This window comes from Schistocerca cancellata, chromosome 10, assembly GCF_023864275.1.
Source record: "Schistocerca cancellata isolate TAMUIC-IGC-003103 chromosome 10, iqSchCanc2.1, whole genome shotgun sequence".
Taxonomy (NCBI): domain Eukaryota; kingdom Metazoa; phylum Arthropoda; class Insecta; order Orthoptera; family Acrididae; genus Schistocerca; species Schistocerca cancellata.
Genome location: NC_064635.1, coordinates 120699139 through 120843317, shown reverse-complemented (window position 1 = coordinate 120843317; position 144179 = coordinate 120699139). Strand labels below are relative to the sequence as shown.

Sequence of the window (144179 nt, the reverse complement as noted above, 5' to 3'; positions counted from 1 at the left end):
TCACACAGTTTGGGAGTGTGAGTGCTGGGAAAATGAGGGCACTGTCGGCAGTAGCGCCTGTCCAACCAGAGTTGTTGCATGATGGTTGTGTGGCAGTCCCTGCAGATGCTCTGCAAACATGACGCCGAGCTGAGGGAAAGGCAGTGAAGATGGACAGAAGGACAGTCTGAAAAGAGCGTAAATTTTCTGTAGCACCCTGTAGTGTCAGAGTGTAGATCCATGTTACCCGATACATGGTAATACGTCTTATAACTCCTACACTGCAGTTGTGTGTGTCGTGTATGATTAAAAGTTGTTGTACAGTTACTTTTACTTAAATTAAAATGACAATACTAGTTCAGATGATAAATCCATAACATCACTTTAATATTGCTCACAACGTCACATTGTAATTAAACACACTAGCTATTGGACCATGTGTACTGCAGACACATGAGTAAATATAGTTTGACATCAGGCCAAATATGGTGTGAGTATTGCTAATAATGCCACATTGTGACTATAATCACAAATTATTGCACCATCTTCATGGCAGACATGGAAATAAATTTGACCTCAGGTTTGAAGATGCCTTCTCACTATACAGATTATACGCCAGTAATATCGGTATGATGAAATTTAAGATTGTTTCATGTAGTAATGAACATGCCCCTATTGAGTACTTTTCAGTAACGAATATTGTAGATACCTGGTATTTATTAGTAACGGAGTATTTTTGATTTCTGTTGAGTTTTCACGAATGGAATCTTGCTTCTGATGACACACATTACTTTGTAGACATCTGTATGATTGCTCTTGTTCTGACGTTCATGTACTTTGTAAATATGTGTACAAAAATGACTACAGGAGTAGTCATAATGAGAATTCATCCTTTTCATCGTACTCCACAGACTAGCCTCATCTTAGCACACCTGTCAGCTGGTGGTGGTCGTACTGCGGGGTTCTACCCCAGTCATCTGTGGCCCTCCTGTTAGCTCCTGCCTCTAGCAGTGTTGTCGCCACCTCTGCGTGGCCGTAGTATGCCGCATTGTGCAGTGGTGTCCACCCGTCATCATCCCTGACGTTGGGGTCGGCAGAGGACGCCACCAGCACCTCCACCACAGCTGTGTGGCCATTCTGTGCAGCGTAGCGGAGAGGCGTCTTCTGCCAGTAGTTCCTGGTGTCCACCACTGCACCAGCCTCCACCAGACTCTTCACTGCCTTTGTGTGTCCCCTGTTTGCTGCCCAGTGCAGGGCAGTGCTCCTGATATTGTCCCCCATCCCCACGTCTGTACCAATGGCGAGTAGGTCCTCCAGCTCTTCCACTGTCTCCTGCTTAGCTGCCTCTATCAGCCTCCTGCCCTTCTCCTCTGCAAAAAGACTCCTGCACAAAACAGAGACATTCTCACAATTTTTCTCCAAACACATATACTTTATGAAAGAAACGATCTCAGAAGCAGAACTCCGACCTCTGGAAACAACATTACTGAATCTACCGTTCTCTCTCTTCTATGGTACAGAATAATGGAAAGTCTAGGTATATTAAGGAACAGATTGACAGTGGTATCACACTTTCAGAGTTGTCATTCACTCGCCACTATAATTCCTACATTCCACCTGTAAAACAAGTCATCACATTTTGTCACACTGATTCATGACAGTGGCTTCCTTTAAGCTCAGCATAAAGCTGTTAAGCATGAAATGATAATCTGTCAACAGGCGTTGATATACATCAATGAGAACAGTTGAAAATGTGTGCCCCGACTGGGACTCGAACCCGGATCTCCTGCTTATGTAGCAGATGCTCTATCCATCCGAGTCACCGAGGGCACAGAGGACAGTGCGACTGCAGGGATTTATCCCCTGCACATTCCCCGTGAGACTCACACTCCCAACTTAATGTCCACACACTACATTCGTAGTGCCCCTGCCCATTACACTCATTACTCGTGGCAGACAACCTTACCGAGTCCCGTAAGAGTTTGGGCAGTGCGTGTGCATCCAGCAGAGAAGAAGAAGGTCAATGGCCGGTTAGCCTTAACTATATGAAGATGGTATCTGTTCCTTTGGACATGTGTGTGGACATTAAGTTGGGAATGTGGGTCTCACGGGGAGCATGCAAGGGATAAATCCCTGCAGTCGCACTATTCTCTGTGCCCTCGGTGGCTCAGATGGATAGAGCATCTGCCATGTAAGCAGCAGATCCCGGGTTCGAGTCCCTATCAGGGCACACATTTTCAACTGCCCCTGTTGATGTGTATCAACTCCTGTCGATAGATTAGGGTCTTGATTTAATTATCATTTCATTCTAAGAGAGCTGCATGGTCACCGATGGTATCTGTTCTTTCGCACATGTCTGAAAGAACAGATACCATCTTCATATAACTGTTAAGCAGTCGTAGTCCTTCACTAAAAGAGATATCACATGCAATCACTAGTAGCCTTCTGACAGTTGCAAATGCAACACAAAAAAACTAATTACTTCTCCAGGTACTTAAAGAATATCTACTTAGACAAGGCAGGAAAAATTTAGTACTGTTAATTGCAAATTTCTGGCAGCATCCTAATCAAACAGATGAAGGTACTCTTTACTTGGAAGCCATTAGGTCAAAATATTTCATGTATAGCAATGACACTACCTCGACTCTCCTATCCCTCTACACTAATTCATGCTCATCCATAAGTGCTCACCTTTATAGATAAATGTGCTTGCATCACAACATGCACATACACATGCAATCAGTTGCACATACACATTTACTTTGAACAGAAATTCTTGTGGCTCCAACGTGTTTGAGGGCAGCGGTAAAACATGCAGGATATGAGAGTAAACTAAAGTCTGATGCACTTTTCTACATTAACGTTCAAAATTCAGTTGCAAGTAAATCTTGACATTACAGACACTTCATCGATCTTACACCGCTGATGTACAAATGAGAAACTCACCATGTCATTTGCATGTGACAGTCTCACTACAATTAGCCTAATAGACAAACAATGAGTTGCATGTGGTCTGGAGTAAAATATAGGAAAATATTTATAAAGTAAAGGCACTTAAGAACAAATTCATTTTATCATTCTGCCAAGTGACATACTTCACCTGATAAATTTAGTATCGATTAAATACTCCTATTTTTCTATAAATAAAGGGGGTTTCAAAATGAATATCGGTGCTTTAATGATTTGCAGTGTTTATCGCATTCAGTTTACAGCTATAAATAATGTATCAAATGAAATAGCAACTCAAAGATTTTTGCTGTTCGCTGCAGTGACAAAAGTCATGGGGCAGAGATATACATATATACAGATGGTGGTACATAGTGTATGTAAGATATAAAAAGGGCAGTGCATTGGTGGGGCTGTCATTTGTATTCGGGTGATTCTTGTCAAAATGTTTCCAACATGATTGTGGCTCCCCAATGGGAATTTACAAGCTTTCAACAAAGAATATTAGTTGAAGCTAGACACATGGGACATTCCATTTTGGCAATTGTTAGGGAATTCAATATTCCATAATCCAAAATGTCAAGAATGTGCCGAAAATACCAAATTTCCTCTCACCATGGACAACGCAGTGGCTTATGGCCTTCTCTTAACAACCGAGAGCAGTGATGTTTCCACAGAGTTGTCAGTGCTAACAGACAAGCAATACTATGTGAAAGAACCGCAGAAACCAGTGCGAGACATACGACAAACATATCCTTTAGGACAATGTGGCAGATGACTGACTGGAGTGTCGTTGCTAAATCACGACATTGCCTGCAGTGCCTCTCCAGGGCTCACGAATTTGTGGGTTGGACCCTAGATGACTGGGAAACCGTAGCTTGGTCAGATGAGTAGCATTATGTGCTGGTAAGAGCTGATCGTAGTTTTTGAGTGTGGCGCAGACTGCACGAAGCCTTGGACCCAAATTGTCAATAAGGTATTGTGCAAACTAGTGGTGGTTGTATAATGATGTGGGCTATGTTTACGTGGAATCGACTGGATCCTCTGCATGTTCAACTACTTGAAGTCCATTTGCTGCGATTCATAGCTGTAATGTTTCCAAAAAATGATGGAATTTTTATGGATAACAATGCACCATGTCACCAGGTCACAGTTGTTCGTGATGGGTTTGAAGAACATTCTGATCAGTTGGAGCGAATCGTGTGGACACCCAGTGTGCCAGACATGAATCACATCAAACATGTATGGGGCATAATAGAGAGGACTGTTCATGCACAAAATCCTGCACTGGCAGCACTTTCAGAATTATGGACGGCTATGGAGGCAGCATGGCTCATTATTTCTACAGAGGACTTCCGACGACTTGTTGACTCCATGATACATCGAATTGCTGAACTACGCTGGGCAAAGGGAGGTCCAACACAATATTAGGAGGTATCCCATGCCTTTTGTCATCCCAGTGTATACCTGTGCGCATGCATATGTACTGTTTCCTGTGTCTTCTGTTAGAAAGCTTTGGTAGCAAAGATGCCGACTAGTGAAAAAACATTTTTGTGTTTTACAGATAGCAAGAACTGAATCTGCTGCTACAGTGCAACGTCCATTCCATTTTAAGTTCTTCTGTAATTCACCAAGTGATAATAATATCCATAGATGGTATTATCACTTTGAAGACATCGTATGTCTTTCCAAAGATCAGTTTAGATGGCTAGTCAAGAATTAACAATTCCAGCGACTTCTGTGTGGAGACTTTTAACGAGATTCATACTGCTGTGTCCTTATCATTTGCAGTTGCTACAAGCTCTAAAGCATACAGCCTACAGTTTATGACCAACATTGCAAGTGAAATGTTGCTGCATGATTATAAATAATTTCTCCATCATGCCATCTACAATAATGAATTGACACACATAACATCCACATATATCCTCAGCTGGTGGGAGGGGGTCATCAAATCGCTACAGCATGTTACTGTTGTAACGAGACTCCCTTAAATTGAATATTATTTTCTCACTCTGGGGAGAAAGTTTGTGATTAAAGTTACAGGAGGAATTCCGGCTGCAAGGAAAAATGACTTCGTTTTAATGGTTGCCAACACACCTCATTTATGATATCCATGGGACTCTATCTCCTATTTCACAACGATACAAAATGAGTTGCACTTCTTTGAGCTTTTTCCATTAATGCTATGTGATGTAGATCCCACACTGCCCAACAGTACTCCAGAAGAAGGTGGACAAGCGAAGAGTAAGAAAACTTTTTGGCAGACCTGTTACCTTTTCGAAGTGTTCTACCAATAAATCAGAGCCTTTGGCTTAGTTTCCCCACAACGATATCTGTGTGATGTTTCCATTTTAAGCTACTTGTAACTGTAGTCCTTAAGTACCTAGTTGATCCTTAAGTACCTCTAAGACACCTGCTAAGATTGCCTCCCAAATCGTTTATGTAGATCAGGAGCAGTAGAGGGCCTATTGCACTTCCTCGGGGAACGCCAGTTATTACTTCTGTTTTACTCTGTGATTTTCCAACAACTGCTGCGAACTGTGACCTTTCTAATAGAAACTCACCAATTCAGTCGCACAACTGAAACGATACTTCGTAGGCACGCTATTTCATTAGAAGTTGCTTGTAAGGAATGGAATCAAAAGCCTTCTGGAAATTTAAAAATATTGGATATCCTCTATTGATGTGACTTATTACTTCAAAAGAATAATGAACTACTTGTGTTCCACAAGTTTCCGAACCCATGTTGGCTTTTTGTCAATAACTCATTTGCTTTGAGTTAACTCATGATGTTCGAAAACAGTATATGTTCAAAAATCCTTCAGTAAATCCACATTAGCGTATCAGTCTGTAATTTGGTGGATTACTTCTATTTCCTTTCTTGGGTACTGTTGTGAATTTTGCAACTTTACTGTTCTTAGGTGTGGATCTTTCGAAGAGAGAGTGGTTGTACATGATTGCTAAGTACGGAGCTGTTGTGTCAGCATACTCTGAAAGGAACCTCACTGGCATACAGTCTGAACCAGGGGCTTTGCCTTCATTATGTGATTTGAGCTGCTTTGCTACACTGAGGATATCTCCTCCTAAGTTACTCACTTCTGCAGGTGGTGTTGTTATTGAATCTGGACTATTTCTTTCAACTTCTTTGGTGAAGCAATTTCGGAAACCCTATTAAGTAACTATAGTTTACTGGCACTGTTATCAGTAGCTTCATGCAGTGAAGGTGTTTGTTGCGTCTTGCCGCTATTGTACTTTTACATATGACCAGAATCTGTTTGGGATTTCTGCCACATTTAGAGACAGGATCTCGCTGTGGAAACAGTTAAAAGTGGCTCACACTGAAGTTTGCATTAAATTTAGAGCTTCTGTAAGTTTTCGGCAATCTTGGGGATTTTGTGTGCTTATAAATTTAGCGTGCAATTCCCGGTGCTTCTGTGACAGTGTTCTGACCTGTTTTATTCGCCATGGTGCACTGCTGTCTATACTGCTTCTTTGAATTTAAATCACATCTGGTCTACGTTTACACAGGAGGGACTGTCTCTTAGGAAGGTGCCAAGCGAATTTTTATGTGCTATTTCTTAATAGATGTATTTTGGGTTAATTGGTAGGTTGGGGTGTCATGGTTTTCAGTCTCTTTTTAACTTCGATGTGGTCACCAATCACTGTTTTCTTCATGATGCTCCCTATTTACTCAGGATGTTTGTTGCTAAGAGGTCAAGTATGTTTTCGCAGCCATTAAAGCTTCGAGTGGGGTCTTGACCTAATTGTTCAAAATGATTTTCTGAGAAGGCATTCGGTATCATTTCAGGCGTTTTATGCTTACTGCTGACTTTAAATGTGTGTTTTCGCCAACATGTTGACGATGAATTGAAGTCATCACCAACTATAAGTGTACGAATAAGGTACCTACTTGAAATGACACTCAAGTTTTCTTTGAACTGTCCAGCAACTGTATCATCTGAGTTGGGGGTCGGTAAAAGGAACCAGTTGTCAGTTTATTCCAGTTGTCAAGATTAGCCTCTACCCTTACTAAGTTACAGGGAGCATGTACTTCAATTACACTACAAGACTGTAATAAACACTCCACAACTATCTGTACTTAATCTACCCTTTCAGAAACAGTTACCTCCTTTGAAAAGTTTCGGTTGAATTTATTTCCAGCTTTAGTCAGCTTTCCATACCTATAACCATTGGAGCTTCAGTGCTTTCTACTAGCGCATGTAGCTCTGGTTGTTTTCCAACACAGCTACGACGATTTATAACTACAGTAACGTTTGTTGCTAGATCTACTTTCTTGTGTTTTCCCTGCATCATTTTAGACTGACGCCCTTCCTGTTTCCCGAGACCCTCTAATTAGAAAATAGCCCCAGTGTCCTCCAAACAGCCTCCACTACATGTGCAGTGGCTTCCCTGTGTTTAGTGGACCCCTGACCTGTTAAGCAGAATCTCGAAAACCTATCACACAACGGCATAATTGAGAATTTTTCTTTGCCACTTCACGTGTCCACAATGCCACCAGCAAGCATCATTATGCGATCTCTTCAGTACATGTACATTTTCAATGTAGTCGTACCATGAGCATTTGTGTAAGTACAATAACAAGCAAGTATTGTGCACATCCAAAGTCTTCACCTACTAAAATTAAGGTTTGGCCTCTGGATCTCTTTGGGAATCACATAATTTAAATACTTTCCTTAGGAGTGAGCTGAATCAGACTAATTAGCTACGCTGTTGAACCAAAACGCTATGACCACATGTGTAACAGCTTCTTTGTCTGCCTTTGGAATGAAATACATCACTGTTGCTGTGTAGCGGGGCTTTAGATGTCTACGCACAGGTCATGTAATTCGCATAAGTAATGGGCCGCTGATCTGCATACGCAGTGATGGCACCCTACAGTGACCCATATGGGTTCTGTAGGATTTAAATCAAGCGAATTTGGTCGCCAGTTCATCAACGAGAGTTCACTATAATGCTCCTCAAACCACTGTATCACGGTTCTGACCCTGAGACACAGACAATTATAATGCTGAAAAATGACATTGCCGTTGAGGATGTAGGTAATTCGCAGCTGTCAGCATGTCTTCGGTTACTAGCACAAGTCCCATGAAAGTGCAGGAGGATGTCTCCCACGGCGTGAAGCTGCTCCCATCAGCCTGTGTCAGTGGCGTGCTGCACGTTTGAAACTGCCATCCACCTCGACATCAGCGTTTGTAGAGAAGGCCATCGACCCAGTGTAACAAAAATGTGATTCACCCAAAGAACCGACACGTTTCCTCTGATTGATGGTCGGATCTCAATAGTCTCACTGCATTCATAATTGGCGATATCGTTGGGTCAACATGTGAGCACACAGCGGTGTTGTGCTGTGGATCTCCTCATTCAACAAAGTACGATAAAAGGTGTGCTCTGAAACACTTGTGCGTGCACCAGAGATGCCACAGATTACCATCTATCCTGCTATACAGAGCCGGCAAGCCTCCAAACCCCGCGCTCTGTGAAGAGTCGTGGATGTTCAACCATTTAGCGCCTAGCAGTAGTTTCACTGCCTTTCTACTTCTTTCTGTAGATGAGCACGACAGTAGCACGTGAACATTCGACCACCTTTGCCGTTTTCGAGATTCTCGTTCACATGCTGTGCATAATAATAATCTGCCCTTTGTAAAATTCGCTTCTCTCAGTAGATTTCCCCATTTGCAAGTGATGTCTTCGGTAGTGTGATCCCCTGTTCCGCTTACACTCTTTTGTTACCATGTCACATGCCCGCAACGCCACCGGTGTCATGGTGGGGAGTGGTCATGATGTTTTGGCTTATCAGTGTGTGTATTATCTATAGAAACTGTTTTTTCTGTTTTATGTCATGGAGTGTAAAAAAAATATTCACTAGCAACATAGCCTGATGCCATGCCACTATGCGCCTCTCATCCCTTAAAAGTGCAGATGTTTTACAGATTACTTTATCTCTAAAAAAAAAACTGCTTTCCCTTCCACAACAGCTGCATTACATACTGTTTCATAACCAAGAATTAAGTTTTTTTTGTTCGCATTTCTTTTAAGAAAATTGTATGTAATTCACTGTGTAGACCTACTCTTAGAGAGCTCGTATTTTTACTTATACTCTTTATATTTAAAGTTGTCAACATTACTGTAGTTTTCCATAGCATTTAACTTTTTTGTAAGATCTGCCAAACAAAGAGCAAAGTCTTTACTTTCTTCACCCTGTACACTGTTATTCTTATTAGTACCATGTCTACATCATCATTCTCAAAATACTTCTGCCCGCTAATGTGATTTTCTTATTTCATTATCAACAAAATTTTTGTACTGTTTCCAGGTATTGACCCCCTTCATTTTATTTTCCACTTTAGCATTTGTATTTACTCTTCTGGTTGTTCACTTATTGCTATTCATAGTTTTTCATAATGCATTATCTTCCCTTAAGCATTTCCTGTGTTTTTCATTAAATCCTTAATTATTACAACCTATATTATACTGAAATTAGATGTAATGATCCATTAGCTTTATAATATGATTATATACAAAATGGAGCAACACAAATAACACCTAATAATTTACATGAACAACTCGGATTTTACTATCAGTTTGAAATTTTTAAAAACTAGTAACGGATTTAAGAACTAAAGTTGCTGATGAAATTAAAGACTATTACATAACAACTAAGGATATATTAGTTGATTATCTGAAGGATGAAAGTAGTATAGAACAAAATAAATGTCAACAACTAGTAATAGAGCTTGCTTTTCCGTTTGATGGCTTTTACACACACAGGACTTCTTTTCTTGTATTAATGTATCGTTTTCTTTCTTGATGGTCGAAAGTTCAGTTTTTAATGCCTCAATGTCACTTTGTAGTAACTTTATAGTTTCGCTTTTTGTATCAACTGCACTTACAAGATCGGCTGTTTCTTCACTTAAACAACCGTGACATGTCCACGGAAAATCATCGCTGACGAACTTTAGATTTCCTTTCACGCACTTTTCGTGTAACCAGAAGTTGCATTTGATACACAGAATACCCTTCATCACACGCTTTTCACATTTTCTACACGAAGAATTGTAGTCCATCAACAAAGGAGATGGTTTACAAAACACTCGTTCGACCTATACTTGAGTATTGCTCATAAGTGTGGAATCCGTACCAGGTCGGGTTGACAAAGGAGATAGAGAAGATCCAAAGAAGAGCGGCGCATTTCGTCACAGGGTTATTTGGTAAGCATGATAGCGTTACGGAGATGTTTAGCAAACTCAAGTGGCAGACTGTGCAAGAGAGGCGCTCTGCATCGCGGTGTAGCTTGCTGTCCAGGTTTCGTGAGGGTGCGTTTCTGGATGAGGTATCGAATATATTGCTTCCTACCTCCCGAGGAGATCACGAGTGTAAAATTAGAGAGATTCGAGCGCACACGGATACTTTTCGGCAGTCGTTCTTCCCGCGAACCATATGCGACTGGAACAGGAAAGGGAAGTAATGACAGTGGCACGTAAAGTGCCCTCCGCCACACACCATTGGGTGGCTTGCGAAGTATAGATGTAGAATGTAGATGTAGTACAAAATCCTGTACGGGCAATACTTTCGCAGTTATGAATGGCTGTAGAGGCAGCGCGGGTCAATGTTTCTGAAGGGGACTTCCAACTACTTGTCGATTTCATGTCATGTCAAGTTGCGGCAAGCCGGCCGCTGTGACTGAGCGGTATGAGGCGCAAAACAGTATTGTGTTCTGTACCTCTGCATAATATATATTTTCTTTCTATCTTGCATATATGTTTGTCCTTGTTGTTATATATTTTGTTACATTTATCGCAGAAATACATTAATTACATTAGAATGGTTGCGATTTTTATACGGATGTATTTTTGTTGCTTTCTCAGGACCACAATAGATAACTGAATTGAAATTTTACACACACATATTTTCTCAAAATCCAATATTTGCTCATCATTTCTAATATCATGTAGAGTAAATCCTTCTTCATTGTATTTGCTTAATTGTTTAAATAATATCCTGGATAACTCTTTCTGTAATTTGTATTTATCTCCTCTAATTTTCTTAATTTCACTAGTTGTTAGTTCTAAGCCTAATATAAAATCCTTGTGATATGTTAATACAACTATTATTGCTCTAGGACAAAACTAGTGATCCCTATTAGTAATTCTTGTAATACATCTTTTAGTCTTTTATCATCAGCTCAATGTATTATTTTATTACCTTTGCTACCTCTTGGAATTTCTACCATTTGCATATTGAATGTAGTATTTGATTTTCTATATTAATAGACTCATCAGATGTTGTTATGTCTCTGATTTTATTGCATAAAACTTGAACTGATTGTTTAACTTTTTTGTTATTTTATATCCCATAGAAATTGGATAAAAAGTTTTTTGAATTTGCTGTTATATTCAACTAATCTCCTTGTATAATCTGTTCTCTCACTAACGGTATCGAGTTTACTAATATTAGCATCATTAAAAACAGTTTTATAGTCAACAGACAAGCTTTAAATTTTTTATTAAATTTAGATTTTATTTCTTTAATCTTAAATAAATCTTTTTTCCATCATTTGCTCTGTTTTTCTTGCTAAAATAATTTATTACTGAATCGATAAATTTGATTTAGTCTCACTATTTTTCCTTGTCTTGGTAGTTTGGTAGTTAAGTTTTTCAAAATCATCATCGTCAAATCTGTAAAAATAATTTGTCTTAGGTTTTGTTTTACTCTATTGGAATAATTGTTGATCGATTAGGGAATCTTGTAAAATAATTAAATTAATTAATTCTGATTTCTTTAATTTACTGTAGCCTCTAACACCAAGATTTTTCAGCTCTAGTTTTGAGTTCAACTTAAGTCCTTGTACGAATAGGTAAATTATGTGATATAATTAAATTAATTAATTCATCTTTACTTAATCTGTTGCAATTAGTTACATCATGTCTACTACAATAAACACAAAGTTGGATGTTGTGAATAGCTCCATCTTAGTCTCGTATGTAATATAAAAGATTTGTATTAAGGAACTTTTAAAAAAAGCTCATCCTCATGACTTATTTTTTATATATTCTGTGTACATTTCTCATATCTAGTTGTATGTTTGTCATTACACGATGGATTTCGGCAAGAAAAATCTATATATTTTAATTTTTTGACAATCAACACATTCTTTACCTTCAGTCTGTTGATCATTATTTTTCGTTGACAACAATATCTTCGAGTCCTCTTCACTCATAATTTGTTGTAGGCCTACAGACATATTCCCTTTGCTAAGTACCATGGAATCGGTATAGGCACTAAAAAATTAAGCTCTTATCTCTGATGTACATAGTTTTAGATTTCTGCGATAGCCACCGCTATTTTTTTCTGTTTTTGCGCCATTTAATCGTGTTTCCGATTCTGTTGTAGTAAATTTTGGTTTGATGGCATTACAAAACGACGTGATAATAACCCATTAGCTTTGAAAGTGTATTAAAAAACATCGAATTTGCTGAACTTAGCGATATAACACCCACTCCCTCATTATTTTTGTGTATTTATTTTTCTCTTTTTCGCAGACTATAACATAATTTTGTTTACTGGTAACACTTGTTAATGCTTCCCCAGTATTAAAGAATAAGTTACGAGTCAAGACATCAAAAGTTAGATAAATGTATCCCAAATATTAAAAAAGATATATGACATTGCGCGCTCATGCGAGAGAGAGAGAGAGAGAGAGAGAATTGACATGAACATGTAACACAGTTGTTGGCATAGGTTAATCAATGAGGTGACCTTGCATTTCTTGGAGCTTGAAAGTACTCTCTCAAATCTTCAACAGTAGGCCTCTCCACGATGCACAATGCCTCTGTTGTAGCGCTTGCCACTGAAGGTTGTTGAGCATCTCTGTAATGCTCTCGTGCTGACTAAACAATCCAGTGAAGAAATGTGTTGTGCTTTATTGGTTTTACTCTATCACTTCCAGGAGTCCAACCTGGTAAGGGTCCCAAATTGATGAACAATACTTCTGTCATGGATGAGTTACATTTCCTTAAAATTCTTCCTATGAATCTCAGTCAAGCATTTACTTCTCCTATTATTTATTTTAAACGTTCATCCCATTTAAAGTTGAGCTGGATAGTTACTCTGAAATATATTTCGGTAGATATTGTTTATTTCTTTTCCTATGTGCATGCAGTATGTTACACGTATTTATATTCTGGGTCAATTGCCAAAGCCAGCACAATTCATCAATCTTCTGCAGATCATTTTTCAAACTGATACTGTTCTATGGCGTTGCTGCTTCCTTGTAGACAAGCAAATCATCTGCAAACAGCCTTAAATAGCTTCTGACATTTTCTTCTAGATCATTTATTTATATTGTTAACAGTAACGGTGCTATCGCATTTCCTCGGGGTACTCTGTCGGTTATGTTCGTTAAGAATGACGTGTCAAGTGCTGTCTACAAGGAAGCTTTAGATTCCGTCGCGAATCTGGCCCTATACTCAGAATGCTCGTATTTTTTCACTGAACGGCAATGTGGAACGATGTCCAGCGCCATCAACTACAGCACTGTGGATGACAAGAGGGAACAGAGCGAGGTGAGTTTCACAAGAATTCTGTCTCTGGAATCCAAGTCCATTTTCGTTCTCCTAAAATGTCGTAATTCTTGAGCATCGTGCATGTTCTGCAGATTGGTGTCGACAATATATTCTTATAATTACGTAGATCTTTCTACATCCCTTCTTGAGAACCGGAATGATCTGCTCTTTTTATAGTCGTTTGTATCACAGCCATATAATCACTAATATCTTCCTCTCATTATCTGATTCGATCAGTTCAGATCTGTATGTTGCTAGGAGGTCTAGTATGTTATCTTCCCTAGTTGTTTCTCTAGTTGTCTGCTAAAGTAATTTTTGAACAAGGCATGCAGAATAATGTCAAGTGAATCCCTTTCTTTAGCACCAGTTTCGATAGCGTGAGTAGTGGAACAAAGCGGTCGTCACCGCACTCTCCATTGTGGGCAGATGTATGCAAGATGGCTGCGAACACATCATCCAAGATGGCGGCCTGTTGACTTGGCAACAGTGCGTAATCCAAGATGGCGGTGGTGAAGTCAGCTGATGACACGAGTACCATTATCCAAGATGGCGGCTTTCGGCGGGAAAGTGCCTCGTTCCCCTACCACGCCCCCCCCCCCCCTTACCGACCTTTTTGCACGATGGTGCGTCATCCTCTTCGAATATGGGCGGTAATTTCGAATTTTGGAGGGAATTTTGCTCTAAGAACTTACTCCTGCAGCTGAGAGGAATTAGTATGGTGTTGCCCCCACTAGAGACTGCTCATGATGTATTTCAATTCGAATACAATTTGTTGAAATTTGTTTAAATTTATTATCAACCTACAGCAGTAGTGGCTTAGTGTGGTAATTTCGGAGAGAATTTTGCTCTAAGAGCTTATCCTGCAGCTAAGGGGAGTTAGTATGGTGTTGCCCCCCCCCTAGAGACTGCTCATGATGTCATTCAATTCGAATATAACTTGTTTAAATTTGTATCAATTTGTTTAAATTTATTGTCTACCTACAGCAGTAGCAGCTTAGTGTGGTGTTACCACCGCAAATGCTTGTTGAGCTGTTGGTGTGGAAGGAGCATGTATTCAATTAGTGAGATGTTGGTGCCAGACAGGCGGTGTTTTAATAGCTGTATTAAGTGCACTCATTCAGCCGAGGAGTGAATCCATAGCTCACTGCATGAAGAATGGAAGCGAGCATTAATGCTTGAACATATGAAGAGGAAGAATGCGGTCCTGCAAATAAATGCCTTGTATTAAAGATGAATTACACAATGCATGGAAACATCTGTCTCTGCTGGAACTGCCTGTCATTTCTGAAACCTACATATAAGCTCCCACCCCACAAGAGACAACTGCCTCCGATCCCGCACACCAAAGAAATGAGCTAGTTCGCGAGTTCACCGCTAGAGGGCGCCGCGATAGGTCACATGATGATGCAGTTCAGTCAATAGGAGCACAGCATCATGATGAAATCGCGTGTTTTTCTCAACTGCATGTGTGCTCTAGTGTCCTCATCCCCCCGGCGGTCTGGAGGGTTAAATTGTCGGGAAAAGGAATCGGCCTCTTCTGGACTGCTGGCGAGAGAAAGGAGTGTACTTTATTTATTTTTGGAGCATTTTATTTAGGGGCGTATTTCACTTAGTTTATTTATTATGTTAATATAAAACACTCACCCTGATGTGCTTGGGGTCGTAATATACAGTTTACAGACCTGGAAACTACTAGTAAATAATGCAGTACACTGATGTGCAGAGACACAAACAACTCGTAAATTACCGAAACAATCCAGTATACAGCATACAGATGTGCAAACTACTCGTAGATCACCGAAATAATGCATGTGTAATGCTATGCAAACGCGCTCATAACGCTTAAAACACCCGAAGATAATGCAGTGCAAAAACACTCAGTGCACGTAAAAAACTCAACGTTTCAGCGATTCGAAACCGGATTCTGCTGTATGGGAAGCCTAAGTGCACCCCCTAACACGCGGAAACTGTCCATATGCGGGAGAATAAGCTTAGGTTAGTGTATTTTATTTATTTTGGTCGGGAAACTGACGCAAATATCAACCATAATTACGTAATTAATTACGAAGATCGGGAATAATTACACAGCTACATGCATAGCGCTACACAAGAATGGCAAAAAAGCGCAATACGCCGCAAAAGCTGACAATACCATACAGCTGGTGTTATCCAGCTGGGAAAAAAATTCGCAATACCACTCGAAACCAGGGAAAGATACACTCAAACTCTGTCCTACACCTACAAGCTAGGGGTAAAAGGCTGGGGTGTAAGGTACTATCTTTATTCTTTTTGTGGGAAATACGTTCAGGTGACTAGTTTCTGGTGTTATACAAAGAGGACTTTAAAAAAAAAGTGTATTACCTGCAAGCATATAGCGTCTATCGCTGTTTGATGTCAGAGTTCACCACAGACGCCTACTAAAAATCACCCAACAGGTCAGGGGCGCCCACAGGTTTTTGTCTCAGTATATATATATATATATATATATATATATATATATATATATATATATATATATATATATATATATATATATATATATATATATATATATATAGAGGGAAACATTCCACGTGGGAAAAATATATTTAAAAAGAAAGATGATGAGACTTACCAAACAAAAGCGCTGCCAGGTCGATAGACACACAAACAAACACAATCATACACACAAAATCTAGCTTTCACAACCAACGGTTGCCTTGTCAGGAAAGAGGGAAGGAGAAGGGAAGACAAAAGGATATGGGTTTTAAGGGAGAGGGTAAGGAGTCACTCCAACCCCGGGAGCGGAAAGACTTACCTTAGGGGGAAAAAAGGACAGGTATACACTCGCACACACACACACATCCATCCGCATATACACAGACACAAGCAGACATTTGTAAAGGTTTGTCTTTGCCTTTACAAACGTCTGCCCGCGTCTGTGCATATGCGGATGGATATGTGTGTGTGTGTGCGAGTGCACACCCGTCCCTCCTTCCCCCCAAGGCAAGTCCCCCCGCTCCCGGGGCCGGAGCGACCCCCCACCCTCTCCCCTAAAACCCATATCCCCCCGTCTTCCCCTCTCCCCCCCTCCCTCCCGACGAGGCAACCGTTGGTTGCGAAAGCCAGACTTCCGTGTGCATGTCTGTGCTTGTCTGTGTGTCCATCGACCCGCCAGCGCCCCCGCTTGGTAAGTCTCATCATCTTTCTTTTCAATTACATTCCTCCCACGTGGAATGCCTCCCTCTATCATACATATATATATATATATATATATATATATATATATATATATATATATATATATATATAATAGAGGGAAACATTCCACGCGGGAAAAATACATTTAAAAAGAAAGATGATGAGACTTACCAAACAAAAGCGCTGGCAGGTCGACAGACACACAAACAAACACAAACATACACACAAAATCCAGCTTTCGCAACCAATGGCCGCCCCGCCAGGAAAGAGGGAAGGAGAAGGAAAGACAAAAGGATATGGGTTTCAAGGGAGAGGGCAAGGAGTCACCCCAATCCCGGGAGCGGAAAGACCCACCTCAGGGGGAAAAAAGGACAGGTACACACTCGCACACACACACATATCCATCCACACATACAAGACACAAGCAGACACCTGTAAAGGCAAAGAGTTTGAGCAGAGATGTCAGTCGGGACGGAAGTACAGAGGCAAAGATGATGTTGAAAGACAGGTGAGGTATGAGCGGCGGCAGATTGAAATTAGGAATTAGCGGAGATTGAGGCCTGGCGGATAGCGAGAAGAGAGGATATGCTGAAGGGCAAGTTCCCATCTCCGGAGTTCTGACAGGTTGGTGTTAGTGGGAAGTATCCAGATAACCCGGACGGTGTAACACTGTGCCAAGATGTGCTGGCCGTGCACCAAGGCATGTTTAGCCACAGGGTGATCCTCATTACCAACAAACACTGTCTGCCTGTGTCCATTCATGCGAATGGACAGTTTGTTGCTGGTCATTCCCACATAGAACGCTTCACAGTGTAGGCAGGTCAGTTGGTAAATCACGTGGGTGCTTTCACACGTGGCTCTGCCTTTGATCGTGTACACCTTCCGGGTTACAGGACTGGAATAGGTGGTGGTGGGAGGGTGCATGGGACAGGTTTTACACCGGGGACAGTTACAGGGGTAGGAGCAAGAGGGTAGGGAAGGTGGTTTGGGGATTTCATAGGGATGAACTAAGAGGTTACGAAGGTTGGGTGGACGGCGGAAAGACACTCTTGGTGGAGTGGGGAGGATTTCATGAAGGATGGATCTCATTTCAGGGCAGGATTTGAGGAAGTCGTATTCCTGCTGGAGAGCCACATTCAGAATCTGATCCAGTCCCGGAAAGTATCCTGTCACAAGTGGGGCACTTTTGGGGTTCTTCTGTGGAGGGTTCCGGGTTTGAGGAGATGAGGAAGTGGCTCTGGTTATTTGCTTCTGTACCAGGTCGGGAGGGTAGTTACGGGATGCAAAAGCTGTTTTCAGGTTGTTGGTGTAATGGTTCAAGGATTCTGGACTGGAGCAGATTCGTTTGCCACGAAGACCTAGGCTGTAGGGAAGGGACCGTTTGATGTGGAATGGGTGGCAGCTGTCATAATGGAGGTACTGTTGCTTGTTGGTGGGTTTGATGTGGACGGACGTGTGAAGCTGGCCATTGGACAGGTGGAGGTCAACGTCAAGGAAAGTGGCATGGGATTTAGAGTAGGACCAGGTGAATCCGATGGAACCAAAGGGAGGGAGGGGGGGAGAGGGGAAGACGGGGGGATATGGGTTTTAGGGGAGAGGGTGGGGGGTCGCTCCGGCCCCGGGAGCGGGGGGACTTGCCTAGGGGGGAAGGAGGGACGGGTGTGCACTCGCACACACACACACATATCCATCCGCATATGCACTTACCAAACAAAAGCGCTGGCAGGTCGATAGACACACAAACAAACACAAACATACACACAAAATCTAGCTTTCGCAACCAACGGTTGCCTCGTCAGGAAAGAGGGAAGGAGAAGGAAAGACAAAAGGATATGGGTTTTAAGGGAGAGGGTAAGGAGTCATTCCAATCCCGGGAGCAGAAAGACTTACCTTAAGGGGAAAAAAGGACAGGTATACACTCGCACACACACACATATCCATCCATACATACAAGACACCTTTTTTGATGAAGGATGGGAGACTGCATGTAATGGGTTGAAGGTGTTGATCTACGTAGGCAGAGATGCGTTCTGTGGGGGCTTGGTAACCAGCTACAATGGGATGGCCGGGATGATTGGGTTTGTGAATTTTGGGAAGAAGGTAGAAGGTAGGGGTGCGGGGTGTTGGTGGGGTCAGGAGGTTGATGGAGTCAGGTGAAAGGTTTTGTAGGGGGCCTAAAGTTCTGAGGATTCCTTGAAGCTCCGCCTGGACATCAGGAATGGGATTACCATGGCAAACTTTGTAAGTGGTGTTGTCTGAAAGCTGACGCAGTCCCTCAGCCACATACTCCCGACGATCAAGTACCACAGTCGTGGAACCCTTGTCCGCCGGAAGAATGACGATGGATTGGTCAGCCTTCAGATCACGCATAGCTTGGGCTTCAGCAGTGGTGATGTTGGGAGTAGGATTAAGGTTTTTTAAGAAGGATTGAGAGGCAAGGCTGGAAGTCAGAAATTCCTGGAAGGTTAGGAGAGGGTGATTTTGAGGAAGAGGAGGTGGGTCCCGCTGTGACGGAGGACGGAACTGTTCCAGGCATGGTTCAATTTGGATAGTATCTTGGGGAGTTGGATCATTAGGAGTAGGATTAGGATCATTTTTCTTCGTGGCAAAGTGATATTTCCAGCAGAGAGTACGGGTGTAGGACAGTAAATCTTTGACAAGGGCTGTTTGGTTAAATCTGGGTGTGGGGCTGAAGGTGAGGCCTTTGGATAGGACAGAGGTTTCGGATTGGGAGAGAGGTTTGGAGGAGAGGTTAACTACTGAATTGGGGTGTTGTGGTTCCAGATTGTGTTGATTGGAATTTTGAGGTTTTGGAGGGAGTGGAGCTGGAAGTGGGAGATTGAGTAGATGGGAGAGACTGGGTTTGTGTGCAATGAGAGGAGGTTGAGGTTTGCTGGAAAGGTTGTGAAGGGTGAGTGAGTTGCCTTTCCGGAGGTGGGAAACCAGGAGATTGGATAGTTTTTTAAGGTGGAGGGTGGCATGCTTTTCTAATTTGCGGTTGGCCTGTAGGAGGATGCTCTGAACAACCGGTGTGGATGTGGGAGAGGAAAGATTGAGGACTTTTATTAGGGACAGGAGTTGATGGGTGTGTTGATTGGCTGAGTGGATGTGTAGGTGAAGGATTAGGTGGGTGAGGGATGGATATGTGTGTGTGTGCGAGTGTATACCTGTCCTTTTTTCCCCTTAAGGTAAGTCTTTCTGCTCCCGGGATTGGAATGACTCCTTACCCTCTCCCTTAAAACCCATATCCTTTTGTCTTTCCTTCTCCTTCCCTCTTTCCTGACGAGGCAACCGTTGGTTGCGAAAGCTAGATTTTGTGTGTATGTTTGTGTTTGTTTGTGTGTCTATCGACCTGCCAGCGCTTTTGTTTGGTAAGTCTCATCATCTTTCTTTTTAAATATATTTTTCCCACGTGGAATGTTTCCCTCTATTATATATATATATATATATATATATATATATATATATATATATATATATATATATATATATATATATATATATATATTCCCAGATTTTGTGTTTCTCAACCGTATTCTGCCAATAAATTGTTTTCTTACCACTAATAAATGTTTAAGCGCTTAAAAACACTGCTCATGCAGTGAACGCAGTTGGATTTAAATTAACAGTCCGGAAAAAAAACGATTCACTACACTCAACTGTGTAAAGCTGGTGAAATTCACTTAGATTACTGTGAAAGCTTCTTTTATGCACTTAACAATAGTGTTCTGCAGCTGCGTAGTGTACTAACTAAGAACTATTCTTACATGTGATACAGCTCATTTTGGAACAGGCCTACGCATTCTAATATGCTTACTGAATTACTATTGTTCTCTGAAGAGCATTTCTCGTTTCATGGTAAGCCAGATGTTTTCCCCTTATATGCAATTTAGAAATACTGATGCACTTTTAGTACCATGCCAGAGTTATGAACATAAAAAAGTAACATTATAACTGTAGTAAAACCTGTTTTTACATTTGGAGACTGTACATTTTGCTGCCATTTTTGTTTGGTCCTGTCCTAAGCTTTTTCTCTCTGAACTACTTGTTTTCCTGCTATTAAAAATCGACATTCGGAAGTAAGTGAAGGATATCTTGTCATCCTTCCCTTCAAACAGCGTTTAGAAAGCTCCATCCTTCCCTCTTCTTAAATTAATTGGATGGTGATCCCAAATTATTTGGTTTTTCCTTTTCCTTTTCATTAGTCGACACAATAACAATACTTAGATTTTACTGTCTGTTCATTTCAAACAAAACTGTACATTTAAAAACAATGAATAATTTACATAACACATTAAAATTAAATGAATGGGTTTGATGATGAAAGTACATTGCCTCTCATCTGCTGACTCGTGCGGTGGCGACGGTGATTTTACCACCGAGTGTGTAAACACTGGACTTCTGACAATGGTGACGGTCAATTGACCTGGCGGAAAATATCCGCTGTGAGTGCAACCGGCGTTAAAGACCTGGTCAGAAAGAGCGCGGCCTGGCGGTCCGACCTGTGGCCTTGAACAGCAACGGCAACGGCCAGGCCGCATCGTTGTTGTATATAGGTGTCGATCACACAGAGCGCGACTCTGGCCGGATCGCCGGTGTCGAGTTTCAACACAGACAGATTCGCAGCAGCCCGGAGTGGCTGTTTGCATTTGTTGTGTCGTACATTATTTTTCAAGGAAGATATAATTTTTTACTTTTGTGTTTAACGTCCCTTTATGACACAACTGATTCTTTTAATATGTAAAGAACGAACAATGGGCATGCCTTCAGGAAAAACGCTTAAATGTTGCTCAAGAATGCATTTGTAAAAGTTAACAATAAACTGCTGGTTCATCTGATTATTCACATTGTTGCCTCACTTGCTTTTGTTAATTTCTTCCACGTGTGGATGTAGAAATAAAAATAAAGATACTTCGTAGGCAATAGCTGTAACACGGGTATATAACAATTTTGCACATCTTCAACGAACGAGATTCCTTAAAGAAAAACATACAATTTTTAAATTTATCATCATTTTTTAATTTTAGTTCGATTCTCCTTTAGAGTTTTTCATTGCTCTAGCTCATCCTGTAATTCTGTTTACATATGTTTCATATCATTATTACATCATTTTATCAATATTTTCCGGTTATTTTACAGGTATTTTAAATCATACATAACTGAGCCCTAAAGTTACAGCTATTTTTTATATTCGTAAACTGAATGAATTCTCACTAGGGGCCACTGCCCCCCCCTCCCCCCCCTGTGGGCGCCACTGCTACAGATGAGGTAATCGAAGTCAATACATGCTATCACAGCTGATGGAATAAATGTGTCACAGTTCTAATTACACTTCGAAATTCTTGTGAAAAATCAGCACTAGTACTAAACGGGTCATAATGCAGGAAATGTACTGGTGAAAATCGTAGTCCTAAAAGACTACAGAGGAGGCGGCAGTTGAACTTTAGTTCTTCTCAGTGTACAATCACCAACTGCAGAAAAATCAAGGCCCTCTCTACACCTACAGGATGGAAGGACTGAGGAAGTTACTCCAGCAGCAGCCTCGCGTCACGTGCTGGCCGCTGGCCACCTCGATGCACCGGTCCTTTAACAACATGAAAGCAGGAGAGAGAAAGACGGCTCTCCCAAATGGATCTTGGTCATCTAAAGTACAGTGACACAGCTGCCCCTAATGCTTAAGTGCCGCAGCTGCGGCAACGAGCTGTCACAGACTAGATAGGTCCTCAATGCTGCCAATAGGCCTATCGTTCTGGGATGGGAAACACTTTTGTTTAACGTCATGTAGGACGCTCCAGCTGGGTTTGGGGCAGAGCCATGGTCTCGTAGAGAACTCGCCCACTGTTCTGTGCTGGATTATTTAACATGAACTCGACTCCTATAATAAAGCAACTATTTAAAGCAAAAAGAAAAACAAAAATCAAACATTTGCGATGATAATAAATGTCTTTCCACGAAAATAGACAAAGTCGATTTTCATTTACTTTTATGAGTAAAATCGGTATAGTTTTTTACATTCGAGTGAGAAACTTATCCCGTCTGTCAAGACCTTTATGTAAAAAAAAAAAGAGGAAACATATTTACATATTTCCACTCGCGAATACCAATGTCAATGATGTAACAGATGCCAAATCATCCTTATAATTTACAAAGTCATGTTGAGAGAACCAGCATACATGTCCTCCACCAGTCTTTCTCCTGCTATATGCACTCAACACACACCACAATCAATCTTCTATCAACCAAATAAAGACGAGAAATGTCAAGAAGCAGTCAGTCGGACAATTTACATGGGAGGGGATAATGGACCAGCGCAAACACATTTCCTTATTGAATCTTCTCAAATTTCCACATGATCACGAAAGCTGTCCAACACATACGAAGTACGAGGTGCATTCAAGTTCTAAGGCCTCTGATTTTTTTTCTCCGGACTGGAAAGAGATAGAAACATGCGCATTGTTTTAAAATGAGGCCGCGTTCATTGTCAATACATCCCAGAGATGGCAGCACCATACGGCAGATGGAATTTTACCGCCAGCGGCGAGAATGAGAACTGTTTTAAATACTTAAAATGACGACGTTTTCCTTACTTGAACAGCGTGCAATCATTCGTTTTCTGAATTTGCGTGGTGTGAAACCAATTGAAATTCATCGACAGTTGAAGGAGACATGTGGTGATGGAGTTATGGATGTGTCGAAAGTGCGTTCGTGGGTGCGACAGTTTAATGAAGCAGAACATCGTGTGACAACAAACCGAAACAACCTCGGGCTCGCACAAGCCGGTCTGATGACACGATCGAGAAAGTGGAGAGAATTGTTTTGGGGGATCGCCAAATGACTGTTGAACAGATCGCCTCCAGAGTTGGCATTTCTGTGGGTTCTGTGCACACAATCCTGCATGACGACCTGAAAATGCGAAAAGTGTCATCCAGGTGGGTGCCACGAATGCTGACGGACGACCACACGGCTGCTCGTGTGGCATGTTGCCGAGCAATGTTGACGCACAACGACAGCATGAATGGGACTTTCTTTTCGTCGGTTGTGACAATGGATGAGACGTGGATGCCATTTTTCAATCCAGAAACAAAGCGCCAGTCAGCTCAATGGAAGCACACAGATTCACCGCCACCAAAAAAATTTCGGGTAACCGCCAGTGCTGAAAAAATGATGGTGTCCATGTTCTGGGACAGCGAGGGCGTAAGCCTTACCCATTGCGTTCCAGAGGGCACTACAGTAACAGTAACAGTAATGTTTTGAAGAAAAAATTCCTTCCTGCACTGCAACAAAAACGTCCGGGAAGTGCTGCGCGTGTGCTGTTTCACCAAGACAACGCACCCGCACATCGAGCTAACGTTACGCAACAGTTTCTTCGTGATAACAACTTTGAAGTGATTCCTCATGCTCCCTACTCACCTGACCTGGCTCCAAGTCACTTTTGGCTTTTTCCAACAATGAAAGACACTCTCCGTGGCCGCACATTCACCAGCCGTGCTGCTATTGCCTCAGCGATTTTCCAGTGGTCAAAACAGACTCCTAAAGAAGCCTTCGCCGCTGCCATGGAATCATGGCGTCAGCGTTGTGAAAAATGTGTACGTCTGCAGGGCGATTACGTCGAGAAGTAACGCCAGTTTCATCGATTTCGGGTGAGTAGTTAATTAGGAAAAAAATTGGAGGCCTTAGTTCTTGAATGCACCTCGTATTAGTCCGCTATTCCGCCGTCTAGAGGACAACATGGTTAAGTCAAGTACATTCCTTCATTGCAACAGGCCTCTCCATTCGGACAGCTCCTGCTGTTAGTGGGAAACGTGAATCATTCATGCTACAAGCCACCGCTGACGCACCATGCATCCTTAGAGAAAATCCTCTTAGGAAACCGGCCACATACTTATTTGTTCGCTATACTTACAATTAAATGTTACGATTACATTCTCAATTGAACGACATTCGACAATGAGCGAAGTATTGGAAATACATCCTGCTGATGGCTGTGGCTTTGGAAACTGAAATACCTGTACCATTCTTATGACTTGACGTACTCCTCCCTTTGCTATCACAGTATTCCACATCATGTCCATACCTTCCTTATGACTGGTCAAAGTCATTTCCTTTGCACATGTCAGAACACAAACACATACTTTATAAGCCTGATTCTCAAGGCAAACCTATCACACATCCCCTACTACTAAGTATAATACTTTGTCAATAACTGATTGCCAGCAATACGAAATAATACTGACGGAAAATCAACGATGGGTGAACATGTCTCATAAGTTTTCTTGCGAGTGGTACCACTGTGTCCTAGAAAGAGAGGCGTAATTCGTTTTACAAACAGCCAGATGTTAAAAAACACAACCATATTACAATCACAAGCAGTCTTGATTCTACAGGTGCTTACAAGTATCCATGTTAAAAACTATACTCGCTTTATAAATCTGCTTGTGGCATTACCTCTGAATGAAGTGTTTTTTTACAGACAAATACTGTGACACTGAATATAGACGGTGATTGCCGGAGTGTATAATATCAGACCAACACTGCATTTACATGTTGGCGACAATGCAACCTCATAATAAAATTACCGAATTTTGAAAGTGATTCAGCTAAGCAGCATGGTATCGCCGCCACCGCTAGATATTTCTCCAGTATTTGTAATGCATTCTGTCTAGATGCCATATCAGAGTTTTGGTTATATATCGACTGGGTTATAGGTGATGGTTGATTGGGAAGGATCACAAACAGTAGTAGATAATGTGCTGACTGAGGTCGTACGAAATGTACACTAGTGTTTCAGATCTCTAGTGCTACGCTTTCTGTAGAAATGCTGTCTGGCATTTGGAATCAAGTCTTTCCATTCAACCACATACCTGCGTTGGATCCTATGGAGAACTCCTTTAATGATTACAGTCACTAGTGAATCGTATTATGGCACTCTCATATCTTGAAACGAGCCACCTTTCTAGAACCTATCTGAAACAGTAAAATTCCACTGTGGTTTTTAGGTGGTCCCTTTGCACCTGCAACTGCTATTCAGACTCTGCACTACCATCCCTGCAGCTTTGCACATGTGATAGATCCAATGTAAGTTGGAACTGAGTAGAAGTCAGAGAAAGCTGTATCTACAATCTTCTGCAACCCATGTAGAAACAGGCTAAGCTGAGTTACTGTGACAGGGCTGTGTTTTGGCCCTTTGATAGAAACGATAACTGGGAGAAGGACAAGGATTTTGCTACTGCAGTGTGGTGTGTCTCCAAACTGCATACAAGTACTACAGATCCGCATCACTCAGCATCCATTCACCCCAACATGCCATCTTCATTATTCTGTACCATCAAACAGAGAAAAATTGCAAACTATAAAAGCTTCACAAACTTCATCCAATAGAGAACTCAATAAGATTTTTACCGCATCTCTCTTGTCCCATATATCGAAAGCAAATACCGCATGCGTGCCGGCTTTGAGCACATGTGATGATCCTATTCAATATACAGATATTGATCCACTGCACAGACCAGTTTAAAGTTTCATCACCTGTACTGTAGGAGGATGATTGTATCCCACAGACTGTACTGTAATTCGCAAGAGACGCTCCCCGTGACCCTGTATCATTGTTTGAAACATTGTTTTTTTTTCTGTTGTAACATTCTTTGTATCATGCTGTACATTTTGTTTTTCCGTCACGGCTCTGAGGTCTGTGTCAGGTTCTAAACTGACATTAACACATTCTCATCCACTGCCTCTCACAGAAAACTAGACCTCGCACAGTGTAAATCATGTTACTGCTGCTACCACAACACACCACATACACTGGATGATTTTAAATAAAAGACAGTTACAACATAAGCAAACTGGAAGAGTTTGACGGCATTGTGGAGAGTTTCCAAACTGCAATCCAAACTTGATTAACAACCTCTACATTTAAACTCATCTGTCACAGTGATGGAATAGCTGACGGCTCTGCATTCTGTTTCAACTGATTCCTCATATTGCAGTCACGTGCGCAATCACTGTTTCGGTGCTATCCACCCACAGAAGGCGTTGCCCCTCCACCAAAATTCTTTCTCCATCTCAAGCAAAGTGATGTCAGTCAATCATTATGTGGTAACCAACAGCGTGCCAGTGGACAGATGGGATGGAAGACACCATTGATGTACAGGGCTATTACAAATGATTGAAGCGATTTCATAAATTCACTGTAGCTCCATTCATTGACATACGGTCACGACACACTACAGATACGTAGAAAAACTCATAAAGTTTTGTTCGGCTGAAGCCCCACTTCAGGTTTCTGCCGCCAGAGCGCTCGAGAGCGCAGTGAGACAAAATGGCGACAGGAGCCGAGAAAGCATATGTCGTGCTTGAAATGCACTCACATTAGTCAGTCATAACAGTGCAACGACACTTCAGGATGAAGTTCAACAAAGATCCACCAACTGCTAACTCCATTCAGCGATGGTATGCGCAGTTTAAAGCTTCTGGATGCCTCTGTAAGGGGAAATCAACGGGTCAGCCTGCAGTGAGCGAAGAAACGGTTGAACGCGTGTGGGCAAGTTTCACGCGTAGCCCGCCGAAGTCGACGAATAAAGCAAGCAGGGAGCTAAACGAACCACAGCCGACTCTTACGGAAAAGGGTAAAGCAGAAGCCTTACCGTTTACAATTGCTACAAGCCCTGACACCCGATGACAAAGTCAAACGGTTTGAATTTTCGGTGCGGTTGCAACAGCTCATGGAAGAGGATGCGTTCAGTGCGAAACTTGTTTTCAGTGATGAAGCAACATTTTTTCTTAATGGTGAAGTGAACAGACACAATGTGTGAATCTGGGCGGTAGAGAATCCTCACGCATTCGTGCAGCAAATTCGCAATTCACCAAAAGTTAACGTGTTTTGTGCAATCTCACAGTTTAAAGTTTACGGCCCCTGTGGGGACACGTGTATCTGGACATGCTGGAAAATTGGCTCATGCCACAACTGGAGACCAACAGCGCCGACTTCATCTTTCAACAGGATGGTGCTCCACTGCACTTCCATCATGATGTTCAGCATTTCTTAAACAGGAGATTGGAAAACCGATGGATCGGTCGTGGTGGAGGTCATGATCAGCAATTCATGTCATGGCCTCCACACTCTCCCGACTTAACCCCATGCGATTTATTTCTGCGGGGTTATGTGAAAGATTCAGTGTGTAAACCTCCTCTACCAAGAAACGTGCCAGAACTGCGAGCTCGCATCAACGACGCTTTAGAACTCATTGATGGGGACATGCTGCGCCGAGTGCGGGAGGAACTTCATTATCGGCTTGATGTCTGCTGAATCACTAAAGGGGCACATATCGAACATTTGTGAATGCCTAAAAAAACTTTTTGAGTTTTTGTATGTGTGTGCAAAGCATTGTGAAAATATCTCAAATAATAAAGTTATTGTAGAGCTGTGAAATCGCTTCAATCATTTGTAATAACCCTGTACTGTAATAATAAGCGTCACAGTTGATAGTGTGAACAATTTTAGCAATTTTACAGTAATTACAACACCAACCAATGATGTGACAGCATGTTTCCAAATTTCAGTATCATAGCTAAACCACCCCTTCTCTACTTTGCGAGTATCATTGTGAATGTAGATAGACGACTGAGCAGTACGTCCATTCATTGTTAAGTCTCAAACACATACATCATCAAAGTATGCCAGACAGCACTCTACATATTTCTAACACCTAGAGCATAATGCTTAATTTACGTTCTATCTCTATGCGGATGGGAGTCACAGAGCATTCTCGCAGTCTTAAGATACAATTGGAGACTGAAAGACCTTGTCGCACTGTCTTTGACCAGCCCACCCTGCAACACCATTACCAATTTACTCAGCATCCGACCAGAAGTAGACCGCTACATTCCGCGACTCGTGAATGAATGGAGCTTGCCGAGTCCTCTCCCATCCAAGTGCACAAAGTTTCTCCAGATGCACCCATCTCGAGGGGGTTAGCACTCCTTATCAGTGTATAGTAACAGATTTGAAAGAGTTTGTGATGTAATAGCAAATGGTTAAGAACAAGAAAGGGGTGACTATTGTGCATGATGGAGCTCCAGACAAAAAAAATGGCTCTGAGCACTATGGGACTTAACATCTTAGGTCATCAGTCCCCTAGAACTTAGAACTACTTAAACCTATCTAACCTAAGGACATGACTCACATCCATGCCCGAGGCAGGATTCGAACCTGCGACCACAGCAGTCCCGCGGTTTCGGACTGCAGCGCCTAGAACCGCATGGCCACCGCGGCCGGCAGCTCCAGACAGATTGAGTTCGATGCATTTTATGTAAATCAACTATGCCAGAGATAAGATAAACACACGCACTCCTTAGCCTACACAGTTCTGAACTTAAAACAGGCTATAATGTTAGATCGCCTGAGTTTCCAACCCATCAGTCATGTGCTATGCCGTGCTGCTAACAAAATGCTTCAAATGGCTCTGAGCACTACGGGACTTAGCATCTGAGGTCATCAGTCCCCTAGAACTTAGAACTACTTAAACCTAACCAACCTAAGGACATCACACACATCCATGCCCGAGACAGGATTCGAACCTGCGACCATAGCGGTCGCGCAGTTCCAGATTGAAGCGGGCTGTTAACACTCCAATGTACATCTACATCTACATTCATACTCTGCAAGCCACCCAACAGTGTCTGGCGGAGGGCACTTTACGTGCCACTGTCCCTTTCCTGTTCCAGTCACGTATGGTTCGCGGGAAGAGCAACTGCCGGAAAGCCTCCGTGCGTGCTTGAATCTCTCTAATTTTACATTCGTGATCTCCTTGGGAGGTATAAGTAGGGGGAAGCAATATATTCGATACCTCATCCAGAAACGCACCCTCTCGAAACCCGGATAGCAAGGTACACCACGATGCAGAGTGCCTCTTTTGCAGAGTCTGCCACTTGAGTTTGCTAAACATCTCCGTAACGCTATCACGCTTAACAAATAACCCTGTGACGAAACGCGCTACTCTGTCAACCCGACCTGGTACAGATCCCACACTGATGAGCAATACTCAAGTATAGACCGAACGAGTGCTCTGTAAGCCACCTCCTTTGTTGATGGACTACATTTTCTAAGGACTCTCCCAATGAATCTCAACCTGGCACCCGCCTTACCAACAATTAATTTTATATGATCATTCCACTTCAAATCGTTCTGCACGCGTACTCCCAGATATTTTACAGAAGTAACTGCTACCTGTGTTTGTTCCACTATCATATAATCATACAATAAAGGATCCTTCTTTCTATGTATTCACAATGCATTACATTTGTCTATGTTAAGGGTCAGTTGCCACTCCCTGCACCAAGTGCCTATCCGCTGCAGATCTTCCTGCATTTTGCTGCAATTTTCTAATGCTGCAACTTCTCTGTATACTACAGCATCATCCGCGAAAAGCCGCACGGAACTTCCGACACTATCTATTGGGTCATTTATATATATTTTGAAAAGCAATGGTCCCATAACACTCCCCTGTGGCACACCAGAGGTTACTTTAATGTCTGTAGACGTCTCTCCACTGAGAACATCATGCCGTGTTCTGTTTGCTAAAAACTCTTCAAGAAATATATTTCCAGAGCAAGACATAAATCCTTCTTGCAGGCTTCCCTATGATAAACTATGGTAACAAACTGTAAAACGAAAAAATTGCTTCCTTAAAACAGCAGCTCGGTGTGATACGTGCACAATGTAGCTCTCCAGAGAGGGTATAGCGTCCACTGTTCACATCCGATCGTGGTTCAGATATTATACTATGCTCGCATAAGTCCTATATAAAATGATCGTTAGTAACAGAGTATATCTCTTACAAGGAAACAGACAAATGCATAGCAGCGGAATTACACATCATGCCGCTGCTAACTCTGTAAACAGTACATCTGTCAAGCAGATGTACAGGGTGTGATTCAAAAGCTTCAAGACTTAAATCAGAACTAGAAATTTATTGGACATTTAAGTACAGTGGACTAAAATTCTTCAAAATATGGTGCTTCAGCATCAGCAAAGCACTGCCAGCGCGTCTTCCACTGTTTGTAGGCTTTCTGGAAGGCCTCAGGCGTCCTACTGTCAAGGGCTCCTGTCGAAGCTGCTGGATGGAGTCGAATCGCTTCCCTTTTAGGCCTGTCTTGATTCGGGGGAAGAGCAAAAGGTCACTTGGAGCCCAGTTGGGGCAGTAGGGTGGCTGTGGCAGTGTTGTCACGTTGAACTTGACCAAAAATTAGGCAGTGATGCGTGACGTGTGAGTGGGCACTGTGTCGTGGTGGAGAATAAAATTGCCCGTGACCGCCGAGTGGATGCGGCAAACTCGCTCGCTCAACTCGATAGTCATTGTTTAAAAGTTCCGGCACTCTGTCCAAATTTTGATCCGTTTGGCTTGATGATGGCGTCCCAGAGCGGTCGTCGTCTTCAACATTCCTGCGGCCATCTTTGAAACGTTTGTGACACATGAAAACTATTGCACAGGACATGGCTTCTTCCTTAAAGGACTCTTGAATCAGAGAGTCTCTGTGGCGGTTTTGTTCAGTCGCACGCAAAACTTAATCACATAATGCTGCTCCATTTTTGCCTCTCACACTTTTCGACTGAGGTCAATGACACACACTCACGCTGCAAGCAATGTGCACTCTCCGGGGTCCCGGAGGCAACTGCCTCAGTGTCAGTTCATTCCCTGAGACCCCCCACCTACTTCCCCCACCCAGCGGAACCGGTCCACGCGCTCTCCCCTACTCAGAAATGAATCAGTCTTGAAAATTCTGAATCACGCCATGTATACATGGAGCTTGCAGTGTCTCAGAAACACCTATCGCTAACTTAGGTTCATCTTGGTTATGAAACTGGTCTCAATTTTCTACCCAAGATGCGACAAGGGAATGGAATACATCTCATAAATCTTCGTTCGTTTAGAGGAATGTGTCGAAACAGGGTGGTCACGTTTCATCACACATGAGATGGAAGTCCTCTGATGACGGAGAGGTTTGCTGTTAACAATTGCAAGTAGACAGTGCTCTAAGTCAAATACAGAACACGTGGTTGTATACAAGTTGAACGCAAGCTATCCTGACAGAACAGTGGAAAAAATGGTCAAATGACCTGCGCCAACATCTCCCTCCCTCTGTAGAATGTATCATCAGTCTGCCATTAAATTGTACCTCGTTACAGCTCCCACTCAATCGAATACTCCGTCCACTCTCTGTTATCCTTTAACATAGATGTATGTAAGTTTAGAGGTAGATGGTTCTCTGTTTTCCTTAAAGGTGTCAAATACAGTAGTCAACTCACTGTCCCCTCAATAGACATACAGTAGAATGCTGCCTTGACGAAAAAAAGTAACTGTTTCCCTAGTTCCCTTCGCTTCCATGTCAATGTTTTCTCGGATTCCTCTTGCTGTCGTATACTTGTCTCCACGTACAAGTATTGTTCTATGCCAACCAGAAGACACGCAATTACTTCCTCAATTTCACCATATTGCAGCGTATTTTCCCTCAATTTATATGTATTTTCCATCACCTTTCACAATTCCATATATTTTTTATGTCACGCGATCATGACATAACCTCTCGTTCAGTGTGCAGTCAAAATTAGTTTGTCGGCTGCGAGGATCCTGAACGGTTTTCATTTGTCACCTCCACTATTCATAGATTCTGCACTGATACAGGCCACTGTGTTTGATTTGTATTCACATTCTGCACTGAATTCCTTCGATCATTTCAGTATTCTGTTATCGTCAGGTGGTGGGTCTGTGTTCGAGTTCCACTGTGGTGCATAGTTATTGTGCCATTGGTTTCGGCTATTGTGTCACTGCATGCTGGAATTAAATCTATCATCATTTTTTTGTTCATGGTTAAATTGTGGGTGCCCATTTCCATTCGGCAGCCTCACATTACATTGCTGATGCTTAAACCATTTCCTATTATGGATAGGATTAATTTTTTGCATGCTTACCTGAAGATGCTTGGTTGTTTGCATGCTCTTTACTTATTTTAATACCTTCCTGTGCCAAGACTATAGCATCTAGTACAGAAAGGTATTCCTCAGGGTCATCCTTTGGTACATTAATTAATCTTTAATGTAGCTTGATAATCTTAATTTCAACAACCTGATCATGCATCAGCTTGTAATTGGTTCATCCCAGTACCTTGTTTTGTTGAGATACCTTTCAAATTTCTTTAGTAAACTTCCTTGGTTGGGATTATAAAGTTCTGGGCTGTAAAGCTAAGTATGTTTGTGTTCCTGAATGCAGGGCACCCAGTATTTACTCACAAATGCCCATTTGAACTGTTCGATAGTATGCCATCCATCTATCATTTTGTTGACCACATGATGGCATCTCCTTAGATATGAGAAACAGTGAACTGCTTCTCTGTCCACGTACTTGGTTTTATATTGCGAAAAATTTTAATAAATACAACTGGGTGAACAGACTGTTTTACAGTATTAAATGTCTGAAATTGTGTGTTTAGCTCAACTTTCTTCAACCATCATACTCGAGGCGAATGGAGCTGCCACCATAACATTAGCTGGTTTGGGTAGTTTTGTTTGTCAGCTGTCGTTCCCAGTTCTGTAACTATAGAGGTATTCATAAGTATCCGGAACACTCAGTGCACTACACTGTGTGTTCATTCAATGCATTGTGTTGCCTCCTACCTTCTTATTACTTGATATTTCTCATTCCAAACTGGAAATGTGTCTAGCTATGTCATGTTGCAAGCAAGATAACTCAACTTTTAATTTTTTGTTTATCTAGTTCAGTTTTAATCTCTTCAGCATCCTGATTGTTACTGAAAGCTAAACTGTTGCTGGCTAATACGACCTGCAATCTCGTTGTCTTTTGCCTCTAGCCAGTTACTAATCTCTTTCTCAACTTCCTGAGTCCGGTCAGCTAAGTGCCGATCGGTGTTTCCTTTACACACTATTTCGAGGTGCTCTATGCGACTAGTCACCTTTCAACACTGTTTGTGCAGACTTAAGTTTGTACTTCAATAGCTAGATTGCTAACTAATAAGCTCCTGATAAACCTTTTTCACATATTTTTGACTGTACCTTTTCGGACTGATTGTTTATTTGTGATGCTGGTTCCTTGTCACAATCAGCTAACTTCTGTTCAAATTGTCTATAGCATTCCTTATCCCATTTGGCCAAATTCAGTTCTAATTGCCTGTTCTTTTCTATATCTCATTCTTCATGTTTTCTTAATTGTTCGACAAAAAGGATCTGGCAGTGGTGAATATGTCAGTGCCAGTGCTTGCAGCCTCCTATCCACTAAAGTATGTGCTGCGTGAGTGAAATAGGTTCTGTTTGGCTGCCACCACCTGCCCCCAGCATAGTATCTGCTGTAGCAGTGGCTACACTATCACTTTCTGGCATTACCTAACTCAGGTACATTTTCATGTGATACTAAATCTGAACTGAGTCCTTGATCCACTCTGTATCCAGATTTCACCATGTCTGATTCCTAATAACAGTATACATATCAACACGTGAGTTAAAAGTTACATAAATAAAAACTAGCACCTTAAATAGAATAGGACAAAGTGACACACACAGTTAACTGCTTAAAAATGCCACAGGAGATGCTGGAAGGTTTCTTGGGGAATGGCAGCCCATTCTTCTCGGAGTACTGTACTGAGGAGAGGTATCAATTTCGTTCGGTGAGGCCTGGCACAAAGTCAGCATTCCAAAACATCCCAAAAGTGTTCTATAGGATTCAGGTCAGGACTCTGTACAGGCCTGTCCATTAAAGGGATGTTATTGTCATGTAACCACTCCGCAACAGGCCGTGCATTATGAACAGGTGCTTGATCATGTTGAAAGATGCAATCGCCATCCCTGAATTGCTCTTCAACTGTGGGAAGCAAGAAGGTTCTTAAAACATCAATGTAGGCCTGTGCTGTGATAGTGCCATGCAAAACAATAAGGGGTGCAAGCCCCCTCCAAGAAAAATGCAACCACGCCATAACACCACCACCTCCGAATTTTATTGTTGGCACTACACATGCTGGCAAATGACATTCACTGGGCATTCGCCATACCCACAAACTGCCATCAGACCACCACATTGTGTACTGTGATTCGTCACTCCACACTGTTTTTCATCCAATTTTTACGTTCATTACAACAAACAAGGCGTTAGAATGAGATTTTCACTCTGCAGCGGAGTGTGCGCTGATATGAAACTGCCGAGTTCGAGTCTCGGTCGGGCACACAGTTTTAATCTGCCAGGAAGTTTCATATCAGCGCACACTCCGCTGCAGAGTGAAAATCTCATTCTGGACACATCCCCCAGGCTGTGGCTAAGCCATGTCTCCGCAATATCCTTTCTTTCAGGAGTGCTAGTTCTGCAAGGTTCGCAGGAGAGCTTCTGTAAAGTTTGGAAGGTAGGAGACGAGGTACTGGCAGAAGTAAAGCTGTGAGTACCGGGCGTGAGTCGTGCTTCGGTAGCTCAGATGGTAGAGCACTTGCCCACGAAAGGCAAAGGTCCCGAGTTCGAGTCTCGGTCGGGCACACAGTTTTAATTTGCCAGGAAGTTTCAAACAAGGCGTTGTTTGGCATTTACCAGCATGATGTGTGGTTTATGAGCAGCCACTCAACCATGAAATCCAAGTTTTCTCACCTCCCGCCTAACTGTCATAGTACTTGCAGTGGAGCCTGACGCAGATTGGAATTCCTATGTGATTGTCTGGATAGATATCTGCCTATAACACATTATGATCCTCTTCAGCTGTCAGCTGTCTCTGTTGGTCAACAGATGAGGTTGGCCTCTACCTTTTTGTGCTGTACGTGTGCCTTCATGTTTCCACTTCACTATCACATTGGAAACGGTGGACCTAGGCATATTTAGGACTGTGGAAATCTCCTCTACAGACATATGAAACAAGTGACACCCAATCACCTGACTACATTTGAAGTCTGTGAGTTCCATGAAGCACCCCATTCTGCTCTCTCATTCTCTAATGACTACCAAGATCGCTAATATGGAGTACCTGTTGGTAGGTGGCAGCACAATGCACCTAATATGTACAAATGTCTGCTTGTGCCTGTATATGTGTGGATGGATATGTGTGTGTGTGCGCGCGCGAGTGTATACCTGTCCTTTTTTCCCCCTAAGGTAAGTCTTTCCGCTCCCGGGATTGGAATGACTCCTTACCCTCTCCCTTAAAACCCAAATCCTTTTGTCTTTCCCTCTCCTTCCCTCTTTCCTGACGAGGCAACCGTTGGTTGCGAAAGCTAGAATTTTGTGTGTATGTTTGTGTTTGTTTGCGTGTCTATCGACCTGCCAGCGCTTTTGTTTTGTAAGTCTCATCATCTTTCTTTTTAGATAATATGAAAAACATATTTTTTTGAGGTATCCGGATACTTTTGATCACATAGAGTATATATTTTACTTGCATCTGACTTTTATTCAGTTTTGTATTCAGGTTTCACTCTGCCGTGAAATGTTTCTCATAAGGATAAAAAGATCACTGGGATTCATAGTCACACATTCTGTCCTTTTGTTTGGGGACACTATATATGCTTTCATCTAATCTCATTTAACTTATGAAAATATCCTATGGGGCGACTCTTTTGGTGAACAAACAGTATGAGGCAAAAAAAGGCAGTGGAAACAATTAAAGTCATTCTACTTTCAGTCATTCCAACCATGTTCAAAAGAGCTACAAATAATGACTGCACATTCCCTCTATATTAAAGCCAGTTTTTTTTTTTAAACAGCCAGAGACTTTAACTTACAGACATCCTGCTCACAGTTAAGGAACAAGGAAGATAAATAATAATAGATTAAGTAAGTCCCACAACAGTTTCAAATATACTAGCGGAAGTTTTATAAGACTGAGGGTATAGCCAACCAATGCATAATGTCATAGCTAAATACCTGTGTTTTTGAAGTAGAATAATTCTATAATAGTGTAGTATCACAAACCAAACAATTAATTTATAATGTAAAATATAAATGGAATGTGTAATTTTTAATCTAAAGTATACATATAAAAACTCATACCTTCTACATAATCAATGGTTGAAGTATAAATTAAAAAAAAAATTAAATATATCATCCTTTTTGCTATTCCATTTCCTTCCTTCTTTTCTGTGCATCCAATTGTCACCATCTTTGACTACTACAGAACTCATCCGTTGGTTCTCTCACTTCATTGTTAACTGTACTATTTGCTGTTCGATATGCTGATTACAAATTATTTTAGTCTTACTGCCATTCTACACCTACATACATACTCTGCAAGCCACCATATGATGCATGTCAGAGGGTATCTTGTACCATTGCTAGTCATTCCCTTCCCTGTTCCATTCAGAAACGCACTGAGGGAAAGACAACTGTACACCTGCATCTGTACGAGCACCAGTTTCTCTTATCTTGCCCCCACGGCTCTAATGCGAGATGTTTGCTGGAGGCAGATGAATTATTCTGCAATACATCATAAGTGCTGGTTCTATATACTATGTCAATAGTATTAAACTGGTAACATATTCCTAATGTTCTCCAAAACTCTTTTCATTTGGTCACAAACCAGTTTCAGCTGTCTAGACCACTGTCAGGTGACAATTGAATTGTGCAAATACAAATAAAATGATGGGCGACTTATGCAGGCATTCCTTAAATGGAATATATACAATGATGACATACACAGTATTTATAAAGGAAAGTATTTTTGTGCAGATATGTTACTGTATGTTCAACAACAGATGAATAATAATGTTGAATTTACAATAATAATCTAACTTTTGTATTACTAAAACATAATTTTACAGAGGAGAGAACTGAAATTGTGCCATATGTTTATTGATTTCCAGCAGATTCATCTTTTTTGCCCTTCTTCACGGGATGTAAAACTTCATAATCTACATAATATGGAAGGTTTTCTGTTAATAGATGTTCAGCAGAAGTTAATCTCCCTTCCTTAATCTCCAGCTTCTCTTATCTTCAGATAACTTAGTTGCCACAGCTCTGCCTGACTGATGATCATATACAAGGGGCGTTTGAAAAGTACGTGCAAAAATAAAAACTACTTACGTGTTTGAGGTAAACCTTTTTTATTTTTCGACATAGTCTCCTTTTAGGCTTATACATTTCATCCAATGCTGTTCTAATTTGTTGATCCCTTCCGAATAATACAAATTGTCCAAGTCTGCAAAATAGCTGTAAGTTGCTGCAATCACCTCCTCATTTGAATAAAATCTTTGTCCCACCAGCCGTTTCTTCAAATTGGGGAACAAATAGAAGCCCAAGGGAGCTAAGTCTGGAGAATAGGGGGTGGAGTGGGGGGGGGGGGGGGGGGTGAAACGAGTTTGAATCCTATTTCCATTAATTTTGCGATCACAACTGCTGACGTGTGTGCCGGTGCATTGTCGTGATGGAAAAGGACATTTTTGCAGTCCAATTGCCAGCGTTTTTCTTGTAGCTCGGTTTTCAAATGGTCCAATAACAATGAATAATAAGCACCTGTAATAGTTTTACCCTTTTCCAGATAGTCAATGAGGATTATCTCTTGCGAATCCCAAAAGACAGTTGCCATAACCTTTCTGGCCAAAGGACTAGTCTTCGCCTTTTTTGGTGCAGATTCTCCCTTGGTAACCCATTGTTTAGATTGTTGCTTGGTCTCGGGAGTATAGTAATGTATCCATGTTTTTGACAAAACGACGCTTAAAGTCCTGCGGATTCTTCCGGATCAGCTGCAAACAATCCTTGCAACACTTCACACGATTCCGTTTTTGGTCAAGCATGAGCAATCGAGGAATCTCACGCACCTGAACTCTTCTGTCATCCATCACCATGTCATGGATTTTATCAATGGTTTCTGGAGTCTTAACCTCCACAGGGCGTCCAGAACGTTCAGCATCACTTGTGGCCATATGGCCACTCCAAAAATTTTGAAACGACTTATAAACTGTTCCAATCGAAGATGCAGAGTAACCATAATGTTTATCAAGCTTCTCTTTAGTCTCCTGAGGCGTTTTGCCTTTCGTAAAGTAATGTTTAATCACCACACGGAATACTTTGTCGTCCATTTTTGACAATCACTTGACTTCCTTGATTCACACGAATGCCAAACACAAAGAAATACACCAATATGGCTGAAACTTGGTGTGCATTCTTTCCAAAGATGCTACTACCTAAACATGACCTTGATACACACTGGTGGTGCCATCTCTCAGACTTTGCATGGTCTTTTCAAACGCCCCTCGTACTTTTGTAATTTTATACTCAACTCTCTATGCCAGAGATTGAAATCTATATTGTGAATCATTAGTGTTTCCAGTTTAATAGTGTTATATTCTGCCAGCTCCCAGCAGAGAATTCAGTTAAGTTTGGCCAATAGTGATTCACGAAAAAATGTCTTCTTACCTCCAGCGACTTCCATTTTGTGGGAGGTCATCTACAAATATTCAGTAGACATATATTTAAAACATGTGGTCACATAACATCAATAACATTAGGAATGTACCAGAAAATGTTGGAAAGATGACAGAAAAAAAGACATTAATTAGAAATGTTGCCTAAATGAAAATGGGATAATATTACAGATTTTCTATTTAGTTTTACCACTTACTGTTAGATGTTTTGTCATCCTTTACGAGGACTTTCTTGTATTTATTTTATTCCCATGCCTCTTCAGGTTCCAGTATTATGTAGCATTAAAATGGAAGAGTCGGTGGTTTGCACAAGGGCTCATAATGAAGTTCTAATAATCACTTTGAAAAAATAAAGTTACATTTTTTGTTTTGTTTTGTTTATTTGCAGGCACATGTCTGCATTCCTAATTCCTGTACCACACTACTGTAGCATGCAGCCAGAGGACCCAAAATAGTACAGCGCAGCCCAGCAGTTAGATGGAGTGTTGTGCAATATTTCATTTGTAATAGCACCAAAAATTCTGCGGCTATGCGGCCCCATACAGACAGCAGAGAAATCATATGGACTGGTATACAGCTACAACATTTCTGCTGCTGCCAAAAACTAATTATACCACGGTACTACACTTTGTAGAGGTTGGTTGCCCTCTACAGTGGATGGTGGAACTGGATTGCCTGAACAAATGACACTCTATGGTTCCAGAGGCCTTTTCAAGTCTCTAACGTCTATGATGTGTATATGCAGACTGAAGCGACAAATGAAAATTTGTACCAAAGCCAGGATTCAAACCCCGGTCTCCTCCACATAAGGCAGGTGAGATAACTATTACACCTCCCTGGCACAGTGGGTTTGCATATCCACACAGACTACTGAACAGTCTACTCCTTCCTCAATCCAAAATCCTATTCATGTCTCACCCAACTGGTGCAGTACCACCTTTTTCCCATTCCATTTTTCTTGTAGCACAAATGTTTACATGTAAGAAGCACAAGTGATTTATTTGGCTCAAAGACTCATTATGACTGAAGAGACAGACTACCTCTTGACTTGTGATATAAAGACTCAGTGGATATAACGTGGGACATTACGTGCACAGCGGAGTTAGTAATTATCAGCATTGTTGTAAGCTGCTATTTTGAATACCAAATGTAATTTGATGAATTATGGTATCATTTCATCTCAAACAAGGGGATGGCATATAATGAAATGTAGCTAGGAAAATCATGTATGGGAAAATATAATTTCACAAATGGAAATAGTGCATTCAATTCTTTGGTTTTTTAACTTCTGTCTTGTCTGTGGCTTGGAACAATATTTGGTTGTTTGTAACTCCTAGGGAACTTTGTATCCTGGGAAATCAGTAGAGCCTGCACCACATTCATTTACATTCTATTTTAAGTGATTAAATTCTGGATTTAATCAAAATTGATACACAACTTGTACATTGATTCCCATGCTGCAGGGTGAGCACATCATAGCACCCAAGACGGCTTCCCCATGGCGTATGACTGCACCTCTGGTTATTTTAAGAATTATCAGAGTCGACGATCACCAGACTTCTGCAGAGTCACAGAGATTTTATTCCAGGTGGTGAGGGTTGGGTTGTTTGGGGAAGGAGACCAGACAGCGAGGTCATCGGTCTCATCGGATTAGGGAAGGATGGGGAAGGAAGCCGGCTGTGCCCTTTGAAAGGAACCATCTCGGCATTTGCCTGGAGTGATTTAGGGAAATCACGGAAAACCTAAATCAGGATGGGCGGACGCGGGATTGAACCGTCGTCCTCCCGAATGCGAGTCCAGTGTCTAACCACTGCGCCACCTCGCTCGGTCCCAGGTGGTGACTTCGGCAACAGGCATCAGACAGAGTATGACTAACTTCTAATCATTTTGTTTTATAGACTTGAGAATTCAATATAACAACAAAATTTCTACCTGGAAGTGTGGGAGATAATTGCATAAAAATATTGGGGAAGTGACTTCTCTCGCTATAAGTTTACATTCAAGTAACTAGGTATTATTCAGTTATTTCAAATTTCAAGGGAACAGAAGTTAAATCGGTATTCCCCCTAAACTCGAACAGCTCTGCATAGGCTCTCCAGCTGTATCGGAATAACACCTTTGCATCAAATGAAACGGGGCATCCTGTCTGAAACTCAGGCATAGGTGTTTTAATGAAATGGAGCTATATGGAATGGCAGAGGTCATTTGGCCCGTAGAATACCACAACAGGCAGGTAGCAGTGAGCGGATGCCTAGTAGTCATTTGACGGATTATCACGAAAACATATTTCTTCAAACATTCATTTATTGCTCAGCAAATGACAGCAGTCGTGGCAATGCTCAGAAAACCCAGCACCTGCAGGATGTAAGCTGTATACGGCCAGCGAAGAGGTGTGGTGTCAGCAGGTGGCCGGCAGTTCACAGTATCGCACGACCGATGTAACTACGACGACAGTAACTCGGCAACGATACTGACTCCAGCAACTGGCGGAAGGCACAGTGCAGCCCAGAGTCATCCTGGCTGCACAGGATGGGGCGTGCCGAGGTGCACGGAATCACACTATGGACCCAGCGTGCGAGAGGTGACAGCAGTGTCTCCCTGCCCAAGTAGAGACAGGCAGCAAGGAGTCTGCCTGCATGGGTGACAGTGGGCGAGTGGTTGTTCAGCCCTGGGTTCAACTGTAGACTACCAGAGCAGGAGGTCAGCATCAGCTGACAGGGGACTGTCAGTCCCAGGCACGAAGTCAGCAACGTCAGACCCAGTGTGAATGGCAGGGTCACAGCTATAGTCGAGACGGCGTAAGAAGATCCCCGACAGCTCACAGTGTTGTTGCCAGCTTTCGACTGAAGCACCACTGGCTGCAGGCACAACTGGCAGCCAAAGACAGAGTCCTGATAACACTGATGTGTTGCCATAGAGATGTTTGCAAGATCACATTTATACATTATCGGTCGAGGTGGCCACGTGAAGCTGCCGTCCGAAGCCCGATGCGACTGACAGGAATCGACTTATGTTGATTCCACTATAGCAGCACCAGAGTCCAGAGGCACTGGACCCACGTGCACTCTTAGACTGTCGTAGGTGTCCCTTCGAGCTGGTGGCTGGCAGATTGCAACACCTCTGTCTAGAAATGAGTAGAATTAATGGGAGCTTCCCTTGTTCCTATATGATAAAGCATCAGTTCCTATCACATAAGCCACAACAAAGCCATGGCTTGCGTGTGAAGTGATCTGGTAACTCGTGCCACAGGGGCTCTACTTTTCTGCTGTGTCAACGGTATTATACTTTGGCCCTCTGCTCGACTGCAGCACGCAATAATCATCCTAATGCCATGGTTACAATACTTGTTGTGTCAGCTGATAGCCACTGATGTAACTGCCTGGCCAGCCTGAACTGACCTGCTTCCACAGCCTCTCACATTAGCCATGGGAGCAGTGGCACCAGCTGAAGCACTCCATTGGTTGGGCCAAAAAAATTTAGTTTTGTATCAGTAAATGTATTACAGAATTCTGTTGATAATTCATATATTTCACAATATATTACATCAAAGAAAACGTATAGAGAAACAGAAATAAACACAACAGCGCCCTTCTTATGCACAGTAATTGATTGATATATTCCTAGAGAACATGATAGAAAGCATTTGTATAATAGAGAGAGAAAGAGAGAGAGAGAGAGAGAGAGAGAGTATGGGGGGGGGGGGGGGAGGTTGATTTAGCTATCTTTTCGTGTGTCTGCATGAGAGATAAAATGTAACCCTAACTCCGAAAATCTCTATCACACACACAAATGCACATGCGCACACACACATCAACAGCACAATGCTTCAGCCCTCACAGGGCATGTTCAGTCACTTTTACTTGGCAGTCGTTAGTAGGGGGTGCTTTGTTGTATAGTTGCTTAAGATACCGGTGGAGATCGGGCCTGAACTATCACGTAATGACACCATGAACTTCAGTTAGCAATTGCGCTCAAGCCGTTACAAAATTATTTGTGTGTTCTGCTTTGCTTTGCTTTGCATTGTGCTTGCTGGTTGTTTCCTTTTCTTATTTTGAAATAACTGCAGAGAGCAATCTTGCCCTGTCACATGGTTTGAATGTGACTCTCACAACACCAGATGTAATCAGCAATCCATATGTACATTATTATATCGGTTCTGCCTTCCCAGGAACACAGAACATGGACGTAGACTGCCAGCCCTGTGAGAAGGAGGTGTGGCTTGTCCCTCCACTCTGCTCTTCTCCCATCGACAACCGGAACTTTTTGTTTGTTTTATGTTTGCGGCCGACTGCCAGGAAAATGTCCACTACAACATGAGTGCCAGTACGAGAATTAATAGAGCATGTATAAATTATTCGAACTTTAAATCTGGATTTTGCAAAGCAAATTTAATCAAATTACCAGCATTTAAAACTAAAAGCATTGTACTCACCAAAAGAAGCAACTCCAAGACTTTGGGAAGACAGCTTCAAAATAATTAGTAGGAACGATATTGGAAATTGATTCATCACTCATTCTTGTTGGCAAATAAATCTTGTCATCTCAGATTGAAATGTTCAATTTTGCACACGAATGACTTTCCACAGGATAGCATCCTTAAGGCACTCGGTCATTTTTCTGTGTTTCATAGGAACATGTCAATTCTCTTGAGCATTGAAAAGCAGTGTTCAGCTTCTGATGTCAAGATAGGTGTCACGATTATCAGTTTCAAAACTTTAACAGTCTTGTCAAACGTGTCACAAGTTCATCCTCTAAAATCAGTGAAAGAAATGGAACTGTGTCAGCAACTGCTCTCAACTCGGGCCTAGCGTAGAAGACTTGAAGCTCACCGTTCAACTTTCTTTTTTCCAGAAATGTATATGTGTCTTTAATTTCAAGGTATTTGTCTGGAAAATCTATGTTGTATTTGTCAAAATGATTTACATCAAATATATTGGCTACAATGAGGTGTCCAGTGAACTGAAAATGTAATTTATTTCAGAAAGGATGGCAGCGCACACTTCCAAAGCATTTCTTTTTTTATGCCCATCAAGAATTTGTGGCTTCTTGACAGGCATCATTTTGTCATTTTCAAAACTAATCTCATTAAGGATGGAGCCAATGTCATCTCTGATGTTTTGCATTACCGCTTCAAAGTTCTAGTTGCCTTGTGTTGCTGTAGTCGCTTCGGTTTTCTTCTTCTGAAGCTGATTAAAAGTACATCTGCATGAGGCATTATCTTATAGAAAAATGACAGACAGAAAATGAATTTGTTATCCTGCAGTCTTTGTTTGTATGAACCAGCTTTTTCAATAGTAGAAGAAAGTTTTATGCTCTCACTTGTTTCAGTGAATTCCATAACAATATTAAGATTTTTCCCTGTTTTCAAAAACATCTTTTACTACTCGTGAATGGTAATTCCATGTTGTCATACACACGGGGCAAGCTTATTTGAATAATGCTATGCAACACTTTTGATCTCTGTGGCATGTTAGAAAGGAAAGAAGAATTAACTGAAAGGTGTGCAAAAAAGATGCAGGCTTTGGGATTAACAGAGGCTGCCATAGACATAAGGTTGAACTGAAATGAATAACAATGGATGTAGCTTGCATTTGGATATTTGTCTTTAATTCATTTCTGAACCCCATTCAGCTTGCCACTCATACTGTTTGCACCATCGTAACTCTGAGCTATTAGCTTTGCTTGATCACTACCAATTAATGGTTCAATTTCTTTCAGAATACTCTCAGCTATAGTATGAGCATTCTGACTTTCTGGATTAACAAAGTTCCAAAATCTTTCAACAGGTTTTCCCTCAACAACATAATGCAAAACAATAACCAATCGAAATTTGCAAGACACATCTGTGCTTTCATCTGCAATTATTGCAACATAATCGGCACATTTTATTTCTTTACGAACTTCATCATAGTACACTTCCAACGTGCATTGCAGTAGTTCATTCTGAACAGTCTTAGAAATGTCTTTGAACACTGATGCTTGAATGAGATGAAGTTGAAGATCTTTATTCAGTTCCACTCTGAACTAAATTAGATCACAAAAAGCCCTTATTTTGTGAGGAACCAGATTCATCGTAGCCCCTGAGAGCCAGTTCCAAAACACCACAGAACTGAATACAGTTTACAATTAAATTCAATATATATGTTCTTTTCTACACATTTATTGTGGCTGTCAATTTTTTGTCAATATTGTGAATCTAATTTCTGCTGAATGTTGGTTTTGTCTAGAAATGAAAGACTAAGCACATTATTCATGTGTCACTTTGACATTTCATGTACTTTCATTTTAGACCATGTATGTCCAACATCAGTTATTCTGGTCTTACACAACAAACATCTCCATCAAACAACACAAAACAAAAACTAAAAACAGTGTTGCTTTCTTCACAACCACAAATCCATTTCTTCTTACGGTAAATTTCTGTATTGAACTTATGGCATCGATTTTTTGTTGGCTGCTACAGATTCAGTATCGGGAGAGGTATACCTAGTGTTTTTTATCCGAGAATCCTGTCACTAAATGACATTTTTAATAACTGATTTACTTTGTTCATGTTTGCTATTTTCACAGTCAACTGAATTTTCCCTTGCAGATAACACTGTGAAGACAGCTATATACGGTCAATTACCTGACCTCACAATAACTACGTGTTTGTACAGAACTGTATAACACCTTGGCACCTAGCCACCTTGGCAAAGTCCATAGTTAGTGGACAGATTGGTGCTCAAATGCATGAAGTACTGAACTGTCCTACTGCTACATCATTGTAACTGCCTAGTTGTATGGAATTACACATGCTAATCTCACAGAACAACACGCACTGCACCTTGTAATGCTTCTCTAATTTTTTGTGTTTGTGTGTTCCATTTGGGTGGAGCTCGCACATTTGTCACACATAAACTGTTGTATGCTTCACTTTGGATATATGAAACTTTACATAACCTTGATACAAGGCACAGGGAACATGACAGTTTACTTACATTCAAATCCAAGCAATGGTAAAAAAAAGACAGATGTACCAACACCTTTGGTCTATATATATATTTCAAAGAGTAACAACACTTCGACACATTTTACTTTTTCTTCCATTCCATAAATTCTCAAGAAATTCTTCAGTTTCAGATGTAGTTCTCACTGTGCACTATCTCAGACTCGATTTAAGTTCATGATATGAGAAAATCATCAATGAAGTAAACTGCAATACACCAAAAACAGTTGTTGAACATCCAAACAATATTAATTGTACACCTTATATATCGCACTTCATAACAAATAAGGATGGACAAATGAATCAAATCCAAACAGAACCTGGCTGCAAGTTTTTCAGTGCCCAATATAATTTGTTCCTTCATGTTGAGCAGAGAAGAATGACAACTGATAGTTTATGAGAAACACATAAATTGTGGCACACGGACAAGTGGAAGGACAAGAAATTAGATGTTGCATTTCAGATTTTACATTTTGTCATCCAAGCTAATATTTCATTAGAACCAAAAAATCATCCATATTTCATAGGGGAGGCACTTATGCAAGAATATAACAAATAGTTATAGGTTTGTCATGACCAGGTAAACAGAAAAGTAAGAAAGTGAGTTGCAATCAGCACTTGCAGCTTCCTCCATATCAGCCCAGTAAAAATTGTGGGAGCAAATAAAACAAGCACCACAATTCAACATGTCATAATTATAATAAAATACTACTTGAGAATGTGAATTATATTTCAACAACACATAAGATACTATATTTATATAAGATACTATAATTAACTGGAACATCAAAAGTTTAAATTTTAAAATCAGAATCACTATTTTCGAGTTTAGGCCTTAACAGGATCTTTCTGTAATGGATAACATGGAAGTACAACTTAAACAAAGTTTACATTGCAAATGAAAATGGTACATAGTTCATAAGGTGGATTACTGTCAAAGTTTAAGGAAACTTCAACAGCTGAGAGTAGGGCCATGAAGCAGTGTTTTCCCATCGGATTATGATAGGTCAGACAATATACTCATAAAGCGTGATGAGGAGAGTATTGTTCTGAGTAGTGACAACAGAAGGTTGATAAACGGGAGACCCAAATTGTTATTTCATTAGAAGCCATGGAAATAAGAAACAACTGCTTTTATTGAAGATAATGGGCTTATCTCACATAACACTTATTGACATCATTAGCTCAATTTTGAGCGTTATCAGATGACCATCATGTTTTGTGATAATTTATTTTTTCAGTCATAGCTGATGACAGATATACAGCTCATTAGGAAGGGCTTCAGCTGTTACAGGACATCTTCAGATTTAGTGAATATAAAAACGAAAAATATAATACAAGCCAATGCCTCTTGGATATAGGCTCTGTATATGAGTTTAAACAGTATATGAAAGTTAGATTCTCATTGGTTGGGTATAGTGTAAATTATACGTCTTCACGAATGGGTACATCAACATGAAAAGACTCGGCTGGACAGTGTCCATGGAAGTACCTACATAACTGTTGTACTAACCTGTATATAGTAAGAAAGGGGGAGGAGTTTGTAGTAGGTACTTTTTACAATTTGGCAATGTGTTATAAATAAAGAACATTTTCTATAAGAAAATTATAAGTTCAACTTAAAAATATTCATTCACAGAACTATTAAGGCCATAAAATTGAAAGGCATGTGTCTGTATCAAAAATTAAGCAACTACCTTGAGTCCTGTTCTAACTAATCAGCACTGTATTATATGAATATTTATGGTCCAGTAACCAAATTGTAACTGCAACATGACCACAAATAATTAAAGAAACTGCCACAGAATACATACTCACTCCAGTATGCACAAAGTAAATCAATTTGGATACCTGTGTACTTGAGCATCAAACAGTACATAATCACTCATCAGATCCTATCCAAAAAATGATAAAAATTTGAATACTTTCAGCTTATCACCAACAGCAGTGCCATGAGGATGTTTCCTCATACCCGTAATGACTGAAATTAGGAACATTTCAGGAAGAAGAAGAACACAATGAAAAAGAACACAATGAAAAAGAACACTTGAAAAGAAATGAAATGCTTCATCAAGTCAATAAGAACATGTAATTCAAAAGCAAATCTGCACATACTACTGAAAATGGGGAACACCTTGCTACCATTTATTCTACAAAATAAAGTCACCATCATACACAGAAGCACAATGCATAGTCTTCAACAGTCATCCACATTCCAGAACTGGGTCCAGTAACCTACCTATCTACATCAGTAAATCAGCCATGCACTGAGTAGGCTACTTATTTTTAACAGGCTGAAACAGCAGTGTGTGACTGAATTATTTGATATTCGCACACTGGCTTATCACTGATAAAACAAAGGCTGTAGAACCAAATGTCTACAAGATGGTGGCATTCCAAGACGTAGCTATTTTATGTTCAATAGTAAATGAATGACTTTGGTTGAGTAAAAATCATTAACAGGAATACTGAATATAGTTTATGTATTTTGTTATGAGAACATTTAGATTGCACAACTGAAATTATGTAAAAGTGACATTAATCACAATGGCAAATTAACTGGAAAGATCTCTCAGAAAATCTCCGACATCATCGATCTTCAAACCACCTCACGCTGACTCCAAAACACAAAACAGAATGCAATTCCAATGTCTGTTTGAATCTCTACAGCACCGTGGCCTGTTCGACTCCTGCACACTCCTCGCTATCTAACATTTTACTTGTTCTCTCGTCTTGTCATAAATGACAATTTTTTCTTTTATATTTTCCACCCCTCTAAATGCCATTACTTTTCAGTTATCAATAGAGATCTTCATATTTTATTTTTGGCGTAATAGACTCATGCTGTAAATAGCAGTTTGCAGTTTATCTTCATAACCATCATATAATTAATTGGTCATCAGTGTTTATTTGCATCTCATACAGTATTTTTAAATCAGGATGAACCAAAAATTTGCACTTTTTCAAGAGGTCATCAACATGTATATTGTCCTTGTCTAACCCCTTGATTTACTTGAATTTAACCAGATATTTCTGAACACATTTTGATCTTTGTGTTGCATTTTTATATATTTCTTTCAATTAGAGAATGATACGCTTGGTGTATCCTCATTCTTCCGTTATGCTCTGATGAAAGTCAAACAACTTTTTATAATCCTTAATGCTATGTTGTTGTTGTGGTCTTCAATCCTGAGACTGGTTTGATGAAGCTCTCCATGCTACTCTATCCTGTGCAAGCTTCTTCATCTCCCAGTACCTACTGCAACCTACATCCTTCTGAATCTGTTTAGTGTATTCATCTCTTGGTCTCCCTCTACGATTTTTACCCTCCATGTTGCCCTCCAATACTAAATTGATGATCCCTTGAGGCCTCAGAACATGTCCTACCAACCGATCCCTTCTTCTTGTCAAGCTGTGCCACAAACTCCTCTTCTCCCCAATTCTATTCAATACCTCCTCATTAGTTATGTGATCTATCCATCTAATCTTCAGCATTCTTCTGTAGCACCACATTTCAAAAGCTTCTATTCTCTTCTTGTCCAAACTATTTATCGTCCACGTTTCACTTGCATACATGGCTACACTCCATACAAATACTTTCAGAAACGACTTCCTGACACTTAAATCTATACTCGATGTTAACAAATTTCTCTTCTTCAGAAACGCTTTCCTTGCCATTGCCAGTCTACACTTTATATCCTCTCTACTTCGACCATCATCAGTTATTTTGCTCCCCAAATAGCAAAACTCCTTTACTACTTTAAGTGTCTCATTTCCTAATCTAATTCCCTCAGCATCACCCGACTTAATTCGACTACATTCCATTATCCTCGTTTTTCTTTTGTTGATGTTCATCTTATATGCTCCCTTCAAGACACTATCCATTCCGTTCAACTGCTCTTTCGAGTCCTTTGCTGTCTCTGACAGAATTACAATGTCATCAGCGAACCTCAAAGTTTTTATTTCTTCTCCATGGATTTTAAAACTTATTCCGAATTTTTCTTTCGTTTCCTTTACTGCTTACTCAATATACAGATTGAATAACATCGGGGAGAGGCTACAACCCTGTCTCACTCCCTTCCCAACCACTGCTTCCCCTTCATGTCCCTCGACTATTATAACTGCCATCTGCTTTCTGTACAAATTGTAAATAGCCTTTCGCTCCCTGTAGTTTACCCCTGCCACCTTCAGAATTTGAAAGAGGGTATTCCAATCAACATTGTCAAAAGCTTTCTCCAAGTCTACAAATGCTAGAAATGTAGGTTTGCCTTTCCTTAATCTAGCTTCTAAGATAAGTCGTAAGGTCAGTATTGCCTCACGTGTTCCCATATTTCTACGGAATCCAAACTGATCTTCCCCGAGGTCAGCTTCTACCAGTTTTTCCATTCGTCTGTAAAGAATTTGCATTAGTATTTTGCAGCCGTGACTTATTAAACTGATAGTTCGGTAATTTTCACATCTGTCAACACCTGCTTTCTTTGGGATTGGAATTATTATATTCTTCTTGAAGTCTGAGGGTATTCCGCCTTTCTCATACATTTTGCTCACCAGATGGTTGAGTTTTGTCAGGACTGGCTCTCCCAAGGCTGTCAGTAGTTCTAATGGAATGTTCTCTACTCCTGGGGCCTTGTTTCAACTTAGGTCTTTCAGTGCTCTATGAGTTTCATTAATACACACTATTCTTTTCTCTATGTGTTGATTTACAATGAACATACTGCGAAAGTAAGGTTAGTTGTAAGAATGGTAGATACAGCTTATAAGATGTACACCAACATGGCCTTTAAAGAGTACAAATAATAAATGATGCTTTCAGAGAGCTGTCAGAATTGTAAGTCTTTCTCTCCCATAAGTGCAGTGCCTAGGATGAAAACTGACTTGTGAGATTTGTACTTTATTGTTTGTAACATCAACATTTCTGCAAAGTGGGCCTCCTTCCCCTTGATTATCAATGTTTTGGCAGTGGTGTAGCTGAATCATGAGCTGCTGGCAAGGGCAGGGAGTAATTTTCACAATTCATAAAATTTTGACGATGGACAAGCATGCACGATTAGGAGCAACAAGTGTGTGAAGATGAGGAAGTTGTGATATTGATATAGCATTGGAATAGGATTCCAATGCCATTTTCTATCATTTCCTCTAATGATGACAGAAAGTGAAAATATATATGAAATTTTTGTGGCCCACTATTCAGGAAATTAATAACAGGAAGGGAAATTCATAGGATGTTAACTACAAGTCTTAAAACTGTGTGCTCTGGTTAGATCCTCACTCTCCGATCAAAAGCATTTGGACACCTCAATGTAATGCAGAATTTATCACTAGCTGAAGCAAGAGATGGGGCCACCAGCATTAAAGGGAAGAACTGTATTGTCAGTAAAAGTAGAATGGGTCGGTCAGGAGAGTTCAGTAACTTTACAATGTGGACCAGTAGCTGGATGCCCCCTGAGCAACAAATCCATCACGGACACTGCAACGCTTCTAAGGCTGCCTAAGTTGATTGTTAATAATCCTGAAGGAAAACTCACAGCTAAGCCAATACCAAGCAGCACTCTTGTACTGACAGACAGGAACCACTAAGCATTACGAAGAGTGGTTGTAAAGAAAATCACACAAAATCAGAGCAAGGAATCACTCGTGAGTTAAAAAACTGCTTTGAATAGCCCAGCTAGCACAACTGTGCTTCTTCGCGAGTTAAAAAGAATGGAGTAGAGTGGTCAAGCACCTCTTCATAAGCTACACATTTCTGCAGTCAATGCTAAGTGACCCCTGAGGTGGTGTAAACACGATGCCATTGGACAGTGGGCGACTGGAAATCAGTGATTTGGAGTGACAAATCACACTACAGCCTGTGGCAGTCCACACATTTAGTGGCAACAGGAGAGTACAGAGCTAATGGTGTTACAGTATGGAGGTGTGTTTCGTGGATAGGGTGTGGTTTCCTTACTGTGCTTAAGAAAACATTAAATGCAGAAGGGTACGAACACATTTCAGCATCGTGTACTGCAAACAGTAGAGAAACATTTCAGAGGAGATGATTGTTTTCTTTCCTTGGCATGGAAGTGCAGCCTGTCATAAGGTAGCACCCGTGAGGCAGTGCTCCATGGACAAATGGGCTGCCCTGCGCAGAAACCTGACCTGAATCCAATAGAACACCTCAAGGAGGAGCTAGAATTTCAACATCACTCCACATCCCAGCATCCAACATCAGTGCCTTCTCTGATTTCAGATGCTGAGGTCGAATGGGCTATTTCTCCATAGACATTGACATGTCACTGAAAGTGTCCTTAGCAGACCTCAAGCTATCATACAGGTAAAGGATGCAGACACCGCACATTAATGTCCACTGATGTGTCTGGAAACTTTTGATCAAACTGTGTATATGTAGTAGTATTCTCTCTCTCTCTCGACCCCCTCTCCCTCACACACACACACACACACACACACACACACACACACACACACACACACACACAATTATTTATGGTTTCAATTGGAAACAAGCAAGTAACAATTTTTACATATAAAGTCTTAATCAAGAGACAAGAAAATACACAAGCAAATACTAACACAGATGAAAGAGATCCCACAAATTACTGAAAAATATAAAATATGTTATGCTCCTGCATAATGTTGATGCACTGCAAATACATCACTAGTTCCCTTACTTCAGATGACGTGTTGTTCAGGCAATTACTTTGAAATATACAAACACAATTTTCACATGGTTATAATATTCCCGACTGTTGCCAAAATAGTTGAAGGTTGCACAAAATTTAAACAATGGAAACTCCAGACTGGAACAACAACAATATTAGGAATAGGATAGATTGCTACTCACCATAAAGATGACCCACAGAGTTGCAGACAGGCACAATGAAAAAACTTACACGTCTGGCTTTGGCCAAAGCCTTCCTTGGCAAAGAAACACACACACAAAAATCAAACAATGGAAAATCCAGGATGGAATGTAACAATATTGTGAAAAGGAAAGGATGCCGTTTGGACAGTGAATTGCAGGGACATGGGCTGCTTGAATATATCACATTTCATGTGTGTGCTATTTTTTATTACAGCAATATGAGGCCATCTTTGGTTTTTTTAAATGGAACCCTATGTTAAATTTTAGTATAACATGATGAGCTTAAGAAGATGATTTCAGATATGTGTATATCATAATATTTAGGTGAATAGTTTTTGAGACACAGATATGTTCTCACATCATGTTCGTCCTTCAAAGCGGCGTTGTCCAATGCAACCTTTCCTGTTGTGTAGAGTACAAGCTAAACGTCACAAGTCAGTCCTTACACAAACACGCCCATTTGCCCAACAATAGTAATACATACTGTGATATTTTGTGCAAAAATTAACTGATGACACCGCGCAAATATTATTCAGTTATTTGACAACTGTGATACCAAAATAGTAGACAACATACAGTATTAAAATATTACAAGATGTTAATTCATTTTAAGTAACAGAAATACAAATTTAAATGAGGAGGCCCTTATCGGTCACAATTATTTCATACGTATTTGTTTTTTATTTGAAAATATTTACTATTGATCACAATACAAAGCAAATACACAGAAAGATGCAAAATACATACTGACATCACACAAAACTTTACTGAAGCATGTGCTCAAAACGCTTCCCCTCTGCTGCAATGCAAATTTGTAGTCACCGCTCGAATGGAAAAAAAAAAAAATGTAGAGGGGCCAAATCAGGAGACCGGTATGGCCACTTCACTTCAGCACGTTGTCCTATCCAACAATCCGGGAACTTTTCATTTAACAGCTCTGTAGCCACACGGGAAGAATGAACAGGACAGCCATCATGTGGGAACCACATGCACTGACGCGTAGTTAGTGGTACCTCTTCCAGCAAATTGGGCACAACGTTTCGCAGGAACTGTGCATAGTTATTGCCATTTACTATACCCGGAATGACATACGGCCCCACAATGACATTTCCAACGATGCCACACCATACGTTAACACTCCACAGTTGCTGATGCTGAACCTGTCGAAGCCAATGAGGGTTCTCTATTGAACAGTAATGCATATTATACAAATTGACATTACCATGGTTGGTGAAAGTCGTTTCATCAGTAAAAAGCACCCGATTAAAAACCATTGGATCATCTTATAGGCACTGCAGAGCAAACTGGTAAAATTCCTGACGCCATTCGAAATCCACACCAGAGAGTGCTTGATGTAATGAAAGGTGAAACGGGTGAAATCTATGCCGGTGCAATATGCATAGAACACATTCCGAGGTGATAAGTTGCAACAAAACAGTAGGGTCGTTATGCACCAACGCTAGAACGCCCTCTTATGTACCTCGCCATTTGCAGTTGTCTGCCTTGTCCTCTGTATGGCGTTCCATGATCCCGATTCAAGCAGTTTCTGGCAAATACGTGTAGGACGCTCATGATCAGGATACAGCCCTCTATATCGCTTTAATGCTCTAACAGCAGTTCTGCTTGCATCATAAATTAGAAGCATATCAAACTTTTCTTCATTGGTGTACATGTCTGCTCCAAGAAACTGTGATGGACATGCGATGTCTCATTACCCCAGCAGCACATTTATATCCTTCTCTCCAGCTACCTTGTGCATCACCTTGCGGTGTTACCGAGAAACGGGAAAACAACGTCTTCTCTGTTAAGTTCCTCAGTGGTCAAAAGGAAAGGTCGTATTGGACAACGCCACTTCGAAGGATGAATACAATACTGGAACAAATCTGAGTCTCAAAAACTATTCGCCTAAATATTGTGGTATACACATATTTGAAACCGTCTTTTTAAGCCCTTCATGTTATGCAAAGATTTAACATAGGTTCTATTTAAAAAAATCAAAGATGGCCTCATATCTCTGTAATAAAAAATAGCACAAACATGAAATGTGATGTATTCAAGTAGCCCCCCCCCCCCTCCCCCCATCCCTGCAATGCACTGTCCAAACGGCATCTTTGTATCTATTACGGTTGGAGAGATACAAGGGGTGTTATGACTTATTCATACAAGAAAGCAAATGTCAGACACTCAGCTGCCACCATGGCAACTCCACCTGGGAATTTATAAATGTAACAGTCCCTTTGTTGTGTCTGTATGCAACTCAACTCGTCATCTTTACAGTGAGCAGCAATATGTCCTATACCCAATACTGTTGTTTCACAAAATATGTGGTACAAAAGGCTTGTATTATTTGAAGAAGGCTATTCAGTGCTCAACATAGCTCGAGAAGCATCTCTCTGCATCTCAATAGTGAGGTGCCACAGTATGGAGCGATACGTCATGGGGTCAACCATCATTCAGCCCTACGATTTTTATGTCACTTACCATTTTTTACACCTACGGGCAATGTGAAAACCTCTGAATTGCACTGTGGTTAAGAGCTGATGTTAACCTGTAGGTCTCCACGCAACTGGCTCGCTCAGTCCATATGAAGGAGGGAGGAAGGCAATGACACACCACATCCAACAGGACCACGCCCAGAAATCACTGTAGCGTTCATACCTACCTTCAGGGCAATGGCAACTCTTACCTCTCACCACTTGAGAACCACTACTGGCCAGTTTAAAAATAAATTGCATGTTTATCAAGTTGAGAAAATTGTGAATAATCTTGATACAGATACAAGTTAGGAATTTCAAACCATATAATCCCTTTATAACTGATTATATTATGCTCCTGACACTCTTACACTCAGTGGAATGTATACTTTATGAGGACACTAGATAACAGGCAGCACAAAAAATTATTACATCAGTACAATACAAATAAAAACAAATTATATTTAACAGTTTTATTACAAGGAGAATTCGGTGAAATATAAATACAATTTTTAATAACTTCTCGACGAGGTCATTTCACAAGACCACGTGTCTTCATCTTGACAGATTTGACAAGCTGTGATAACGTCGTGTCCTTCTGATCAGTATTACTTTGACGTAACTTCACCTCCTCCTGAAATTCAACACATGCACATTAAACATGCTACTTATCACACACAATTAAGTGTACAAAAAAGTAATTAAGCTGGACATTCAGAATAGAAGAATATATTCCTAAGAAGGTAATACTGGCCACCTTGATAATATAGTACAAACATCAACAAGTGTTCAGTCTGTACATGGGAGGACTCTCAAACTGATATCAATTTTCTACTTTCATCATTATGTGTAATGCACAAGTCTAATAGGCTATAATTTTAATTTTAGAGACTGTGAAAAAAATTACTTCAGAAGAACAATGTTTAATAAAAATGAATAATGCTGGGCATTTTTATTCACTGCCCAATTAAAAAAAAAAAAAAAGTGGGTCACCCAGAAGAGGTAGATGAAACAATACTGAACTTCAAGGATTGAGATGGTATGTGATGTTATTTCAGTAATTAATTAATTGAGTCCTCTCCAGAACTTGGCAATATGAGCCCTCTTACTAATACAATTTTGCACCCATTCCGGTCTAGATGCATGCACCGATTCAGTTGCGAAAGGTGTCCTAAAGCTGCGGTATCCTCTCTTGACATAAGCTGGCCCACAACTGTCATAACTGGTCTTTAATACCTCAGACAGTATTGCTGGGACAGAATTGCCACCCGAGCTGGTCCCACATGTGACCTATCGTGGACATATCTGGGGCTCTCACTGGGCACGGAAGTACCTTAACGTCACACAGACAGTTCGTAGAGACACGTGCCACCCGCGGACGAGAACCGTCCTGCGGAAAGTGGCAGCACGGCAGTCCTGTGGAAAATGGCAGCACAATACTGTCAGACGGGAGGTAGCACTTGAAGCCAGATGATGTCTGTAATGTACAGTTGTGCTGCCACGAGTTCCCTCGGTCACTACCAGCCGAGACCTGAAATCGTACTTGACGGCTTCCTCTCAGCAAGACACCAGGTTCAGCATCACTGTGCCTTTCCAAAATACTGGAAGAACGGAATCTCTCCCCAGATCAGAAACGATTGTCGTGAGGTGTAGCCCAGAATGGTGATTCGTCCCCGAGTGCAGTGCACTGCCATTTGTCGGCAATCCACTCTTCCCGGTTATGGCACCACCCAAACGTGGCCATTCGTGCTGTGGTGTTAACAGCAGCCTACGTGTGGGGCAGTAACTCCTTAGTCCGGCTGCTACCAGACTCCGACCAGTGGTGCAGGTTGACACAGCTCATTGCACGGAGTGCTCTACTCATTCTCAGATAGCACTCGGTCTACAGTGTGGCACTCCTACCCTGGGGTGGGCAAATGCGCTCGACTGGAACCTTGCCTGCCCTAACTTACCCGTGCAGTCCAATATTGGGCCACTGCCACATCCAAATATCCTATAAATATGAATATTCCAAGATTCGACCAGCCGGCAAAGTGGTGATCCACTGCGACACTCCTTTCAGACTCCATCAGGAGGCAATGTACTGTCTCACACGAGTACGTGACTCCTCCCCATCTTTCGCAGATATAACTCGATATCTGACACCGTTTACACCCCTTACATACCGTACTGAGTCTGGTAACAACACTAAACACAACCAACACTAATGCTCCGTGATGACTTTCCTACTTGTCCCATTGTAGCTGCAAATCATTTACACACCCTTGACAGTAGGTATGTGTATGAACTTACACTGACATCGGAAGTGTCTACTGGGTGCTTCACTTTTTGTCACGCTGTGTATGTAGTTAACAACAAAGCTGCTAAACAGTTATTGTTCTACAGTTAATTTCAACAATATGTTACAGTGCGGCACACATTAAAATTTTAAAATATCGTACAGCACATATCCATAAATGTCCATTTCGTACACTAACTTAGTGCTGTCAAAGTAAGTGAGCCGAGAGTACAGCAAGCCATCACCTAATTGTGAATACATCTGTGCTATGCCAAAATGTGGCTAACTCTGTTTTAAAATTTTAAAATCTGCCAGATGTAGAGTAAAACTTAGCTGCAGAACAGACTACGGAGGTGAAACACACACACACACACACACACACACACACACACACACACACACGGTGTTCAGGAGGAATGTCACATAATTTGTAAGGTGATTCTACGTGTGAAAATAAACCAAAAAAGTCCTATGAACATGCATCCAATTTTTTATTGTTAAGGAACTGGAGCATGTTGAAGACTACACACATCCATTAATGAATATGAAGACAAGTGTGAATATTACTTTCCGAAATGCTGCACAGGCACTGTGGTGGATAGAATAATGGTGAGGCATCCTACAAGAGGTGTTGGGGTTCTCCAATAGATGGCAGCACTGTGATGTTGCACAGATGCAAGCGTACCCAGTGTGCAACCGTGGGTCGGAACAGTGAACTGTTGTGAGGTCTTGTGTGTCTCATTCGTTTAAGTGAATAAGCCCATTGTATCCACGAATAACAAGATGCTGCTACGTTCACCCATATAGACTATGCAGACACGTTGCTCGTGTACTAGAACTGTAATGGCAGTGCCCGTGCGGCTATGACAGAATACCAGAGATGCTTCGCTGATCGGTGAACCCCCTGTGACAGGGTACTTCCCTAGGTTTTTTGAACACTCTATTAATCCGGAACACGACCCTGGGGCTGCTTGAAGGGGGACGTGCAAGCTACACAAGTGGATACGTGTGTAAACTTGTCACTCGCATCACCAATGACGCCGTTGCCCGCATTAAAACCTGCCGAGATGACGTTCGATGTGGAACACGACATACCTTCTGATACACTGTCGAGAGCCGTGAGATGGTGTGGAATTTTTTGAATGTGTCATGCAGAATGGCTCAATCGTCTGTCTCACCATTATTCTATCCACTACAGCACTAATGCAGCATTTTGGTAACTAACATTCACATTTGTCTTCATAATCATCCACGGATTGTGTAGTCTTCAACCAGCTCCAGTCTGTAATGACTGAAAATCAGACACATATACGAGGGCCGTTCAGAAAGTAACCTCCGGTTGATTTAAAAAAATACACCAAGTTAAATAAAAATATTTTAATATATACATCTTACAACTACATCTTTGCACTATTTTTCTACATAGTCTCCATAGCGATTGAGGCACTTATCGTATCTCTTCACAAGCTTTGAAATTCCTTCTGCATAAAAATCACCCGCTTGTGCCTGGAGCCAGCCTGTGGCCGCATCTTTGAGCTCTTCGTCGTCATCAAACCGCTGTGACCCGAGCCATTTCTTCAAATGCATGAAGAGGTGATAATCACTTGGCGCCAGGTCTGGGCTGTAAGGTGGATGGTTGATAACGTCCCACTTGAAGGACTCAAGAAGGGCCGTTGTTCTGCGAGCAGAGTGAGGACGGGCGTTATCGTGCAAAAAAACGATACCGGAAGTCAGCATACCACGGCGTTTGTTCTGTATAGCCCGTCGTAACTTTTTTATTGTTTCACAGTACACGTCTTGATTAATGGTCGTACCACGTTCAATGAATTCAACCAGCAACACCCCTTTGGCATCCCAAAACACCGTTGCCATCAGTTTTCTGGCAGAAAAATCTTGCGAGGCTTTTCTTGGTTTGGTAGGCGAATTTGAATGTGCCCACATCTTTGATTGTTCTTTTGTCTCAGGGTTCACGTACTTAATCCAGGTTTCGTCACCGGTCACGATTCTGTTTAACAATGGTTCTCCTTCGTCCTCATAACGTGACAGAAAGTCTAATGCAGAGGCCATTCTTTGAGTTTTGTGGTGGTCGGTAAGAATTTTGGGCACCCATCGTGCACAGAACTTACGGTAACCCAATCTTGCTGTCACTATCTCGTACAAGAGAGTCTTAGAAACCAGTAGACAACTCCGACATTGAGAAACGTCGATTTTCACGAACTTTTGCATCAACTGTCTGAACGAGTTCGTCAGTCACCAATGATGGTCTACCACTCCTCTCTACATCATGAACGTTTTCTCGTCCACTTTTAAATAAACGTACCCATTCACGGACAACTCCTTCACTCATAACTCTTGGTCCGTACACGGCACAAAGCTCACGATGAATAGCTGCTGCAGAATATCCTTTGGCTGTAAAAAACCTTATGACAGCACGCACTTCACATTTGGCGGGGTTTTCTATTGCAGCACACATTTCAAACTGCCACAAAAACTAAACTAGCGCAGGTACGACGTTCACTCGACCACGGCTTGATGCCGACTGACCTGTTGAGTGCGTGAACGCACAGATGGCGTCACTACTGCCCCCACAACCCGCACTGTGACCGATCGGAGGTTACTTTCTGAACCGCCCTCGTATGTAGGACTTTTTGGTTTATTTTCACCTGTAGAATCACCTCACAAATTGAGACAAGTAATTGAACAGAAGACATGTGTGGCTGCAAATGGGAAACACCCCAAATTTGGATGACGAATGTTGAACACGTAACATCACTACACGATGTACCTCTCCACATATGCAGCAGCTGGGCTTGGCAATCCTATCCTCACCAATGGGGGCAGTACTACGCATTACCATTAAAAATATACTCTATTGGAGAAGGAAAGGGTGTTACAGAAAGGTACGGCCACACTTTCAGGAAACATTCCTCACACACAAAGAAAGAAAATATGTTATGTGGACATGAGTCCGGAAACGCTTACTTTCCATGTTAGAGCTCATTTTATTACTTCTCTTCAAACCACATTAATCATGGAATGGAAAGACACAGCAACAGAACATACCAGTGTGACATCAAACACTTTGTTACAGGAAATGTTCAAAATGTCCTCCTTTAGTGAGGATACATGCATCCACCCTCCGTCACATGGAATCCCTGATGCGCTGATGCAGCCCTGGAGAATGGCGTATCGTATCACAGCCGTCCACAATAAGAGCACGAAGAGTCTCTACATTTACTACTGGGGTTGCGTAGACAAGAGCTTTCAAATGCCCCCATAAATGAGGGTCAAGAGGGTTGAAGTCAGGAGAGCGTGGAGGCCATGGAATTGGTCCGCCTCTACCAATCCCCCGGTCACTGAATCTGTTGTTGAGAAGCGTACAAACACTTCGACTGAAATGTGCAGGAGCTCCATCGTGCATGAACCACATGTTGTGTCGTACTTGTAAAGGCACATGTTCTAGCAGCACAGGTAGAGTGTCCCGTATGAAATCATGGCGGTGAATCGAGGAAGTACAGTACATACTGACGAAACTAAAATGAGCTCTAACATGGAAATGAAGTATTTCCGGACACATGTTGACATAACATCTTTTCTTTATTTGTGTGTGAGAAATGTTTCCTGAAAGTTTGGCCGTACTTTTTGTAACACCCTGTATATGAAAAGGTTTGTATGATCTTAATTCATGTTCAAGTTGTTGCCTGGTTATCTTCACTGGCAATTAATGGATATTTAAAACCTGTACTGAGAAATTATTGCTGCAAGAGTGTTTGTGCTAGATGCTCATCAAGTTAAATTTTATCCAGATCATGTTACATAGCAGTTGAATCACTCATTTAGTGAAGTTGAGAAAAAGTGAAGTGGACTATATCTTCAAGACTGACAATTTTCGGTAAAGTGTGCTGTGTCGTCTGAAAGAGACACAGCCGGGGCACAAGCACCACCACAGGCACGAAACATGCGAGCCGGTACCAGTGCCTCAGAGACTCGCCGCTTGCACGAGTTCCGCCAGCACTACGGGCAGTACTGCGGATGGAGATATCGACTTCGCCTCGCCCGACTGCCCGCCGAGTACAATTCGCCGACAATCAGACGACGACAGATGCAAGCCTACTCGGAAGATAGGAGAGCAGCTCTCGCCCACTCGGTTACAGACAGTCGTCCGAGTGTGACTCGGACGGGGAACGTCGCTCAGTGAGCTCTTAGAAGTGGACAGACCTTTGTTGTAAATTGCCTTTGCTTGGTAATGTGAAGTGTATGTACAATTATTTGCTCTTAGCCATTGTGGCCCTTTTTTATATATTATGTTATATGCAGTGTTGCAGACTTAATCATTCAACAAACCACAAAGATAAGTAAACCTTTTTTACTCATTTGTGTTACTTTGTTACTAATTTGTCGGAGTATTATACAACCTTTGTTCTCCTATCCTGTTACCTGACCTTGGGGCACAGCTGTCTAATAGTGGCAGGGAGAAATTGTCTTAGCAGTGTCCTGCACCAGAAGCCGTTTCACGACCTCTCAAACTCTGCCTACCGCAACCGTGGCAACTCTGCCTCCGCAGCGTAGCGATAGGGGTTTACAAACTTGCCAACGGGGGCTTTACAAAAAAGTTTGGGTTTTGGAGGCAGTATTAAAATTAACAATCAATCTTGTAAGGCTATTACATGCTGTTTAAGTTATCTAGAGTTTTCAAAAGTGAAAAGTTGTAATTTTTTGACATTGGCGTAATGTTAGCTCAGAGATCTGAGTTACTAGTTGCACCCATCACTGATTGGTTGCGCATGCTAATATCACTGGTTGTTTTAGCAATGTACAACAACAATTTTGAACCATTAAAGTGCTGTTTTTAACAATCTTTGATTTTTCCATTCCTCGCAATGTGCAAACTATTAGTCCTATAGAAAATATGAATACCAGTCTTTTTTGTAGTAAATTCAGTGTAGTTTAACTTTGTGCTGTGAAACATTGTTGCTGAAAGCTGTGGTTTTCAAGAATAACTTAAAAAGCTGTGAAAAATACATTACTGCTTAAGATTATGAGCGCATTTATCTATCAGAGTTATCCAATTACTGCCCACCAGTCATATTAAACAAGAGCCTGCTAGGATAAAGTATTTCTTCAGAAGAGGCGACAGTCATATGACCCGATCAGTATGGGTTGAACAGTTCACAAAACTCTCTTAAATTTATAACCTTAGCTGGATAATCTAGCCAGTGTGAAGACTAGTTAGCCACTAAGAACACTGAAAGACTGAACAGGTCAACATGTAGCATCAGTGTTGCTAATATTCTTGGATGTGTGTTGTTATTAAAGAATTATGAAGTCAGGTTGACTGACAGACACAGTGAACAAATAGTATGTGCACACTGACCCACTGCAATAAACAACATATTTAAAATCATTTTTTAAGTTATTCTTGAAAACCACAGCTTCTAGCAACAATGTTTCACAGCACAAAATTAAAATACACTGAATTTACTACAAAAAAGACTGGTATTCATATTTTCTATAGGACTAATAATTTGTACGTTGGAAATGAAAAATCAAAGATTATTAAAAACAGCACTTTAATGGCTCAAAATTAATGTTTACTGTTAAAAGTGTATTGTGAACGGACATTAAATGTATGTACCATGTCTAAGTGCAGTAGAGCCGTGTTGAGGGATAAATTGTTTTCTCGGGGTGTAAGAGGGTGGGATGGGCGGGAGTGGATGGTAGCAATGTGAGGCAAGTGTAGGTTCCCGGATTGTGGTCATGTAATTCCCTCCTTTATAGGTCTGCAATCTGAAGGTCGAGCAGGTGACTGGAAATTCTGTCTGCGCTACTACACCACAAAAAGCAACAACAGAGTGCTTCACTAAGTTATACTGACCCTCTGCAGCACGCTGTATGAAGATGTGCCCAAGGGTTGTTTGTGGAAAATAAAGTGCATTGACATTACATGGAAACAGATATGAGCTGCTAAAATATTAATGCAAGCAATGCATATGAGCAGGATGTACTTAAATCCTTGCACACTTCTCTACTCTGGGTAAGAGAAAACTGATTCTTAGTCATCCTGTAGGACAGTCATAGTGTTCTTCCAGAAAAGGAAACTTTTTATACCATGAGTGCTGCTCCGATTTCAGTTTACAGACAAACTATACCACCTTAGAACTTCACCGAGTACATGTTTATACAGTGGTGTAATTTTCATTTTATTAAGCTAGTACTTATTTGCAGTAGTTGCAGTTGTTAAGTAAAATATGTTCCTGTAAACAACAGCTGTGAAGTGTTAAATATATGTGATGTTGCCAATGACCTTCCTAGTGTTTGTGGAAAAGGGAATGGACTGGCAAATGTGGTAGCTTGCAGCTGTTTTTGACATTATATTGCAAAGTTTTGTAATTGTGCTGTCACTCGCTGGTGAACTAACGAGTGTCCAGAAAGTTAATGCCGTTTCACACCATTAATTGTGTTACTGATGATGGACTGAATAAATCTTTTCCATTCAGGAACTGCTGGCACTTTTAGAGTGGGCTGCACTGAGTGGAGACACTGAGAACACATCTGCAGAATGGGTGTGAATATGTCTGATGGAATGGGACTAATCATGTTCAAGTGTAGAACAGTAATCTGCCTATAATGCATTTCCTGATTCATGCTGAAATATATGAAGTTCCAAATAGCTGGGTGACCAACTTCTGTTGCAGAAGCAAACTTTTAACCTCTTCAGATGTTAGGAGACATAAAGCTGGGGAAAACTCACTGTCAAATACATACTGATAGCGTGTTACACTTGGTACAGGATTTTCAATGTGGTTGACAGCTCCAGTTGTTGAGCGTTTTTACACAATAGCTCACCTAACAACTGCAAATAAGTACTCATTTAATAAACTGAAAATAGCTCCACTGTATAAACATTAGCCCTACGATGTTATTTTGTCCACTCGCATAAGACAAATAGACAGAAATTGCTGAGGAGGTATAGTCAGTATGCAAAATAAAAAGCGAGCAGTGTTTACAATGGCAGAAGTCACCTTTACTGGAAGAACACTACAGCTGCCAAATAGGATGACTAAGAATCGGTTTCCCCCTAGTAAGTAGAATGGTGTGCAGAGATTTATACAGGTTCTGCCCATAAGCATCTCTCGCATTAGTATTATTAGTAAAGTCATATCTGTATCCCAAGTAGTGTTAATGCACTTCGTTTAAAATAAACACCTCTCAGGCATGCCTCTTCACTGCATGATTCATAAGATGCAGTAAACTTGATGAAACATCCTGTAGTGGGGTAGATAGTGTGTGCAATCACCTGCTCAGTCTTCAGTTTCCAGACCCATGAAGGACAGAACTGTACGGCTGCAATCCAGTGAACTACCTTCCCTCATGCTTTTACTGTCCATCCTGTTTCATCCCGAGAAAACAATTTATCCCTTAATATGAATCTACCACACTTCAACGTGGTACACCCATTGAATATTTGTTTTTAACCCACTTTGTTTAAAGATAAGCATTAATTTCACACTGTTAAAACAATATTTTTAATAATCTATAATTTTTTCATCCCCTGCTTTGCAGGAACTATTATACCTAGAGAAAAAATGAATAGTATATTTTTTGTAGTATATTTAACGTAGTTTAATCTTGTACTGGGAAACAATTTCACTCCTACAGGGGTAAAATAGGAGACGAAACGCTTTTTGAAAATATGTCGCTATTGAGGCTAGAACTACAAAAACTGGTATTTGATTTCAAAGTCAGAAATAAAATATATATTTATACTTCAGCATTTTTGTAAATTCAACCACTAAGGAGGTAAAATAGTGGCCAAAAAGTTTCTTGAATATAAATTATTAAAGGTCTACTAAAGCATTTTTTAAGATACATCTCTGGAAATTGGTATCTGACTTTTTGGTTACAAATAAAAAATACTTGTTTTAGTGTTTTTGCGAGTTCAATCCCCTAAAGGAATGAAAGGGGGATGAAAAGTTTTATGCAATTATTTCATTATGAAAATTTGCATTTGGCTTCTCTGTTAGAGATAAAAAAGATACATGTTTCACTTCTTTTGGAAATTCATCCCCTAAGGGAGTGAAATAGGGGATTTCTTTCTGTTAAAAAAAATTTTAAAGCAAACTATCTAAATTGATATTTCGCTTCTTGGTTAGATATAAAGAAGTGTGTCTTAGGGGATGAAAGTTTCCATGGAAATATCACCACCAGAAAGCAAAAGCAATGATTAACTGTTGTAATGCTGTACAGAGACAATATCAGAAGTAACAACAACCCAGTTTTATTCTGCTTCCACATGAAGAGGTCCACAATAACACTAAATTTAGTATAGAAAGTACAGTCTCATAACTACAGAACACATCAATATACAGTCTTGTAGGTGAGCATACAATAAGCAAATAAACATAAGTAAGGCACAGGGCCCAGTGCAGCAGGATTATATTGGGATGCTGTGCACACAGCATGTTTCCAGGAGCAGAACTGGCTGAAGGAGTGTTTAGTTAATAGCAACGTCTATGCACTCAACAGGTTTAAGGTTAAGAAATATTTTCAGAGATTTTGTGAATGCAGAGACATATCACTGAGACAGAAGTCTCCAGTGCCCCTTCTCGTGCTACCCAAAAGGCTCGTGTTATGCCATCTCAGTGATGAGCCGTCAAACAAATTAAAAATATAAAAAGCAAGTGCCAGTGTGCCTCCTCAATAACAAAGCGCACAACAGTAGCATGTGAGCGAGTTCAAACAGAGCACAATGATTTGATGAGCTAACTTCTATGTCCATCTTCTGTTGTTGTTGTTGTTGTGGTCTTCAGTCCTGAGACTGGTTTGATGCAGCTCTCCATGCTACTCTATCCTGTGCAAGCTTCTTCATCTCCCAGTATCTACTGCAACCTACATCCTTCTGAATCTGTTTAGTGTATTCATCTCTTGGTCTCCCTCTACGATTTTTACCCTCCACACTGCCCTCCAAAGCTAAATTTGTGATCCCTTGATGCCTCAAAACATGTCCTACCAACCGATCCCTTCTTCTAGTCAAGTTGTGCCACAAACTTCTCTTCTCCCCAATCCTATTCAATACCTCCTCATTAGTTACGTGATCTACCCACCTTATATTCAGCATTCTTCTGTAGCACCACATTTCGAAAGCTTCTATTCTCTTCTTGTCCAAACTAGTTATCGTCCATGTTTCACTTGCATACATGGCTACACTCCATACAAATACTTTCAGAAACGACTTCCTGACACTTAAATCTATACTCGATGTTAACAAAGTCCTCTTCTTGAGAAACGCTTTCCTTGCCATTGCCAGTCTACATTTTATATCCTCTCTACTTCGACCATCATCGGTTATTTTACTCCCTAAATAGCAAAACTCCTTTACTACTTTAAGTGTCTCATTTCCTAATCTAATTCCCTCAGCATCACCCGACTTAATTTGACTACATTCCATTATCCTCGTTTTGCTTTTGTTGATGTTCATCTTATATCCTCCTTTCAAGACACTGTCCATTCCATTCAACTGCTCTTCCAAATCCTTTGCTGTCTCTGACAGAATTACAATGTCATCGGCGAACCTCAAAGTTTTTACTTCTTCTCCATGAATTTTAATACCTATTCCGAGTTTTTCTTTTGTTTCCTTTACTGCTTGCTCAATATACAGATTGAATAACATCGGGGAGAGGCTACAACCCTGTCTTACTCCTTTCCCAACCACTGCTTCCCTTTCATGCCCCTCGACTCTTATAACTGCCATCTGGTTTCTGTACAAATTGTAAATAGCCTTTCGCTCCCTGTATTTTACCCCTGCCACCTTCAGAATTTGAAAGAGAATATTCCAGTTAACATTGTCAAAAGCTTTCTCTAAGTCTACAAATGCTAGAAATGTAGGTTTGCCTTTTCTTAATCTTTCTTCTAAGATAAGCCGTAAGGTCAGTATTGCCTCACGTGTTCCAACATTTCTACGGAATCCAAACTGATCTTCCCCGAGGTCGGCTTCTACCAGTTTTTCCATTCGTCTGTAAAGAATTCGCGTTAGTATTTTGCAGGTGTGACTTATTAAACTGATAGTTCGGTAATTTTCACATCTGTCAACACCTGCTTTCTTTGGGATTGGAATTATTATATTCTTCTTGAAGTCTGAGGGTATTTCGCCTGTCTCATACATCGTGCTCACCAGATGGTAGAGTTTTGTCATGACTGGCTCTCCCGAGGCCATCAGTAGTTCAAATGGAATGTTGTCTACTCCCGGGGCCTTGTTTCGACTCAGGTCTTTCAGTGCTCTGTCAAACTCTTCACGCAGTATCTTATCTCCCATTTCGTCTTCATCTACATCCTCTTCCATTTCCATAATATTGTCCTCAAGTACATCGCCCTTGTATAAACCCTCTATATACTCCTTCCACCTTTCTGCCTTCCCTTCTTTGCTTAGAATTGGGTTGCCATCTGAGCTCTTGATATTGATACATGTGGTTCTCTTCTCTCCAAAGGTCTCTTTAATTTTCCTGTAGGCAGTATCTATCTTACCCCTAGTGAGACAAGCCTCTACATCCTTACATTTGTCCTCTAGCCATCCCTGCTTAGCCATTTTTTGCACTTCCTGTCGATCTCATTTTTGAGACGTTTGTATTCCTTTTTGCCTGCTTCATTTACTGCATTTTTATATTTTCTCCTTTCATCAATTAAATTTAATATTTCTTCTGTTACCCAAGGATTTCTACTAGCCCTCGTCTTTTTACCTACTTGATCCTCTGCTGCCTTCACTACTTCATCCCTCAAAGCTACCCATTCTTCTTCTACTGTATTTCTTTCCCCCATTCCTGTCAATTGTTCCCTTATGCTCTCCCTGAAACTCTGTACAACCTCTGGTTCTTTCAGTTTATCCAGGTCCCATCTCCTTAAATTCCCACCTTTTTGCAGTTTCTTCAGTTTTAATCTACAGGTCATAACCAATAGATTGTGGTCAGAGTCCACATCTGCCCCTGGAAATGTCTTACAATTTAAAACCTGGTTCCTAAATCTCTGTCTTACCATTATATAATCTATCTGATACCTTTTAGTATCTCCAGGATTCTTCCAGGTATACAACCTTCTTGAACCAAGTGTTGGCTATGATTAAGTTATGCTCTGCGCAAAATTCTACAAGGCGGCTTCCTCTTTCATTCCTTCCCCCCAATCCATATTCACCTACTATGTTTCCTTCTATCCCTTTTCCTACTGACGAATTCCAGTCACCCATGACTATTAAATTTTCGTCTCCCTTCACTACCTGAATAATTTCTTTTATCTCGTCATACATTTCAGCTATTTCTTCGTCATCTGCAGAGGTAGTTGGCATATAAACTTGTACTACTGTAGTAGGCATGGGCTTTGTATCTATCTTGGCCACAATAATGCGTTCGCTATGCTGTTTGTAGTAGCTAACCCGCACTCCTATTTTTTTATTCATTATTAAACCTACTCCTGCATTACCCCTATTTGATTTTGTATTTATAACCCTGTAATCACCTGACCAAAAGTCTTGTTCCTCCTGCCACCGAACTTCACTAATTCCCACTATATCTAACTTTAACCTATCCATTTCCCTTTTTAAATTTTCTAACCTACCTGCCCGATTAAGGGATCTGACATTCCACGCTCCGATCCGTAGAACGCCAGTTTTCTTTCTCCTGATAATGACGTCCTCCTGAGTAGTCCCCGCCCGGAGATCCGAATGGGGGACTATTTTACCTCCGGAATATTTTACCCAAGAGGACGCCATCATCATTTAATCATACAGTAGAGCTGCATGTCCTCGGGAAAAATTACGGCTGTAGTTTCCCCTTGCTTTCAGCCGTTCGCAGTACCAGCACAGCAAGGCCGTTTTGGTTAATGTTACAAGGCCAGATCAGTCAATCATCCAGACTGTTGCCCCTGCAACTACTGAAAAGGCTGCTGCCCCTCTTCAGGAACCACATGTTTGTCTGGCCTCTCAACAGATACCCCTCCGTTGTGGTTGCACCTACGGTACGGCCATCTGTATCGCTGAGGCACGCAAGCCTCCCCACCAATGGCAAGGTCCATGGTTCTTCTGCTGCGGTCAAATTATCACACAAGGACATTCTTGCTCATACGATGCCAGCTGTTACAACAGTGATGTTTCTTGGTGGAACCAGTGGAAGAAGAGGGTTGTAGCCAGTGATGAATGGGTACTCACCAGGCAATATGACCACAGTGTGGTGTAGCATCTATACTGTGAGGACACAATGCAAGCACTGCAGAATGTGTGGACTTTTCCACACAACTCATTTGTTCACTCATTGTATTCCACGAACCCATTGGTGACAGAGAGCATTTAAGGTTGTGAAACAAGTCCAGCAATACATTAATAGGCAGCAACAGTCACAACAAATTATAACTAGTATTCGTCTGCTCACACTTGTAATGTTACTTCTAGATTAAAGAATATATACTATTTGTGCACTTTAGTGTATTACTTGACAAAGTTAACTGTAGACCCAAGCATAACGGGACCTAAGCTGGTCACCTGTCTAGGGACAGCTATGCTCCCGTTTAAGTAATGGGCATTTTTCCCTCACAGTGCAACCGAGTGAAGTGATAGCGAAAAATGACAACACAGGTGGTCATGCCAGCTCAATGTCAACATAATTCAGTTTACTGACAGAAAGGAGGAGAAAGAAGTGACAGTGGTGACAGAACATAGTAGCAAAATGTTAAAGATTATTAAGTCGACAACAGCATATTATGGAAGGAGGGGTACTGTGGCAAGTGGGATAGGATTTGAGTATCTATCCCAAAGTGCACACTATAAATACCCCATAAACAATGTGAACAAATGTGTTGATAGGCATCAATTTATGTGACATTAGAAAAGGAATTAATTAAGATTTAATATACTTTATGTGCTTGAATTTTTTTCTGAAGGTGTCTGCCTGGAGTGCAGTTTTGTGCGGAAGAGAAAAGTGGGCATTAACCAGCTCAAATGAGAAGCATTTGAAATGTGGTGTTAAAGAAGAATGCTGAAGATTAGATGGGTACACTGAATACCTGGTGACGAAGTCCTGAAACAAACTGGGGAAAATGAAATTTATTGCACAACTTTACTAAAATAAGAGAAAGGAAACGCCAATTTGGTAACTGAGGGAACCATGGGGGAGGGGGGTAAAAATTGTAGAGGCAGACCGAAGAATGAATGGAGTAAGCAGGTTCAAAGGGATGTGGGCTGCAGTAATTATGCAGAGATGAAGAGGCTGGTGCAGGATACATTAGTGTGGAGTGCTGCATCGAACCAGTTTTTGGACTGAAGACTGCAACAACAAAAAGAATGAACAATACAAAGGAATACCAGCCTTGACAAAACATCACAACTTTTTGCACACAAAGCTGGATTTTATGGGTAACAGAAAAGCTGAGGAAAACTATCCTGTCAATGGGATTTTGTAGAAACAGTGCCAGTAAAAGAGTGATCACCTGAAAATGAGACGACACTTAAAAAAAGACTATAAAAAAAATTGAACTTCACTCTTAAAGCAGATAGTGGTTTGCTCAGCTGAGACATGGGGTCACATATATTAGAGTTTGTGCAGGACAAGGTAGCCAATGTGCAATGACCAATTTTTGGCCAAAGTGCTGGGTGAGTTCATTCGTTTGTTTGGAAGGGGAGTCTGACAGTGTTTGCCACCTTTTGGCCCGTTGGCAATGACAGAATTGAAGTGCACGCCATGCAATCTTTCTCAAATGATTTTACACAAACTATTCAGTAAAAAAACTCATTTTTGCAATACTTATAGCTTTATATGTCAGGTTCATGCCTATTTACCCATTGTTTCATTAATGGTCATAGTTATTGTGACATCTACACAGAAGTAACACACTGCACAAAATTAAAAAAAAGTTTGCAATGAAAAGGGGCCACCAAGATTTTGCAGTTGGTGCAAATTACATAATATGTTGCAGTGTATAAATGGCAAATGATAGCACACAAAGAAGAAAGTATTTTACCATATGGTTATTATGCAAAATTTCATTATCTACCATGTTAGTTCACTAACTACAGACTTTTTCAACAAAAAAACATAATTTTTAGGGGCCATTAATAGCTGGTGAGACGAGAAATGCTACGGGTTTTGGAACACATAAGTGAAGACATTGCAGGTTTATTTTGTACCAAGGATGTGCTTTTTCCCTCAGTTCCTCATTTAATAAATGTAATAAAACACTGTCTCAAATTCCTTCACAATTGCATCTGTACAACATATGAGAGAGGCAACACTGTGTAAACTCCACTATGTTTTGGCAAAAAAAAGCAAGTTTTAAAATGGCAACAAGAGAAATGGTAGGTTTAGCTCTAAATTCACCACTCATGATGCTTCTCCGAAAGTTACAAATGGTTAACATGCGAAGCGAAATTAAATCGCTGCCATTTTGGCGAAATTCTTTTTAGATATTAATCAAAGCACAGGTGACAGATCATTCTGAATGGTCACCATGCGTGTGTGGAGTTGCTCCACTTAATATTTACAAAAAAAATGTAAGGGTACGCTTCAGTTTAGAGGGGCACTTTCCCTCCAGGACTTCGCATTTCCCCTACAGCACCTGCCCATAACCCCCACCACTACCACTCTCCACACACGTGCCCTGCCGACTACGCATCTACCGGCCACAGTATGCTGCACGGGCTCTACACTGAAGAAATGTTGCCAATGTGATAGTGCGCATGGAGTAATGTCAAACACAAGTGGTGGACACTGTTTAATTGTTGCGCTATGCAGGGCACTGAAGTATAGATACACAGCATGTAATAGAATCCACTTGTAAAAAGTGTATGCTTTTAAATACTTGCTCTCCCTGTTTCTCTGGCATGAATACGACAATACTGCCACCATGGCCTTGCCTTCAGTTTGCTTTGCAGGGTAACATATAATCTGAAGTTCATTTTACTTGCATGTGACATTTTACTTCAATAAGTATTATTGTTTCTGTGCTCTCTCAGCCTTATTAATCTTGATGTAACTGTTACACAATATTATCTGGAGCCAAACCTGAGGGGTGTACTTATCCAGCTCTTCTTTTGTCTATAGCACTATAGTGTTTGCCAATATATGTGCTAGTACTACGATATCAGAAAACAAATTACTTACCTCATCATCCTCTTGATGCCTCCTTTCCAGTTTTGCTTTTCGCAGAGCTTCCATGCCTTTCGTTTGTTTGTAATGAGGATCCGTTGGGTCGATATTGTAGTGGTGGGATGAGAACAGAGCAGAAAACCTCTCATCATTTACATTCACCTGGAAAATAGACATACCAACTGAGAAATGATATTTGGAGGAGGGAAGGGGGGAGAGCTTATCTCCAGTTCCTAATCACTGTTAGAGCTTCCCGTGCGATATTAAAATTAAGGCAGCTACATCTGTAGTAACAAACTATTCTATATAAAACTTTATGAAAGGAATTTTCTGTTTCATATTTTTTAAAATAATGTTTGTTGTTATGGAAACATTTCTGTCTGAGAAGTTTTCTCATTACAGTTTCAGACAGGCATAACAAACTGCAGTTGTTTACTGATGATACTATGGTGTACATTAAGGTGTCAAAGTTGAGTGACTGTAGGAAGATACAAGATGACCGAGACAAAATTTCCAGTTGGTGTGATGAATGGCAGCTAGCTCTAAATATGGAAAAATGTAAGTTAATGTGGATGGGTAGGAAGATCAAACCTGTAATGTTCGGATATAGTACTATTAGTGTCCTGCCTGACACAGTTAAATCATTTAAATATCTGGGCATAATGTTACAAAGCTATATGAGGTAGAACAGGCACGTGAGAACTGTGGTAGGGAAGGCTAATGGTCAACTTTGGTTTACTGGCAGAATTTTAGGAAAGAGACCGCATATAGGATGCTAGTGCGAGATATTCTTGAGTACTGCTCGAGTGTTTGGGATCTGTACCAGGTCAGATTGAAGAGAGACATCGAAGCAATGCAGAGGCGGCCTGCTAGATTTGTTACCAGTAGTTTCGAACAACACATAAGTGTTACGGAGATGCTTCGGGAACTCAAATGGCAAACCCTAGAGCGAAGGCGATGTTCTTTTCGAGAAACACTACTGAGAAAATTTACAGGACAGGCATTTGAAGCTGAATGCTGAACGATTCTACTGCCGCCAACATACATTATGCGTTAAGGACTACAAAGACAAGATACGAGAAATTAAGACTCATACGGAGGTATACAGACAGTCATTTTTTCCTTGTTCTATTTGCGAGTGGAATAGGAAAGAAAATGACAAGTAGTGGTACGGGGTACCCTTCACCATGCACCATACGATGGTTTGCAGAACATTAGGAAATGGAAAATTATCTAAGTGCCACTGCTTCAAAGAGGGTATTTTCAGTGCTACTGTATTCCCACTGCTCTGTTGCATGTCTCTAGATTTGATATTGGTGCCAAACCATGGAAAAAGTCTTTCAAATGTGCATTAGTAGATGAAATGAAATGAAATGTCGTGTGGCTAGGGCCTCCCATCGGGTAGACCGTTCGCTTGGTGCAGGTCTTTTGAATTGACGCCACTTCGGCAACCTGCGCGTCGATGGGGATGAAGTGATGATGATTAGGACAACACAACACCCAGTCCCTGAGCGGAGAAAATCTCCGACCCAGCCGGGAATCGAACCCGGGAGCTTAGGATTGACATTCTGTCACGCTGACCATGACGCATCATCTCTGTGCCAACGTGTGCTCCCCTCTGGAGATTCAAAATTTAAACAATATGAGAAGAGGTTTTTTGTTGATTACAGTTTTACTAATTACAATCCTGTACTTGTATTATCGTAAATATAACATAGTGCCTCAGTATAAATGGCATTTGAAACAAATACTTTCTCCCTGTCATTTTGTCAAAAACTTACATTTTTGTGACTGTGGCTACTTGCAAAAAAGCTTTACCAGTTATGAACCAACAGGTTCATGTTTAGATGGCTGTTCACATGTATATTACATTTGTTGTAGTTTACACTAGTTGTTCGGGGAAAACAAGAGCAGCCAATAACTAGTGTAGACAATAACCACCAACAACTGTCATATAGATGTGACCAGCCATTTGTATATGCACCTATCAGTTCATAACTGGTAACAGCACTGTTCGTGTGAATAAATAGCATTATTAAACAGTTGCTGATTGCTGTTTTCTCCTTTACAAGAATCAATTTGTAAAAAATTTCTTATCGACTTGTAGAACCTTCAGTTTCGTGAATGGCACTTAGAATGTTTTTAATATAGTATTCATTTTTTGTGGTGATGCAGTGAGCAGCACAATTCTGTAGTATCAGAATACCTTCTTAGTTTTTTGGGCCCAAATCAATTATGTTCAAACAGACACATATAATTTTTTTTTTTTTTCCGTTCTCCTGACAAATATCTGATTTGCCACACACAATGTTTTCCATTTTCACTCTTCAAATGTTTAAGTGTTTCATGTAACTGTATGTGAAACTGTGTCTTCTAGTACAATTCATATACAGTACAAAAAAATAAAAGAAAGACTCAGTATCTGTCCAACAGATTGAAACTGTGTGCCAAATTGGAACTCGAACACAGAACCTCACTTCTGCAAATGAAGCTCTCACTGACAGAGCAATCTAGGTATGGCCCAAAAGCCACCCTCACAGTTTAAGTTCTGCCATGTAGCCACTGTCACTTTACAAACTTAACAGAAGCTCTCTGGAATATTTGGCAATACTAGTACTTCTATAGACAATCCCCTCAGAACAGGCTATTCCAATGTTGCCCCTGGAATGAGGGCACCTGCGCCTGTGCCCTTGTTCACCCCTAACTGCACACGTGAGCAGGAGCAGGTAGTATAGGCTACCCACCAGATGGCCGTATTGCATTCGTCCTGCACAAGCGTGAGCTGTTCGGCTGCCCCTACCCGAAGTGCAGTGCCTGTCGAGTACAGTCATTCACGTAACAGGCCAGCTTGAGACCGCCCATACGCCAGCCTTTTGACATTTCTCTGCAGTATCCTTATCCAGGAGGGCTAGTCCTGTGAAGTGTGCAGTAAGACTTATGTGAAGCTCGGAAAGTAGGAGATGAGATACCAGCAGAAATGAAGATGTGAGGGTCAGTAAACGTACCTCTGTCGGAAAGCGAGGTTCTGGGTTTGTATCTCGATCGCCACACAATTTTAGCTTGTGGAAATTTAAACAATACTGCACAATAGCTGAGGTAAGCTATTACACAGTCTGTGCAGTTTCCAGATTTCTATCAGTTCTGAGCTAGGGAGCCAAAACAGAGAAAATGTGCTGGTCTAATAACTTGGATAATGTGGCTTAGCACCTTACTGTAAATACAGTCAACAGAAACTTAAAAACTCAATTGTAATTGTTCAAATATTTCAAGAAGGAAGCTATTAAGAGCATTAACTGGGGTTTGACAGTCTGACAGCAAGGAAATACAATCAATGTGCTACAACCTGACAAAGCCTAAAAAATACAGTTACAGTAATTGTAATTGAATAGATAAAAAATCTACTCCCCACCAAGCAGTGGCAGGAGAATACACATATAAAAGGTATTACAGTTTGCAAGCTTTCAAAGCCAGTGGCTCCTTCTTCAGGAAGAAGCGTTGAAGAGGAAGGAAGAGGGGTGAAAGAAAAAAGACTGGTGAGGTTTAGGAAAAGGGGAAGAGTTCGAAAAGTTTCCCAAAACAATGGGCCAGGGGAGACTTACCAGACGGGATGAGAAGGAAAGACTGACTGCTGGTGACTGCATCGGACAAGATCTGAAAACCTGAGAGCTTAAGGTGGAAGATATGATAATATGCAAGACAGAGATTACTGCTAACACTTCATGCAAGAGTTAAAAAGAACAAAAAGCTAAGTGCATTGTATGTGATAGAGCTGGGACAGGGACAGCGAAAAATAGACAGGTCAGAAAATGAAGGATATAGAAAACTGTAAGTGAATGAAGAAAGGAATAGTTGCTGTGATGAAATGCTGAGCCTGAAGAAATTAATGTAAATTAAGGCCACGTGGGTGGTGAGAATCAAGGACATGTTGTAGTGCCAGTTCCCACCAATGGAGTTCTCTGCAACAGGATATTGGGTGATGCCAGTATACAACCTCTGCCTATGCCCACTCATCCTGATAACTTGGTGGTAATCGTGCTGATGTAAAAGGCCAAACAATGTTTACATTACAGCTGGTATATGATGTGTGTCATATTAACAGAATCTTCCGTCGGTTCTTGGTAGAACAACATTATAATAATAAATGAAAAGCACCAGTTTGCTTTTGTTCTACAATATTATTTTTATCGCTAACCGGTTTTCGGCTTACAAGGCCGTCTTCAGGCATTTACTGAGTATTATCACCAAAGAAGTTAAATGTTAGCAGACAACATTGGAAGAGAAGTAACACATCTAGAGGGAAGTAGAAACATACAGTGAGTAACATCTTTGCAATGAAATAGTAAAAACTGAACAGTACATAAATAACAATGGAGTTGACAGGAAAACCTTTAGCACAAAATAAGAATAGCATGCCTACATAACAGTTTCTATTGAAAACAAAACTATTGAAATAAGATAAAATTAGTACTAGGCAAGGCTGCATCAAGAGGTATGAAACATGGAGAGTGATACACAACCAATTAAAAAAGAAGAGACAGTTGTCAATGTAAATACAGAATACACGAGGAACTTAAGCCATATCAATACGATAAACAGAAATTAATAAATGCAGGAAAATTGAGGTGTTTGAGGGAACCTACAGTTTGAGAGTGTGGTGGTACTGCATTTTAACATTAACATTATAATCAAAGCAGTGGCTGTATACCAGTTTACATTAAATAAATGAGCAAAGTAAAATATGAACAGTATTTGATGAGACAACACAAGGGGAGTTAAACATGGACAGTAATACAAGTACAAGTTGAAAGCAAACCCTTAACTATTGAAACTGCGATCCACAAGTCTTCGGCCCCTGGTTTGCTTTAGATACGTTGAAGACATGTTAGCCATATGGACTATTGGTGAGTCTGACCTGTTGAGATTCCTGGAATCTCTACATATATTTCCACAATTAAATTTCACATGGTCCTATACAAAATCCAATGCCTTTCCTTGATACTGATCTCATCCTGACCAAAGGTTCATATTAAACCTATGAACAAACAGTAGTACTTACATTTTGATACATATCACCCTTTCCATGTCAGGCGTTCCCTCTCATATAGGTGAGGTCCATTCTGCCCAAGATTTTACCCTCCATGCCTAGAATAGCTTCTAATCGGCCTCTCAAGTATCCTTTTCAGATCCTATGCTCCTTCTGTACCTGTCTCCCTACACTATGGCTCCTACCCCTATGACCATCCCCACTGCAAGACTTGCCCTATTTGCTGTGGCCTTCTCCACCAGACATCAAGGCGCCTAGAGTATCAGCAACCAAATGACAGCCTGCAGCTGCGGGTTGCCCACCTCGCAGGCACACCGAAGCACTACACAACCAACAGGCAATATTGAGGAACGGCCACAGCAACAACCACAACAACAACACCATAGCAAAGACACCAGCGGCCACCAGGGACCACTACTGGCCCACATAAACATAAGGAAGAAGGTCCCTGCAGATCCCGGAACTATTTTCACACGTCAAGCCATGTAATGGAAAATAGTTCCGAGGTACTCATCCACCCAAGCGCTATAAAGGCCGGTGCTCGGTCGCACATCGGCAGTTCATCGACCGCCAGCAGGTGTGAATAGCTGCCACCCCAGCAGCCCAGCTTGGATCTTCTCGCTGATCTCTGGATTAGGCTCGGTATATCGGAGAAGTCTCTGCCAGAGACTAGTAGGAAATTATTTCAGCTGTTTTCTATCTTATTCTTGTATGTAGTTGTGATTCGAAGACGGATCACTCTTTTGTGTTGGTGTTATACTTGGAGAATTTGTTTTGGTTACTTGAAGAGTCCAATAAATTGTTTTCGGACTTTGATCTCGTTAGTTTCTTCTGCTTACGCAGACATATCACTATTCACCCTCCTACCACAACCTACACAAGAGCTGTAGCTGGCAAAACGTATGCTATCAGAGGGAGGGACACATGTGAAACTACAAATGTCATTACCATCTGTCGTGTAAAAGTTGTTTGGCCTTTTATACGGGCGTGACTATCACCAAGTTATCAGTTAGGATGAATAGGCATAGATAGAGGTTAAATACTGGTAACACCTAATATCCTGTTCCAGAGCATGATCAACAAAATGACTGTTGTGACTCAGTGCCTGTTTCTCCACATGTGGCATTGGATTCTTCATCCAGACACCAGTTTGTCAGAACTCCGCAGGTGGGAACTGGCACTACCAGACGTACTTGGTTCTTGCCACCCATCTGGCCTTAATTTACATTAATTTCTTCAGTCTCGGCATTTCTTCACAGTACTATTCATTTCCTCACTCCCTTTTAGTTTTCTACATCTTTCATTTTCTGACCTGTCTATTTTTCGCTGTCCTCCTCCCACCTCTATCACATAAAATGCACTTAGTTTTACGCTCTTATTAAATCAACTATTTAGCAATAATATCTGTCTCCCATACTGTCCAATCTTCTACCTTTAAGCTCTCAGGTTTTCAAATCTCATCTGGTCCAGTCCCCAAAAATCAGTCTTCCCTCCTCGTTGTGTCCAGTAATTCTCCCCTGACCCACGGCTCTGGGTGACTTTTCAAAATTCTACTCCTCTTCCTGCCCCTTCAACCCTTCTGCCAGAAGAGGGAGCCACTGCCTCCAAAAGCTTGCAACTCTAATACCTTTTCTATGTGTGTCCTGCTGCCACTTGGTGAGTAGATTTTTTATCTATTCAATTATGTGTATTTTTTAAAATTGATTATTTTTATTTGTAAATTACAATAAATGGTTTATTAACTCCATTAATTGTTCACTGAAATCTTAAATTCCAATTTTCAACCAATAGCTTTAATTTCTCAATTAGAACAACATTAATAATCACTCTACCTTTACACTTATTCCACCACCTATTCAAGTGCTGGCATTTGTCAACTGATTATCTCGCTGAAAAGTTACATGCGAAATTGTGTTTAATATAAATTTACCTGGAAATCATCCTCTGTATTGGCAAGTTGTTCCTCTTTCTTGGCTTTCTTTCCTAGTTTCTTCTTCTTTCTCTTCTTTTTGCTGGCAGATTCTGCTTCTTGAATAGATTTTAAACTGAAATGCTTCTTGCTCTCCTGACCACCATCTTCCAGCATTAGAAGCTCCAATTCAGCCTAGACAATATAATTATGGTTAGGGGACATTAATGAAAAACTTATACTTGTCGTTACATATTTTTCACAAGCACTGCGCATATGCATCACTAACCCAACAACATACGCGCACACAAGTGTGCATGCCCCCCCCCCCCCCCCCCCCACACACACACACACACACACACACACACACAGAGAGAGAGAGAGAGAGAGAGAGAGAGAGACAGAGAGAGAGAGATATTCCATCTCCAGACTCTTGTCATTGCCCTTTACAATATTTCACAATCTTTTTATTTGGGGTTTTCAGTTTATTCCATTTTTAAGAAATTTGGTTGTTGTTACCAGTGGGCATAAACATTTCCCAATGATAATGTGAGCAGAGTTTGTATCACTAGCATTGCAAAAGTGAACACTTTTGTAGCTCCTAACACTAACAACTGTCATAGTTAGTTACATGATAAATAGTGCAATGTGTTGAAATATTCCCATTTTCTCTTCTAGTTAATGCTCACATCTGAGCACATAGAGCAATAATATACTCTAAGTCCCCAAAGTAGATATTTGGCTTTTCAGCTTCCTATTTTCCTCCCAAAACTTTTTCATTCTTCATGGCCCAGCTGTCCTTTCTTTGTCAGTTATGGTGTATTGTTTTCATTTAAATGATTTAAGTCTCATGTCTCCATTCCACAGACTTGTCTTTTCTTCCCTGTTGTCAATTTCCTGAGTTGGTATACTTAAACCTTTTAAATCATCCTGGACCTCTTTGAACCAGTTATTCTTGGTTATACTTTTCCAAAAGTAGTTTAATAGTTGTTTCACCAGCCTAGTCTTCATATCTGTTACTGACACACTTTCCTCCATTAGGCAGCAACCGCTATCGTCCATCAATCTGCTGCCCCCCCCCCCCCCCTTTCTTCCCCACTAAGATTGGTTGTTTGCCTTCATTAGTTTATCTGTTGTTGATTCATAGCATTTTGCTTGTGTATTTTACTTAATGTTTAACAATGGAGTAGTACTGTTTGAAGTTGGCACACACTGTCAGAGATTTCTTCTTGTATGCTGGCCAGGTGCTATGTTGTGCCTGTTTCTATTTAGTTGTTCTGCTTTCTACTGACACTTTATCATGCGAGTTCCAGGTTACAATTCAGCTAGATATTTGTCCATTTCCACAATCTTAATTTGTTTGTTACTGTTTAGTTGAACAGCTGGTATGGATGGCGTCATTCACATTTTTCTACAATGAAATTTGCGAACCAACTTTAACTGCTATTTTATCAAGTGCTTCAACTTAATGTTCAGCCTCTCCCACATTATTTGCTAGTAGTGAAGTATCATCTACAAATGCTAAGCAATTACTCTGCTTTTTTTCCACTGTTGATGTGTGGTTGGGATTTCTGATTTTACTCTCATATAACTTTCTCGGGTGTGCAGTTAAAGAGTAATCCAACTTCTGGTTAAAGGCCAAGTGGGATTTTGAAAGGTTCACCTCCAAATTTAGCCTCTGACCCAATATTCTTTAGGGAGATTTCAATGAGGTTTATGAGTTTTTAGTGTAGGCCTGATACTTTAAGGATTTTCAGTAATGACTCGTGATGGATACTGTCATACACTTTTCTGAAGTCAACAGAAGTGATGACATAATGCTTGTTTTGGACTCTTTCATGCTTCATGTTCCTCCAAGTCAAAATCCTCCTTGGTACCCTCCACATTCTAGGTCAGATTCTTCCAGAACTCTTATCTATATAATTCTAGAGAATTTCTAATACTTGAAATCAAATAAAGACATCCCCTGAAAATTATGTGAGTCGGATCGGTCATCATTTTTGTGTAATGTGTTGATTATCATTGTGTACCAGTTTTCAGGCATTTTCTCAGCATTTCAGATGTCTATGAAGTGTTTATGCTGATTTTGAACCATTTGTTCATTTGCATTCTTCCATAGTTCTGCAATATTGTTTTTAGTAATACATGGGTTGATAAAGTAAATGAAGGTTTTTGTAAGAATCTAGGAGCAGAAACTAGTAGCATTTACTTTAAGGACTTACATGTCTAAAAGGTGAAGACAACAAAACAATAATGCTGTCTAGTAGCTAGACCAGGCATCTTGCCTAAAGGTATAATAGTCACCATCTTGTAATGGAATTCTTTAATTGAATTTTTTTCCCTCGTGTCACACAAATTGTAGCATTACCAGTTTTCAGTTCTCAATAGATAATCTGCTTAAAAATATGGAAAATGGGAGATAGTGAAATAGTAGGAAACTAAACTACAAATTCAGCTGACTTCTGTACGTACTTAAATATGTTGCACTGCAACTCTTCAAATGAATGGACCCAGAGAGGCAATCACAATGTCAACAAAGCTGCACTCTGATTGTTGTAACTGATGGCTAAAAAACAGTGTAAATACTGCATGAGGAAAGAGCAGTTCATAATAAATATTCAAAGTGTGGTGCCACACATTCCTAAGGTCTCTTTCCATTCCAATATTGTATATGGAGTGCAGTGCAGAATCACTGCTTAAATGCCTCTGTGTGTCCTGTTGGTAGTCTAATATTGTTTCTGACATCCCTACAAGAACAAAATGTAGAGGCTTAAGAATATCTCTCAATTCTTCACTTAATATTGGTTCCCGGAACTTTGTACACAGGCCTTTGTGGGATAATTGCCTTCTTTCTTCAAATGTCTGCCAATTCAAGTTTTTCAGCATTTCAGTGATGCTCTCCTCCGATTCAAACAAACCTGTGACCATTTGCGTCACCCTGCTTTGCATACATTCAAAGATGAAAATGACGGAAGACAGGGTTTAACGTCCTGCCAACATCCAGGTCGTAAGAGACGGAGCATGAGCTCAGAATGTTTCAAAGATTGGGAAAGAAGTCAGCCGGGCCATACCAGCATTTGCCTGGAACAATTTACGAAAATCACAGAAAACCTAAATGTGGATGGCCAGATACAGATTTGAACTGTCATCCTTCTGAATGACAGCACAGTGCGCTGATCATTGCACTGCCCTGTATTTCCATACAGAACTCATTCTCAAAGAGAGGGCAATTTAGTAAAGAGGAAAATCAGGAACAGTGCACAGCACTTAACTTGCACAAATCCTCAACTATTATGGCAGTTTAAATAGGTAAAGAGGTAGCAGCAGCACCCCTCTCGGTATAAACATTCAACATCCACTGTTAGTCCTACAGAGTAAGAGGCCCACACACTTGAGATGTATTCCATGATCAATCATGTAAGTGTCTTGTAACCTTTCTAGACTGATTGCATGGCCCAGTACCTTGCCAATGAATTTAGGTCTGCCACCTGCCTCACCTACAACTGAGACCATTTAACCACTCCATTTTACATCACTACAAGTTTTTACAACCAAGAATTTCTGCAAGTTGAGCGATTCTAATAGTGACTCACAGACATTCTAGTCATAGGATACTACTTTTCTACATTTAGAGAAGGGTACAATTTTACATCTCTGAACATTTAAAGCATGTTTACTATATATGCACCACTTTGAAAGCTTAACAAGATCTTCATGGATATTTGCGCAGTTTTTTTTTTTTTTTTTTTTTGTTTTTCTTGTTTTTTTTTTTTTTTTCAGATAGTACTTCATTACAGATAACATCATCATCTGCAAAAACTATGATGTTACTGTTAATATTCTCTCCCAGATCATTAACAAAAATAAACGTGTCTCCCCAACTGAAATTGGAGAGATTCTGGTGCCTGCAGAAGGTTATCTGTGCACATAAATAAGGTGCACACTGATTCTGCACCGTTCTGTGAACTCCTTCACACCTTCGTGCAACAGTCGTACATGCCTGGAAGTTGTAAAGTAGTCGATGCACCTCTACAGTCTGCATCACACACACGAATAACTTTTACTAATCCCTCCTTTTGCTCTTCATCTTGTACCCACTTGTTTGTCACCATTTTTCACCCTTCCCCCCATCTCACACTACAAGTGCCGTGCACTCTTTCTTGCTTCCCTTCATTTCCCACAACCAAAAGGATATATGATCCATACTATACAGAGCCTTTTTGTGATTTATTGTGATAATGATAATAAATAAAATATGAAAACACTGTGACTAAACCATGTAATTAAGTACTGTTAGTACCAAGTGAACATTGAGATACAGTTGATGGCAGTCACAGTCTGTTTGTACTTTTTATCATTTGTATTGCACAGTCAGAGAATACCCAATCATGCAGTAAATAAACTATGATGAGAGAAGTTTTATTGAAGAAAGAATCTTACAGAACTCAGGTTTTTTGTCTAAAAAGTATTAAATAAATCACATTACTGAAATGGAAATTATTGGAATTCTTTCGAGTGAAACATGTTAAATATATTACAGGCAAACATTGCTCACAGATACTGTCTAACTTCGAGTATATCATCAATGAATGAGTGTCGTCTCTTGTTTAATAAGTACAATTTTTTTTTCTACAAACAAAGATAATTAATCTTTGAATAATATCTTGTTCTCTACACAGAATCCTTAAAAGAACCTACCTATAAAAATCATTTAAAATGAAAAAGAAGGATGACATTACAGCACTTCTAATATGAAAGGGAAATAAAACGTCTCTTCAGAAAATTCTGGAACTTCGTCCGCAAAATTTTTCTATGCTTACCTTTTAGTTGTCGTGCATGATCTCCTTCGAAATACTTTTCTCCACAATTGATACACCACACCCAACATACTTTCCACTTCTAAAAGCAGACTTGGTACACATCTTGCTAGATCGCATGAAGTGCCATCTGCGAATTTTCTTTTATCTCATCTATCATTCCAAATCTGCATCCTTTCAATGGGCTTTTCAAATTTGGAAATAAAAAGAAATCCACAGGGGTCAGATCTGGAGGGTATGGAGGATGAGGCAGCACAATGATTTCAGGCTTTGAGCAATATTCACGCACCAACAGGAAAGGATGTGTGGGTGCATTATTGTGAAGCAAGAGCCATGGAATGTCTCACCACATTTCAGGCCATTTCCTCCTCACATTTTCTCGCAGGCGTCATAACATGTCCTGATAGTACCACTGATTAACAGTCTATCCCTGTGCCACAAATTCATGATGAATTAATCCTTCAAAGTCAAAGAAAGCTATCAGTACGGTTTTGACATTTGGCCTGACCTGACGAGCTTTTTTGGTCTTGGAGAACCTTTCCCGATCCATTGTGAAGATTGAACCCTGGTCTCAACAACATAATGGTAGACCCACATCTCATCACCAGTGACAATTATTTTAGGAACATCTCATTCTCATTTGTGTGATCCAAAAACTCTTAACAGATTGCAATGTGAAGGTCTTTCTGGTCTTGACTCATGATCCGTGGGACAAACTTGGCAGGAACACGATGCATTCCAAGGTGCTGTGTCAGGATTTTATGACATGATCCAACTGAAATGTTACATTCTTCTCCAATCTCTTGGACAGTCAGCCTTCAATTTGCATGCACAATTTTGTTGACATTCCTGATATGAGCGTCATCAATAGGTGTCAAAGGGCGTCCTGAGTGAGGGTCATCTTTAACTTCCATCCAGCCACTTTTAAACAACTTGAATCATTCAGAAAACCGAGTACAGCTTAAGCACTCACCACTGTAAGTTTCCTGCATCACTTGGTATGTCTCTGCAAAGGTTTCTTTGAGTTTCACGCAAAATTTAATGCAGACATGTTGCTCCTCTAACTCTGCCATCTCAAAACTGTGTGACACAACATTCTACTCAATGAAAATACCTAACAGACATACAACAATGAAACTTCCAGCAGTAACACATTAAACACTGGCATTTGCAGGGATGCTAACCGCATTTCGCTCCGACACACCACTGATTTGAAATCATAAGTTCCAGAATTTTTTGATAGACCCAGTACTCTGCCAGGGGAGGGGGGGGTTACACGTGGAAAACAACGTCTATTTTGATTCAATGATGGCATATGCAACTTTGGGAATAGATGTACTGATAATGGTTTCACACCCTTTAATAGGGAATGCTCAAAGTCAGAAGGCTCAATGTGGTGCAAACATGTGAAGAAAGTGGCAAGCATGCCATGGAGATGCACTCACACTTCCTACAGCCAACTGAGCACGTTTGAAAGGCATCAAATTGTGACCTTCCGAATGGTGGGTTGGTCCTTTCGGAGAATTGGCACAAAAGGTCAACGTGCTACATCAGATGTGCAACAATGCTGGCATCAGTGATCACATGAAAATTCTCACACCTGTAGACGAGGTTCTGGACATCAACACAACACAAACACCCACCAGGATCATCATATTGTTAGAGGAGTAGTGTGCCGGCTTTTTTTTTTTTTATATGTATAAAAAAAAGAGGAGGAGTGGTAATGTGCTGGCCCTCAACTATGTAGCCTCAGACTCGAGAGTTGACATATTAAAAGTTTTGGCTGGTTTCATTGTCTAGGGGCTGGGATATGTAGTTGCCGCATTACAGGCCAAATACTGTTGAGTCTACAGTATACAATATGAATATACAATATGAATCGAATGGTCGAAGGTTCCTATAACTCAACAATTGCGAATTTTGAATGCAACAGAGAGATTTATAAATGTTGTTGTTGTGGTCTTCAGTCCAGAGACTGGTTTGATGCAGCTCTCCATGCTACTCTATCCTGTGCAAGCTTCTTCATCTCCCAGTACCTACTGCAACCTACATCCTTCTGAATCTGCTTAGTGTATTCATCTCTTGGTCTCCCCCTACGATTTTTACCCTCCACGCTGCCCTCCAATACTAAATTGGTGATCCCTTGATGCCTCAGAACATGTCCTACCAACCGATCCCTTCTTCTGGTCAAGTTGTGCCACAAACTTCTCTTCTCCCCAATCCTATTCAATACCTCCTCATTAGTTACGTGATCTACCCATCTAATCTTCAGCATTCTTCTGTAGCACCACATTTCAAAAGCTTCTATTCTCTTCTTGTCCAAACTATTTACCGTCCATGTTTCACTTCCATACATGGCTACACTCCATACAAATACTTTCAGAAATGACTTCCTGACACTTAAATCTATACTCGATGTTAACAAATTTCTCTTCCCCAGAAACGCTTTCCTTCCCATTGCCAGTCTACATTTTATATCCTCTCTACTTCGACCATCATCAGTTATTTTGCTCCCCAAATAGCAAAACTCCTTTACTACTTTAAGTGTCTCATTTCCTAATCTAATACCCTCAACAGCACCCGACTTAATTCGACTACATTCCATTATCCTCGTTTTGCTTCTGTTGATGTTCATCTTATATCCTCCCTTCAAGATACCATCCATTCCGTTCAACTGCTCTTCCAAGTCCTTTGCTGTCTCTGACAGAATTACAATGTCATCGGCGAACCTCAAAGTTTTTATTTCTTCTCCATGGATTTTAATTCCTACTCCAAATTTTTCTTTTGTTTCCTTCACTGCTTGCTCAATATACAGATTGAATAACATCGGGGATAGGTTACAACCCTGTCTCACTCCCTTCCCAACCACTGCTTCCTTTTCATGCCCCTCGACTCTTATAACTGCCATCTGGTTTCTGTACAAATTGTAAATAGCCTTTCGCTCCCTGTATTTTACCCCTGCCACCTTTAGAATTTGAAAGAGAGTATTCCAGTCAACATTGTCAAAAGCTTTCTCTAAGTCTACAAATGCTAGAAACGTAGGTTTGCCTTTCCTTAATCTTTCTTCTAAGATAAGTCGTAAGGTCAGTATTGCCTCACGTGTTCCAGTATTTCTACGGAATCCAAACTGATCTTCCCCGAGGTCAGCTTCTACTAGTTTTTCCATTCGCCTGTAAAGAATTCGTGTCAGTACTTTGCAGCTGTGGCTTATTAAACTGATTGTTCGGTAATTTTCACATCTGTCAACACCTGCTTTCTTTGGGATTGGAATTATTATATTCTTCTTGAAGTCTCAGGGTATTTCGCCTGTTTCATACATCTTGCTCACCAGATGGTAGAGTTTTGTCAGGACTGGCTCTCCCAAGGCCGTCAGTAGTTCCAATGGAATGTTGTCTACTCCGGGGGCCTTGTTTCGACTCGGGTCTTTCAGTGCTCTGTCAAACTCTTCACGCAGTATCGTATCTCCCATTTCATCTTCATCTACATCCTCTTCCATTTCCATAATATTGTCCTCAAGTACATCGCCCTTGTATAGCCCCTCTATATACTCCTTCCACCTTTCTGCTTTCCCTTCTTTGCTTAGAACTGGGTTTCCATCTGAGCTCTTGGTGTTCATACAAGTGGTTCTCTTATCTCCAAAGGTCTCTTTAATTTTCCTGTAGGCAGTATCTATCTTACCCCTAGTGAGATAAGCCTCTACATCTTTACATTTGTCCTCTAGCCATCCCTGCTTAGCCATTTTGCACTTCCTGTCGATCTCATTTTTGAGACGTTTGTATTCCTTTTTGCCTGCTTCATTTACTGCATTTTTATATTTTCTCCTTTCATCAATTAAATTTAATATTTCTTCTGTTACCCAAGGATTTCTACTAGCCCTCGTCTTTTTACCTACTTGATCCTCTGCTGCCTTCACTACTTCATCCCTCAAAGCTACCCATTCTTCTTCTACTGTATTTCTTTCCCCCATTCCTGTCAATTGTTCCCTTATGCTCTCCCTGAAACTCTGTACAACCTCTGGTTCTTTCAGTTTATCCAGGTCCCATCTCCTTAAATTCCCACCTTTTTGCAGTTTCTTCAGTTTTAATCTACAGGTCATAACCAATAGATTGTGGTCAGAATCCACATCTGCCCCTGGAAATGTCTTACAATTTAAAACCTGGTTCCTAAATCTCTGTCTTACCATTATATAATCTATCTGATACCTTTTAGTATCTCCCGGGTTCTTCCATGTATACAACCTTCTATCGTGATTCTTAAACCAAGTGTTAGCTATGATTAAGTTGTGCTCTGTGCAAAATTCTACCAGGCGGCTTCCTCTTTCATTTCTTAGCCCCAATCCATATTCACCTACTACGTTTCCTTCTCTCCCTTTTCCTACACTCGAATTCCAGTCACCCATGACTATTAAATTTTCATCTCCCTTCACTATCTGAATAATTCCTTTTATTTCATCATACATTTCTTCAATTTCTTCGTCATCTGCAGAGCTAGTTGGCATATAAACTTGTACTACTGTAGTAGGTGTGGGCTTCGTATCTATCTTGGCCACAATAATGCGTTCACTATGCTGTTTGTAGTAGCTTACCCGCATTCCTATTTTCCTATTCATTATTAAACCTACTCCTGCATTACCCCTATTTGACTTTGTATTTATAACCCTGTATTCGCCTGACCAAAAGTCTTGTTCCTCCTGCCACCGAACTTCACTAATTCCCACTATATCTAACTTTAACCGATCCATTTCCCTTTTTAAATTTTCTAACCTACCTGTCCGATTAAGGGTTCTGACATTCCACGCTCCGATCCGTAGAATGCCAGTTTTCTTTCTCCTGATACCGACATCCTCTTGAGTAGTCCCCGCCCGGAGATCCGAATGGGGGACTATTTTACCTCCGGAATATTTTACCCAAGAGGGCGCCATCATCATTTAATCATACAGTAAAGCTGCATGCCCTCGGGAAAAATTACGGCCGTAGTTTCCCCTTGCTTTCAGAAAGACTGCAATTAAATAAAATCTGCAGATACTATTTTTAACAACTTCAAATGATGAGTACGACAGCAGAAGTGCGTTTAAGAATGCCATTTATTACTGTAAAACTCTTATTGGTGCCGATGGTCCCGCAATTAAATAAAATATAAGTTAAATAACAGGGAAACAATGGATTCCTACCTCACGTAATTAGTTATGAACAACAACATAGCTCCGAAGATATTCACTTCTAGACGCATACTACTTCTTCACAGCAGAAGCCACGGAAATCTCACAAGTGCACAAGTCGGCACTACACAATATTATATATATATATCCTGCGACCACGCGCAAACTGCTCCACTCTCCAAGTCTTTCCTGCAACTGTACGTCACTGCTTCGCTTCCAGCACTCCCCCGTGTCCTGTGCGACCCGATCGTTGTGCCGTCCTGTTCAGTACTCTACTGTGTCAAGCGCCACCCAATGCTCCTCCCTCACTTCCATACAGTCTCCCCATTAACGAGCGCTGTGATTGGCTAGAGCGCTCCCGCCATTTCTCCAAGCCAACACACACTCACAAACATATTGAAACACATTCAAAATACTGGATTTACATTTGTATAACTTGAACTTAAATAAATATTCCTTCAGCTGGACCATAAACACTTTCTAACACATATTATTAAATCCATAAACAAATCAAATAGTTATATCAAAGGAATAGAAAAAAAGCAGGCCATTAGCCAAATGTCTCTGTGCTTTCTAAAACACAGTAAATATTTGACCAATTTCTTCATGACTAGTATATATCGGATATGAAAAAAGACATAGAAAAATAAATATATTTTAAGCATGCTGCTACCAAGACACACTGGAAAAGCTACAACTCTCATTCACCTTTTATGTTTCTGGAGGGGAGGCTAAGCAATGCTCGGTACATGCAGAATGTTGTTAGACCTGTTCTTTTGCCATTCTTGCAAGGAGAAGGTCATGTGTTGTTCCCACAGGACAATGCTATCCCACATCCACCCCTGAAGCTCAATGTACTCTGCAATACATGAAACAACTTCCTTGGCCAACACAATCTCCGAACTTGTCGCCAATCGGGCATGTGCGGGATACAATGGGACGAGAAACAACTTGTGTGACTCGTCAACCAACAACTCTTACACAACTATATGAACAGGTTAGCAGTCATGGCACAATGTATTCCAGGACAGTATATGCCATATGTACAATTGACTGGATGCCAAAGTCAGAGCCTGTGGAGGCTACACCACACACTAATATGGGTGTTTCAGCATGGGCTGACACCTGGTATCTCTGAACCACTTGTGCTACTCATCTTAAAATGTAATTATTCGATATACTCCATATGTACTGCGGCAACAATAAATCTTGAGTGAATTGGAAACTTCCAAAAGGGGTAATATTTTTTCTGGCAGTATATATTCTAATTTTTTTGTTTCCTCAAACCACTGCGTAGTCCACTGCAGTAAACTAATAAAATCAAGAGTCAAAGGAACACCCTAAGTTCTAGAAGACAATGATTCACTGGCAGAAACCCATTCACTAAAAATATTTTTCTCAAAGCACTGCTTTTCCTCCTTACTTCGACTCCATACAGACAATGCCTCAGGGAAAGGACTAAATAACGAAAAATTTAACAAGTAACGCAAGATGTGAATATGATATAATTACCTTTCTTCGTTTTTCTTCTTCATCATCATCATTATCCCCACCACCATCTTGCCGTTTCCTTTTCTTTTTCTTATTTTCCTTTGGCACTGTATCCTTCAGTTCCTCCTTAAAATATGGATCACTCATGTCTATATCTGAGGGAATTTCATCATCACTGAAAGGTACAGCTTCTCCATTCTCCTCCTGAAATGTAGAAAACATAAAAAACATTAATTCAGAATTACTATGATTCATGCAGTTCATCTCACTACTGATGAATTCCGAATTTCTGCCCATTGTCTTTATATCATTACTATATTACTTATTCAAGCACATAAACTACTCCATCTGCACTATACTTCTGGTAATACAAATTGGTTGTTTTCACAAAAGAGAGCGCCATAATTCCATAGAGACCAAGTCAAATGCTTAGGAGACATGCAGGTTTAAAAGATAGAATATGTATCATCTTTTGCTAAGCATGTGTAAATATAGCGTCATATTTCTTTATAATTTTAAGAAAAATGTATCAAGTCTCAAAGGTGATTGCAGTGAGCAGAAAGACAAGTCAAAGGCTGAGATAGCAAATGAATGGTTGAATCCCCTTTAGCAGTCAAACAGCAAAACACAGTGGAACATACTATAATAAGATTCAAAAATATTGTTACTTTTTTATACTTCATGTGCTATTCTTTTTGGCTGAATTTATATTTTTTACTTGCACTGACAGTTCTTGGACAGCAGTGGCAAGGAATTCGGTTTTAGATTATTTAGTGAATGCTAAACTGAAGGTCCCCCTATAACTGGGACTGTTAATACAAAGATCAGAAGTCAAGAGTGTACCACCTCCAACAGGATTGTGCACTGTGCTATTCAAACCAATCTGCTGATTGCTGAGAGCTTTACCTTTGCCTCAACAGTATTAAACACTCTCAGCCATTTTAGAGGTGTGGTTTCTTTTTAGGTTCCGATAACTTCACTGACTATTTTCTTTTAATTTGCCAAAATTTCTGCATTAGATTTTAAACCAAAAATGGAATATCATGCAGTGAGGTGACGATAACTCAGGATAGGCATTTTTGGGGATGTCACTACAGTAGCACCTAAGCTAAAATTCAGTGTCCTCAAGTGAAATAGTAAGAAGGTGATGATCAAGGAGAGAAAAATATTAATTTTGGATATTGGTATTTGAAACTGTAAAATCACTATTAAGGTCATTTAAACTTGAATTTTTGGATGGACACAAATATGTACACCTACACCTACATGGCTAGTCTGCAGCTGACAATTAAGTGCCTGGCAGAGGGTTCATCACCTTCAAGCTATTTCTCTACTGACCCACTCTCAATAGGTGTGAGGAGAAACAAACACTTAAATCTTTCCATGTGAGCTCTGATTTCTCTTATTTTATTATGGTGATCATTTCTCCTAATGTGTTTGGGCACCAACAAAATACTTTTGCACTCCTTCCTGCTGCAACAAAAAAGTAATTTCTTTTAATGATTGCCACCCAAATTCACTTATCATATCCGTGACACTCACTCCCCTATTTCTCAATAATACAAAATAAGCTGCCCTTCTTTGAAATTTTTCAATGTCCTCTGTCAATCCTATCTGATGTGGATGCCACCTCACACAGCGATATTCCAGAAGAGGGCGGACAAGTGTAGTGTAGCCAGTCTCTTCAGTAGACCTGTTGCATTTCCTACGTGTTCTGTCAATCAATCACAGTTTTTTGTTTGCCTTCCACACAACATTATCAATGTAATCATTCCAATTTAAGTTATACATAATTGTATTCGCTAACTATTTAGTTGAATTTGTATGATTAATCATGTAATCAAAATTTAGCAGTTTTTTTTTTAATACCCATGTGGATGTCTTCACACTTTTTATTATTTAGTCATTTTCCATTTTTTGCGTGCACTGTTACCTCATTGAAATCAGTTTTGAATTGGTTTGGATCATCTGATGACTTTATGAAATAGTAAATTACAGCAACATCTCCAAACAATCTAAGAGGGTTGCTCAAATTGTCTCAAATCATTTTTATAGATCAGGAACAGCATAGGGCCTATAACACTCCTTTGGGGAACACCAGATATAATTTCTGTTTTACTCAATTTTCCATCAATTACTATGAATTGTGACCTTTTTGACAGGAAATTGCAAATCCAGTCAAGCATCTGAGATGATACTGCTTAGGAATGTATTTCCATTAGAAGTGGCTAAGCCTTCTGGAAATATAAAAATATGGAATCCACTTGTGAGGCCTGGTGATAGCACTTATTACTTCAGGTGAATAAAGAGCTAGTTGTGTTTCATAAGAAAAATATTTTGTGAATCCATGTTAGCTATCTGTAGTAAACTGCTCTCATCGAGGCAATTCACAGTACATGTTCCAAAATCCTACGGCAAATTGACGTTAGTGACATAGGTCTTTAATTCAGCAGATTATACCTATTTCCTTTCTTTTCTTTTTTGCTTCCACAATAGTGTTCCGACCTGTTTTGTGTACCATGGGAGAATCAGTACCATCGTTTATGAATTTATTTGGTATATATCTCTCAACAGCCATCATCAATGTAATTTCTTTGAATTTAAACCACATCTGGTGTACCTGATCAAATCTCTCATGTCTGATAAGCTCACTTACATACTATAGTATTAGTCACCTCCTCAAAAGAGCACACTGGTATCTTCGGATCGGTGTAGTCAATGCAGAACTGGTACCAGTTGGTTACATGGCCCTACAACAGTGGTGTGTCGGCTGTGAAGTGGTGCTTATTGACAGTCGGCAGTACAGAATCATCGCTCTAAGGTGTGGCGATGTGGCAGAATGGAGCTATCACAGCTGGGCAAATGAAGCTGCCTGATTTGTTGGTGCCTTAGTATGGACCATCCAACGTATCCTGCAAGGCATGGCGTATCACTCACAGCTGTAAAGCATGGAGTACGGACAGTGGTCATAAAAAGAGCCTCACTGACAGGAAACAGAGACGAATCAGGCCTTGTCGATGACGATCTCTTACAAACTTATCAGCAATTGCAGATCCATCTTGTGCTGTTTCTGAATGAACACTGCAAAGAGAACTGCATGCAACAGACATTTGGAGTCATGTACCCTGAAAAAGGTGATTTCTAAGAGTGACGCATTAAGCTGCATGTCTTCAGTGAGCCAGACAACAGTAGCTGACTGGAGGTGTGTATTGTGGTCTGATAAAGTCACAACTTTTCTCTCTTCTCAAACAGTGCAAAGCACTGAGTGTATCAACTTTTACCCCACAATTTGTAGGAGGGTGCTGTGTTGTCTTGGGAGTAATTTTTGTATCACGACTTGGGCCCACTCATTGAGATTACTGTGGACATGAACAAGGATGATTAATTCAATATTAGCAGTGATCAAGTGTTGATCTTGCCTCTACATCTTCACCACAAATATGTTGTGAACATTCCCATCTTCTTGGGTGGGGAAAGCTGTGTTCACAGAGCTGCCAGCATACATTCCAGGATGACGAACATCCAGTGACCTTATGGCATCTCGACTGGTTAGCTAAATCACCCAGTTGGAATCCCATCAAAATTGTCTGAGGCTATTTGGAACTATGGGTTGAATGTAACACTCAGTATCTTTGCAATCTGGTAGCTCTAGAGATGTGGTTCCCAACCTGGCAGTAATTACCATCTAAGAGGGGCAAAATTCAGTCGTGAAACTAAATTATTTCCAAAACATTATTACTATTGTGGTAATTTTCTAAGACTCTAATACTGATTATGTAAGTTATCAATAATTACTTTTTCTCATTTAGTAGCATTATGCAGTGGACATTATGTGTTCCTCACATTACGTAACAAACGCTAAATATCTCAAGAAAGTGTCTTCTCCGAGTTGTAGATAGTACCTGCAGTAGTTGATTACTCATTTTGAAACAGGTAAATGAATTAATTGACAGCAAGAACCAGTACCTGCAGTAGTTCATTACTCATTTCAAAACAGATAAATGAATTAATTGACAGCATGAAACAGTAGTGACTACATAAAGGCAACTATAGCACTGCATACAGTATTATTATTATTATTATTATTATTACTAGTGGCTGCAGTCAGTCACAAAGCATTAACAGTCTGCAGTCTTCCAATTTCAGCAAGTTCAGAAGTAAGGAGTGCAGCAATCAAGTGATTTATGAACAGTAGGGATAGTGCACACATTTTAACTTCGTTGATTTGAAATCAGTCTGCAGTGTGCAGGTCAAGCAAGTGTTGCAATGGAAAGGACTAATGCAGGGGAAGTGCGATTTGTAACGAGTGTCTACCCTCACTGTGGATAGTTGGGTAGCTAGCTTTTTTTATCTGAAAAGGAGTTGTGGGTAGCACTTGCAATGCACCTTGAATTTCTTTGTCATTCATTCTATCTCACACACACACACAGACACACACACACACACACACACACACACACAGACAGACACAAACACAAACTAAATATCATTCATCTTTCATCATTTTGAAAATGTAAGTGTTCCAAGAAAAGTCTTTCATCCTACAGTTCAGTTAAGTGTTAAAATGTTGCTGATAATGTGTTTTCACGTGTGCACAGAAAGGATGAAGGAACTTCTAGTCCCTCTTTCTATCTGAGCTGAGACCATTATCAAGATGGAGGCAGTGTTAAACAGTTTTAGCATGATGTCCCTGGGGCATCTAATTTCTTCTCCAGTCTGCATATTTTCTAAGGATAATTAGAGGGTTGTTGTTGTTGTTGTTGTGGTCTTCAGTCCTGAGACTGGTTTGATGCAGCTCTCCATGTTACTCTATCCTGTGCAAGCTTCTTCATCTCCCAGTACCTACTGCAACCTACATCCTTCTGAATCTGCTTAGTGTATTCATCTCTTTGTCTCCCTCTACGATTTTTACCCTCCACTCTGCCCTCCAATACTAAATTGGTGATCCCTTGATGCCTCAGAACATGTCCTACCAACTGATCCCGTCTTCTAGTCAAGTTGTGCCACAAACTTCTCTTCTCCCCAATCCTATTCAATACCTCCTCATTAGTTATGTGAACCACCCATCTAATCTTCAGCATTCTTCTGTAGCACCACATTTCGAAAGCTTCTATTCTCTTCTTATCCAAACTATTTATCGTCCATGTTTCACTTCCATACATGGCTACACTCCATACAAATACTTTCAGAAATGACTCCCTGACACTTAAATCTATACTCGATGTTAACAAATTTCTCTTCTTCAGAAACGCTTTCCTTGCCATTGCCAGTCTACATTTTATATCCTCTCTACTTCGACCATCATCGGTTATTTTACTCCCCAAATAGCAAAACTCCTTTACTACTTTAAGTGTCTCATTTCCTAATCTAATACCCTCAACATCACCTGACTTAATTCGACTACATTCCATTATCCACGTTTTGCTTTTGATGATGTTCATCTTATATCCTCCCTTCAAGACACTATCCATTCCGTTCAACTGCTCTTCCAAGTCCTTTGCTGTCTCTGACAGAATTACAATGTCATCGGCAAACCTCAAAGTTTTTATTTCTTCTCCATGATTTTAATACCTACTTCGAATTTTTCTTTTGTTTCCTACACTGCTTGCACAATATACAGATTGAATAACATCGGGGATAGGCTACAGCCCTGTTTCACTCCCTTCCCAACCACTGCTTCCCTTTTATGTCCCTCGACCCTTATAACTGCCATCTGGTTTCTGTACAAATTGTGAATAGCCTTTCGCTCCCTGTAGTTTACCCCTGCCACCTTCAGAATTTGAAAGAGCGTATTCCAGTCAACATTATCAAAAGCTTTCTCTAAGTCTACAAATGCTAGAAACGTAGGTTTGCCTTTCCTTAATCTAGCTTCTAAGATAAAGTCGTAGGGTCAGTATTGCCTCACGTGTTCCAATATTACTACGGAATCCAAACTGATCTTCCCTGAGGTCAGCTTCTACTAGTTTTTCCATTCGTCTGTAAAGAATTCGCTTTAGTATTTTGCAGCTGTGGCTTATTAAACTGATTGTTCGGTAATTTTCACATCTGTCAACACCTGCTTTCTTTGGGATTGGAATTATTATATTCTTCTTTAAGTCTGAGGGTATTTCGCCTGTCTCGTACATCTTGCTCACCAGATGGTGGAGTTTTGTCAGGACTGGCTCTCCCAAGGCTGTCAGTAGTTCTAATGGAATGTTGTCTACTCCCGGGGCCTTGTTTTGACTCAGGTCTTTCAGTGCTCTGTCAAACTCTTCACGCAGTATCGTATCTCCCATTTAATCTTCATCTACATCCTCTTCCATTTCCATAATATTGTCCTCAAGTACATCGCCCTTGTATAGACCGAGGTTCATTCAATAATTAGAGAGACAAATTGGTCTGGGGAAAAAAACTGTTAGTATGGCAAGTTTGCCACTTTTATGGCTTTAAGTTGGCATCACTGGGATGAGCCCTGAGCGGCTGATGTATCAACACTGTTTGGTTTACAAGCTCAAAAATACATTTCAAGATGGCGGGTCCGCTTGAAACATCCACATTAGTAGAACAACGTTCTGTTACTCGTTTCTTACTTGCTGAAGGCGGGAAATCAGTGAATATATACTGCAGAATGGCTAAAGTTCATTTTGAAGGTTGTATGAACTGTTCAAATTTTTACAAGTGGGTAGAGCAGTTCAGAAATTGACACAACTCAGTAGCTGACAAATACCGTTCTGGATGAGCAGTTGCAGTTTCAACTACCTCACTTGAAAGTCAAATTGGTGACATTATTCGTGTTGACTGCCGTATGACAGTGGAAATTACAGTTGATAAGGTTCAACTTAGTACTGGTACAGTTCATAACATTATCTGTAACAAACTGAAGTACCGCAAAGCATATGCAAGATGGGTCCCAACGGAGTTGATGCAGCTACATAAGAAAACAAGGTTGAGAGTGTGCACAGAGCTAAAGGAATATTATGAAAGAGAAGGTGAGCACTTCCTCAACAAAATTTTAACTTGCGATGAAACTTGGGTTCACTATTATGAGCCAGAATCAAACAGACAAAGCATGCAGTGGAAGCACACCAACTCAACTGTCAAGAAAAAATTCAAAACCCAAGCATCAGCAGGAAAAGTCATGTTGACAGTGTTTTGGAGTGCTGAAGGTCCAGTTTTTTGTGATTATCTCGAAATGCAGCATACAATGAACACCCAATACTACACAGATTTGCTTTTAGACAAGGCGAAGCCAGCCACGAGAGAGAGAGACATGGTGGATCTCAGAGGAGAGGTGTGATTCTCCAGCAAGACAACACACGTCCTATTATTGCTCAACTAACCCGTGAAACCAACAACAAAATGGGCTGGTAAGTACTGCCCCATCCCCCTTACACTCCTAATCTAGCACCTAGTGATTTCCATTTGTCTGGTGCACTGAAGGAGGCATTACAGGGGAAGAGGCTTCAGGACAATGAAGACGTGAAAAGTTTGTGGGAAATTGGTTCAAACATCGAGATAACGATTTCTTTGCAGCCAGAATAAAAATGCTTGTAACTCGTTGGAACAAGTGCGTAAATGTTCTGGGGATCATGTTGACAAGAAGAAAAAGTACTGTTTTGTAAAAATAAACGCTTTTTTCTCCAGACCAATTTGTCTCTTTATTTACTGAACGACCCTCGTATGTATCTACTTCTATTTACGTGTTCTTGTTATACCATAATTAGCTCAAAGCTGTAATGAATGACTGACAAAAACATGACGAATATAAACACAGATGCAAGCTGAGGCCAGACCTGATGGCTCTGCTGCTTCAATTTCTTTCTTTCCTCCCTGCGCTGCCTCCTCTTCTCGCGCTTCTTGGCGAGCATCTCCTCGAAAGGCGTGGCCTGGCTGCCACCCGACTTGAGCCGTTCTTTCACCAGCTTCTCCGTCTTCTCCTTCAGGCCCAGCCCCCACGTCACTTCCATCTGGACGTCCTCTGCCCTCTTTTTCTTGGCCTGTTCCTGACGCTCAGCCTCCTCCACCAGCAGTTTGTACCGCGACAACATGTCACCGTTCTTCGACTGTTCTTCTTCTGATGCTACGAGAAAGAGATAAATTATTTAAAATGAGAGGAACTACAGTGGTTCCAAAGATGAATACTTACGGAAAACCACATTTCTTGTCATTAAAACTGCAACACCTGGAAATACTATAAATGAAATCTTGGTAGCACATATATATAATATAGTAGAAGGAACACATGATATTTGTAGGACATTTGGGCATATACACATTGTGAAATTTAACACACAGAGCTGCCATTTCTGGCAGCAAAAAGGGCCCTAAGCAGCTGGGCATACAGTCAAATGAGCTGGGATGAGATGAATATGTCATACCATGCCAGTCATAGTCTCTAGTCGGTGGTGGCATGACAATCTCTCAGCAACTCACGACCAGGTGTTTACCCTGTCTGAGAGATCTGGAGAACATCCTGGTCAGGGCAACTGTTCCTCTGTATTGAAGTAGGTCAGGATAGGATTGGCAACACACGGCCTTACATTATCTCGTCACAAGATGTCACAGAGAACTCATAGATAGGGCACAGTCATCATCATCATCATCATCATCATCATCATCATCATCATCATCATCATGGACAGTTTCCAGCCTCTGGCCAGGTCTGTATGGAACATAGGCCTCTCCATCATCTTCTGTCTCGCCAACATCTCTCCGTCTTCACCTTGGTCCAGTCTTCTCCTTTCTTCTGGACGCATTCCTCTACTCCTTTCGGCCATCTGTCTCTCTGTTTCCTCTTGGTGTCTTTCCTTCCAGTTTCATCTCATGTATCCTCCTGTGTATCCTCTTCTCCTCCATTCTCTTAACGTGTCCATACCATCTCAGCCTTGATTTCTCTATCTCCTCCTATAATGTTTCCACCTTCATTAACTCTCTGATCCTCTCATTTCTTAACCTGTCTATCTTTGTCACTCCAATACTGTTCCTCAAGAATTTCATCTCATTAGATTGTACTTTGCTTTTCTCCCTTCCTTTCATAACCCAGGTTTTGGATGCATATGCCAGGATCGGGACATAGTATGACTGGTATATAACCTTTTTACTGATTTGGGGTACATCCTTGTTCCGTATCAGGCTTCTGACACTCTTCCGAAATGCTTCTGCTTTTCTGCCCTGCTCGTTTATTTCTCTGTCATTTTTTCCATCTTCCTAAGTACTTGAAATGAAATGATAATTAAATGGACACCCTATCTGCAAACAGGCGTTGATGTACTTCATTGGGGACATGTTGAAAATGTGTGCCCCGACCGGGACTAGAACCTGGGATCTCCTGCTTACATGGCAGACGCTCCTCAATCATTCTCCACCAATTGTTATTCCAGTTGTTCCTCTGTCCTTCTTTCTTGTTGTGATAATCATCTCACTCTTACTTATACTAAATTTCATCCCATACGTCCAACTGCTCTTGTACTTCCACCTCCTTATTCCCCCAAATCATCAGATCATCTGAAAACACCATAGCTTTCACCTTCCTTCACCAATTACTTGTACTCATTATACCATCCATCACTACAATGAAGAGTAATGGTGAAAGTTCACTTCCCTGCCTCAAGCCATTCTTCTGTTCAATTCAAGCTGATCTCTCTCCTTTCACTTTCACACAGCTCACACTTCCACAGTCCATTTCCCTTATCCTCCAAATAATCTGTTTTGCTACTCCTCTCTTCTCCAGGGCTTTACACACTTAGCTTCTACGTACACTATCATACGCTTTTTCAATGTCCAGGAAGGTCATTAGTAGATCTGTTCCATATTCATAGTGCTGTTCCTGCAGTTGTCTTACAACAAAAATTAGATCCACCATGGACCTTCCTGTTCTGAAGCCACGTTGCTCTTTTCTCATTCTTCCTTCTAATTTTGCCCAAATTTGTGCTCCCAAAATAGTCTCAAAAATCTTTGCACAATGACTCGTCAATGTCATCCCCCAACAGTTCTTGCACTCTTTTCTATTTCCCTTCTTAAAGATCGGGACAATTATTCCCTTCGTCCAGTATTCTGGGATAATCTTCCGTCTCCACACAATTTTCATTACTCAATATAGCCATTGTATCCCCACCTCTTCTGCTGCTCTCACCATCTCTACACTTAGCTCATCCAGACCTTTAATACATCAGAAATGTAATAGCTGCTGCCCAAATTACCAGCAGTAACAACTATAGGTGTGTTGTCTAACCAATGGGTCAGATACTAGGTCTGTATGATGACAAGTTCAGTGTGCCAACATTTGTTCTCTTCAGAGCCTCCACAGACAGATATGTCCATAGTCATACCATACATGGAACCAGGACTCGGAAAAGACAATGCAGTGCCACTCCTGTGTCCACTGTTGTCATCCCTCAGCACAACCGTCAGCCCAACTCTCCTCACTGCTGCAGCACAGGAAGGTGCAAGAATCACCACCGTGGTGATCCTGATGCCATCACACAGACTGCGTCGATACTTGTCTTGCTCCAAATTAGCACATTTCCTGAAACAATGTACACGATGTTGCTGTAAGATGCTACACGTATGAGTATATATTATGTCCTTCCTCTCGGCCACGTCATGTGGGACCGTTGAGATTCCGCACAACAACGAGTACAGCCCTCCTGATCTCGGCCACTACATATTTGAAAGTGCCGTCATAAGCTGACCGATACGAACACCTATATCGCTGAATGATAAACTGTTAAGACCACGATCCTCCCACTGTCAGGTTCCGGCACATGCTGTCAGATGTTTCTCCTTCTTACACAAGTCATAACACAATCTTCTCAAAAACAACTAATGATCAAATGCCATTTCTGAATGAGTAACTTACTGAGATCTCTTTCCCATTCAAAATGAGGATGGCACTATTCTTACCCACTTTGTGAGGCTGCATTAAAATATTAATTGTTTGCATATGCTAGCACATCAGTTGGATATTTCTTGTATGCCGCTTTCATGGTGTTGCAATTTAATAGACGACAGTGTTTATCACCTTGACAGAAGTTGCAACTATATGCGAGCACAGGATTTGTGCTAACTTTACATATACTTACACACCTCTTTCCCTTACATAACTGTTTTGTGGGATATGGTATCTAAGGAAGATACACTATTTATTTAGCAAAAAAAAAAAAAAAAAAAAATTGGTTCAAATGGCTCTGAGCACTATGGGACTTAACAGCTGTGGTCATCAGTCCCCTAGAACTTAGAACTACTTAAACCTAACTAACCTAAGGACATCACACACATCCACGCCCGAGGCAGGATTTGAACCTGCGACCGTAGCAGTCGCGCGGTTCCGGACTGAGCGCCTAGAACCGCGAGACCACCGCGGCCGACCCATTTATTTAGCAAAAGAGAGCAGTAAGAATATTATGTTATGTAGATTATCATACATTTTGTGGAGGTCTCCTCAAATATTCTGTAACTCTTATTCTCTCATTTCAGCAGATTTACTCCGTGATAAAATGTGTAGCTAATGATAAAAATCAGCTTCAGATGGACTGTTATTTACACAACCATAATATCAATTAGTATAGCTCAAGTGATTTTTTCACAATTTAATGTAATACTGTGGTAATGCCATTGAAAATAACAAAAATCATCACACATCTGTTGTCGCCAATTTTCACTTCAGTATCATTCGACAGGCCCCCCACCTGAGGACAACAATCAACCACTCTGTTAGTCAACACAGACTACATCCTATCTTTTATTAAGCTTTTTGACACATCTGCTGACCACTTAATCACTGGTTACACAATCTCTGTAGGCCTCACACGATTGGCGATAACTGTAGGCTACTTCCATGTTTGTTGCATTTAAGAAGCAAAATAAGACCAAAGTTAATAAATTGTCAATCAATCAATAATCTTCAACATTTTAAAAAGGACACAACAATTCTTTGAAAGCAATCTGAAATAAGATGAACATCAACTAAACCAAAACATGGGTAGTGAATGACAATGACAATGATCATGTTACTTTGGTGCATACGTTCGTAGCATTTTTGTTTTGCATGTCAGTGTTCCAGTTGCTATGGGTTTACTTACCGATTGTAATTTTTTATTTGTAGCTCTCTGCAGCTGTTTCAGTTGACATGATGTTATTTTCTCACTTGGAGATAGTGAGTGGACTGTGGACGCTACAAAATGGAGTGCCGTGCAGAGAAATCAGAACATTTCCCACATATTCTTCTGTTTGACTTCAATAAAGAGATGCCAGCAGCCAGAACCATTTCCGCCATATATGGGCACAATACCATTGGACACATGGCAAGAAAATGACTTTCTCGCTTTGAGGAGGATTGCTTTGACACTGGTGACTCTCCACATTCAGTAAGATTTTAGAGGTTTGATGAACACCATTTAAGCACATTAATTCATAATGATCCACATCAGTGTACTTGAGAACTGGCAAATGTGATGAACTGTGAAATTCCACCATCATGCATCAGTTGCATGCAGTAGCGGAGATTCAAAAATCTGGAGTATAGGTATAACATGCTGTAAGCCAAAGTCACAAAAATCAGCAGGTGGCCTGATGTGAATCCTGCTTGCTCATCATGGATTGGCTCATGAACAACACCAACCATTCCTATCCTGTGTCATTACTAGTGACAAGGAATGGTGTATTGATGCTAGAACAAAGAAAAGAAAGGAATGGTTGAACCCAAACAAAGCAGCAACTCTTCACACAAAGACCTGTGAGCATCCACAAAAGATAATGTTATGTATCTGGTGCATCTCTCTATTGAACAATCTTTAAGGAACTTCCTTATCAGATGAAAATGCATTCCAAACATGGCTCAACAAATTCTTCACCTCAAAACCATGTGATTTCAAGTCACTGAATTTGAAAGTTACCCCAGCATTAGCAGGCTTTAGTAAATAATGAAGGAGACCATATTATTTGTGACTAAAATCTCTGTTATGTGTATCTGTTGTGTTTATTAAACTTATGGAAAAACACTATGAACTTACACACCAACGCAATATATGGTTTTGAGTGCACAACACCTAGGTATTTAGCAACCACATGGAGATCTAACAGATGAGTATGGTTAAAAGAAATCCACTCTGCTAAAAAAAATACTGAATTCTGTACACCACAGGCATCACAAACATATGGAGCCGCACATAAGACGGTCATGTCCTACATAGAGTCAACTGTAGAGGAATTAAATCAGGTGATTCTGCAGCAAAAGTATTCGACAACCTCCTGTTTAATGTAAAGCACAACATCGATAATCCCTACTAATTTTAATGAAAATTAAAAATATACTTCATTAGCTGCTCTTTCTACAAATTATCTGAATATTCAGATTCAGGGATCGAAAATTTCAGTTAGCCACATGTCAAGTAGCAGTGTTTGATATAAATCCACACCATGTGATCAAAAGTATCCGGACAACTGGCTGAAAATGACTTAAAAATTTGTGGCATCCTCCATTGGTAATGCTGGAATTCATTATGCTCTCTCATGATGTCTAATGACTACTGAAATTGCTGATATGGAGTAACTGGCAGCACAATGCACCTAATATGAAAAATGTATGTTTTTAGGGGTGTCCGCATACTTTTGATGAGATAGTGTACGTGATAAATAATAATGTACTATAAATAGGATTCATTATTTAGAGACATGAAAATATTTTCTTTGAAAAATAGCTATGTAAAAAGTAGATAATTAAGCTACTAATAGCAGCTATATATTATAACTGAGGAGGCAGTGGTCTTTTCCAAACTACTAACTTTCATTACAATTTACTCAATTAAATATAAACACCAGAAGTGTGAATAGCATTAAGCAGTAAAGTGATAGATTATTGTTAATACAGTGTACCTACACTTTAGGTTTCTGTGTGTTCCTTGTCTTTTGAGAATGTATATTAATTAATTATTAATTAATTAATGGCCTCATCACTGATTAATATAATACACACACCATTTTACTTCGCCCATACAGAAGACCTAAAAACTGCACTACTCACACAATTCGTCCTCTTCCGCATTATGTTGGTCATCTCGTTCCTCCTCATCTGATCCTGACGATGCAAGGTACGCACGCAGGTCTGCATCGTCGATCTCATCTATATTTTTTACCGTCTGCAGTTTCCGTGTGATATCGACTCTCTGAGGGTCCGTTTCATCCCATGTGAGTTCAACTTTGGCCTGTTGCAAAGCTGTGTTAGTAAACAGCTTGGGTGCATACTTCCCAGGTTCTGGTAAGCTGTCACAGCTGTCGCGTGGCTCCTGAGAAACCACCATAGGATTAGTCTCTGTTCAATCATTAATTACAAGACAACAAAGTTTCTAAATTCAAATATTACAGTACAATTTTCAACTGCAAAGGCCACTAATAAAGATTACGATGTTATACATTGTCCAGTCATATTAACGGGACCAGCTGTCAAAAGCTTGAGTAACCACCTTTTGCAATGCAGACCACAACAAGAAGTGCAGGAAAAGAGTCTGTGAGGTCACGGAAGGTACCAGCAGGGATGTGGAGCTGTGCCAATTCCAGTGTCATGACTGCTAATGATCCACGGAACAACAGCCCTATCGAGGTTGCTCCACAGATTCTCTACTAGGTATAAATTTGGGGAGTTTGGTGGCCAGGGAAGTACGGTAAGCTCATCCTGGTGCTCTTCGAACCACATACGTACACCGCAAGCTATGTGACAGGTTTCATTGTTCTGCTGGTACATGTCATCATGTTAAGGAAACACAAACTGCTAGTAGGAGAGGTCACAGTCTCCAAGGATAATGCTTACTTATGTTCATCCACTGCAAGAATGACTAAGTCACCCAGGGAATGCCACAAAAATATTCCCTAGACCGTAGCACTCTCTCCTCCTGCTTGGATGCTTCCAATAATTGTTGCAGGGTGTTTGCTTTCACACATTGTCTGATGGAGCATAAAACGAGATTCATCTGAAAAGGTCACACGCTGCCAATCAGTGGATGTCCTGTTTGTACCAGCGTGTAAATTCCAGCCAACGAACCGGGTGGCTTCTGCGGAGGCCCCTACGCAACAATGTTCGGTGAATGGTAGTTGAGGAAACACTGTTGCTAGACCCTCGATTCATCTGGGTGGTCACTTGCTCAACATGTGCATTTCTATTCACCCATACACATCACCCCTGACATCTAGGGCCTGATGTGTACCACAGTTAACTCGGTGCCAGTTTTGGATAGCACCATTTTGCCGTGAACGGTATATTTTAATCATGGTGGCACATGAACATTTTTCAAACTTAGCCACTTTGGAAATGCTTCTGCCCTTGGCCTGATAGCAAATGATCGTACCCTTTTGGACATCAAATAAATCGCTCCATTTCCACATCACTACAACTGTTCCGACACGCTTTATATACCCTCCACTGCTAGGGCTGTTGCCTGTTGTCTGTGAGTGGTTACTGCGTGTTGACATTAAACATTGGTGGTGGTCACATTAATGTGACTGTATTATGTAGCCAGATCAAATATGCAAAGGCAAAAAGCAATCTCTGCCTACCAAACCCAACAAGTGGACAGCCGCAGAAAGAGTGGCGATCCTGTAACTACTGTGCTTACTTGTTTGGCACAGCACTGCACAACTATCACTTCCTACAAGCTACAACATTGGCAGCAGCTAGACACAAAACACACATTGCCTGAAGTGATCTTACTTCCACAGGCTTCAGCCAATTTGAAACTAGAGAGTTCTCGTTCAGGACATTACAAACAAACTATACAGGAGTATTTCTTGTAACGTGAATACACCAAATACTTGACATATGTATCAACCTACCTAACATTTTCCACAATACAGCAAGCAAAGATGTCAGTGTTTTGCTGCGTGGCTTCACTACAGTAGTTTCCATTCTCGAACCTACCCTACTATTGCTAGTCTACGTGTTAACAGATACAGAAATGTGCCACAGATTTATATATAAATTGCCTACTACAGAAATTATTTGCTGAAAATTAATGAAATTTTCATGCAGACATTTATCATGTTTAAATTTCTCAATGTAAGGTAACCTTGAACACAAGGTCCAACACCATGGTCTATTCCCTCGAGCGTTCTGCATTTCTATTATAAGACACAGCTTCAAATGTACCTTTGCAAGTTGTCTTTATTTTTTCAAAGTCTAAATAAACAATAAATGAATTATGCACTGAAAAATCTGTTAACCTTAGAAATTTTTCATTATCACGTCTAACACAAAGCTTCAATCAGTTTCTGCCCCTTTGTACTAGTTATATGTGGTAATGGAGATGGAACTACAGTGTCCTAAAAACAATACGTGTCTTTGCATTTAGCATATTATCTGCTGGACTCTGCTGTAAATATAAGCACCACGAAACATCTGCATTATATTGGTCTACTCAAATTTTCCAAAATACTGACAAGAATTATTTACAGAAGAATGGAAAGACTGGTAAAAGCCTACCTCAAGGGATATCATTTTGGGTTCCGGAGAAATATAGGAACATGCGAGGCAATACTGATGCTACAAATTATCTTAGAAGATAGTTTCAGGATGGATGTGACACTACCAATGAGGTAGATTTTTAAAGTACTGGACGACAGACCTAAGGTCTCCAGTAAATGGATCAAAGAAGTACAACAACTTTAAAGACTTCCATGGTAAGCTGAAACAGAACGGTGGCTAAACAGAGGAGAGAAAGTATGTGGCTGGCGAGAGAATGAAATGCTTTTGAGCTGCAATAAGTCTTTCAAAAATAGCTTATAATTATTTGATGTGGTCTCTAATATTTGTACATATGAATGAGTGAGTGAGAGAGTGAGAGAGAGAGAGAGAGAGAGAGAAAGAGAGATGTCCTAAAAGTAGAGACTATTACAAATGGTATAAGAGAACACAGATACCTGGTCAAATGACATGTCATCAGGTACAAACCGGAGATCGAGTTTAGTGGCAGAGCTCTCGTATTCCAGGCCATCACACTCATTGTAAACGTGTTCAGCAGTAGCTACGCTGTCGCACTCGGCAATGGCGTAGAAGTACTTCAGCCTGTTCAACTGATAACGCCGTAGCTTCTCCATGTGGTAACGTCTGCCCTCCTCTGTCTGTAACAATAGGAATGAGCAATATAAATAATTTACTTCTTCAAAAATATTACATCCACCATGTATAGTGTGCAAATGTTAAAAGCTAAGAGGGAAAAAATATCCTTTTTTTGCCACTCATTTCATTAATCATATATTTTAATGATCTATGTTTTGGGTTATTAGCCCACTGCCTAGAACTGCTGACAAAGATTGTAACACTAAAATTGATATCACCTATACGTATCTCAATAACTTTTTTGTCTGCTTTTACTTAATGAGATATCTGTATAACCAAGTTCTTTGATCTAACATCTATGTAAATGTTTTGCGAATAATTTAAGTCAATAGAATTACTATATGTATGTCACTTTAAAAGCAACGTTCTGCAAAAGCACTGAAACATTAAAGTTATAGACGTACCACCTGTTCGTGCATATGGTAACTAGGATTATAATCGTACAAAACATGGAGGGAAGTCCCTCCACTACAAAACTCACATGGTGGGAATAAAAAAAGGTGGATTTGGCAGTTGAACTGCAAAGCTCCTTTGTGGCAAGAGATAGTTGGTCGCTAGCATGCAAAGTTTTCACAACATCTTGTATGCCGAGTGAAGCAAAATTATTTAATATAGCCTCCAACGTGGAAGAATTTGGGCTCGTTATTCATGTAAGACATTGGTACAAAGCTATGTACTACAAAAATTAGCTGGCTTTTTCAGCTGCCTCAGCCACTACCTATGTCTCAAATAATCAGCTGCATAGTCATACTGTATAATTACATGGGCCAGTTATATGGTTTCTTATTCAATAATAAGTTTGTGTTCTTTAAACTTTGTGTTGAGCACCCATATTTTATCCTAAGTCATTTATGAAGGCAGGATCCTTTTCCAAGTGCTACAATATTTGCAAGTATCCTAATTTATAGAAGTAAAAAAATTGCTTTCTTTAACTACATTAAAAACTTTGTGCAATAAATTTTATATTTTTTCAGTTAGCCTTGTTTCGCAAGTACTCTACATGTTATTTATAAAAAGGATTAGTTAAAGTTATGCCAAAGTACAATTGAAAATTAACTTTTCTGACTTAATATACAGGTAGTAAGTTATACGAAACCCCAGTTGTTGCCAAAATGTTTTTATATTCCTTCTGTGTCATTCATGCCATACCAGTGGAGCAATGCTTGCTAAAGTGTGCTACTGTTTTGTACCATATTTGCAAAACAGAATTTCAGTATCATGTAAAAGTCATTTCCAACACTTACGCATCTTTATGAACAGTGCTGTCTTAAAGAGTCTATCACTTCAGTTCCTTCACTTCCTCTGTGGCACTCTACCATGGATTAAACAAACCTGTGACCATTCGTGCTGCCCTTCTCTGTTTATGTTCAATATCCCTTGTTAGTCCTCTCTGGCACAGGTCCGACACACTTGAGCCATATTCTAGAACCACTCGCACAAGTGATTTGTAAGTAATCTCTACTGTAGACTGATTGCAGTTCCCCAGTATTCTAACAATAAACTGAAGTCTACCACCTGCTTTACTCATGACTGAACTCCATGATGCTTTCAAACTCTCCTCATTTACAATACTTACAGCGGGTCAGTAGTGCATTTATCAGCACAGCGGTCTAAATTAAGGCTTCCTATAAACCACATACCATAGTGACTCATCAATATTCTTTCTGATTATTGCATCAAGGAAAGGGAGGCAGTCACCCTTATTTGCCTCTGTCACAAAGTGAATATTTGGGTGGATGGAGCACAGGAGTTTGAGAATGACATGCTAATTTCCACTGCAGTTAGACCACATAAAGCTACAATATTTTAAACTGTGTACTCAATAGCTTGTTGCTCAAACTCCTCCATCAGGTTGGCGACTTTCTCTCTTCAAGTGATTTCCCTCAGATTTCCAGGTTCAAATTCCCAATTTTTCTGAATGTTTTTTGTTGTGTGTTGGAGCAAGATTTACTTCCCTAGTTTTCAAGGCTGCATGTGAAGTTTTTTCAGTTGCACTGTCATTTATTAGTAATTATTCCACTTTCAACTAGGACTGAAAATAAAATATATAGGAAGCTGATGATTTTTGTTGTTAGTCGAATATATTGTGAGGTTTAATTGCAATAATTTCTAATACACAAATTTAATATATTTTACTCTAAAAACTTCATTTACTCTGAAAAAACTCATACAGCCTAAAGTCAAAAATAGAAAGTAGGCATGTCACAGCATCCAACACTGTGAGAAAGTCAGCAAAAATACTGGTTTCCACTAAAATTTATAAAACAGAACCAAAGTACAAATACTCAATATTAACTTACCAAAGCATGTGTCTTCAAATAAGGATCCCTATTTACATATTTTTAATTAAAACATGCTTCTGTGAGAAAGATGAACTCACTGGTCTCACACACACATCACTGTCGCTCTCACAATCATGCACTGGGAAACTGACCTTGAGTCAAAAATCCACTGACAATAATGAAGATTCCTGGGATCAATGAACATGCTATTGTAAACATAGTCAAGCAAAAAACATTACAAGAATTCAGTGCACTTTGTAACAGGTGTAGGACAGTACAGAATAAATGCCCTCCTCTATATGAATTTGAGGTATACAAGGTTCTGTGTACATGTGGTAATGTCTATAATGAAACTAAAAGTGTGATACTAGTCTGAAGGAACACAAAAATCTTTCCTGGTTAGGAAAAGCTGACAAATCGGCTGAAGCAGAGCATGCTCCTCAGTCATGAAACCATGAAGTGAATTTCACCAAAAATAAATATTTGATCTACAGTGAAAAACTACTATCCACAGCTATATAGAAAAGCCACCGAAATATATAAACATGGGGACAATTTTAACAGAAAAGAAGAAGCCATGACAGTTGGTGATACAGAGACAGAGTCTCTATAGAATCAACAGATAATTTTTACCTTTGACACCAATTATCTCTGCAGATCATGTATAAATTACCAAGCCCCCTTTCCAGAGTAATCACCTCTCTCTTCAGAGGTGGTCCTGGGACCACTGACTCTGCCAACTGATGTCCAATGCAGCTCTGGTTTAGGAACAACGAAGTTTCATGGACCATGACCATACAATACAGAAATGTCACCAGCAATTAAGGCAACTGGTCATGAAAGCCTTCATTGTAATTTAATGCACTTCTTCTTCTTACATTACTCAAGTCCACAACTGATCATTTGTGAAGCACAATCTTGAATGTATTTGTAACAAAAAGACAAAGTAAATTTTTAAACAATGGAAAGTCCAGGTTGGAATATTAACAACCATGGAAAGGATAGATTGTTATTCACTGTAAAGATAACACACTGAGTTGCAGACAGGCACAACAAAAAGACTGTTACACACTAACATTTTGACCAAAGCCTTCTTCACAAAAAAAGGTAAACAAACACACACATTCACACACTGGCCGATCTGGCCAGACTGCAATTCTTGCACTGAATGAAAGCAGAAATCCGGAGTGGGGCAGAAAAAAAGAGAGGAATAGCAGGGCGTAGGTGGGTGGGTGGGTGGGTGGGTGGGTGGGTTGGTTGGTTGGTTGGTTGGTTGGAGAGTAAATAGACCAGACTACTGCCACCTGTTGAGCGCTAGTGGTTTCAGTGTCCACTGGTTTGGAGGCTCTATGGAGATCTAGGTCCTTGTGGGACACTTGGATCTCCACTTCATCCTCAGAATTGGATCCTGCCAGAAGCAGCAACGTGTGGGCCATCAGGATCTCTCTCTTCTTGATAGGTTTCTTCTTTCAGTCCTCTCGCTTTTCTTATGGTTTCATGGGCTGGGAGGGCGTCTCTGAGTTTGTCTCAGGAACTGATGATGATCAGGAAGCCCAATGAAGGGGACAGACGTAGTCTGGTGGCCCTGAAGGCCCACAGCAGGAGACAGAACTGATGGGGATGCTGTTTTGATAAAGGGTGATGTTGTCATAACTGCAACACAGGATGACGTCATGTCTACAGTATTAAAATTGATGTTTTTTTTTCCGCTTCTGTATACGTCAGCCTATCCAGTGTCTTATATTCCATTATCTTACTCTCTTTCCGATAAATGGTGCAGCCTGGTGAAGAGAGGGAATGATGCTCTCCACAGTTGACACAAATGGGAGGAGGGGGCACAAGGGACATTTGTATGTGATGGACGTCCACACTTCCTACATTTGGTGTTTGTGTTACACAGAGAGGACATGTGCCCAAATTCCAAAATTTGAAGCACCACATTGGGGGAGGAAAATAGGGTTTAATGTCACTCTGGTAGACCATCAACTTGACCTTTTCAGGCGACATATCACCCTTGAAGGCCAAGATAGAGGCACCGGTAGCAAACCTGTTGTCCTCAGGTCCCGTATACACATGCCTGATGAAGTGGACACCTCGTTGCTGTACGTTAGCGTACAACTCGTCATTGGACTGCAAGAAGGGATCTCCATGGAATATAATCCCCTGGATTATATTTAAGCTCTTATGGGGGGGTGATGGAGACCGAAACACCACCCAGCTTGTCACAGCAATGCATGCAACTGGACAGGGGATTCTGTTTGTACCAATACGGCCCATTTCTCATTTTCGATATTCCCGCCACTTCTCTGAACTTTTCCCATAAGTTCTTGACAAAAAACAGAGGCTTTGTTAGTAGAAAAGATTCCCGATCAGGCCTGTCGCAACCTAAATATTTGGGAGAATACATCTCACCTTGATCCTTACCCCTGTGTTCCCCCCATGGGGTAGCGAGGGAGGGAATGATTTGGGGTTATATCTGTCAGCATTAAATTGGCCTTTTCCACACTTAAGGGACTGCTGGGACCAGTCAACCAAGAACATCAGATAACTTCATGCACTTCACTGTGGGTCATCTGCCCTGATGCCACCCACTCAGATCAAGGGTTCTCCCCACAGATGCCACCAGCCACAGCAAAGGCCACCTGGTGCGATGACCGTTGTCGGGAGTCCTGATGCCCCAGGAAGATGGGCACCTGTTCCTTGGTATACGTAGGGAGTTTGCAGTTCAGGCATCAGCAGTGAGATCCCTGTGTTCAGGGGGCTACGACTAAGAGGGTACACGATGACCCCTCCACGACGGACTGGCTACCGAGCTGGATATTGGGTGCAAAGATATCCAATACTGTCATGGGGGCAAAAGAGGACAGCAAGCAACAGAAGTGGATAATGTACCTCATAAGGTGTCCTCACCCAAATAGCTGGATTGCAGGTGGAGTTGTAGAGCCATAACAGTAAGATGTGAAGAAGGTTTAAACACATGATGATATATGATGCACCATGTAGGGCACCATATAGGACACTTCGGAAAAACTTGGAAGGTGTGGAGGTCAAACCCTAGGCAGGAACACCTCGGGCCTATTCTGAATCCCAAACCCGCAGGGGATGGTATGGTTGAAGGGAGAGAAGAGTGCTGTCTGGCGGAGTGTTCAGGGATTAAAAGATGGCACTAAAAGAGTGCCAGGTTTAGCGTAGAGGCAGTGGAGGAGGGGCGTGGGAGGGGAGGGGAGGGAGCAGGAGCAGAAAAAGAGAAAAGGAGAGGGGGAGAAAAAAAGAGGGGGAGAAAAAAAGAGGGGGAGAAAAAAAGAGGGGGAGAAAAAAAGAGGGGGAGAAAAAAGAGGGGGAGAAAAAAAGAGGGGGAAAAAAGAGGGGGAGAAAAAAAGAGGGGGAGAAAAAAAGAGGGGGAGAAAAAAAGAGGGGGAGAAAAAAAGAGGGGGAGAAAAAAAAGAGGGGGAGAAAAAAAAGAGGGGGAGAAAAAAAGAGGGGGAGAAAAAAAGAGGGGGAGAAAAAAAGAGGGGGAGAAAAAAAGAGGGGGAGAAAAAAAGAGGGGGAGAAAAAAGAGGAGGAGAAAAAAGAGGAGGAGAAAAAAAGAGGAGGAGAAAAAAAGAGGAGGAGAAAAAAAAGAGGAGGAGAAAAAAAAGAGGAGCAGAAAAAAAAGAGGAGCAGAAAAAAAAGAGGAGCAGAAAAAAAAGAGGAGCAGAAAAAAAAGAGGAGCAGAAAAAAAAGAGGAGCAGAAAAAAAAGAGGAGCAGAAAAAAAAGAGGAGCAGAAAAAAAAGAGGAGCAGAAAAAAAAGAGGAGCAGAAAAAAAAGAGGAGCAGAAAAAAAAGAGGAGCAGAAAAAAAAGAGGAGCAGAAAAAAAAGAGGAGCAGAAAAAAAGAGGAGCAGAAAAAAAGAGGAGCAGAAAAAAAGAGGAGCAGAAAAAAAGAGGAGCAGAAAAAAAGAGGAGCAGAAAAAAAGAGGAGCAGAAAAAAAGAGGAGCAGAAAAAAAGAGGAGCAGAGAGCGGGACAGACTGGGCAATGCACTGGCAAAGAGTGGCGCACAGTGAGGATGAGGGGGTGTGATCAGGGAGTTGGTGATAGGAGAGGGGGTGCAAACTGTTGGGTGGAGTGTAGGAACATTAGGTTATCGTAGGTTGCGGTTGGGATAATTTCAGGAGTGGAGAATGTGTTGGGAGGTGGGAGGATTGGGGATGTGGGAGCATATGGCACAGTAAATCTTTTTGTGGACTAGGTCTGCGAAACAGTAGTTGTCTGTGGAGGCCTCGGTGAGCCTTTAAGCATACTAGGCAAGGGAGTTCTTGTCATTGCAGATACACCATGCTGGGTGACCAGGTTGTCCAGAAGGGTTTTTTTTTTTGTGTGTGGAAGGAATGGGAGCTGCCAAAATGCAGATACTGTTGGTGATTGGTGGGTTTAATGTGTATAACAGTGTTGATGGAGCCACGGGGAGGAGGAGGAGGCGAACAACCAGGAAGTTGCATGCTCGGTGAAGGAGGACCAGGTGAAGCGGATGGGAGAGGTGTTGAGGTTGTGAAGAGATGAGGATAGGGTGTCTTCGCCCCGAGTCCAGATCACAAAGATATCAGTAATGACCATGAACCAGACCAGGGGCTTGGGGCTTTGTATACAAACAATTCCATGGCACAGCCATGGGCATTGACATGGCACCCTCCTATGCCAACCTGTTTACGGGCCACCTAGAGGAAATGTTCCTAGTCTCTCAAAATCCTAAACCTGGCCTGGTTCATGTTCTATGATGATATCTCCATGATCTGTACTCCTCATTCCTTCACAACCTGAACACCTTCTCTCTCATTCACTTCAGCTCATCCTCCTCAATGAAGTATGCCACCTACCTGGATGTTGACCTCCTCTCTCTGTCAGCTCTATCCACACCACTGTCCACATTAAAACCACCAATCACAAACAATACTGCATTTTGACAGCTCCCACCCCTTCCACATCAAAAAGTCCCTCCCATACAAGCTGGCTATGTGGGAATGGTTCATCTACAGTGACAAGAACTCTCTTGCCCAATATGTTGAATGTCTCATCAACGCCTTAACAGACAGCCTTCAATCATCTGCAAATAGATTTCCTATGTCATAACTCCACACACCCTCAAATCCTCCCACTACCACCACTACCACCACCACCAAGAAGCAGCTACACAGCAGCACTCCTCCATCATCCAGTACCATCCTGGACTGGAACAACTGAACCACACCTTCGTCAGGGCTACCATCATGTGCTGAAATGGGGAACATCTTTCCCACAATCCTTCCCAACCCTCCTAAAGTGGAGAATGTGTTGTAACGTGTTCTAGTCCACTCCTATGCCACTTCCAACCCCTTGTCAAAAGGATCATATCCCTGTGAAAGATCCAGGTGGACAATCTGCCAAATCCACCCACCCAGTACTTTCTATTCCTGTCTTGTCATAGGTTTATCCTACCCATCAGAGGCCAGGCCACCTATGGAAGCAGTCATGTCATATATGAGCTCTGCTGCAACCATTGCACAGTTCTTTATTATTTGTATGACTGTCAATCATCTTTCTAAAAGGATGAATGACCACCACCAAACTGTGACCAAGAGTAAACTGAACCACCCTATGACACAACATGCAGCTGAATGTAGCATGCTCGATTTAATAGCTGCTTCACAACCTGAGCCATCTGGATCCTCCCTTCCACAACCTACTTTCCTGAATTATGCATATGGGAGTTATCCTTATAACATGTGCTTCTCTCCTGAAATTATGCATCTCAACATACAATAACCTAATGTCCTCATACAAGAGTTTCTGCCACCTCTGCCCTATAATCGCATCCCAACTCACATTCCCTCGCTCTCATTATGTACTGCTCTTTGCCAACACACTCACCAGTCTTTTCTCCTCTCCTTTTTCCACCCTCCCACACTCCACTCCCCCCTCCTCCACAGCCGTCCAATGTGATGTTTGGCAGCCTTGTCCTTACACCTTCCAGACACTGCTCACTTCGCTTTATAGCACTCTTCCACACAACCCTCCCTCGAACTCTGCTATCCCTTCCTCTTCCCTGCCTCACTCCAGAATGTTGCTTTCGTTCAGCACGACAGTTGCAGTCTGGCCAGAGTGGACGGAGATAGCAGTCGCGCGCGCGCGCGCGCGCGCGCGCGCGCGCGCGCGCGCGCGCGCGCGCGCGTGTGTGTGTGTGTGTGTGTGTGTGTGTGTGTGTGTGTGTGTGAGGGAGGGAGGGATGGAGGGGAGGCAGGAGGGGGAGGGGGAGGGGAACGGGGAGGGGGAGGTGGAGGTGGAGGGGGAGGGGGAGTGGGAGAGGGAGAGGGTCGGGGGATCTGCTTTTTTGTGTGTGTGTGTGTGTGTGTGTGTGTGTGTGTGTTTTCTTCTTTCTTCTTTGAAGAAGGCTTTTGCCAAAAGCTTAGTATGCAACAATATTTTCATTGTGCCTGTCTGCAACCCAACATATTGTCTTTACAGTGAGTAGCTATCTAGCTTTCTCATAATTGTTGTTAAGTAAATTTTTTTCGTGAACAAACAGTCCAACTTTCACCAAAGCCTCCCACAACTCCCTGAAGTGTCCCTTACTTTCCCAGTAAATTTCATTCCCTGAAGATTCCCAATTTTCCAAACATGTCCCCACCCTGTCCATATAAAGATTAGCAACAATGAGGGACAATTGACTTCCTGTGAACACACTATCAGTCTCTTCATAAAACTGGATATTAAATAAAAAGTATGTGGTAGTTCAACATGCAGGAACAAGTTTAGTTCAGTTACTGAACTTAGCTTCAATTAGTGTAATAACATTATCAGTGGGACACACCAGCTAATAGCTACCACATCGAAGTTCACTAAAAATTTTTCCTCACATGGTTAAGTGTTTCAACCAACATGAGAAAATCTGGCATGAACTAATGTGCATCAGCTTATAAGTCTTACTTACTTCATCCTCATCCTTATCTTCAACGGTGCTTTCTTCTTCATCACTATTTGCTTTCTTGTTTTCACAGAGTTCTAAAGGTCCTTTCACTTCTTCTTCCTTCATACGCTGTAGGCCAAATTCTGAAGGGTAAATCTGCAATTTAACAGAAAAATATATTAAAATTTTTTTTGTTAATAATTTTCATGCAGACGCAATGCAAATGTTCTGTAACTGATGGGAGTACAACAAAAGACAACTGTGCTTATATGCACACCTCTGTAACGTAAGGTCAATGCAGACAGAAACCGGTTTATATTAGGAATTACACAATTTACACAGCTGACTCTGAAAACTGTAACACTGTGAAGTAAGTATAAGTGCTGGGTGCAATCTAGTTGTTTATGTTTTTGTTGTTGTAGTCTTCAGTGCAATGAGTGGTTTGCAGCAGCTCTCCACAATTTCTGTTACCCTCAATTCGATTCAGTACCTCTTTATCAGTTATTTGGACTACCTGTCTGATGTTCAGCATTCTTCTGTAGCATCACATTTCAGAAGCTGCCATTGTCCTCTTTTCCGTACTGTTTATCCTCCAGGTTTCACATCCTTACAGGGCTACACAACAGAAAAGATTTCCTAACATCTAAATTTAGATAAATTTCTCTTTTTCAGAAATGCATTTCTTGCTGCTACCAGTCTGTACTTTATATCCTCTTTACTTCAGCCATCAACAGTTATTTTGCTGTCCAAATAGCAAAATGCATCTGCTATTTCTAATCCATTCCATTCAACTGATCTTCCAATTCCTCTACTGTCTCTGAGAGAATAACAAGGTCACTGGCAACTCATAAAGTTTTTATTTCTTTTCCCTCCCCAAATTTCTCCTGGGTTTCCTTTGTTGCTTGATGAGTGAACACACTGAACAATGTCAGGGATAGCCAACACTCATGTCTCATTCCCTTCTCAGCTACTGCTTCCCATTCATATTCTTCGACTTTTATAACTGCAGTCTGGTTTCTGCACAAGTTGTACACAGTCCTTCACTTTCTGTAGTTTATGCAAGTCACCTTCAGAATTTTAAAGAATGCAATTGAGGTACATACAATGGGTGTCTCAGGAAGGAATGGTCAAAGTTTAGGGATATGACAGGAACGATCATTTGAAGCAAAAAAGTCCAGTAAACATGGGCTTAAAAAGCATACCTAGACAGCTATATCACTTCTTCATCTTTGATAATATGAGACAAATCTCTCCTATTGCAAACTCTTTACTTTCCATATTCTGAAAGGTGGCAGTAAGGACCAAAATAAGAAAAAAAGCCTAGTAAACATGGACTCTAAGGTGTATACCTTAAGAGTAATGAGCACTTATTTGTCTTTGCTACTGTAAAAAACACATCTCTTCTACAGAAGAACTGCTCAAAGCTCTTACAATAACTAGACAATTTGTTCTTGATTGGTCCATACTACCTCCTCCAAGAATAAGGGAAGCAGCAGAAGAGATTTTTTTGTTCACAGAATTGAAGAGAAAGAAGTGCTCATAGTTCTTAACATATGTTGTTTTACAGCCCATGTTCACTACATTTTTCTGACTCGAATGATCGTTCCTGCGATATCTCTGAATACTGACCATTCCTCCTGGGGCATCCTGTAGAAATCATTTCATCAGAAAATTGTTGCACAGTTCAAAACATCTTCAGACCATCAACACTTGGTGTAGACTGGTGGCCAGTCCTTAACACAATGAAATGCAATGTAGGTAAATTAGTGAAATGTGTCAAAATCATTCAATTACACCATCAGTAAGTACCACAGAGTACTGTACCAGATACCAGGGCTGAGAAAATGTGCCGTGTTCTCTCTCTCTCTTTCTCTGTGTGTGTGTGTGAGGGGGGGCGGGTGAGGGGGGGGGGGGGGGGGGGGGACAGAACAGGGGTAGGGTAGCGTAACAGAATATTCCCTGTAACATCGATGTCTTCCCTCCTGAGCAACATCTGGTGAACATTTACAACTTTATTTTAACACATCTTATTAAATGCATATGAATATATGAAACTATTAAAATTCTTTGTGTTGTTTACTGTTAGAGGCTGGGTGTACGAGTATGTGACATTGTATTTCTGTTGATACAGCAGTACAGGTCATTACATCTTTGCCGGCAGCCACAGCCCACGGCAAGATTCTGACTAAATCGTCAAGAAACCTACAAATCCTTTTCTAAAGTGCATCAAGATAAAAGATCAATTATCATTCAATGTTTGAAAAATTATATAATTAAAAAATGCATCAAAATAACTTCCAGAAAATATAAGAAGAATTATATTGTACACAACTGATTCCGAAAAATAAACATTCAGAAGCAATGATCTGCAACACACCACAATAAAAGGACATTAGAAGAGCAGGCCACTAATAAGGGATTTATAGGTGGCATGCAGGTACGCCCGACAGCACCCTCTTCTGTTTGACTGGACAGCAATGCTCAATGCGTGTGGAGCCGACATATGAAGCAGAAATGTGTGAACAAGTACAACTATTCCTCACCAACATCACAGGGTGGAATATAGGCAAGTGAGTGTGTTTGAATGGGGCAGAGTGATTGGTCTTCTAGTGTTCTAATGTTACTTAAAATCCGTCTTGATTGCAAAAAATTTTTTATATTATTCATATGACCGGTTTCGGTTCATTCAGAACCATCTTCAGATCTGATATTTCAGTTACAGGAGTAACCCGTCCAAATCCAGCACCTTTCACATGCTACGTCACATGATGTGACGTAGCATGTGAAAGGTGCTGGATTTGGACGGGTTACTCCTGTAACTGAAATATCAGATCTGAAGATGGTTCTGAATGAACCGAAACCGGTCATATGAATAATATAAAAAATTTTTTGCAATCAAGACGGATTTTAAGTAACATTATAAAATCACTGATTGCTGTTGTCCCATAAGACATTATGTCTGTTTTTGCAAAATTCTAGTGTTCTGTCGTTTCGTGACACTGTGGTTTGTATGGGACACACTGCTTCAAAAGTGAGGTGTATGCAGAACCAATGGAGAGAAGAGGACTGTACACAGTGCCGACTGGGTACTGGACAACACAATGTGACCACAGCACGAGATAACTGCCATTTTGTCCACTTGGGCATAATGGACAGAACACCATCGTCCACAGGGCTGACGCAACACTGGATCACTGCAACAGATGTGGACACATCTGTGTCGATGATTCAACGCCATCCTCTGCAAGCTGGACTGGTAATGTGCCGGCTTTCATTGACCAGAACTCTCTAGCAATGAAGCACGCGATCTCGTCTCCTGCATCTGAACAGCTACTGGCATTTCATGCCACGACATCTAGCAGCTCCGATTGCAGCATGTGGTGGCACTACTCCGTACTGGATTTCCACAGTCACATTGCATGTACCAGTCTGTATGTTAATCATTCGTGTAGTTTCGTGTCCCTAATCTGTGGAATAAATATCACAGTGATAATATATCTCAGTCTTGGTGTTCCACTTTTTCCAAACAGTAGTGTACGAGAACAATGGAAAAGAAAAAAAATGTGTTAGATAATCATCAGTTTGGCTATAGGAAAGGTATAGCCACCAGAGGGGCTGTTCAGACATCGCAGTTGATAACGGAAGCAAGGCTAAAGAAAAATCAAGACACATTCAAATGATTTGTCAACCTGGAAAAGGTGTTTAACAATGTCAAATGGTGCAAGATGTTTGAAAATTGTGAAAGAAATACGGGTAAGTTATAGAGAAAGACGAGTAATATACGTACCAATACGTACAAGAGCCAAGAGGGAGCAATAAGAGTGGAAGGCCAAGAACGAAATGCTCAGATTAAAATGGCTGAAACACAAGAATGCAGTCTTTTTTCCCCTATTGTTCAATCTGTACATCAAAAAAGCAATAATGGAAATAAAAGAAAGGTTCAAGGGTGGGATTAATATTCGAAGTCAAAGTATATCAATGATAAGATCTGCTTCCTCTATTTTCTTCTATCTTTAGAAGATCACAGGATCTGCTGAATGGAATGAACAGTCTGATAAGTACAGAAAACCGGTTGAGAATAAACCAAAGAAAAACAAAAGTAATGAGAAGTAGTGGAAATGACAACAGCGACAAACTTCATATCATGATAGGAGCTCAAGAAGTAAAGGTTATGAAATTCTGCTACCTAGATAACAAAATAGCACATGACGGATGGAGCGAGGAGGACATAAAAAACAGACCAGCACTGGCAAAAAGTGGCATTCCTGGCCAAGAGAAGTATGTTAGTATCGAGCACAGGCCTCAATTTGAAAAAGAAATTTCTGAGAATGTATATATGGAGCACAGCACTGTGTGGTAGTGAGTCATGGACTGTGGGAAAACTGGAACAGAAGAGAATCAAAGCATATGAGACGTGGTATTACAGAAGAATGTTGAAAACTGAGTGGACTTATAAAGTAGGGAATGACGAGATTCTCCACAGAACTGACAAGGAAAGGAATATATAGAAAACACTGAGAAAAAGATGGGACAAGTTTGTAGGACATCTGTCAAGACATCACTGAATAACTTCCATGGAAGCTGTTAGAGGGTAAAAACTGTACAGGAAGACAGAGATTGGAATACATGCAGCAAATAATTGGGGCTGTATGTTGCAAATGCTACTCTGAGATGAAGAGGTTAGCAAAAGAGAGAAAATCATGATGGGCCACATCATCATCAAACCAGTAAGAAGACTGATAACTCACAAAAAAAATTAATTGCATAAAATGTTCAAAATCAGCGTAACAAAGTTTTATCTATGAACATTGAAACACTTTGTCTCTGACGTATCTCTCCACGATTTTGCTTTTAACAACATGAAAAATTACAAGCTAGAAGAATTTAATTTATGAAAATTTTCTCTCTTCTCAACTAAAACAGTGTTAGAACCTGCAACAAAATAAAAATAAACCAAAATCTTAAACTCAAATTAAATTGTTTAAAAGGGAGAAATATGAGAATTTCTGTCATTTTTGTATGTTGCTCCATGGCCATACAAGATATAAAGTGTGAACCTCCAATACAATGTGATGAAAGACCTTTGTCACATCTTGTATGGGAACAGTGCAATGTGTCAAAACATAGCAGGACGCCAAAAAGAAGAGAACAGAAGAAGAATAAGGAAGAAATATAGTAACTTAATGGAGTAAGACTGAGTTATGCTATTTTTCTCTGTGGATGCTGAGAACCTTTCACATTCACGGCCATCCTTCATACTGCCCAGGTGCAGAGTTTGCCTACACAGAAGCGGGTCTTCCATGCAACCATTGAAGAAGCTGAATGAAGAACTGGCAAATTCAAATCTACAACAACCTTCACCAGCAGCACACAATGAAACTTCTTCATAACAGTCAGATTAGAGCAACTGCAATGAGATCACATCTGCTACTGCTACCAACATTGAGGCCAGACATCGTGCTGAAAAATCCAGTGGTCATTTTCGAAAAAGCACTGAAAAATAATTTTTTAATAGTGATATTTATTATCAGAGAATGTGTAAGTAAACAGAGGGAACAGTAATTTTGACTATAGTGACCAGTATAAGATGAACAGAAAATTAATAATAATATTGATCAGTATATAAAAGTAACTAAAACTATACTAAAATGGAATCTTAGCAAACACCAGGATTAAGTGTCCAACTTCAGAATCAGATTCACGAGTATCTACAGGAAAAGGACCAATTATAAGAGAGATAAAAAATAACAGAAGATTTATCTAATTTTAAAGTCCAACTTTCAGAAGAAATTTATGATAAAAGTAAAAATCTAAGACAAGAATTACATTAACACAGATGTAGGTAGGAGAAACCACTGAATCTATAGAAGAAGTCATACTTAAACTATAAACAGGAGGAATCCTTTCCACCCTATAACACGAAATAGGTAAGAAGAAAAAGTGCTTGAATCCCTTAAGCTGCAAGGTGAGCTATATAACAAAATAATAATAATAATAATAAAAAAGAAACGATTAGCAATTAGTTGCCACACGCAATAAAGGGAGTCTGACTAGCCCGGATAGCTGTGTATGTTGAAGCGCCGCTTCCACGATGGGAAGGTGTGCCAAATTTGAATCGAATCCAACTGGCAGATTAATGACAAGGGCTGGTGTGCTGTCCAGTCTGAATGTGGATTAATGCAGTTTCCCATATCCAAGTAGGTGACTAACAACCTACTACTCAAGTCTCGCCTCAGTTCCATGACTTGCAAACTATCACTCATTTTCGCATGAATAACAATGCACATTTACAGTTGGGTTACACATATTTATCACGAGAATAACTGGTTGGTAGCAGGTGGGCATCTGGCCACCCATTACAGTAACTATGCCAAATCCATTCCTAACCATGCTAATTCTGCATTGATGAAAGACAAAGATCTACACACTCGAAGTGGGAAATTATCTGGCCAAGTAGAAAAATCAGAAGGGCCACTGCTAGAAATGAGAAGAGCTATCCCTGATTTTTAGTCTCCCCAGAACATGAAGTGCAGGCCAAAGATCTTGAGATTTTTGTACAGGATGTCAACCCCCCTCCCCTTATCCTAGGTCACCCTACTAGCTATCTACCATTTACTGTCAAATTAAAACCAGACTTTGTCACTTTTGTTATATCTATTTTAAGAACATGCCCGTATCATCATTGCTTCCTAATATTGTATAATATTATTCTTTCTATACTGTCTTGTAGATATTTTGATGTACTTTTTAATTATATCATTCTTCAAATATGAAATGGTTTACAACATTTTATTGTGATGAATTTTAAAAAGGGCAAGCGAATAAAATAAATGCTCCTCTCAAATTAAATTCCAGTGCTAATTCATCAATGAGATCAAAGCCTAATAACTGGTACAATCAGATATACCCTCTGTGATTGCGCTCCACAACAGTTTGCAGAGTGTAGATGAAGATGTACATGTGGATACAGTGAACAATCATACTACAACCTGTGCAGCATATGTCTTCATACCCGGTAACCCCATTAACTACTTATACCATTTACACAACTACAGGCTGACAGTAAAATATATATACTTAACTTAAATCATCCACCCAGAGCAATCCATGAACTATAATAATCTATCTATTGTAGCCAATAAATGTCCCCTTCCCTCATGACGTCAATCTTTTCATTATCAAACAACAATGGTTCTCATCATATTTTTCAGTGACTGTGACAATGTCATATACTGCCACGATTTATTATCGAACTATACAAGCAACACAGTGTTGGACAAGACCAGAAGCAGTTCTGAAGTGCTATCTTCTCCAAATGTTTCATCCACAGCTACTCTCTGGTCCTTTGACACCTATCAAGATACTCCTCCTAACTCAAACATCTATTCCAATCCTATCCATTTATTACACCTCTCTCCACAAGCAAAATTAGTCACGACTTTATCCCCAGGTCAGTCCACCAGTAAAAGATTTACAACAGTATAAAACAACTCTTCCCTACCTAAAATTAACAGTCAGTAAAGGAACTATAAAAGTACAGAAAAAGTTCATTTACACTTTCTTGTTATACTGACTGTTGACCTCTAGTCAGGAGCACTGTGCATTTTCAATTACAATGGTTCCTACAGGATAGCCATTGTTTCCTGAAAAGTGGTTTCCCTGTATTTTACACAGTTTCTCATTATTTATGCTCTTGTCATTGTTAGTATGTTTAGGTTTTACTCGATAGTAATGACTATTCCTTAGATCTTCCTTTCCTATTTCACCAATTATGTTTTTGTAATTTCTCTGTTAGATCTAGAATGTTCATCTTTTGTAGTGTGTAGTATGTCTAATTACTCCAAGTAGTTTAGGACAGAATTTACTTTATTCCACTCTTTTCTGATCATTTTCTCCCTGGCATATGAGCGCATTTGGCTAATGCTACCATCATGAGACAATCTGCACTAATAGGTTCATCTAAAACTTCCATTTGGGTAAGGTGGCTGTCAAAATATTTAATGTACCCACTCTGGATTTTCTATAAGGGCAAGCAGTTCAAGGATCAATTTTTGCTGCTCATGCTGAGCATTAATTCTCTACAAACTGTCTGTGAAAGTCCTCTCAACTCAGAAAACCTTTCACATGTAATACCCCATTTAGCTGCTTCATGTTTTATGTTTCATATTACAAACTTTATGCTTTTTTATGATTGCACGAGACAGGCAATGCATCCTCAAATGTTCTAAGAAAAATAATTGGGTGAACTGTACCCTATGGTTTGAATCCTGCAAAACGGTTAGCTTAATGACTGCCACTTTCGATCGAGAATTCCTCCCCCCAATCTTTGGCAGCCTTCAGCCTTGCTAATAAAACTTCTGTCTGTAATTCTATTTCCAGTACCGAGTTTAAGTGTCTCTAATTTTTTCTCCCTGACTGACAATATTTCTATGCCCATTAGGGCCTGTCTCTAGCTCCAGCATAGCACCAGTGCAATGAGACTCAGCACTAAGCAACAGCAGCAGCCTCCTGAAGATGACAGAGAGAAGCACTGTCAAAATATTGCATAAACCTGACCTGAAGACCTGCTGCAAGCCCGAGAAGAGTACAATAAATTATATACTTTTTTAAACCTTTATGCAGATTTTTACTTGGCAGATTTTATTGATTCTGTAATGATTCTTTGTCTGCTCTTTAGATTCTGAAGACAACCACCAGCTGGTTGAAACTGGTTAAGGTATTGTGAAATGCACATATGACTATGTCATGTAAAATATAGAAACATAAAAGAAAAAAATAGTTAACATCTGGCAGTGGCCTAAAGTAGTGCACAAGTTCACTGATGTGCAAACTAGATGCACACCTCCAAAATGTGGCACCGCACCGTAGCTCCATCAGCTAATAAACACGAGTACGCACCGTAACTTTTTCGACTGCACCGCCAGTTTTTGGGAGGAACGATGACAACAGCACCAGCAGGTCCTGAGCACGCACCCTGTCCCAGTCCATGTTGCAGATCGCTATCCTCCGAGTCGCCTCTTGGGTCGTGTCCGCATCCTTATCCAGCTCTCCCCAGTCATGTTCCACATCTTCCGAGTCATCGGAAGCACCTGTCAGAGCGAAGCTAGGTTCAGGAGTTTGGCAATGATCACTGACAACAAGGAAAAATTTGATACAAACCAATGAGTACAGAATTATGATCTCAAGTATCAATAAATTACACTGCCTGATCAAATGTGGAACGGATCACTAGATGTCACGAGAAATGGATCTATTGGTATAAAAGGAAGTGGGGGAGCAGATTATTGTCTGCAGAGAAGCGGCTAAGCGATTTTGAACACAAACTAGTCATTACACGTCACCTGAGTAACAAATCCATGAGGGATATTTTAACCTTTCTAAAGCTGCCCGTACAACTTTTGGTGATGCGACTGTGAAGTAAAAATGCAAAGGAATCGCCACGGCTAAACTGAGATGAGGCAGACATAGTGCACAGACAGACAGAGACTGTCTACCATTCCACAGGATGATTGTACAAAAACACAGTAAATCAGCAGAAGGAATCACTTGTGAATTCCAAAGTGCTACCGGGAGTCCAGGTAGCACAATGACTGTGAGTAGGAAGTTAAAAAAAAAATGGAGTAAAAAGATACAGCAGCTCCTCATAAACAACACGGTTTGGTAGTTGAAACAAAACGACACTTGAGGTGGTGAATAGAGTGATACTTCTGGACAGTGGATGAGTGGAAACTGATCTGAGTGGCAAATCACACTGTACCCTGCGGCAATCCGATGGAGGGGTTCGAGTTTGGTGAATGCCCGGAGAACGTTACCTGCCAACACGTGCATTGCCAACAGTGAAGAATTGGGAAAGTGGTGTAACGTGTAGGGATGTTGCTCACAGTTAGGGCGTGGTTTCCCTAGTGCACTTAAGAAAACCTAAATGCAGAAGGATACAAACACACTTTACAGCACTGTATACTTTGAACAATAGAGGAACAGTTTGGAGACAATGATTGATTGTATCGGTGTGACATTTCTCTAAAAGCAGCATCTGTGAGGCAATGGTTTGTGGACAATAACATTCCTCAAATGAACTGGTCTGCACAGAGTGCCAATTTGAACTGAACAGAACACCTCGTTGAAAGAGTCTCCAGTAGAGTTCAAGTCGTCAAAGGTGAAGGATGGACACACCTAGTGATATGGGCCGGGCAAATGCCCGGTGGACAGGACATTTAAAAACGGGCATTTGTCCAGGAATTTTCCCAAAGCAGTTTCAAATGCCCAAAATCTGAGCATTCACAAAAAATTACTTCAGTACTTTTTAAACTTTTTATTGCTTGAATGTACAGTTTACAAATTAAAATAAGAGATGGGACAGTACTACCAACATTGAAAGTTGGTAAATGTTTACACTTAAAACATAAGTATGTCGTTAATTGCCTTTAAAATCTAAGACCAAAAGAAAAGAAGAGAGAAGCAGTTCTGCTCTTCACTCTTAGTCTCTCCACCTAGTGCCCCCCCCCCCCCCCCCCCCCACACACACACACACACACATACCGTGATTAACAGCTGTTGAATGATAAGCTTTGTAACATAACATACATTACAATCCGTTTCAAATCTCTGATTATTATTGAAGAATGATTATTGATAGCAAAATTATTATTATTTTCGTTTATTCCCACTTAAAGAGAGCGTTTTGAACTTGAGTTCCTTTATGATGATTGTTTATGTTTTTTTTGAGCCTAAATTTTCTTCATGTGTTCACTGTGTTGTTTCTTTCACTCCGCTGTCCATTTGCACCCTGGTGTCAAATTTATGTTTTTTAATGATGTTCCTGAATTTAGCTCTATTTTCTGCATCGTTTACTGTTATGTGTGCTTGTCTGAGTTCCTCTTCAACTTCTTTTATCCATGTTGTTTTTCCCCTGCCTGAGTTGATGACTTTAAGACTTCGCTTTGAAATTCTGTTTTCATTCATCCTGTGGATATGCCTGTAGAACTGCATTCTTCTTTTCCTTATTGTATCCGTAATCTTGTCTGTGTATTTATATAATTCTGATGTTGGTCTCTTCTTCCAGATTCCTTGCTCTTGTATCGGGCCAAAAATTTTCCTGAGAATTTTCCTTTCTTGTTTCTCTATTTCTTTGATTTCAGTTTGCCCACCTATTTGTGTTGTTTCAGATGCATGCAGTGCCTCCGGAAGTACGACAGTGTTGTAGTGCCTCAATTTTGCGTTAAGGATATGGACTTTTTGTTATAATAGTTCCATGTGAGTTTATATGCTTTCTGTACTTTTTTTATTCTTTTCTCATTGGCCTTTAGGTTGATCCCTGATGGCTGGATGATTTCTCCCAGGTACTTAAAATGTGGTACTTGTACGATTTTCCCATGGGTTGTCACAGTAGGCAATTTGTCTTGTGGCACTCTTTCTATGTACTGGGTTTTCTCATACGAGATTTGCAGGCCAGTTCTTTGTACAATTTTGTGTCACTTCTCTATGGTGTTAGTAGCTTCTTTTCTATTATTTGTGAGGATTGCAAGGTCATCAGCAAAAGCTAAACACTTCACATTGAATCTACTATATTTTCTAATGCCAATTTGGATTCAAATGGTTCAAATGGCTCTGAGCACTATGGGACTCAACATCTTAGGTCATAAGTCCCCTAGAACTTAGAACTACTTAAACCTAACTAACCTAAGGACATCACACACATCCATGCCCGAGGCAGGATTCGAACCTGCGACCGTAGCAGTCCCGCGGTTCCGGACTGCAGCGCCAGAACCGCTAGACCACCGCGGCCGGCCCAATTTGGATTCCTTTGATAGCAAAATTATTATTATTATTATTATTATTGTTTCTCGATCATAAATATATTCTTAAATGTTAAACTGTTTTCAGTAGAGGAGGCAGGGTGGAGGGGGGGAGGGAGATTTATTGCCAGGCAGGCATATTGACATTTGAAGCAGACTATAGTTTTCTGTTCTGTTCCTTTCTTTACCTACTTGCGTATGACTGCACTGCTGCAAAGATAAATTGAGAATACTAATATAAAAAAAGATTTAATAACAAAGAATCGACATCCAAGACATTGGAATCATTTCGATTCCGCTGCTAGTCAATTCTTACAGAACTGGCGAATCATGAAATCGGCACGACACATCCCTAATTAAAATCATTCTGTGTAAACCTTTTTTACTGTAATTTTTTTGCAGTAGCATAGTACAAGTAAAAATACTGCCTACAGGCTAGCTACTTAATATAAACTTTACATTATTTCAAAAATTACTTTTAAATTTGAGTCTTTTTTTTCTTTTTTTTTATTAGGTACTATCCCACGAATTGACCTCATTAAAGATGTAAAAAGCTTCATTTACAGTCCAGTTTATTTCCCCAAATAACTCCCCTAAGTCTCAAGCAACTTCTTCAACTTGATTATCCAAAACCTACAGAAACAGTGTTGCGAAACACCTCTTCCAATATAATATATCAGCTTAATTTTTTTTTATATAATTACCACTTATCAATTAACTTCTAAAATGCATAAATGCCCAGGCATTTATAAATTTTGGGCACTTTCCCAGACATTTATCCTGTGAATTTGCCCGAACTCACGAGGGATGGAACGTAAATAGTGGTTAACTATTTATTCACAACCAATACAAAAGAGTTACATGTTTGCATCTGTTATTGTCCTTCAAAGCAGTCACCAGCTTTGGGCAGAACCCGCTGCCAGCGATGTGGAAGGCATAGTATACCGTTAGCAGAGACTGTTCTGTATGGTGCAAATGGAGCGGTCTACTGCCTGTCGAATCTCTGGAACACTTCTGAAGTGAATGCCATGAAGTGGTTCCTTCATCTTCGGAATCAAATCAAAGTCACAAGGACTTGTCCAGGGAATATGGTGGATGGTACAGTACTTCCCAGTCCTATCGACCGAATGGAGCCGCCGCTGCTTGCACTGTATGCATCTGTGCATTGTCGTGCAAAATGATGGACGGGTTGGGCAGAAAGTGTCACCGCTTCTTTCACAAAGCTGGTCACAGGTGATGCTCCAAAAACGAACAGTAATATTGTGCATTGACAGTCTGCCATGGGGGAATGTAATGCGTTAGCATAACGGCATCACATTCGTATACGAGAATCAACATAACTTTAGACCGTTCCATTCTCACAATCAACAGAACAGGCTCTGCTAACGGTATACTTTGCCTTCCACATCACTGGCAACAGGTTCTACACAACACTGGTGACTACTTTGAAGGACAGTAACAGGTAATTCTTTTGTATCGGTTGTGAATAAATAGTTGCCACTATTTAAGTTCCAACCCTCGTAAAACCCCAGACATTTTATAACACAAGACACAGCCCATATTAAGCTGTCAGAATATTTTTAAACTGACAGTGTATACTACAAAAAAAAAAAAAAAATTATGACAAAACTCTTTCGAAAAGGAGTAACAATTTGAAACAGTCTAGTTCATTGTCAGACTGGTATAGTAAGAAGATGAGTGTGCAAGGCATTCTGCACAGAGAGAGACGGAGAACACTTTGCTGCAGCGACAGTGTTCTCCTGCCTCTGTGCCACGCCACATGCTCCAACCATTGCCTATCCTGATAATTGACAGCACTGAGTCACAGTTTCTGTTACTGATTCTCCCTATACACATTTATAAACTGATAAATCTATCGCTGTTGTCCATTAATGTGGTACTCTATGTGTTTGCTTTATTCCACCCGAAACATATACAACAGTGACCAAGTATCTTCACCACAACTAAACCAACACTAAACAGGTGCTACATATGATGTCTGTGCAAAAGGTTCCAGAACATTTGTAATTTCGTCCATGTTTGAGCAAAATGCAGTTGGCATCCCTGCACGCACCTGTGTTTAACGTGTAACTTCCAGAAGTTTCACTGTTGTATGTCTGTTAGTTATTGTTGAGTGCTGTACTGAGCAGAATGTTGTGTCGCACAGTTTGCAAATTTTGAGATGGCAGTGTTGCAGGAGCAATGTGTCTGCATTAAATTTTGCGTGGAACTCAAGAAAATCTTTCAGAGAGACACCAAATCATGCAGGAAGCCTACTGTGATGAGTGCTTAAGCCTTACTCAGTGTTACAAATGGTTCACACGGTTTAAAAATGGCTGGACGGAAGTTAAAGATGACTCTCATTCAGGATACCCTCAGCATCTTCTGACAACACTCATGTCTGAAACATCAACAAAATTGTGTATGCCAATCAAAGACTGACTGTCTGAGAGATTGCAGAAGACTTTAACATTTCAGTTGGATCATGTCATGAAATTCCTTAAACAGTGTCTTGGAATGCATTGTGTTGCCACCAAGTTTGCCCCATGGCTCATGAGTCAAGACACTCTGTGAAGAGCTTCTGGATCACCCAAATGAGAACAAGATGTTCCTAAGAGAATCATAACTGGTGATGAGACATGGGTCTGCAGTTATGATGTTCAGACCAAGGTTCATGAGACATAGGTCTACGGTTACAAAAAAAAAAGCTCGTCAGGTCAGGCCAAATGTCAAAGCCATGCTGATAGTTTTCTTTGAATCTGCAGGATTAGTTCATCATGAATTTGTGCAGCAGGGACAAACCGATTATCGACGCTACTATTGGGATGTGTTCTGATGCCTGCGAGAAAATGTGCGAAGGAAATGGCCTGAAATGTGGTGAGACAATTCATGGCTCTTGCATCACGATAACGCACCCACAAATTAATCCCTGTGGTGCATGACTACTACACAAAAAATGAAAGCACTGTGATGCCTCATCCTCCATACTCTCCAGATCTGGTCCTTGTGGACTTTTTTTAATTTCCAAAGTTTAAAATCCCAATGAAAGTACAAAAATTTCCAATTACAGACAAAATAACAGAAAATTCACAGATGGCGCTTCGCAGGATCCAACAAGAGGTGTACCAAGACTGCTTGCAGGAGTGGAAACAGCATTGGGAGCGGTGTATCAACTGTGGAGGAGAGTATTTCAAAGGAGGCCTGCACAATTAGTAAAAGGGAAGTGTAGAAAAAATTTGGGGACGAAGTTCTAGAATTTTTTGAACAGACCTCAAATTCTACATGCACACTGAAGTGCATGCTACACACAAGACATGGGAGAATGATGCTACTGTCTGGCGTATTGCATAGTACACTACCACACAACCCACCTTCTTAGATGCACAACTTCCTAATTTATCTCTGGGATGTTAACATTCAAAATTGCAGCTGCATGTTTGTAGGTTTTCCCCTATTTCTGCTCTTACCAGCATTTTTATAACTTCGTAAGAAACAGTGATTTTTAAAAAAAACAAATAAATAAAAGTTTACTTGATGATATTATCACTATACATCAACTATAATAAATATGTTGCAAGGGTTAGAAATACAATGGACTCTTTGTTAAATCCAAGCCCCTACAATGCCACAGAAGATATGTGAGACAAGTGTTTCCAAACTGAAGCCACCATTTGCTGGCACAAATGTAAATAACGGCCTTGTGATTTGAAGGGTATGACAGACAACAGAAGAAAACTGAAGAATAAAATAAAAGCGTATTTACTTCACAACTCCTCCTGAGTAATCAAGTCTGTCTTAAACCTGGTCTTAAATGATTACAGCTTCCTAGTTTGCTGTATTAGATCTACACAAAAAAATGGGAATGTACAGATATCTATTCAAGAACGTAGCATTCCTTTCTGACAAGTAGGAACAAAAATATGTTATGTTATCCATTCAAGGTGGTGACATGAAACTTACGAAGTGGCAAGTAGTGAGATTATTTTATCATTTGCTAAGTTGTTACTTTTGACTCTTTAATATTTCCTTACAGATCTCCTGTGTCCGTCTTGTGGGTTTACTTTCAGTCTAAAACTTATTTTTGTATGGCACAGTTTTATCAACCTTCATTTCCACAACTTTACAGTATTTTTCCATCAATCTGCTTGGATTTAAATAATTGAAATCTCCAATATAACTTGAACCAGGCATTCCACTGTCATACTCATTTCTAACAGGGATGCAGAGAACGTAATTTGCATCTCTTAAGACATTGCGTATGCAATGTTTTATCAGACATTTGACATAATTTACAAAGTGCAAACACAGTGCTGCCTGAGAAATGGCAGCTCTTTCCCTGTTCAGTATGGGAGAGCTACAATAGTGCCAGTGAGCTGTCTCATTGCTTTTAGTAAGTCTATGGATAAATTGTGACAGCAATGGGGCTAAGTTTCCCTTCACTTTATGAACTGTTTAGATGTTGCAAACTGCTCACAAAGTCCATACTTAAAACTATGGTTGACAAAAGACAAAGAAAAGAAGGTTAATGTTTAGTATCTAGTCAACATTAATTTCATCAAGCACAGAGAGTTGCTTAGCTGCAGATGGATGGGGGTAGCAATCAGCAACGACATTCCTTGACTTCCGGAAAGCGTTTGACTCAGTGCCCCACTGCAGACTCCTAACCAAGGTACGAGCATATGGGATTGGTTCCCAAATATGTGAGTGGCTCGAAGACTTTAGTAATAGAACCCAGTACGTTGTCCTCGATGGTGAGTGTTCATCGGAGGTGAGGGTATCATCTGGAGTGCACCAGGGAGGTGTGGTAGGTCCGCTGTTGTTTCCTATCTACATAAATGATCTTTCGGATAGGGTGGATAGCAATGTGCGGCTGTTTGCTGATGATGCTGTGGTGTACGGGAAGATGTCATTGTTGATTGACCGTAGGGGGATACAAGATGACTTGGACAGGATTTGTGATTGGTGTAAAGAATGGCAGCTAACTCTAAACATAGATAAATCTAAATTAATGCAGATGAATAGGAAAAAGAATCCCGTAATGTTTGAATACTTCATTAGTAGTGTAGCGCTTGACACAGTCATGTCGATTAAATACTAGGGCGTACAATTGCAGAGCAATATGAAGTGGGACAAGCATGTAATGGCAGTTGTGGGGAAGGCAGATAGTCGTCTTCGGTTCATTGGTAGAATTTTGGGAAGATGTGGTTCATCTGTAAAGGAGACCGCTTATAAAACACTAATACGACCTATTCTTGAGTACTGCTCAAGCGTTTGGGATCCCTATCAGGTAGGATTGCGGGAGGACATAGAAGCAATTCAGAGGCGGGCTGCTAGATTTGTTACTGGTAGGTTTGATCATCACATGAGTGTTACGGAAATGCTTCAGGAACTCGGGTAGGAGTCTCTGGAGGAAAGGAGGTGTTCTTTTCGTGAATCGCTACTGAGGAAATTTAGAGAACCAGCATTTGAGGCTGACTGCAGTACAATTTTACTGCTGCCAACTTATATTTCGCAGAAAGACCACAAAGATAAGATAAGAGAGATTAGGGCTCGTACAGAGGCATATAGGCAGTCGTTTTTCCCTCGTTCTGTTTGGGAGTGGAACAGGGAGAGAAGATGCTAGTTGTGGTACGAGGTACCCTCCGCCAAGCACCGTATGGTGTATTGTGGATTATGTATGTAGATGTAGACATTGATATCAAACATAAGATCATGGTCTCCAGAATAAATATTTCACTCTGTAGTGGAGTGTGCTCTCTGTTTGGAAACTTCCCAGCACATTAAAACCACGTGCTAGACCAGGAGTCAAACGTGGGACCTTTGTCTCTTGCAGTGGAGTACTTCAGTGACTGAGCTAGCTGGGCAAGAACTGTAATCTGCCCTCACATTTTCACACCTGCTAGTGCCTCAACCAGAACACAACGTAATACAATATTTACTGGTAACACTAAAAAGCAGTTGCACTGACAGTCGATATGGAGAAAGAGAAAGTAAAAATAAGGCCGGAAGACACACAGCTGGAAACTGTAGATCAGTAAAAACATCTCAGGTGCAACATTTCAAGCGGTAACAGGATACAGCCTGACATAAATGGAACACAAGATCAAAAACCGAACTGAAAAGTCATCTCATTTCTACCATCAAGTTTAGAAACTACTCTGGAATGAACAAGTCCCCTTAAGATCAGAATAGACACTCCTTGTGTCATACTTTATCCCCATAACAACTTACAGCCTAGAAAATTGCACAACAATCAGACAGGTTGACAACAGACTATGAGCCACAGAAATAAGGTACTGCAAATAATGACCAAGAAAACTTGGAAGCATAGGGTAAGAATTGAAAAAATAAGGAAAGAAGCTGGAGTGCACACATTGTTGAAAGAAACAGTAACAAGGGTATGTTAGAAATGGTTTGGGTGCATCAAACAAATGGATAAGGGAAGGTTAGCAGAACAATGACTTCACACAGAAGTTATTGATAAAAGACTACCAGAAAGACAAGGAAGAGATGGCTGGACAAAGTGAAGGAGGACGAAGGAACTAAAGCAGTTAGATGGGATACAGTCCTGACAGAAGAATGCTACATGGACACACACAAGTGGAGAGTATTTGTAAACCTGGGCAACTGAAGTGGAAAACTGATGACAGTGACTAAGCAGTTTTATGAAATGGAATGATAACAAAAATCAGAATCGGTGAAGGTAAACTGAAGCCTTAGATTTGTTAGAAGATTCTTGTGAAGGGCCAGTGCATCTGTAAATGAAATTGCAACAAGATGTTAGGGTGATTAATTCTGGTTTCTTGTTCCAGTGTCTTAATCAAGTAATACTGACAACAGACATCCAACAAATTCTAGTACACTGCTAGTATTATAACAAGTTGGCATAGTCCATATGAAAATGTAACACAACTGTTCAGGGAACTTAAATGGGGATCCTCGAAAGAAAGACAAAGTGTATCTTGCTAAGCCCAATTGGCTGAATTCAGAAAACCAATAATTAAAGAAGACTGTGTGACAATTGTGCTGCCACCGACAAATGTTTCCAAAATCTGTAGAATTTCCTCTGCGTACCTTTCACCACTTCTGAGTAAAAGGATTTTGCTAGAAAATAACTGAACCACAGCATAGAGAGTTGTTTTCAGAATGAATCTTTCCCCGTGCAGTTATGTGTGTGCCAGTTATCCACAGTATTCTTTCTTCCAGGAGTATTAGTCCCACAAGGCATGCAGAAGAACTTCTGAGAAGTTTAGAATGTAAGAGATGAGATACTGGCGGAAGTAAACCTGTACGGGTGGATCGTGAGTCACATTTGGATGTTCAGTCGGTAGAGCACTTGCAAAAGTCTGAGGTTCATGTCCCAGTCTGGCACACAGTTTTAATCTGACAGGAAGTGTCAAATTGCTGCACATTCTGCTGCAGAGTGAAAATTCATTCCAGAAACAATCCCCTAGGCTGTGGCTTGGCCATTTCTCTGCAATATTCTTTCTGCTAGAAGTACTGGTCCCACAAGGTATTTCTGTGAAGTCCATAAAGTAGGAATTTCCGTGATGTTCATAAAGTAGGAAAGAGGTACTAGCAGATTTGAAGCTGTGAGGGAGGGTCACGAGTCGTGCATGGATATCTCAGTCGGTAAGACCACTGCCTGAGGAAGGTAAAGGTTCCAGGTTAGAGTCCTGGTCCAGCACGTGGTTTACATCTGCTAGCATATTTTAGAAAAATCCTGGTATTCACACAAAGAGATTTGGTAAAAAATAAATTAGCTGCAAAAGGGTTTTTACTGCACTACTCCCAATGTCTTTTGTGTCACCACCTTTGCTAAGGCTACAGTTCAGGTGCAGCCTCACTGCTGGTACACCACTAGTCTCGTCACCTGCCGAGACCCTTTACCCTGCTCTGGTTCACGTCATTAGTCGAGTGAATTACTTGTGATGTGTAAAGCAAAAACGACATGCTTTGATTAGTACGAAGACACTAGTAGTGGTACATTTGTGACAAAAATGTGCTTATTGACAATGAGAAAAAGAGGTATGGATGCACCATTTGAATGTAAACTGGTCATACATCAGACTCTTTCACATAAACTAACAACAGCTTGAAAATTATAAGAGTTCTTTTTCAGATAGTTACGAATGCTGCAACAAATTTTCCACTGTTTCATATGATACGAGAGCAACAATTAGAAAACAACTGATTGTTAGCAAAGACACTGTTCTTTACAACAAATATTCAACACTTCGAGGGACAATGTTGTGAATAGCATTGTACAGCATATCAATCGATACAGTGAGAAATTCCCATCGGTAGTTGTCTTTCTGCATCCCTAATGGGGTCCGACAATTGGGAAAGATTTGGCCTTCGAGTAACCCCACAACCAATAACTATGCAGAGGGACCTGGGAGGACGAGTGTGACGGAAGTAGCAGTTTAGCACGCGATCCTCACTAAATGATGTGCGCGAGAGACCTTTCATACATATAACAATACTGTGTGGAGCGCCATCCTGACTCCCTCTCTCACTACAGATCATTTTATACCCAGTTCTCATGCAGTGTCATCTACGTGTTGTCATTCAGTGCCATCTGTTGGCCAGTTTTTGCACTCATTTTCGGTTTCAATGTTCTTTTAGTCACGTGTGTCAATCTTTACCAATCAACCTACAATGTTCCATGAATTAGTACATTTTAAAATGTTAATAGACTTTTAGGTCACCCTGTGTATCACAACAGACAAGTTGCAAAGTTTCAAGTAGCAGTACGAAGTGAGAAATATACTACAGCCCCTCACATGCCGCTCTTGCAGGGAGCACAAAGACAAGATTAAACTAATTACAACTTGCAGAGAGGCATTAAAGCAGTAATTTTGCCTGCGCTCCGTGCACAAGTGGAACAGGAACAAATCTTAATATGTGCTACAATGAGAAGTACCCTTTGCCATGCACTTGACAGTGGTTTGTAGAGCATGGATGTAGGTGGAGATGTAAATGTATGATGGGTGAAAACTGCATAAACAAAAAACCGTTCGCTAAACAACGCTGCTGCTAGTTACCTCGATGCAGGCAATCGTAGCTCAAGTTCCAGGATGGGCAGCGATGGTTGCAGTTCCAAACCCAGACCAGCTCAATGTCCTTGCCTGGCAATAATCAGAGTGAACAGTGGGGTGTGCAGCGGTGGTGCAGGTTATATGTAGCAGTAAAACTCAGTTGACTTACTTCATCAGCACCAAGCCACGCCAGTAAGCTACAGGAAGCAAGGTTGCAGCATAAATTCACTCTAAAACTATCATCCCAATAGCTATGTGAAACTGACGCATCACCCACCTAAGTGTCTTAAAGAGTGTGGTGTAATATATCAATTTGGTAAAGTGATGTGTTACCCAATGTCTACAAAGCCAATGACCAAGCGAGGTGGCGCAGTGGTTAGCGCACTGGACTTCCATCTGGGAGAACAATTCAAGTCTGCACCCCATCATCCATATTTAGGTTTTTCGTGATCTCTCTAAATTGCTCCTGGCAAATGATAGAATGATTCCTTTTAAAGGACACAGACAATTTCCTTCTCTGTCTTTCCTTCTCCATCTTTGAAACAGTAACCTTGATGTCGACAAGACATTAAACCCTAATCTTCCTTCCTTCAAAGCCAACAAATGATAATCACAGTAGTTGAAACCATCTACTCATAAAATAGTTCAGAATCAACAACCGTTTGGAGGTTTTTGTGATTGCTTTAGTATGTCAACTGATATGAGAAGATTTCACACATCTTCAATGTGGAAAGTCTGACTAGAGTTTACTACGAGTTGTAGCGACTGTGGTGTCTTGCATTTGTTCCGTGATCCAGCATTCCAGCTTGGTGAAGCGAGGTGTGCCACCAAATACAAAGTACCCCTGACATTGGGTATGATGTCATGGAAAACATGAAATATCTCAAGAACTATCAAATAGTTGTTTTTGTCAAACATTAGATCTCTTTCTGTACTGTCTAAGCTGAATGTTCAAACCACGAATGTACATGCAGTATTCCATCACATTAAGTAATTATGTCAGAAGATGTAATATACTCTGCTTAGAAGCAGAAATAGTTTCTGTTAGTTTGTAGAAAGTTGGGAATAGTTAAATACTTACAGATTTCAGTACAAGATTAACTGCAGAGGAAGACAATGTACACAGTTGACAAAGAAATTTTAATTAAAGGTGTCACAGTCAAAAGTTATGAAGGTAACAACAACTTTCAATCTGAACAAACATATACATTTCTACAGGGAACTTTGCATTCTGGTGAATGTGACAGCCACAGTAAATTGCCACTAAAAATCGATAAATTTTAGACAAGTAGAGTTATTTTACAAGAAAGTTAAAAAGACTTTGGTATTTCAAAACAGAAAATTTTCAACGATCATCGTTGATGTCACTGACAACCAAGTCGATAGCAGAAAATTACGATGAAATGCCCGTCATTATGAGCACTAAAAATCAATAATTTTGAGAAGAAATACTCCATTGATAAATACCAATCAAACTGATCGAAAACAATGACATCCAAGCAAAGTCTCGGACTCTGAAGATCAGTGGACGAGACTACAAAGGACTATGACTGTTTCATCAGATCCAAAAATACAGCACTGCAGTGGGCACAAATGTCAGCTGCGCACCTATCGACAGCTGTCCAGTTCACGGAGCACAGCAATCCAGCTTCCTGTCATTCATGTGACACTACGAGGCCCGGGGCAAGAAACGCTGCTTGTAAAAAGTACTGCTGGCAGCATACAGAATCTTGAGCACCTTCCTCCAGCCCACCTTCGCTCCCTGCTAGGTTGTGAGGGACTTTTTCCCCACTTTTTTTGGAAATGAAGCATTCTTTCTATGGACCTTCTTTACCAACAAAAGCAATGTAATTCCAAAAAGAGAAATTTGGATTCATTCAGTCCAAATTACAAAATTCTATAAGCAAGGTATCTAACAAGTAAAACCAATAGGAAAAACATGAAAACAAAAGAGGCAGTTACATCAAATATTCTTTTTCTACATGTAGCATGATCCCAATCTCTCAATTCATTTTCTCTTTTACTTGCCCTAAAACTTACAAATCAAAGTTTTACTGTAGTTTTTAAAACATTTCCACAAAATAAGCAAGTTCCTTGCTCGTACCTTCACTTTCAGAATCATCATCCGAAGAGCTATCAGATAGCAGAACACCTTCACCACGAGCATAGTCAACGGTCATATCGTGGAGTTTATCTTTAATCTTATCTGACAGATTTACATCTGCGCTCAGTTCGTCATTCCCATCAACACTACTAACATCCTCATTTTCTCCTTGCAGTTCTGGGCTGCTATACGATTCATCATACGTAGATTTACGTAGTGCAGCTTTTTCTTTAATACCATTTTCTTCACTCCTCTTTTTCTTCTGTTTGGTTTTCTTCAATTTTTCTTTAGACTTAACAATTTGCTCATCACTTTCCGAGTCAGACACTTCATCACTGGATGAGATATCGTAGTAACGTTTCAGATCTTCTGCTGACGACGTGTTCGTTGGGCGGCCTCTTTTATCAATTGTGTATTTCACTTTGAACCTTTTGTCTTTGAACATGGACTGAAATCTTTTGTCAATTTTCACTTTTCTCTCATGTTTCGGTATTCTCCTGAATCGAGGATCCTTCACAATATGGGCAAATCGGCTGTCTTGAAGTATTTCATCCATTTTTGCAGCTACCTGAAAATAACAACATAAAAACTTTAAACAACAAGGTGATGTTTACAATACAATAACAGACATCTGACACAACAGATAAGACTTTACAATACAATTAACTGAACAAGCCCTTATTACACATGGTGTCCCAAATGACGCTAACAAACTTTAAGGGCAGGTTCCTTACACCAAAACAAGAAAAAAGTGTCCAGTAAACAATTCTTGGGATACAAACAGACTGTCATGTGCTGCATTATCTACAACAGAAGCAGAATATCAGCATGTGGATACTAAATAAAACTTTATACAACAATTTTACAATGAAGAACATACTGATGTTCACTACATTAGCTCCAAGGAATAAGTGGTCGGCAGATATCTCACAAAATGAATTAAGACTGTACAGTCTCATGATAGAGGTAATGAAATTGGGAGATACTTGATGCTTTAATGTTTATGCTTGTGATCTATTGCTAAGTAAGTGCCATTTTTAGAAATCCTCTGATATTTCTGTTAGACAGGCCCTAACTTTTCCAGTATATAAACAAATGACAACAGTCTGTGTAACTGTACATAAATGTTTTGTTTGAGGCATTACATTAAAATAGCAGCTGAGTAAGAGGCTTTCTTCAAAGTAGTTGTTTTCCTCCTGACATATGTATATGAAGTAATCTAGAAGAAATTACCACACTTTGTATGAAGCATACTTTGTTCAAAATGCTTTATAGACGTAGGTGGCAGTGGTTGCTTCTTCCTCTTAATGTATAAACTGACTTGTTCCACACCCATGCAGGCTCTCCTTCATGATGAGACTTACGGAAAACAGTATGCGGGTGAATGAATGAGTAAATGGATTGCAATGAATGAATTACTTAATAGGCCTACTACACAACAGCTACCAGCAGTACATTGTGTAGTGCTACCTCTAACTTCCTCAATTTCCAATTTGTACACAAAAAGAATGAAGTTGCCAGTAACAAATGTATTAGCTAAAAGTTTTTCATAGTCATCTTATGAGATACATGCAGGATTAAATATTATGTTCCTGGACTTCTTTTAATTAGGATTATCAGACCAATAATATTTAGGCTAGCCGTTACGCCACATGTGGCTGGGTCCAGTTAATTGGTAGGATATTGTGAAATGCAGTCTAAAAACAATATTATTTACAAAACACTCACGTGAAGTATCCTAGAATTGCTCATATGTGTGGCGCTCGTAACATATAGGATTAACTGGGGATGTTGAACGTCTACAAAAGGAATGGTTTAGATTAATAACTGGAGATTTGTGTTTCCTCCCAACTCAGGAGATCGAAGTGAGCCATCGAGTACGAAATATGCGCACGCGTGCAGACAACTTAATGAACGAGTTATGAATACAGAATTCGTAAATTGGTTATAGTATTTATAGCGTTACATAAAATCTTCGTCGAAAACGAGTGTCACAATAGTGGGTGTTGGGGGTAGGCCTACAGGGTTTCGAGTACAAATTTACATCTCAACGACCGGGTGACACTTGCTGTTTTTGTGCCTACTTAACGATAGACTGTGGGGAGAAAAGAAACCGTGTTGGGTCTCGGCTGCATATTGCTGATTCCAATAGCACACAGTTTTATTCGCATTTCATTTCCCTATCAATTGCTTTCGGAGTGCTCTGACAACTGTACACAACCGCTGTTTACTATTGTCATATGTACATATTGACTGTGTGAATCCACGTTCCTGTACCAGCAGTTGAACTATGCAATTCGGACCGGCAAAAATTTCTAATGCAGAAGTGCAATCTACTTTACCTTTAAAATCTCGTGATAAGTGACACCGTTGGGCAGATCAACAGTTAAAACAGAACCCTTCCAGCTATTTAAAACACGCACACAACCATATACACACAATTAACATGAGTTTTAAGTGCACAAAGACCTATAACAACACACGTGCACCTTCGGTTTCACTGCGTTAACTGCACACGAGTATATTCGTAGTAAGGCGTGAAATCCTGTGTTAGTTCTATTAGTTGTGAGATTAATCTCTACAATACAATTTTACTGTGGGCTACTCTAAATACATCAAACGATGTCCATAATGTTGGTAATGTGTTTTCGTATTGTGTCGAATTACTCAAACGTTGGTAACACCCACAGTTCAATGCCGCATTCACTTATTACCTGCGCCAATTCATTGGAAGTCCGTATGTATATGAGTGTTTCTACTTTCTAGCAGGCGTTACCCTCCCGGCGGTAAATTTGGATATTGTTTTGTGCGTTGACAACTGAACGTGGTATAAAGTTGTTTATAGTAGATGACTGAGTTCTATGAGGTGCCGAGTTCGAATAGCCTCACGTGGTGGAGTTAATTTAGTGGTTGTGTAGGGCAGACACTTGTTTAGACGTTTGTTGATGTATGGGTTGTTGCCAAACTACGATCTCAGGCTTTGCGACAAATGTTGTGGGGAGACGTGTGTGACACTCTCTAAGAAGGCCACCAATGTAAACTGCCTTTTTCAGTTATACTGCACAAAACGCAAATGAAGGACTTCCATCAGGAAAACACTTCGTTTGATAATTTCAAGTTGACCACCAAGAAGAGTATCATTATAGTACCGTGCTAGATAAAAGAAAACACGTTACAAGCCATTGCGTCAGAAACTGAAGTGTCAGTGAATACTGTCGGAGACTACTATGGTTTTAGTCGTGAGATGAGCTACGCTATTCTCACGAATGGAAGTATCTCTATCAGTGGTGAGAAAAAGGTTGTAGAAGTTGATGAGTCACATATTGTCAATGGAAAGTACGGGAGAGGACTAGTTAAAAAAAAAAAAAGGAAATAGAGCATGTATGGGTTTTCGGAGGTACTGAAGGGGAATCTAGGTGTTGCTTTACATTCGAATACACTCTACGGGTAACAAAACTTCAGTGCCCCTTATAAATCACTTCATTTTTCTAGGAAGCAAAGTTATACCTGACAGCCTGTCTGGCTAGCCACGCGATCTAACACACTGCTTCCCAAGCGGGAAGGCGTGCCAGTCCCCGGCACTAATCCGCCAGGGGGATTCGTGTCGAGGTCCGGAATACCGGCCAGTCTGTTGATGGTTTTTTGATGCGGTTTTCTATCTACCTCAGCGAATGTGGGCTGGTTCCCCTTATTCCACCTCAGATACACAGTGTCAGCGACTGCTGCACAAACACTG

The 144179-nt window shown here is 40.6% G+C and overlaps 2 protein-coding genes across 3 annotated transcripts; both read right to left on the bottom strand.

The window, feature by feature from the left end:
- Window positions 1-897: 897 nt before the first annotated feature.
- Window positions 898-34159, bottom strand: LOC126106183 (ankyrin repeat domain-containing protein 23-like). Its single transcript, XM_049912420.1, has 2 exons — window positions 34089-34159; window positions 898-1363 (listed from the first exon to the last, which is right to left on the bottom strand). Exons 1-2 carry the CDS (start codon window positions 34157-34159, stop codon window positions 898-900), a joined length of 537 nt encoding a protein of 178 aa, XP_049768377.1.
- A 21587-nt stretch (window positions 34160-55746) lies between these two features.
- Window positions 55747-143126, bottom strand: LOC126106754 (ESF1 homolog). 2 transcript variants are annotated; one of them, XM_049913126.1, is made up of 11 exons: window positions 142933-143126; window positions 140444-141011; window positions 126402-126592; window positions 117528-117659; window positions 108103-108303; window positions 105218-105479; window positions 98991-99277; window positions 91240-91422; window positions 79774-79947; window positions 72815-72961; window positions 55747-56036 (listed from the first exon to the last, which is right to left on the bottom strand). In XM_049913126.1, the coding sequence occupies exons 2-11, from the start codon at window positions 140997-140999 to the stop codon at window positions 55935-55937; spliced, it is 2235 nt and encodes a 744-aa protein (XP_049769083.1). In that variant the 5' UTR covers window positions 141000-141011; window positions 142933-143126; the 3' UTR covers window positions 55747-55934. The 2 variants fall into 2 exon arrangements, with proteins under 2 accessions (XP_049769083.1, XP_049769084.1); XM_049913127.1 differs by lacking the exon at window positions 142933-143126 and adding an exon at window positions 142786-142898.
- Window positions 143127-144179: the final 1053 nt, after the last annotated feature.

Excerpts from the sequence above, each read along its gene's own strand:
- LOC126106754 (XM_049913126.1), bottom strand. The coding sequence starts at position 140,999 with ATGGATGAAATACTTCAAGACAGCCGATTTGCCCATATTGTGAAGGAT. Across the intron at positions 126,593-140,443 it reads TGATGATTCTGAAAGTGAAG|GTGCTTCCGATGACTCGGAA; the intron begins GTACGAGCAAGG and ends TCGCTCTGACAG. Across the intron at positions 79,948-91,239 it reads AAGAAGAAAAACGAAGAAAG|GCTGAATTGGAGCTTCTAAT; the intron begins GTAATTATATCA and ends TATATTGTCTAG.
- LOC126106183 (XM_049912420.1), bottom strand. The coding sequence starts at position 34,159 with ATGGTGAAATCTGGATACAGAGTGGATCAAGGACTCAGTTCAGATTTA. Across the intron at positions 1,364-34,088 it reads TCACATGAAAATGTACCTGA|GAGTCTTTTTGCAGAGGAGA; the intron begins GTTAGGTAATGC and ends TGTTTTGTGCAG.